The sequence below is a fragment of the Mytilus trossulus genome, chromosome 13 (genome assembly GCF_036588685.1).
Source record: "Mytilus trossulus isolate FHL-02 chromosome 13, PNRI_Mtr1.1.1.hap1, whole genome shotgun sequence".
NCBI lineage: Eukaryota > Metazoa > Mollusca > Bivalvia > Mytilida > Mytilidae > Mytilus > Mytilus trossulus.
The window spans coordinates 12,951,372-13,095,550 of NC_086385.1; the positions used below are offsets into that span (position 1 = coordinate 12,951,372).

The window sequence follows — 144,179 nt, forward strand, 5'->3', positions numbered from 1 at the left end:
GTAATTGAATTTGATGCGACTGTCATACAAGTGAGAGTTTTGCTAGCCATAAAACGGGGTTCAATCCACCATTTTGCAACACGAAAATGTTTGTTCCAATATAAAAAAGAAGATGTGGTAAAGAATGTTATAAATATTTCAGGAATATGATAGTACAAAAAATGTATTTATCTATTCGTTAAGAGCTTTTGATTTTGCCTTTCCGATTTGAAATTTCCTCGGAGTTCAGTATTTTTGTGATTCTGCCCAATGATATTTACTAGTCTACTTCGTGCATTTTGTTTCTCATGTAATGTTACGTGCATTTATCGCAACCGTCCATTGAGATCTTTTAATATTTTTTGAAATTGCCTTAAAATATGCATTTTACATTGTCATATCGGGGCCTTTTATAGCTGACTATGCGGTATGGGCTTTGCTCATTGTTGAAGGCCGTACGGTGATCATAGTTCTTAATGTCTGTGTCATTTTTTGTCTCTTGTGGACAGTTGTCTCATTGGCAATCATACCATATCTTCTTTTTTATAGTATAAGCGTTTCTTCAATTTCCTTTATTGTAGATTATATTTATGCCAATTAATGACTACAACTTAAGGATGTAATTAGGTGATCTAAGGTAAAATTTAATAAATCAAGAACTCAAAATTGATACTTTAAGTTGGAAATGTATTATTTAAGGATCAAAATAAGCTAAAAGTATTGATAGGTCATGGTGCTCCATTTTGAGATATTTGATTTATAAAAAATGGCGGTTAAAGGCTGACTCGGACTTTTACCTTATATTTGCATTGGTCTTATTTGGGTGTCAAATCAAAAGAAAGAAAATCCAGAATCTGCTTAAATTTTGTCAAATAACCTTTAAGAGCTAATAAGTGTTATGTTAAAAAATTAATAGGTGTAATGGGGCAAAATATTTTACCTTGTATCCTATGGAAAAACACCAAGGATCGAGTCCTAACATTTGACACTTACTCCAAAACCTCACTTAAGTACATCCTTAACGACAAGAATTTGATGGCATATAATTAAATTAAGCATTTCTACATTAAAACATGAGCAGATTATTTTGTTTGCACTTACATGTACAAAACCAGTACATTGTGGATATGGATAAATCTTTTCAAAATGGAGATAAATCCTGACCGACTCATCTGTTTGAGTTATCAATGCCTTTGTATCATTTGATGGAGGATCTAAATACAAAATTTAAAACACATTGAAATTTAACATTATTTGTCGACGATCCCTACAATCAAATTAAATGCAGAATGCTATAACAAGTTTAATAATTTCATTTTCTTTTCATTTTAAATAGGCATATTCTGGGTAAGGTTTTTAGCTGATCTCCACGAAAACATTTCAGGTCTTTGTAAGTTTTGTGTATTTGATATAAATTCTATATTTTTTAAATTTTTATTTTGCATCTTAATCCGTTACAACAAATTGGCTTTTAAAAACATTGAATATAAAAATCGTATGATTATCTTAACCATGTTGCAACAATATGGAGTTTCAAATACATGTATGAGGGGATCAGAGCGGTTTAGATCCCGAAATCCGGGGTTTAGGATCAAAGACTCTTATATACATCCAACACGTTAATAAAATTGCCAATCGACTGAGTGGAGTGTGTAGCTGATGAAGGAGTTTATGTGCTCGAGATAAAGAAAACAAAATGCGTCTTATAATAATATATTAAACTCAAAGACTAATAATCGAATACTGAGCATCTATTGATCATGTATTTAGAGAACCAAAATACTATAAAATAATAGTCGTGTCGTGTCACCTTAAAGGCATGCATAGCAGAAACTAAATTCTGTTGAACATTTGTCTTATTTTAACATATACCTAAAAGAATAAAAAAGACAATACCATTTATTTTTATTTTCAGGTCGCCACCGTTTTTTTTTTTAAGTCTTATTGAAATAAGTATTTGGAATGGGTTTGAAGTCATAAAGTTATCGTAAATCTCAATTGAAGTTGATTTGAATATGTGTTTGCTTTTCATGTAATTCTGAGCGTCACTGATGAGTTGTATGTAGGCGAAACGTGCGTCTTGCTTATAACATTATAAGCCTGGTAACTTTGATAAATATTTACACCACCTAGTCGCAATTTGGGATTTTGATATTTAAAAAAAACCTATTTATTACGCCATTAACTGCGAGTTTTATATGATTTTTACATCATACTCGTAATTATAAGGTATAATACTTACATTCGAAATTAAGCGGAGATATTTTAAGAGACAAGTTGCCTTCCTTAAAGTTGTAATTGCATTTGAAATTTGTATTCAGGTCTGCCTCTGTTACTTTCGTTATCCGTAATAAAAATCGTTTTTTCTTTATAATTTCCTTGTACTTATTCTTGTCAAATATTTTACCATTTTGAACTATCAAGTCGGTTCCTTTGTGCCATTGTCTTATATTTTGTTTGTCAATAAACTTAATGTTATTCACTTTACATATCAATGTTAATGGCTTTCCAACACGTATAATTGGTGGTCTATATTCCAAGGTTACAACAGACTCATCAGTGGCTGAAAAAGATTGGACAATTATTATTGAATTTCACGAAATGTGTCAGTTATTCTTCGAAATAATAATTCAAACGAAAGTTATCGAAGAGAAATTCAAGTCATCTGGGGCCAACACAAATTGATTTTTGTATCATATCATAGAGCAACAACAAATCGTGTAATAAATAAAATGTTTAATGAACAAGAATGTGTCCCCAGTATACGGATGCCCCACTCGCACTATCATTTTCTATGTTCAGTGGACCGTGAAATTGGGGTCAAAACTCTAATTTGACATTAAAATTAGAAAGATCATATCATAAGGAACATATATACTAAGTTTCAGGTTGATTCGACTTCAACTTCATCAAAAACTACCTCGACCAAAAACTTTAACCTGAAACTGTACATACGAACGAACGAACGGACGCACGGACCCACAGATCAGAAAACATAATGCCCCTCTACTATCGTAGGTGGGACATAAAAACAAAATACTTAATTATTTGCTGATTTTTTTTTTACACTTTGGAGATGTCCGATTCCTCTGTTTATACGGTTTGTTTTTTACAGTAATTCTGTACAATGGCAAAAAAAAACTATTTTTGACCTACTTGCAACGTTATTCTAGATCTAGATGTGTGTGCACACTAATGTATGAGTATACTTTACCTGTTCGCGAAAAAGGAAATGTCCTACTTTCGTCGATGATACAATAAAATTTATAAACTAATAATAATAAAGTTCTCATTAGGTGTAAATTAAATGCGTACCTTTGGCCCCAGATGTTAAAGCAGTGAACAATAACATAAAGCTGAAGCGAACATTTCCATTCATTCTTTTGTCCTAAAAAAGATAATATACCTCAGATAATGATTACTAGCCTATGCTATTATACGTCCATGAATAGATATATAATGCATTTCCTAAATTAATCTGTGGACTTTTCAAATGATTGCAGAATTTCTTTTCAAAGTTTGTGTCGTTCTCATAACTGATCCCATTATAATTCTCCAAGGTAACAAATGTTGCATGCAAAGCCAGACTTGTTCTAGCTTTTGGGGTATGTCATATCATTTCTGTTTTAAATATCGATTAACGTAATAACAGAGCATTCCTTTGACTCAATCATCATGAATATTATTTAAAAGTATTCAGTAAATTACTATGCAATACTTCAATTTAAAGATATTAAAACAATAACTAAATAATGTTATACTTAACGGCAAATTCATTATCATGATTATAACTATCATTCAAGTTAAATAACTTAATAAGAATTTGATTTATCCTTCGTTATCCTCCATCAAAAACGCACACAACACATTATTCTCTACATTTAAAAGATTATTTGAAATATACTGATTAAGACACTCCCAGAATCAAACATGTAAACAAACCTATCTGTGTAACATTTGAAGTCAGTTTAAATGTGATATTCACGTAATCACATCAACACTGGTATTAAAGAGATAATAGTAACTGCAATTACGATTATCCCAATATGGCGACGGCAGATATAGGTAAAATATTTACAGTCATTTTACTCAAATGTAGCATGTTTTTGTCACTAATTACTTCGCTGCAAGGTTTTTCTATACCATTACATTATATTAGAATCGTAACGGTGCACTGGAATTGTCTCAGCGCTTTGAAAATTGGCGTTGAAAAATTCGGGATGATAATCGTAACTCGGAACAAAAGATAATCGTAATTATGGTATAAAAAAATGAGAAGATAATCGTAACTGAATAGTGTTTTATTGATATTAACACGTATATCTGATAGCACATGAGGAAATTATGGGGATGAATTAATCACGTTTCTACATCTTATGACAAATCTTTTTGTGCATATATTAATGGTACTAATGAAAACAGCTACATAAATTTGAAGGGTGAACAAGCTTCAGGAAATTTGAATATGGGAAAAACACGAACTATGTTAAAATAACAATTTCAAAAAAAGTTAACCATTATAGGTCAATGTACGGCCTTCAACATGTATACATTAAAAGGTAATGCATATTGTTGTCTGTTATAAGGGCATTTTTCAATAAAAGTGTGAATTTCAGACCTAAAAAAAATAAAAATCGAAATTTTTATTTCTAGAGTTATTTTAAATACATGTACCTCTATTGTAGACCTGTTTGTAAATAAAAAGTGAAATCTTAAATACTCGTTAAAATGATATCATTTTCATAATGTCTGTACTGTTTTGCAGGGGACATTTGTCCACTACGAAACTGCTTTTAAACGCACATCTTATTGTATTTTAATGTCTCCTATAGACATTCTATGTTGTTTTACTTTATAAACTAGAAAGATCTCATTTTTTCTGAATGTGAGAACCATTTATTATCGATAAATATTAGACAGTACTTCACATATGAACATACAACTTATGTTACGCAGTAGACATTTTCATGAGTGTCGAGTGGACAAACCCGTTTGGATCGTAGTGGACAAAACGTTTCGTAGTTGACATCAACCCTATACTATGTTGATAACATACTGAAAATTACATGAAACTAACCCTTGCTATTTGTTTTGCACGAATAGAATTGAAAACAATGAAAATCTCCAATACTTGTTTCGTAGGTGACCGTTTTGTCGTGGACATATTTACATGTTTTCTCCCACAATCTCCATATTGCAATAGTAACAAGAATGATTTTATTCATCAAAACACGTATTAAGCTGTACACTGATTTTGTTTCATAATTTTAAAACCAGATACTGAAAGAGATTTGAACCGTTTCGAAGTGGACATTAACAAAAATACGATATCACTCTGGTCCATTTGATGTTCTCTTTTTTGGTCAACAATTAAAATGTAGGTATCAAAACATCATTTCTTTTGTAAGACCCTTATGTTTATATCTCTTGCAAACACTGAGCATGAATGTTGAATAGGGCGTTTAGGGAAATGCCAGGAATCCATAGCTTATTAGTCCCTCTAAAAATAGTATGTTTCTTTGCTTAAAAAATGTTAAATCTTATTCCATGTACTGACTGCACACAAAATTACTTGTAAAGATCAAAAACATTTTTTTTAAAGTGGCTTGGACAAGAAATCACGGTTTTGTAAAAAAAAAAAAACGCCAATAACGAGAGATATATAAGTAAATTTGTCTTAAATATTAACCTGTAGGTTTCTTCATTTTTTTTAATTTTCCGTTGATTTCATCAATAAACTTTACATTTGCATGTTAATACACACAATACGATTGAAATGCTGAAAGACACATTTAATTTTTCGGTTACTATTATCCGATAAAGAAATTACGATTATCAAACAAGAAAAATTCCATAGAGTTACGATTATCATCCCGATTTTTTCAACGGCTATTTTCAAAGCGCTTAGACAATTCCAGTGCACCGTTACGATTCAAATATGATGTAATGGTATAGAAAACCCTTGCAGCTGAGTAACTATTCACAAAAACATGCTACATTTAAGTAAATTGACTGTAAAGATTTTACCTATATCTGCCGTCGCCATATTGGGATAATCGTAATTGCAGTTACGATTATCTCTTTAATACCAGTGATCAAGATATTATTAACATTTAAAGAATGTTTAGAATGGAAAATTGTTTAAAAGACGCAACGTTTTCAACATTTAAATTCAATACTTGAAACGGTTATAGTTATATTTTAGTATCACGATGATGGCATTCTTTATTTGTATTCATAAGGTATGACGAAAATTACGTATTCAAAAAGATTGCATAGAGCTATATTTATACGATATTTACCAAGGCACAGTCTTTACCTTTAAACTTTTAAATTTGTACACGTATTACTACTGTGTACTATGTGATTATTATGTATTTTGTATTTTTTATAATGAATTCAAAACTTGAATCAAAGATGTTCAACTCTATAGTATCAATAATAGTCCATTATGTATCTAATCACTTTTTGCACGTTTTATTTTGAATTTGTAAAAAATGTCTGAAAATCCGAAATAGTTTTAATTTGTCTCGAACACAAAATAACCTTAAAGTGTATATATTGTCAAATGTTTCTTAAACTTTTGACAGTTGCACACTTAACCAAATAACCATATTATTTATCTAAATATGTGTAATGGCTTCTTGGTGTACCGAGCTGCTCATGGAGTACTATAACATCAAAGGGTGTTAAAACATGATGTTCCATGTGAATATTAATCTAGGTACTAATGTTGTTTATCATTTTAATTACGTGTCATGATAGTGTTTTTTTTATTTGTCTTTGTAAATTATAAACTTTTCCCGTGTTCAAAAGTCACAAACCGACCGAGAGAAAATAAATCCGGGCCTCAAACCAAAAAGAGGTAATACACATTAAACATAAGAGGAATAATACCATTTTCTACACACGGAAATGTCTGTTTATAAATTCAGGGATATGATAGTTGTTTTCTATTCGTTTGATGTCTTTACTCTCGATTTTGACAATTGTTAAGGGCGTTTCCATTGTGATTTTTCCTTGGAATTCCAAATTTTAATTGTTTTACTTTTTCCAATTGGTTCATTTAATTCAATATTTCAATATGTTGGATAAAAATGACTTTAGATAAACTAAAATTTATGAATCTGTTAAAAAAAAGAAAAGAAAAGTAAGTACATACCTTTTGAATTTCAAATGAATGACGCAATGGTTTTTTTAAAGAAATATCCCCCTATATATACGTATATATTACGGATTACAAATGTGTCGAGGTTTGTGATTGGATAACAACACAGAGATGTCAGAATATATTCAATAATCCCCCAATTGGGACCTCAAAAACGTCATCAAAACATCGGTTACTATGTGACGTAGTCAAAAGCTACCAGACTGTCAGAGGCTCACAGAGGGAAAATAGTGACGTGCTTCAGTCAATAATACATTTTTGAAACAAAATCACGCAATTTACACTTTTAATACTTACATTTAATGTTAAAAGTGTTATTATAAATTATTACATACACGATAAAATTATGTTCACAACAAATTAGAAAATCCTTCACGTATGACGAACATATCAGTTCGGGTTTTCAATATATATGTGTTTGTCAATGAATACCTGCACTGGAAAATAACATTAAGTCAGGGGTAATCCGTAATATATGTGTAATTCAGGTCTCAGAAAGGGTATATGCTGTGACATTCCCGGCTTAGGGCCTATATCCCCTTCGCCTTCGGCTCAGGGGATATAAACTCTAAGCCGGGAATGTCACAGTATATACCCTGTCTGAGACCTGAATAACATATAATGTGTATGATTGCTTGACTGAGTTCGTGTTCTAGTTATCGTTCGTTTTGGGAATAATCTATAATACTAAAATAACGAGGTCCAATTCGTTACCCGTCATGGGGTAAAAACGAGACATCAAGGAATTTAACTATATATAGCTAATTTAGGACAATGGTGTTGATTAAAAATTACACCATTCCAGACACTTATGTTTTCCACATAATTAAGGTTCATCATAACAAACGGACAAATATGGCTGTATTTACATGCCAAAAACTACTCTGAATACCAACTTACCTATGAAGTTGAAAAAGGTTTTAATGCCTGGCATCCACTAGATATAATAAAGTTAAATGCATTTTGTGTTTCAGAAAGATATTTATAAATTTTTATCTCTTTTGGATTTTGATGGGCATTTTTTTCCTTCATACAAAAGGTGTGAAAATTAACTAAGTTGTGGTATAACTTTGAGATGCTCCCTCAGGTAAAAACCCGGTTTGTATTGTTTTGATTGTCCTTAATTGACACAAACCAGAGATATCTTTACAACTATAGGTGAGTTAAAAAGTTTATCTGAGTCAGTGAGTGGAAAGTATTAAAGTAATTCAGGTGTTTGTTTATTTTTTCACCTTCTGCAGAAAGGAAAAAAATGCCCATCAAAAACCCAAGAAGTCTGAACACAGAGTAGTTTTTGAAGTGAAAATACTGGCCATATATGTCCATGTGTTATGATGAACCTTAATATTACCAATAATTAACAAGTTCTGGGTCGAATCCGACACCGATACCAATAGTATATTCACCTATTACCTTATATGTATGTTCCGCATCTGACCACCAAACGTTGTATTTAGGATTTGCTATATACACAATTCATAATAACAGTGTTGACACTACTAAATTCTATCATTGTGACATTGTTTTCTATTTTAATATTTTAATCAGAATGACTTTATAAGATGACCATACGAATACGAAAAATCTAGACTTAAGGATGTTCGCTAATCTTTTTCAAAGACTAATATAAATTAATAAAATATAAAAAGAGGAACCAGAAAAAAACAGAAAAAAATAAAGGGTCCGTGTGCTTGTTTTCAATATATACTGAGTGCCAATGAAAACGCAACACTTGGTTTTTCCAAAATAAAATTTATATTAGAAATGATAATCTTTCAAAATAAATTGTTCTTGAAAATTAACAATTCTAACAAAAGATCGATATCAAACAAAAATGTTGCATTGTCATCTTTCAGACGCTATAGGTAAACGAAACATCCAATGTCGAATCATCAACTCACAGTCCTAACAAAACATGTTACAACCCCGTTGTGCAGCGCAATCTCGACAGCGCCGTGGAATTGATCATCCCGGACGTTTAATGTGATCTCGAGGAATGTTGTTCCACTTGTCCCGCATATCAAACTCAAGCTGACTTTATGATATTGGTGGTGTTTTTCGTCGTCTAAACCATGTCCAATCTGATGCAAAATTTGCTCGATCGGACCAAAATCGGGCGAAACACATGACTTTTGGCCAAGATTGGTGCCAAATGCCAATGTAACCATTACTGACGGGTTTGGGTAACATTGAATGATTTTTGGTTTACAGAATTCAATATTTACGCCTTACGTCCATTTAGATGTCACTGAGGAAAGACTATGGTGCTCTTTAACAATTTCTGCGCAAATGGTGCTTTACTAAAATTGCTCCAAAGGATCTACTGTGACCACCACTGAACTCTCGTGACCTTTGTACACCCATCAGAGTCAATATCGAATATGTTTAAGACCAAACGTATCGGTCTTGCTGAACGTTTCTTGCTTTTTGTATCCCGGGATGTCGCTTAACATTAAATGATCCATTTTGGTTGAATTTTTGGATGATTTGGATTATTGTAGATGCTACAACTTCAGTCTTCTCGTAATTGTATGCTTTGAAAGGCTTCATTGGATCATGCTCAAAACTGCAGGTCGCTAGTTGTCAGAAAGTCCCGGCATTTACTCAGATGTTTATTGCAGTTTCCTTACAATAAGGGCGGGAAAATTCATGACATAAGCCAAGCTTTAAATGACAAAATCGTGAAAGAGATGCGTATGTTGAAAAGCGGTGAACTCGGATTATGTCCGTTCAAAATAACCCTTACTTCGAATTTGTTCCAAAAATCACTCAACCATAAAGTTGTCGTCAATGGTCTTAAAAGTAATTTTAAACCAACTATACAAAGTTTTAATATAAATAAAATAAAAATTATAAGATTTTTTTGAAAAACAAAAGTGTTGCGTTTTCATTGGCACTCAGCATATAAGCCATTGAAAATTTTGGCGGGAAATGATTAACTCTAGATTTTTCTTTCCTTTAACATTGGCCCTTTTTTTCTTTTCTTTTTTTTTTTACAGTAAAAATATAAATTCATATACAGACAAAACAGCCAGACTGTGAGACATAATATTTTAATGGCACTACATGGATAAAACCACAAGATTACGAATATCTGACAAAAAATCAACAAGAGTAGCGAACATCCTTAAAATAAGGTGTATATCTAGGTACAGTTTCTAATTTGTTAGCCGGCATGATGTAAAAACGATGAATAAAAAAATTCAACTTTATTTTTAACTAATATAGGACAGTGCTATTGATTAAAATTACTCCATTCTAGGCCCTTTGGTTTTCTAAATATCTAATCTTACCAATAATCGACGGTTCACACAGGAAGATTTTGAAAGCATCTTATAATCAGCAGGACTTTATCAGATGACAATACTAAAAATCCAGGCTAAAATAAGTCTTACACATAATTATATACTATAATTCAGTAACGGACCCATGAATTCATGGGTGTGTTTTAGTTGTTTTGTAAAATATCATATATGAGCATTCCATCCCCGTAACTCTTTATCAGAGGAGTATATGATATCTGCAATAAAATGTACTAGTATCTGATACACCTTATCGCTATTTGTATGCCATTACTGGATATGACACAGGTTCCTGTAAAATTTTGACATCATAAAACAAAATTTCAAAAACTTTGAACCAACCATTTTATCAGAAAATTTACACTGGTTATAAAGCAGTTTGACAAACACCAATTTTGATCATTGAGAAGATTAATATTCCCTTAACAACACAACGTAATTAAAACGTTTAGCTGATTTTACAGAGTTATCTCCCTGTAGTGTTAGGTTCCACCTTAAGTAACAATTTATAGTGTATAAATAACATTTATAATGGGAAAAAAAGGTTTAATATTTTTCTGAAATTTTTGTACCCTCGAATCCTCCTTAAGAGTCTACTTCAGTCCATTCAATAAGTTTATGTAAAAGATTAGAACTGACTAAGTCATTAAATACACTCAAATTCAAAGCTTAAATATGTAACAACAGTGCACACGCTGAAATGTCTCGCCTTCTTTGCTAGTCATTGATATTATTTTGATAGTCCTAAATATAAAGCTTTACTACAACTATCCCATAAACTTAACATGATCCAACAAAGTGAGGTCACGGTCATATAAATCAAATAAGGAATACATGTACACCTTACAATCAATAAATCAATAGACTAAATATAGTTGACATAATAAATATTTTTTTTATAACATTGTGTCTTAATCATATTGAATCACTTGTAATCATTTGTATGTAATGAATGTTGATTGTTCTGCTCCTTGTGGGCGCTTTGATTAGCAATAAAATATATTTGATTTGATTTGATTTATTGCTTATAGTTTGTAAGAAACAGACTTGAGCAAGAAAACTATATATTAATCAATGAACCATGAAAATGAGGTCAAGGTCAGATGAACCATCAATCAAAAAGAGCCCATATTTATGAAACAGAAGTTTTCTTCTTTCTAATAAAGAGCTGAAATGTTTACATTTGACAATTTTGTAAAACTGCTATATTTTGGGCCAAAAAGGGGTCTTGATGGGCCTACTCCTTTTTATTCTTCCCTCGTCGAGATTCAAACTCATGCTATTGGGATATCGAGCCTGCACTATGTCTATCACTCTAGACCACTCTGCTACCTAGACTGAACTAATAACTGAGCTTTCGGTGGCCTCTTGTTACCTTTCCAAGTCAGTAGAATCTAGAGCTGTGGGACACAGTACATGATAGGCATGAAGATGGAATTGATTGCAGAAAAGCTTAATATCTATTGTAAAGGCATCCTCGATGAACATTTACTATCTTACTTCTTATTCTTAATTAAAGAATCAACAACCAAATGAACTTCTCATTTTTTATTTTGACAGTAAAAATATAAATTCATATACAGACAAAACAGCCTGACAATTTGGTGTGTTGAATTCAAACATGACAAACAGTATTACAATATATGAAATAGAATTAAAAGTTCAGGACGGATTTTTTCTGACAGTCTTATACCACATAGTCTATGTTTCCTATTCTGTCATCTTGTTTGTTCAACGCTCAATAAAATTATATTTTAAAATTAACGGGCAAAACAAAATTTCAACTATCCTCACTGAAACATCTTTGTACAAAGCCTCCATAATAAATAATTATTGTTTGTTGCATTAGTTCACGTTTAATATTAAATACCTGAAAGGAAGACTGAATATTCTATAGATATAAAAGATTGAAATGATACTACAGATAATTACTTAAGGTGGTACCCAACACTTTCACTAAAATAAATTTGGCCCGTTTAATTTTCATAAAATTTTGTCAAAGTCAATTTTTGTCAAAGTTTATTAACTTTGACACTTAAACAAAAATATAAAAATTTTTAAAAATTTTTGAACCAAGCGTTTTGTCAGAAAAATTACACTGGTAAATTGACAAACACCAATTTTGATCATTGAGAAGCTTAATATTCCCTTTACAACACAACGTTATTAAAACGTTAAGCTGACTTTACAGAGTTATCTCCCTGTAGTGTTAGGTACCACCTTAATATAACAATACTTGCTGGTTATTTGTCAAAATATTTACAGAATGTGAAGAATTATTTGTGTTATGAAATGTCTTGTAAAAAGAATAAATAGCAGAACAGACATTCTTAAAGCAGCTTTAAGTGCTACACACATAATATAAAACTCTTCAAATGTACATTTAACAGTATATCACAGATGCTTCAAATAACATATAAATATATTACATATACAATATCACAAGTAAACAGATACAATATTGTTTCATACAGTATGGTTCATTTAGAAAAAAAAAGCAATTATTCTTTTTCTTCTTCTCAAAATACAACCCAAGAAAGGATTTGATACAGAACTAAGTCCAATTAATATTTCATTTTCAGTACATCTTATGAATAGAAGACAATTGTCTGTCTTTAACTAAATTCCCTCCCTATGTCATTTATATTACAATATTCAAAGTAACAGATTTCAATAATCAATCTTCTATTTATTACCAAATCTCAAATCAATTCCTTTCTATTTACTGAAGCCTGCCCTCAAGAATTTATCCAGTAAGGTAACACAATTATAATTCAAACAGTGTTTATGCATGTGTACTGCTCTACAACACTCATATAAACAAAAAGATACATACAAAAACCTCATCATTATGAAAAACTCAAACAATGTGGGTAATTCAAAAGTGCATGCAAAATAGAGTAGATGTTCATGCAATTGGTAACATGTCCATCAATTAAATCCATAACAATTGCTTAATGAAAGCTTTCAATTTAAACCCAGAAGATTCTGACACATAAGATGCACACTAAGAATTTTATTCGCACACCTATGCACATATTGTACATCAAAACACAGGCACCACTTATATCATATTCTCTAGGGAATCATTGGTCAAAATATCATAAAGAGAAACATTTACTTCAAATTCAGTTATGTCCCTTTCCTAGCATGGTAAAGGGACATAGCCCATTGAAGATATCCCCATTTGCTTATAAGATGAAAAGTTATCTCCCTTTATATCAATCTTCTATTCATGATTTTTTAAGCATGGCCTCTTCTGAATACTGAATTGGTTGTCAATACACAAAGACCATAAACTCAAGAAAGTGTCTTTATCTTCTGAATTGTTTACAATCCTAGATCTTATTTCTGGCTTTTGGCAGATGCTGTTCGCTTAGGCAGAGCTATAAATCTAGGTCTGGCAGTGATGTTGAATTCTTCATTCAAAGCTTCAGTCATGATATTCAATAACGCATTCTCCATTACTGATTCGGCCATGTTTCCAAACTCTGGATTCCTACAAAATAATGCCATTTTTTATTATTACTTTCAATAATATAGAAAAAATCAAATGTTTAGACATTAAAAGGAAATAACTCTTAGAATCGGGTATACATATGTAATGCTATAATCTTTAAGCTTTTATATAGAACACAAAACTGATTGGATTTCTGTGTTTTAACGTCACTTTCAGGGGCGTAGCTAGAAGGAAACGATGTGCAAGCAACTCCCGCCGAGCGGAGCTAGGCGAAAAATTTTTGGGACTCTTTTATGCAGAAAAATGTTTTATTTTTCGGTTTTCGGTCATAGGACGGTTATAAAAGAGGCGCTATATGTAGTCAGGACCTATAAAAAAATTATGATTGTAAAACTATTAATAAATCTTCTGAATAGAGTAATACTTAAACAAAACATATTTTTGATACAGAATTTACTCAAATCGTCAAAAATATTCTCTTCGGGTCTAGGCAGAAACAAACTGCTTTTGTCAATATTCACACTGAATGAATGTGGCAGATTTTACAGTATTGTGTTCTGTCTCCTACTTTCATGTTGCTAACGTGACGGAGACAAAAATAAGTAACGTTAGCGACATTTGGACATGTAACATGAGCAACAACATCTTTAAAAGTTCAAATGTATGCACACAGTGATGTTTAATATATGCCTGGAGTAATAAAATTGTACAGTCTGGTTTAGAATTTCTAAATATACAGAATGTCATTTGCAGGTGTACTTTATATCAAATGAATACACATGAAACCAATTCGTAATAGTAACATTAGCAACATCTACTATCATGACATTACGTTTTGTTGCGAACGTCTTTTTGATGGACGGAATACATTTAAGGTCCTCTTGTAACGATATTACATACAACTAACCTTCTTTGCTACCCCATCATGTGAAGGAACTGACTCCGAATCTAAATTCTGCAAAGGGCGATATCATAACTCCTATACAGGAGAGTTACAGATCTAAATATATGTTGCTAACGTGACACTGATTTGGACGGAAACCTCAAGTAGTAACGTTCGCAAAAAATAAAACAGCCAATGATATTGATTCCTCAAGTCCTTTGACCCCCTTACGTCATCCAAATTTAATATGAATGCTATTTTCAATTATTTATAAAACCCGGGATAAAAATAACTACAATTGCCTGTCTGAGAACCAACAAGAAAATTGCGATCGTGACATACCACAATGGACGGAAAAGACGTGACGTTAGCAACAATATTATTAAATTACCTTTTTTAGCCTTTACCAATAAAAATCTGCCTTAAAGTTATGATTAAAACACAAAAGAATACTTTTTATTAAAATATAAGTCCATGTGATAAGGCTCAACTTATAAATAATACTTCAAAATTCCACTCCAAATAAGCTGGATGTCAGTAAAGTAGGTCATGATGTCTATTCCATGTCCAATATTTTGAAATTGAAAACCCTCTAATTCTAACAAAAAACACAAGCACAGAGTAATTTTTATTTTTATTTACTCAGAAAGACACATTTTATTCAATAACATAATGCATTACTCCATTACACAGTCTGTTTCACAGTTTCAGCAATTGCTTTTTTGATGGATACAAAAAAACAATAATTCCTTCTTATTGTAAAATCTGCCATATGCAGTAACTGCATGTCGTTGTTCATTGTTCATGGATCGTACATTTGTTATCAACATACGTAATACACTAATATATCTCTATGGTAGCACTCGCAAGATGTTATAAACCAGCGTATATGTTCGGCATATTGCGATCTCCCAATTAAATTCGTCAAAATTACATGCCAGATCAGTTTCGTATGTCTCAGACAATGTTGAGATTTGTTCGTCTGCTATATTTCCTACAACACGATGAAGCAGATTCAGCACAAAGAAGCGATTTTCTGATAATACAAGACGCGACTTCACTCTCCAATTCCCTTATCATATGGTCTATGAACGCAAAACATAATGAGACTTTCCAATACTGTTTTGGCGTGTTTGCAGGGTGATTGGCTCCGGTAGTCTGTCGACCACATCGCCTCGGCATATTTTCAATTATATCGAGGGGACCTGATAATTCAAATGCCGATTGGTACATCTCAATCCAAACTGCTGAACCCGTACACTGTAAAATGTGCTCCAAAACTACATGTCTTAGACTGAATATTACAAATTCAAATCTTGAAAAAGATACAAGTTACTGTCCGATTTTGCCATCAATTCCAATAAAACTTTTATTTTGAAACCAAATGCCGTTATTCAATGATATTTCAACAATTAAAAAAGTGACAACATGTTTCCTTTAACATTCAATTTATAAGTTTTTATTTCGCCATTATTTTTTTTTGCATGCCGAATCGATGTGCACGCAACTGCGTGTTGGCGTATAGGGAGCTACGCGCCTGACTTTTAAGCACCCATTTTAGGCTATTTCGTGGTAACCAGTTTTTATTGGTGGAGAAAAGTGGAGTGTCCAGAGAAAACCATCCACCTTTGATAGGAAAACTGACAATCCTAGTCAATTAAGATAGGAGTCAAGTCACCCACAAAAACAGGATTCCAACTCAAAACCTCAGTGTTTCCTGGCTAGTAAATACAGTAATGTATTAACTACTTAGACCAGTCAGCCACTGAGGCCCCCTAGAATTGAAGGCTTAAAAATGAAAATGGCTTCATCATTTTTTAATTAAACTCTTTAGGTGGGGTTCGTGTTGCTTAGTCTTTAGCTTTCTATGTTGATTCTTGTGTAATATTATTTGTCGTGTTTATTTTTTTCTTTTTAAGCCATGGTGTTGTCATTTCATTTTCGATTTATGAGTTTGACTGTCCCTCTGGTATATTTTGCCCCTCTTTAGAGCGTTTTAGAAAAAAAATGTTTCATTAGTAATCGTAAAATCTATTTAGATTTTTCTAACATTGTTTTAAAAAATAGTGAGCTGCTTACTTTTTTTATGGTTTTTGTGCTTTTATTATTTCTTCTTTTTTACTGTTTTGCTTCCTGCTAACAAGTTGCAAAAGAGGTTTATTTATTCCTTTTGTAATAAGACTTGTATTCCCTTTATAAATTACAATATAACTATCATGCCCCTTTTTATAATTTGATTTTTGCTTTCGAAGTCAAATTACTTACACTTTTTTTTTAATTACCTTGTAAAGTTGTTATTTTTCCAAACAAGGAAGTGATAATAATATTTCATAATTAAATAGCTTAACAAAATAATGCTAAACTTCTTAACATAATCTTAATTTTAAAATAACTTGTAAAATTTTCAACGAACAAGGAAGTAATAACAAAATTGTATAAATAAAAGCTCAACAAACCAATGCTAAACTTCTTAACATATTTTTTTTTTAAACAGCTTGTAAAGTTTTTGTAACAAACAAGGGAATTAATTGGCAGTCACACCACATCTTCCTATATCCAATTAAAACAGTATATAAATCAATAAAATGGCTTAAAAATTTTGAACTACTTATCATAAGTATGCACTTACTTTTTTAACAACTGTTTTTCTTTCAATCTACTTTCTTCAAGTTTAATTCTCTGGATTTCATCTCGAGTGTACCTAGGAGGTGTTTTTGTCTTTCTTCCATTCTTCCCTTTTCCCTGAAGTAACAGATTCAAATTGATTTAAGGATGTATAAGTGAAAATCAAGAATTTAAAATTATGTATACTATAAGTCTGAGGAGCAATAGTTGAAGAACAAAATAAGCTAAAAATATAATTAATAAGTTAAGGAGCTCCTTATTAAGATTTTAGAAATTGAGGTAAAAGGCTGACTATGAAATTTACCTTATATTTGCATTTATTTACAAACGAAAGTGAACCAACGCCTGGTGAGTCTGTAGTACGGTAGAGTCCATAAAGTGGATACCTGAGGGTATGCAGTGTCGTTATGATAAAAAACATAAAATGTAGAGAGTCTTATAACAACAACACTTAAGGGACTGCTGCAGAAATTTATTGATCGACATGTTTCGGTGCCTAGGGCACCGTCATCAGGATAAAAACAATACATAAAATCATGTTGAAGTACAAAATCAGGTTGTTAAAATTTAAACCTCACAATGTTACAATGGTAAGTAAAGTTATTAATAGCAACGTACTGAAAGTGAAAGTGAAATATTTGCATTTGTATAATTTGGGTCTCAAATCAAAGGAAAGAAACCTAGGATCTGCTTAAATTTTGATAAATGACTTTTCATGAGCTATTGAAGTTTTAAATGAACAGAAAATGGGTGTTATGGGGGGAAATATTTTACCCTGTATTGAAGGAAAATATATAACCAAGGAGTGCGAAAAAAAATTCCTTAATTTCACCTTAAAGTTGTTCACTGGTCTTGCTTTTGACCTTGTGTCACTTTCAAATCCTATGTTTTTTTTATATCTCAATAACAAGGACACTGACCTTGAACTTTTTCTGCTTTTTAAGTTAGTTAATAATATATATGCTATTATTTTAAAACAGTAATAATACATATCTATAATCACTTTTCAGGTTGTTAACAGAAAAATTTTCATGGCAGTTTTATTTTATCTATTTTTCAAGTTTAATGAGTGTTGATATTTGAAAATAAAACTACCGCAATATTGAATGGGGGTATTTGGCACCAGCCACTGACTACCGAAACAGCTTCTGATGTGAGCAGGGATACAGAAAAAAGACAACCCTGCTTCTAAAAGACAAATGGGTACCAACCTTTTTCTGACTAGTCTGACTTCCTGCAGATGAAGGAGGACTTTGTCGTTGACCATTGACTACGGAACCAGCTTCTGACATGGGCAGGGATACAGAAGAGACACGACCATCATCTTCCTTTGGAGGAGATGACCTTCCAGTAACCTTTGTAGATTCTCTCGATGGAGTTGGTGCTGTAACTGGACGCTGGCCGATCTGGGCATAATATGGAATTGATTCATTGGTCACTTTTCTGACCGCTTCATGGAAGTATGTATCATCCAATAAACCCCTGTCAAAGATATAAATAATTTACATTTTCATTTCCAATAAAAAAATATTTGCACAATAATCCCTTTCCCAATGAAATTCTGAAAAAGTACAGTTTGTAATGGTAAAATATATCATATACATTCTCAATTACTCAAATAAAATACAATGATCTCTAAATTCTAAGTAACAGTTTGTAACATTAAAACCTTTCATATACATCCTCAATTACTCAAATAAAATACAATGATCTCTATATTCTAAGTAAATCCTTACCGCAGCACATTACTAAGGACACCAGACACAACATCAGCCTCAGCAGTAGAACATGTTATTAGATCAGGTGTGGTCACTGTCTGTTTTTGTTTCTTCTCTATTTTTGGTGCCATTTTCTCACTTAATGAACTGTAAAAATAACATATTATAGCTTATAATTGCAAATTGAAAAAAAATAATAAATAAAAAATCTCATTAATGATACCATTTTCCTGTTTGGTTTAGTGTAGACTCAATATGAAAACCTCCATTGCATAAATAAGAAAAGACATACATGAAATGTGATTTTTTTTTCTAAGCTGAACGAAATAAAATGCTTTGCTGAGCGCAGCCTGATACGATCGCATAGGTTGAACCCTGAACAGTTGGGGCAAATTTTTTGAAAAAAATAAAATTGAACCCCTAAAAAAATCGCCCCCCCCCCCAAACTTTTTGACCCCCCCCCCCCCTCTTTGTAGAAATTACCCCCACACTAAATCCCAGCCTTCCTTTTGTGAAATGGAACCTTGTGGTACAATGTCAGAGAAATCCATACACTTACACACAAGTAATTGTCCAGAAACTACAAAAATGCTTGTTATGGCCCCTTTTCGGCCCTTAATTCCTTAAATGTTGACAACATAACCCCTAAAATGAATCCAAACCTTCTACTTGTGGTATTAAACATTGTGGTACTTTCAGAGCAATTGAAATACTTGTACAGAAGTTATTGTGCTGAAAGTAGAAAAGTGCTTGTTTTTGGGCCCTTATTGTTGAGACCATCATCCCCAAAATCAATCCCAACCTTCCTTTGTGGTATTGAACCTTTTTTGAAATTTCAAAGACATCCATTCAATTAAACTAAAGTTATTGTCCGGAAACCAAATGTGTCTTCCAACGACGACACAGACGACATCATACCATTATAAGATCCCAAAAATATTTTGCGGTCGTATAAAAACTCATCAAAGAAATCATGTTTATCATGTTTATCATGTTTATCATTAGGACAGATGGATGTTTGTTTTGGCTACATAAGATTCATTCATGATGCCTGAATTTAAAAGTTGAAAGGCCAAATGACTATTAAATTTGAGGAGCATTGAAGAAGAAAACATATCTGAAATGTTGTGCCAAAAAAGGATTAGTCAATTTATTAATAATCAGATTAATAATTGGATAGAAAAAACACAGCAATTTGAATAATTCAACTTTTTACCAGTAATATTTACTGAAAATGACCATATATCTAGACATGTTAAATAGCAACAAAGAACTTATAATACCTTCAAAACATAAAATACTTACCGATCTATATAAAAGTTTCTGTATTCCTCAGGGAAATTAATTTGGAATTCTCTAACATCATGAGTTCTTGCTGTTAGTCCAAGATGTAGTAAAAATGGCTTAGGAGAGTTTGGTTTTTCCCACAGTAGAGAATCTTTCTTCATTTTCTGTACAGCAATTTCTTTCTCCTCATCAGGGGATAGCACCTTGATTGGTGGCAGGGTCTATGATAAAAATAATAATAAGAGAATGTGTTATTCATTGTTCATCTTCAATATTTATTTTCTGTCTAGTAGTTTTTACTTATTTATTTATTACTAAAAATTAGTTTTTCAATAGTTCAGTGATCCATAAAACAGGAGAATAAAAATGATAATAAAAACTATCATTTGGTAAATAATCATCAAATATTCACATCATAATGAACATTTATACTTAGTTTTATTTTGGTGTGATCACATCTCGTTACGTGACCAAAAACTAAACTGGATAGCCAGTAACAAACAAATAAACAAACAGACAGACAGAGGGACAAGCAGATGACTAGAAAACTCCCATAAAGGGAATATAATACAGATGAAAACATATAGAATTTCAAATATTATAAAATTAAATAAAAGTATGATTGCCAATGAGACAACTGTCAACCCAAGTTCAAATAAAGTGGATGTAAGCAATTACAGGCAACCATATGGCCTTGAACAATGAGAAATAAAATCTTACCCTATATTTGGTCAGCTCTCCTTCTGAATTCTCACGTTTTGTTTCTAATGAACTAAGTCGACTTGCTGACCTCTCCTAGAATAAAAAAGATAACAATACTAGAAGAATTGGATTTACATTAATTAAGCATTTTCAAAATCTTTTTGTAAATTCTGAATTTTATCCATTTTTTTAAGCAGTAATTTTTTTTTACTATGGGCACAGAAAATAAGAAAACAGATTAAAATGGGTCAACTGATTTTAATATGTCCAAAATCTTTTGAGCAATCTGATAAAACTACACTTTTGAAACAACAAGCTCAAATGAGTATTTAAGGTGGTACCCAACACATTCACTGAAATTAATTTAGCTTGTATAATTTTCATAAAATTTGATAAAGTATTTACTTTGAACCTTTGACAAAAATACAAAAATTTCAGAAAAATTGAACCAACCATTATATCACAAAAGTTACACTGGTTATATAGCAGTTTGACAAACACTAATTTTGATCATTGAGAAGCTTAATATTCCCTTAACAACACAACAAAATTAAAATGTTAAGCTGATGTTACAGAGTTATCTCCTTGTAGTGTTAGGTACCCCCTTAATTTGCAATTATGGATATTTGATTTTGTGGTTTAGACATTCTCTGCATACAAAGTCTTTTGAAAATATGTTATTTGTTGAACATTTGAATTTGTGGTTCACCTGTACCTTTTTATCTATTTTGCCTTAACATTTCTATTTATAATTCTTTGGATGCTGACACATTAATGCTGACGAATCAATCATGGTTTGACAACATATGCAGGAAAAAAGAAAAAAGACAAGGCGCACTCAAAGATTATTCCGACTTTGTAAATTATAATTTTTTACTTTTAAAATATCTTACTGTATTTGTTTACCTTAACTATTGTATATGTATTTATAGTGTATGTTTCTCTATAAACTTGTATTTAGTTTTTAGAGAATAAAGTATCTATCTATCTAATATGTTACCTAAATTATAACATCAAAACTTGATCAGCATTCAGATCTTGAAAAGTGTGAGAAAAATATTTCTCTTCACTATAGTGAAATATCTGTTCACAAATAATTGGTCAAAATTTTAATTATGACATCAAATTTTCTTGGATTCTTTTCAATTTCCTTTTGTGATGTCATTAAAAAGGCGACCATTACTGATGATGTCACACATAATGAACACAACTTTCTGTCAATGTTCCTATTTATAATGCTTTAGACGGAGAAACAATTAATGTATTACCTTGATTTCAACCTCAGGTAAACGTTGATCAGCGTCTAGATCGTTCTCCGTGATTGTAAACTCGTATGTCTGTCGACGTTTCTCTTCGTTCCAATCCTGTAATCTCTGTTTGTACGCTCTGTTCTCTACTTCGTCAGTTATCTTTAAAACAAGAATGTGTTCATTGTACACGGATGCCCTACTAACACTATCATTTTTTATGTTAAGTGGACTGTTAAAACTCTTAATTTGGAATTAAAATTAGAAAGATCATATCAGAGGGAACATGTGTACAAATAAGTTGATTGGACTTGAACTTCATAAAACCTTAAATTAGCACTATCATTTCATTTGTTAAATGGCCTGTTAATTTGGGGTCAAAACTAATTTGGCATTAAAATTAGAAAGATCATGTGAAGAAAGTTTTAAGTTGATTGGACTTCAACTTGATCAAAAACTTTAACCTGAAAGGGGCACTGTCATTTTTCTATGTTCAGTGGCCTAAAAAAATATTTTTTAAAGGATACATAAAAAAATATATTCGACATTGTGTAGTGAGGGGATAACATCATTCCATGATGCATTTTACTAGATAGGGTTCCAGGAATAGGAAAATTTACAATTTGAGAATGGTACATCTTTACAATCTTACCTCACAAACTAGGTCCAGGTCATAAAATGATGGGACGCCACAGGCAACAAATACCACACGACACATGCGGCTCTCTCCTGGGGCCAGGTAACCTCTTACAGGTGATATAGACAAATACTGTATAAATAGAAATAAAAATATGCAAGATTTTTTTAAATTATAGAAAGTATTAATTAGATATAAGAAAAGGTGATTTGAGTGCCAATGAAACAACTCTGTCATCCAAATCATAATTTGTAAAAGTAAAAAATAAAAATACTTGACGTCAAATTGTGAAATAATAGGTCAATTTTGAAACTTTACTGGTTGATGCGTTTTTATATTGTCTGTTTATTGAAGCAGAATTTGAAAAAAAGAATATTGGTCAGATTTTGGAATAAAGGTTAAAAAAGTATCTTTTCTTTCATCTAGGGGTTGGCATGATAAATAATTCACTAAATTGTCAAATTCATCTAAGAAATGTTGAGACAAAATCAAGAATTTGCACTTTGTTTGAACGTCTTAATTTCCTTAAAGGGCAAGTCAAATTAACGAAAATGGTAATAAAGAGATTTGAATTAAATATAAAGAATTAAAGTTAAAAACCAGCAAACATTTTGGTTACCAGTTAGGTATCATGCAATATAGTAACCTTAAAAATTAGATCATATGACACATGCAGAAATATTTTATAGTTAAAAATAATACTGTAGACCAATTATTATTATTATTAATAATATTATTATTGTTGGTTTACTTATTTAATCTTTTTTTTTGTATATATTCAATCTATTGTAAACACAATGGCATGCAATACAGCACAAAAATGAAAACAAAATTAAATACAAAATTTATTTTTTAAAACAAATAACTCTAAAGAAGACAAACTCCATATTGTAAACTCACTTTTACAAGATTCTAAAATTTGTAGTAAATATTGGTTAATATACATTTTTTTATATAATTATAAAGTCTTCCACTACTGTTTGAATTCTAGCTAAAGGAATAAATGAAAAAATATTTTGATTTTAAAAATGATTTCTCTTAATCTTATATTGGTTACTGTTAGGCCACGTTTTTTAATTTGTTGGTTTACAGATTTTCCCCATAAAAGTAGGGTCGGTCGGTCGGTCAGGAAAAAAAAGAATCTTTCAAGACAGAAAAATATACAAAATAAATATATATTTCACCTTTCTTACATGCTATTTTGTCATCATTTCTTAAATTTTAGTTTGATGAAATAATATTGCTCAGCTGTTGTAAACATTGCACAATATTGTCCAATAATTTCCTGTAAAAAAAGGGGGTGCCCAGACAAAGACGAAATTAAATCATCATTTCACAAACAAGAAAAACAGATTTGCATAGCTTTTAATCAATTCCAGAAAATTTGATGAATAATGATCTTCAAGCACGAATACTGATAAAGAAAAAAATAATGTAAAAACGTCGTACGAAAATAAGTTTTAACACATGTGTCAAAAAACTCGTCCACTGGAAAAACGAGAATATTAAGTTAATCTGTTGTCATGCATTCCCATTATTTATCCAAATGGCCGATATTTTTTTTTTATCTATGAAACAAGAAAATTCCAAATGATTTGTTAATATTCAGTATTTTAACTTGATATCCACATTTGGACAAGTCTATTCCTATGAGATGATGCATCTTACGGACTGATGACAAATAAGGGAAACAAACTTATTGTGTAAGTGGTTTTAAACACAGGTTTATTTAAATTATTTGCGCAAACGACATTTCAAGGTCAGTTATAATTGATTTGTCTATTTTTAGAAACGTAAACTGGAAGTTCTATTTTTTCACAACAGTGTTATCAAATTTGTTAGTGATTCCTGCATTTCATTTCATAAAAAAAGAATATTTTAATTAATTTTCAAGGATAATGCATTTGTTAGGGTCGGCGGGAATAAAAAAGCATGAAAAGTCAATTTTATTTTTATTCTGAAAATCAGCAAAATCGGGTCGGCGGATCCGTAAACCAACAAATTAAAAAACCATGGCCTTAATTCAGAAAGTTTTATGATGTTTTGAATATTGCGTATTATTAACTATTAATTCCTGAAATCGCAATAATTATAAAACTCTCATGTGAATCTATTATCCAATAACATGTGGATTATAGAAACATTAAACATATTTCTGGGAGAGTGTTATTTGGTGAAAAATAGAGAATCTTAATATAACTTTTATTGTGATTTTGTATAATTATTTAGATTGTTTTAATTATATTACCTGTGCATCTGACTGTGAAGTAACATGCCATTCAAACGAAGCATCATTCTCCTTTGAACGATTAGACACAAACACCATACGTCGTGCTCTGCTGAATAATGGCAGGTTTCCGAATGATAGCCTTTCTTGTGACAAGTATACAAGCTGCAAATAATTGAACCATAGGTTTATTTCATGATTATTCAGTAATATTTCAGTTTGGAAATATATATAGAAATGAAAGAAGAATGTGTCTAAGAGCATGAATGCCCAGACTTAAGGATGTACTTAGGTGAGGTTAGGTGAAAATTAATAAATCAAGAATTTAAAATTGTTACTTTAAGCTGGTAGAGCATTCTTTAAGGATAAAAATAAGCTAAAAATATTGATAGGTCATGGAACTCCTTTCGAGATATTTGAGATTTAAAATATGGCGGGAAAAGGCTGACTCGGACTTTTACCTTATGTTAGCATTGGTATTATTTGGGTCCCAAAACAAAAAAAAGAAAATTAAGAATCTTCTAAATTTTTGGTAAATGACCTTTCATGAGCTATTTAGTGTTATATGAAAAAATGAATGGGTGTTATGGGGCAAAATATTTTACCTTGTTTTGTATGGAAAAACACCAAGCAGTCCGAAAATTTGACATGAATTCCAAAACCTCACCAAAGTACATCCTCAAGCTTCAAACAAATGAAAATGGGATGGAAGGATGAAACAGAAAGAGAAAATGATGGAAAGATGGACTGTCATGGGTAACACTTTTAAAATTCCCCCTTCAAATTCATTGGCGGCATAAAAGCAAAAATGGTAACCATAAATGCTGTTCCTTTGGTTTTTTTTGTGTCTTTTGCTGTACATATAACTGATTATGTGTCTTGGATAGATACCCCATATCCTTTCTTTTCTTTAGCACAGCTAAGTAACGAGTTCATACACAATTTTTCAACAAGAGAAAGGTAATGCAAGTAAAGCAGGCCTAAAAAATTGAATTAAATTTGATTGAGCATTCATGAATTTTTCATCAATTTAATACTTTAAACCAACTTATTTTCGCGAGCGATTTATTTTCGTGACTTTCACGAGTAGATAAATTACGCGAATATAAATCGTAGTGAATATGTAAACCTTAGATCTTTCCTTATAAAACTTCATCAAGTAAATCAGAAAATCGTGAAACTAAATAATCGCGAAGTGGTCAAGAAAGGGTAAAACGCAAAATAAAGTATTCGCGAAAATAAGTTGGTTTACAGTATACACATTTTTATAGCAGACTCAAATCATCATGCAAATCATCAATTCAATAAAATTAAACAGATTTTTTTCAAGTAATAATTCGACAAAAAAAATCAAATTTAGTAAAATGCATCAGCTTGATTTATCTTGACAAATTTTCATTTAAACAGGTATCTCGTTTTTTAAGTCATAAATCAAATGTAAGAAACTCACCAAAAAAAAAAAGGTCATAAATAAAAAAAATAAAAAGCGAAACATTTTTCAAGAATATTGGTTAAACTGTCAATAAAAATGTTGATTCAATCTTTTGGTCACTACTTTTTTTAACTGAATTCCAAAGTATTTAAAATTTCAAAAGTTAAGGTAAAACTCCATATGGAGGTGCTCCTAATTAAAGGAGGCTTATACTAAGAAGAAGAAGTATTCAATTTGTTTTCGAGCATATTAAACATCAAACTAATAGACCACTTTCGAGTTCATCCGTCACCTGAAAAAACTCGTCAATTATACGCGCCTTTGTGACGTCATTTACCAGATAGAGGGGGTCACCTGTATCCTTAGTGATCGTCATTGTGCAGGATAAACTAGAAACAATAGTTGTTCTGTAGATACTTAATGACAATTCCCCAATGACAGCAATGCTGATTGTCAATTATGAGAATTCAATTTGCTGAATACTTCGTACAATATAGAATTATAGTTTCCCAACCACTCGCTCAACATTGGAACACAAGTGACAACGCCCCTAAACGCACAAATGATGTTCACTAAAACCAGAGTTTTTGACGGAAATGCATCGAACTCGAAAGTTGTCTATTATTTTATACCTGTCCAGGAACAATGGCGCTCTGTACTCCAGGAACACCCGTTAAATCTGATTGGTCAGTCATCGGCATGGTTTCTCCCATGATCCTCTTGTCATATCCAACACCAGTAAATGTAACTATAGCTGTATCTCCTTTATCTACGATCACTGGGACATCAACCTAACAACAGAGGTAAAAAAAACATTTATGATAACATAAGAAATAGCAATGCATCAAGCAAATTCAAGTCTCCAGGACTATTCACTTTAAATTGGAATACTGGTTTAAACTCAACAGAAATTTGAAATAGCAATTTTTACATAGAATTTGACCACTTGTATGTTTATGATAAATAACAGTCAAATTTTTTTTTAACTGACAATGTCGTCATATGGGTGAAAGATTATGAAAAAAACTCACATATGGATACTTGGATTATTGTTGATTAATTTATTTTTGAGGGATGCCAATTTTAGTGGATCTCATGGGTATAAGTGAACCACAAAATCAATGCAGTTGAAAAAATCAAAAAATCAAATATCAATTTAAAAAATTGGCACACAGGAAAAATCTTACAAGTATAATATAATACCACTGATGCAAGATTTTCCTAGTCAATTCCTAGTCAATTCTAATTGAATTTGCTTGATGCATTGCTATTCGGACGACGACGACGACGACAACGACGACGATTAGAAGAAGGCCATTGGCCGAAACATCTTGAAAAATTGGTTTATTTAAACAATTATAATTCTAATTGTAATATTACAAAACATACCATATAAGTTTTGGCCTCAATTGGTGAGAATCTCCATTCTACAGCAAGCGATCGTCCTGGTGGTATCTCTCCAAATGGTGTCAAACACTCAAATACTGGCTGGTCAAAATTTTCCTACGTGTGTAAAATATTAGATTGAGATTAGGGACAATTCTTGGCATGAACAAATATGTAAAAAAGAAAAATTTACTTTCTTTAGTGAAAGTAAGGTTTTATTTAAGGTTGTGCTTAGGTGAGGTTTGGTAATTTTTGTCAAATGTTCAGACTCCTTGGTTTTTTTTCCTATGATACACCCATTTTTAATTTCAGATAGCTCCTAAAAGGTCATTTACCAAAATTTAAGTAAATTCTTGATTTCTTTTCTTTCCATTTTAGACCCAAATAATACCAATGCAAATATAAGGTAAAAATCTGAGTCAGCATTTTCCACCATTTTTTAAAACTAAAAAAAAATTGAAAAAGATCTTCATAATCTATCAATATTTTAGCTTATTTTGTGCCTCAACTAATACTCTTTTGACTTTAAGCATTACTTTTAATATCTTGATTCACCTAAGAACATTCTTTATCCCTCACTCGCAATAATAAATGCATGTTAGTCTTGTATTATTTTAATTTTAGTTTCTTGTGTACAATTCGGAAATTAGTATGGCTTTCATTATCACTGAACTAGTATATATTTGTTTAGGGGCCAGCTGAAGGACGCCTCCGGGTGCGGGAATTTCTCGCAACATTGAAGACCTGTTGGTGACCTTCTGCTGTTGTTTTTTTCATTTGGTTGGGTTGTTGTCTCTTTGACACATTCCCCATTTCCATTCTCAATTTTATTTATCCCTCACTCAAAAAAAATTGCAATAATAAATTCATGAACTAATTTTTCAATTGACAACATTCAGATTTCAAACTAATCCTAAGTTTTATCAATGGACCTACCTGTTGTAAGAGTTCAAGAGGTGCAAGGTCAAAGGTGAATTTAACTGTTTTAGCACCTCCATTATAAAGTTCATAGACTTGTTTTGGACTGGATTTCTCTCCCACTGGTACTGGAGTAAACAGATGTTTATTGGATGGGAAATGGATATAATTCCTTTCTGCTTCAACTGTTACTCCAATAAAATTCAACTGAAAAGTAAATAACTTTAATTATTACATTAGTTGCAATGAATTACATTGATTTTCCAATTAAATAAAAACCGATAATTTCACATGTGAAATAAATGTAGTTATTTCACTCTCTGACGCCATACAACAATAGACGTCGATAACGGCGGATCAAAACAAATTGTGAATGCATGGAAAAAAAGATATAGTTCCTTACATGTTAAACATTCATTTCTTTAAAAAAAGCCATTTGCCAATGTAATAAAAAGAATAACTAATTAAAGAATTCAAATATCAAAAAATATTCAACTCTTGACCGAACAACACTGATAATTAACACATGCGCTATGCGCATTTGTGAATTTATGTGTTGTTCGGTCACTCATTGAATATTTTTCTCTATTTGAATTCTTCGATTAGTTTTTCTATAATTAGAGTAAAATGTAAAAGCACAAAGCTGCAATAAAATTCAACATGATTAATATTATTTTGTCAGAAAAATTACACTGGTTATATAGCAGTTTGACAAACATCAATTTTGATCTTTGAGAAGCTTATTATTTCCTTTACAACACAACGTAATCAAAACGTTTAGCTGACTTTACAGAGTTATCTCCCTGTAGTGTTAGGTACCACCTTAAAATTGGAGTAGTCAGCACACTTGCTGCTTGCAGATTCAATCTGACAACCTGACTGTTTATTGACTATAGTACTGTAAATTCAGAGAATATTCTGTGCATTTATTTTTCCGATTTTTTCATTTTAAGACAAAATGTGATTGTAATTTTTGCAATATTGAGAAAAATCCTGTTTAATTTCAAAATGCATGTTTGAATTATTGCGATTATAACAATTGTGACAGGGATGCTCATATTAACATTTTTTTGGTTAAAAGTTTTTAAAAAAATCATGTCAAGTTTATCTCAAGCAGCTGGTCCGAGAACACAATTAATTCGTAGTGCATTTCTTTTAGAACATAAATGAAAATTAAAAAAATCCCACCTGCGCTTTCTCAATGGAATTTTCTCAGTGTGTTGTACTACTTTTGGGACAAATTATATCAAAATTATAGAAAACTTCATCGTCTCTAACTCAAAATATGGACAATTTTATCTTTAGGGCGACTTGAAATCTTTTGACAGCTTCCGAAGTGCTATTTTTCAACCTTTTTCACCTGGACCAAATCACTACTTTCCTTTAAAATTCTGGACCCAAATCTTTTTTAGAGTGTAATTTAACCCCCCTTCTTACAATTTGAGGCATTAAACATGGAGAAATAAATTTGGAAGGGGTATAAAAATGAATGGCAAGTAACCCACTGTTAACACTAGGGACTATATTCGTGAACAACGAAAATCAAGGGACGACAATTGTGGTCTCGGACCTAATAGGATAGAAAGAGTTGACAAATCTTAAAAAAACTTGGTATGACCAAAGCTTAATAAATTATAACACTATTTGAAAAGTTTCATAACAATAGGATATATATTATAGACAATATGTTAATTTCTATACTCATCTTTGCGTGTTAAATTTTGACGTTAAAATTGAAAAATTTCAACTATTAACATGTTGGGCTTTAAAAATTAAAATATTGCAAATAACTTCTTTTTAAATGCCTTAATATATCATTTATTATGTACTAAAAGCAATAGAGTACTCATTTGATTGATCAGACTTAGCATAATTATTCAAAAGTCAAATTTATATCAGCCTAGGCCTAAAAACTGAGGTTTTTCAATGAAAGGGTGCCTTACATGAAGATGTAATATTTTCCAGCAATTTTAAATTTGTGAAGATTTTTGGTTATAAATAATCCTTACATATGTATTGAATGTACTTTAAATGGAAAGAAAAGTTACAAATAACACATCATATTAGTTTAAAAGGGTCTTAAGCCAAGTAAGACTGGAAAAAAATAAGGGTCAATTTAGGCCGTGCCTCATATTTACATTAAAAAATGCATATTGATGCTATAAGAAATAAAAAATTGTGTCTTTTTTATCATTTCTATACTCATGTGACATGATACAACAAATCTGAGCACAAAAAGGCTCTTGTAATTAACTCTTCTTGCAGACAGTATGGTCTGATACAAAGATTTCTGACTTTTTAGTGAAAAACTTGAATGCAATTTTAGTCTCAACAGGCTTCTATTTAAACCACTTGCTATCCTACAGAAGAAAAGAAAGATATTATGTGAAATGGAACAGGTACAATAGACATTGTAAAGTGCTTTTGGTACAAATTTAGTGAGGTTTTTATTGTGGACTTCAAATTTTATGTACCATGAACACCACTTTTGACTTCATCCAAACAGGGCGTTAGACAAGGGTCATTTATACAACACATTTTGCACATATTGTCTGAGATAATCTTCTTTTCTGAAGATTCTGAGTTCATAAACAAGTAAAAGAACTAGATAAAGGCATAGAAACACAAGTATTGACACATGAAAACCTGTCAGATAGATAGTCAGGATGCCCTGTATGCATCAATATTGAAAAAGCCTAAAAATGCCTATTTTGACCATAAAATGACAAAATTGGTCAATTTTGAAGAAATTCTATACAATAAATGTGTAAATCCTTTAGTTTCATGATATTTGACAAATTGAAACCACCAAATCATTTAGGGAAGTTGCCAAAGTACAGATTCTTTATTTACAGACTTCACCTCTTAGGTCCGAGAACACAATTAATTCGTAGTGCATTTCTTTTAGAACATAAATGAAAATTAAAAAAATCCCACCTGCGCTTTCTCAATGGAATTTTCTCAGTGTGTTGTACTACTTTTGGGACAAATTATATCAAAATTATAGAAAACTTCATCGTCTCTAACTCAAAATATGGACAATTTTATCTTTAGGGCGACTTGAAATCTTTTGACAGCTTCCGAAGTGCTATTTTTCAACCTTTTTCACCTGGACCAAATCACTACTTTCCTTTAAAATTCTGGACCCAAATCTTTTTTAGAGTGTAATTTAACCCCCCTTCTTACAATTTGAGGCATTAAACATGGAGAAATAAATTTGGAAGGGGTATAAAAATGAATGGCAAGTAACCCACTGTTAACACTAGGGACTATATTCGTGAACAACGAAAATCAAGGGACGACAATTGTGGTCTCGGACCAGCTGCAGCATTATGTATTTACTTAGATCAACTGCAAATCATTTTTCAAACATTTCTGAGTTCATTTTTGAGTTTGCTCAGACAGGTCATCTTCAAATATTTTTGATATTTGGTTGTTTCTATACTTTCTCCCCTCTCTTACATTCTTTTTTAATTTAAACACCTACATGAGGTGCAAATCCTCCATAAATCACTATACGGTATTTATTTGTTACCCTTATACCTGAAATTTATTGATCTATCAAATTATAATTGTACATCTTAGAAAATATCAAACAATATTATAATTTATATTTTTTTGAAGTACGGTGCATTTATGAATGCATATTTTCTTTTTTAAAGTGTAATTTGTATTAAAGAATGCTTATATACTCAAATATAGAAATTGAAATGATAAAAAGATAATAAAAATAATAATTTTTAAAAACACAGGTTATAAAGGGAAATAACTCAAAAATAACATTGACAAAGTCATCGATAATTTTCTGATATTTTGAATGACTAAATATTACAATTACATGCAAATTTATTTAATTAATATTTATATAAAATATAAGGGTTGGAAAAGGCTATGTGATGATCATTGTTTTGTTTTCTTACTCTAATTATAGAAAAACTAATGGAAGAATTCAAATAGAGAAAAATATTCAACTCTTGACCGAACAACACTGATAATTAACACATGCGCTATGCGCATTTGTGAATTTATGTGTTGTTTGGTCACTCATTGAATATTTTTCTCTATTTGAATTCTTCGATTAGTTTTTCTATAATTAGAGTAAAATGTAACAGCACAAAGCTGCAATAAAATTCAACATGATTAATATTATTCCAGACACATTTAGTTTCACAAAATGAAGTGTATATTATGACCACCCAGATATAAACTAAACAATCCATCAAATGTGGGTATAAGAAAAGTTAAATTATCAGGACAGGTATTTTTTTTTTTGTAAATTTAACCTCAATGTAAAAGATTTTAGGATTTAAATTGCTAAATAAGTTATCATTGAAAATTTCCACCACTTCTTCTGAAAAATGAAGCTTTTGAATCAAATAACCTCTTGGATAATAACTGGTTTCCTACTTACCAGAACTTCTCTACCCCGAGCTAGCTTGAGAAGGACAGGAAGTCTATCTGTTCCAGTCATGTTGTGTCTATAGGTAAAGGTAACAGTTCGACACTCTCCTGGTTGAAGTTTTCCTTCCTGTGGTTCTACGGAAAACAATTTGTTGTCCATCACCTTCATCTAAAAATATGAATAAAGGGAAGATGTTAGGTGATACAGAAAGCCACCATCAAAATAAACTAAATGACATCTACAGGCTTCAAAAAAATATTGATTGATTTGGGTTTATTACCACTTTGAACACTATTGTGCTTTTTTGTGGCTTTCAGTTTTTATTTGTTGAGGAAACTCGAGTCCCTAGAGAGAACCATGAATGACTATCCTAGTCAATTAAAATTGGAGTAGTCAGTCTGACAACCTGAGTGTTGATTGACTATAGTACTGTAAACCCAGAAAATATTCTGTGCATTTATTTTTTCCGATTTTGTCATTTTAAGACAAAATGTGATTCTAATTTTGCAATATTGAGAAAAATCCTGTTTAATTTAAAAATGCGAGTTTGAATTATTGCGATTATAACAATTGTGAGAGGGATGCTCATATTAACACTTTTTTGGTTAAAGTTTTTAAAAAAATCATGTCAATTTTTCTCAAGCAGCTGCTTCATTATTTATTTACTTAGATCAACTGCAAATCATTTTTTGAAAACATTTCTCTAATTTTGATATTTGGTTGTTTCTATACTTTCTCCCATCCCTTCAGTTCTTTTTAAAATTCAAATACACCTACATGAGGTGCATATCCTCCACAAAACACTATAAGTATTTATGTATTACCCATACACATGAAATTTATTGATCTATTAAATTATAATTGTACATCTTAGAAAATATCAAACAATATTATAGTTTATATTTTTTTGAAGTACGGTGCATTAATGCATGCATATTTTCTTTTTTAAAGTGTAATTTGTGTTAAAGAATGCTTATATACTCAAATATAGAAATTGAAATGATAAAAAGATAATAAAAATAATAATTTTTAAAAACACAGGTTATAAAGGGAAATAACTCAAAAATACCATTGACAAAGTCATCAATAATTTTCTGATATTTTGGATTATTTTGAATGACTAAATGTTACAATTATTTCTCTAACTCTATGGAAATTTATTCCTTTCCGAACCCATTGTATAAAAAAATTTAATCAACGTGTGGTTGCTGGTGATCTCAAAAGATCATTGGATGATTTTGAGGGTCATGACCTTTTTAGCTAACGGAATGAATCAAAATACCATAACAGGTGTTAATGAAATTGACAACTTCGTGCAATGTGAATTTAAGGCACTCGAAGGGGATTTTCGGTTAACAAAAAAAGAAAATGTCTTTTTAATCATTAGAGAAACAGATTCTTACATAGTTACTCGTGGATTATCGGATTTATCCAATCTCGATAGTTAAATTATAAATTTTAAAGTCCTCAAAATTGATAATTTAACTATCTCGATTGGATAAATCTGATAATCCACTGGTATCAATGTAAGAATCTATATATGCACATTTATTTAATAACCATATATAAATATAAAAAGTTCTAGGGATTGGAATAACTTTCTTAAAGAAAAGGCTGTGTGATGAATAGATGTCTTATTGTTTTGTACCGCACATGTTAAAACATTCTATATAACTTGTGTGACATAAAATTCATATAATTTGTATTATATGTATTTTCATAATAATAACATTAGATGTTTGTTTCATTATAATACAATATTCTGATTGGCTACACTGCAATCTTGTGTTATTCCTTATAATCAATTGCATTTCACAATCATTCATGATGACACGAGGTCCCACAATAAAGTGCGCAGGTAAATGAAATTAAAACTTCATTAAAATCGTGTTTTCATGATCCTAACTAAAAAATGTAATTCTATGTATTGAACTTCTCTTTTTATAACTTCATAGGGTTGTAAAAGCATTGACCGTTCGCACATTTTTTGAATGGTTTATACAAAATGTACTTTGGTCAACGCTTTTATACCCCCAATGAAGTTACAAAAAGAAGCATTAAATTCTTAAATAAGTACCTCATGTAGTTCATCTTCATCAAATTCTCCAGTCTCTGCCCAGTACTCTAATTCTAGCTGTAAGTCTGATGGGAACAGGAAAGCCCTGCAACAGAGAGCAATATATATAATATATTTAAGTCTTGCTTTAATTATAATAAAGAAATACATATTTATGTAGAGTATGTGGTTGAAGGTATTATGAACAATATAAATATATTAACAATAAAAGAGTACCAAATAGCTACATATTATACAGAAATAAATGAAAACAACACATTATTTATAATTCATGCGTCCAAAGCACTTTTCTGGATTTATCTTCATCGAAGAAAAGTTCAAAGCCAAACATTTGAAAACCAATGATTTATACTAACCGAAACAATTGTAGAGCTATATGTTATATAACCAAAAAGGACCTAAAAATAGGCCACTTTGACTGCAGGAGTTGAAACCTTTGTTTCTTTATATTTCAAAATTTATAAATGGGCAATTTTAAAAAATATTGTTATAGATCATGTCAGTACCAAAATACTGACTACCGAGTTCATGATACCAGTAGAGGTATCGACCCAGTGCTGCAAAAAATCAAATTTTATGTAATATAAATTTGTGTATAAAACCTACCAATCTGTGGCTACAGTTCCTGTATTTTCAAACATCAAATTCACAATACACGGCTCACTTCCCACTGGTGCGGCACTGAAGTTAAAGTCTAATATAGCTCTCGTGTAGACTGGTGGCCGTCTATGGTGACTGAAAAAAACACAAATAGTTTTGTTTAAATTTTTAAACACATATATATATAAATTTTTAAAAAAAGGTAATATAGCTTTCATGTAAACTCTCAGGGTTTTTTTTGTGAGGACTAAAGAATATACTTATATTTAAAAAATTTGTGAAAAAGTTTACTTTTATAATTTTTTTCCGATACATCAGTGAAATAATAGAGATATATATAAACAGTAGCCTAACAGTACTGTGGATTCCTGTATTTTCAGGGATACTGTGGATTCCTATATTTTCAGGGATACTGTGGATTGATGCATATTCGTTAGATAACAATTTTCTTGTCTTCAGTTGTTACAGGTGAACCACAAAAATTAAAATATTCAAAGAATTGTAAATTTTCTATAGGTTTGTATGCAGACTTTGGCAAAACCATGATTAACTCAAATATCCATGAAAATACAAGCATTTAACAATCCACGAAAATAAATGAATCGACAGTATTTGATTTCATTGTTTTGACAAACTTTGAAAACAAGCCTATTGAAAATTTATACTTTGTTGAATACTGTGGATTCATTTATTTTCGTGGGTACCAATTTTCGTGGATTAAGAAAAACTTGCATATTCATGGATATTTAATTTCGTGGTTTTGCTGAAGTCTGCATACAAACCTATACAAAAATTATCATTCGATGAATATTTGATTTCGTGGTTTGACTGTGCCCACGAAATCCACGAAAATTGGTATCCAACGAATAATAATGAATCCACAGTTTAGAAATTTGTAGTTTACCATTACCAAGGAAATCCATAAAAATTGTTATCCCCAGAAAAATGAACCCATAACAAGTTATATATCTTATATAACAGATAAAAAGAAAACTTAGTAAGATCAATAGTTATCAACATGATCAAAGGTACCAGGATTATAATTTTGTACGCCAGACATCATTTCGTCTACATAAAACTCATCAGTGACGCTCATATCAAAATATTTATTAAGCCAAACAAGTGCAAAGTTGAAGAGCATTGAGGATCCAAATTCCAAAAAGTGGTGCCAAATACAGCTAAGCTAATTTTAGTTGTAAGTATTTTTGTAAATATTTTTATGAAACCAACTCCTGATGTTTTGTAGATTATCCTTACCTGTGCCTTGTAGCTACACTGTATCTCAGTTCCTCAGCAGATGGATCTGAATCCAAACAAACGTTCATACTGAAATAAAAAAAAAAAAGAAGACTTAAGAAAAAAATCTATCTCCAAAATATAGAAATATGTGTCTGAGGAAACAAATGCCCACAATCAAGCTTCAAATTAACTATAATTGGATTGAAAGACTGAATGATATAAAGACTGTAAGGTGGACTGTCTAGGGTAACACTTTATGCCGCAATCACCTACAGCTAGGGCATTAAAAAAAAACTCTTGAATAGAATAAAATACATCTATTCTTTAAATGTATGGGTTTTTTCCCATTCAGTCAAGATGACATATTTTTTAAAATGGCACATTATTTGTGATTTGTACTAATGATCCTGCCCAACCCAAATCAGGTACAGGAGAAAAATCTTTCAAAGAGCATTTATGAGTAAACATTTTCTTTTATGAAAACTGTGTAATTCTTTTCTTCAATACTTACTTGTCTAGAGAGAACAGACCCCATAACTGTTTCTTACTAATACCAATGGCACTACCATAGCAACGTGCATCAGTGACGGCCATGACAGGGAACACTCCAGTAGTCAACACATGACACAAATGTTGAGGTTCTGTGGCTGTCGGATGTGATGTTGTGGCTATAAATAGATTCAAACTTATGTCATTCATCAATTTTCCAAAATTAAGACTGAATTCTCATTCTTTGTTAAGTTTTAATTTTCTCTTGATCTATTTCTTTTTAGGACAACATTACATTTTGTCATTTGAAATATTTTGATTGAAATTTCAAAAATTCTATTGTGTATTTTTTTTCAAATTCAAAATTAGTATTTTGCAATTATTGTGATTCTACTTGAAATTTGTTTAGGAAGATTGAGATATATTCAAGCATTTACATTTTCAAGAGGAAATCACTTTTTTTTAATTAAACCTCATGGCTTTATTAAATAAATAAACATTTTTTTGCTTTGACCTCTTAATGTTAAAGTAAAAATATATATTTATACTGGTACCTTCCGGTGTCACAAGTTTATATGAAACAGAAAACTGGTACTGGACCCGTCTGACTGGTTTCACAGTTGCCATGATCACATGTTTAGATCTAGCTGGTAAGATACCTTCTGTTCTCTCTAACTGAAGAGCTGTAATAAAACAAACACAAGTTATAATTTCTTGCCTTTTAAAAATTTTCAAATACTTTTTTTGTCATAAAATTTCAGTTAAATCCCTAATAGTATTGCTTATATATCATGTCTTTTATAAATTTCTATGAGGTTCATAAACTGCGTTCATGCGTTTTAAGCAGGTATATTTCATATCTCACAAACTATTTTGGCAGTTCTTTTTACATACGAACACATCAAACGAATGGATAACAACTGTCATATTCCTGACTTGGTACAGGTTTTTTCTTATGTAGAACATGGTGGATTAAACCTGGTTTTACAGCTAGCTTAACCTCTCACTTGTATGACAATTAAGATTTATGTGTTCAAGCTCCCACCCTCAGTGTTGACAGGCTAGACTCTGCCACAAACTTGACTTATGTTTAACCCCGCCACATTATTTATGTATGTGCCTGTCCCAAGTCAGGATCCTGTAATTCAGTGGTTGTCGTTTGTTTAAGTGTTACTTATTTGTTTTTAGTTCATTTTTTTTACATAAATAAGGCCGTTAGTTTTCTCGGTTGAATTGTTTTACATTGTCTTATCGGGGCCTTTTATAGCTTACTATGCGGTATGGGCTTTGCTCATTGTTGATGGCCGTACAGTGACCTATAGTTGTTAATGTGTCATTTTGGTCTTTTGTGGATAGTTGTCTCATTGGCAATCATACCACATCTTCTTTTTTATATTATGAATTTATTTAGAAGATAATCTCCTACCTATTCTGTCATCTAAGGTTAGCTCCTCTGGATAAGGTCCAGTCATCGTCTGTTCTATAAATAGCTCGTAATGGAGACTACATGTACTCTCATTAGAAATTGTAATAGTCTTACAAGCTGAACTACCAACCACAACATCCCCAAATTCAATATATGTCTGGTCAGCCTAAAATAAAATATGAAGTATTGATTCTTGAAATCTTGGGGAAAAAAATAAAAAGATCCACTTATGAATATGTCTTTGACTTTAGATTGCAGGATTTCAAAATTCACACAAAACTTTAAAATCTTTGCTTTATGTATCTTTTTCAATTATTTTTTTTGTGTATATAAATGTATGTCTATTTTCAAAGACTACATCTATAAAAATGTATGTACTTTAAATCAAAAAGTTTTGCTTGAATTAATTAATACAATTGTATGATATAAATGTACAAAAATGTGAAATATAAACCATAGCAATTTCTAGAAATGCTTCATGCAAGTAAATAATGCATTCAAAATATTCAACATTTTTGCTACATCCTTCTCATCACAATTTTTGCCACAATAAAATTATCTACTGTAGAAAAAAAAGTGAATTTTCGAAAATATCCTTACAAAATAACCACTAAAAGAATTGTCAGTGGATTCCTTTAAGTCATAAGACACCTCAAATAAAAAAAAAATGCATATGTTTTTTTATAACTCAATGGATAGTTTTCATTATAAAACTTATGTACGTATACATTTTTTTCCGAAGAAAATTCTTTAATTTATTCATATTTAAAAGAAGTTTACTTTATTTTATTTGCTTCCTTCCGTATGCAAGGTGACCTCAATGTGACCCATCTCCTAAAAATCCAGTGATCACAATACGCATGGATGTCCTTAAAATAAACTATTATCTGAATTTACATGTTAAACACATGCTCAATTTCCATGCTTTTTTGTTGATTTTTTGTCGATTGTTGACAACCAGGTGACAATCGGTAAACTTCGGCTTCAGGTAGCAATAAACAGTTAGGAAAAAGTACTAAAATTTGCCCTTATGAATTTTACCATTCCCTTTTCATTGCTTTCTTGCAATATCAAGCTTACTGTTTGTGTCATATATGGGCATATGTATGGAATCAGAATCTTCCATATATTTTATTTCCAGTATATAAAATTGTAAAATATAATTTCTTTTTGGTGTATCCATGGCAACAATCTGCATTAATTTGTTATAAAATATTGCAAAAAGGGGGGGAAAGATGTCACATATTTCCCCAAAATTTGGCTAAAATTAGAATTTCAATCCCTTGAAGTAATACCTTTTCTGAAACTTTGTACATATACCATTCAGCAAATCCAATGAAAATCATATGTCTTTCGTCTCATTTTTTTGTAAAATTGCGTCAAAAACTTCGTGTAGAAAAAGAGTGTTTGTAAACAGTACAGTAATTTCTGGACCGATGGCCGGTCTAGCTATGAAAATACGGACTGTCAAACAGAAAACAGCCCATAAAACATGTAAAAAATAATCTTGATGCTCTTATAAACCATCTTTGAAGGCTAAATTAGCACTCATTTGTCTTAAAATGAATTTTATTACACAATAACTTTCCTATTTGAAAAATCCACAGGGGCCATAATGCGAAACTAAACTCCTAACTGTGTATTGCTACCTTAATAGTAAATATTTTTTTCAAATTCTCCCTTTTAAATTATTTTCTGAGTTCTGCTAGCTAAAACGAGTAAAATGGCCTTTTATTTTTGAAAATTGGTTGAGTAATGAATATTTTATGAAGGTTAGCAGTTGACACTGAAACGCGACAAAAACTGATTTTAAGAAAGGTGCCAAGTCAAAGTGTAAAATCTTGTCTCTACCTCAATTTTTAGCCGAATTTTAAAAACTGTACCTCTTTTGTCAGTTTTTTTATGTTGAATATCATAATAAGATCTCTCATGATGCAACATTGTACAAAATTTAGCAATTTTAAGCATAAAAATGTTAATCTTTATGCTTATTCCATACCAAAGACTTGATTAAAAAACTTGGTGATAGGGAATCAATTTCTTACATCTGATTTAACTATACATTTAATATATGCCAAAATGTAACATGAAATCTTGATAAAAACAATAACTTGATATATTCGCAAGAAAAAAACCAACGCGTTCAATACTTAGGCTACTACATGCAGCCCAATCCATCAGAAACAAGCGTTAAGCGGATAGAGTACAAATATAAGCCTAGTGTCAGAATGTCTAATTTTGGTTGCTAAGGACTGTAAACAATAAAATTGACACATATTGTCATTGTTAAACACTTAATTTACTCAGAAGTTGATTTTGAATCTAAATATCAATAGATTTGTGGCATGAAAACTCTTAAATTATACAATTCTGAGCTTGGTAAGTATGCCATAAGGTAGCAATAAACAGTTAGGAAAAAGTACTAAAATTTGCCCTTATGAATTTTACCATTCCCTTTTCATTGCTTTCTTGCAATATCAAGCTTACTGTTTGTGTCATATATGGGCATATGTATGGAATCAGAATCTTCCATATATTTTATTTCCAGTATATAAAATTGTAAAATATAATTTCTTTTTGGTGTATCCATGGCAACAATCTGCATTAATTTGTTATAAAATATTGCAAAAAGGGGGGGAAAGATGTCACATATTTCCCCAAAATTTGGCTAAAATTAGAATTTCAATCCCTTGAAGTAATACCTTTTCTGAAACTTTGTACATATACCATTCAGCAAATCCAATGAAAATCATATGTCTTTCGTCTCATTTTTTTGTAAAATTGCGTCAAAAACTTCGTGTAGAAAAAGAGTGTTTGTAAACAGTACAGTAATTTCTGGACCGATGGCCGGTCTAGCTATGAAAATACGGACTGTCAAACAGAAAACAGCCCATAAAACATGTAAAAAATAATCTTGATGCTCTTATAAACCATCTTTGAAGGCTAAATTAGCACTCATTTGTCTTAAAATGAATTTTATTACACAATAACTTTCCTATTTGAAAAATCCACAGGGGCCATAATGCGAAACTAAACTCCTAACTGTGTATTGCTACCTCAAAACACTAACTTTAATTACCTGCCATATTTTCACAACAACACTGACCGATTGAAGAAAAAATTGCCGATTATACGAAATTTACACGAAAAAAAATGATAAATTCTTGCACTGAAGACTAGGCTTATGATGTTTGTATGCATTGGTTCCAGAATTGGAAGAGCATTGTTTTTCACCGGTCACTCGTTTCTTATGACTTTAAACTATATTTGTTTTTTTTCCCTTTAATACATAAGAATTGTTTCTAGATTTGATGAGGTTAGGCTGGTAAACCCTTTTTTTTGCCAAGGACAAGAAACAATTATACAGGTGCGGATCCAGCCATTTTAAAAAGGAGGGTTCCCAACCTAGGACAAAAGGGGGGGTTCCAACTATATGTCCCCGTTCAAATGCATTGATATTCCAAAATAAAGGGGGGTTCCAACTATATATCCCCATTCAAGTGCATTGATTGTCCAAAATAAAGAGGGGTTCCAACTATATGTCCCCGTTCAAATGCATTGATATTCCAAAATAAAGGGGGGTTCCAACTATATATCCCCATTCAAGTGCATTGATCGTCCAAAATAAAGAGGGGTTCCCCCTAGATCCACCGCTGTTATATATCTGTTTTCTTTGGCTATTACCTTGATATCTCCAATAGTGCCTTCACCAATAGCTCTAATATTAAATTCCTTTTTCTTTCCACCAGACGATGTACTGCTGAATCCCTGTCCCCAGACAATCAGGCTAGGCTTCATCACATATTTCTCCTTAGATGTTGGAGTAAATGACCAAGCATGTGTCTAAAATACAAAAAAAAAATATTACTGACTTTATATTAATCAAACATTTGCAGACTTATGGAGATTTAGAGCTTGTCAAATTGGAAAGACTTATGTCTGTTGTTAAAATGATGCATATTTTTTCTCTACGACTAGGTGTCTTTTTGTTTCTTGTGAAACTGTGAATTCATTTATTTTCGTGGGTACCAATTTTCTTGGATTAAGGAAAACTAAGGAAAACTTGCAAGTTCATGGATATTCAATTGGTTTTGCCAAAACCTGTATACACACCTACAGATAAATTTGTCATTCATTGAAAATTCAATTTTGTGGTTTATCTTTACCCACAAAATCCACTAAAATTGGTATCAAAAGAAAAACAATGAATTCACAGTAAACTGGTTTGGTCTACTAAAATAATATTCTGTAACAATCTGTATAAAATTGACTTTTCAATAAATGTGTGAACACAAGAACATTTTTTTTACAACACAAGAAAAAGCAAAATTTTGAATTCTCTGAAAAAATTAAGGCAATGCAGTTTCAAACTGTTTCAAAACAGCTCCAACTATGAAATTAATCGAAAAATGTTGGTTGATATAAGATTATTTTTTTAAACAGCTCACCCATAATATGGGCAAATAAAGCCACAAGTCTCAACTAAGTTAAAATAAAGTTATTGTGCCTTTGAGATTAAAACATACCTGATTTTCATTTGGCTGAATGATGCCACAATCTGGAGTTACTGACAATAATTTCTTATCTGCAAATTTAAACTTCCATTCAAATCTGAAAACAAAATGAATAAAAAATTATCTCTCTATGTCAATAAGTATATTTATTTAAATTTTTTTAGGGTTTGTATTTTTCCCCGTCTTGTTAACAAACAATATACAGAATAGTTCTTTAAAAGACAAAAGACATATAGAGGTGAATCAGAAATATTGCTGGGTTTTATTTTACTTAAAAATATTTGCATAAATGTTTTCAGTTTCAACATTTAAAAATTTGAAAAAATTTGAAAAAACTTCAAGGATTCTTATATCAAAGAAGAAAAGTTGTTTAAATTCAATTGTAAAAACATTCTTGAAATGCAATATTCGTTTATTTGTTGACCTCAAAGGTAGGTGAAGGTTAAGGTTTAGGATTGTGGTTGAGGTTAGAGGTCAGGGTCAGAGTTTATAGGTTAAACTTTAAATTAACCATACCTTAGAGGTATCCTAGAAATATTTTTGATGGTGTAACATTGTTTTGAGAATGTTCCGATACAAGTTTCTCTGAAATATAAACATCCATCTGTATCTAACAAGACTTCTGGGGATTCAGCCGATCCCCATACTTCAAGCTCCTGAAAGATCAAGAAAGAAAGAAAAATGATTTAGAAATAAAATTATGTCCATTGTACAAGTATGTCACACTTGCACATTCATATTTTGTATGTTCTGTGAAATTGGGGTTAAAACTCTAATTTGACATTAAAATTAGAAAGATCATACGAAACATGTTTTTTTATTAGATGTACTAAATTTCTAGTCGATTTGACTTCAATTTTATCAAAAACTACCTTGACCAAAAACTTTAACCTGCATCAGAACAGACAGATGAACGAACATATTAACAGACGAACGGATGCACAGAGCAAAACATATAATGCCACTAAGTGGGGCATAAAAGTCAGAACAATTCTACCTAGGAACTAGTTTTGAAACTGCAAAAAATGTGCGGGAATTTCTCACTACATTGAAGACCTGTTGGTGACCTTCTGCAGTTGTTTTTTTATTTGGGCGGGTTGTTGTCTCTTTGACACATTCCCCATTTCCATTCTCAATTTTATTGATGGTTCACAAAATTAAAATGCAGATTTACAATTGGCTTCTATATGCAATGTTAACTGCTCCACATTCTGTTTGTACCCGTCCCATATCAGGAGCCAGTTATACTATAGTTTTGGTCCATGTCTTTCATTTTTTTTCTTTTCTATTGGTTAGTGCATTAATCAGATTGTTTTAGTTTTCTTGGTGGAAATTTGTTCAGGACCTTTTATAGCTGACAACTGTGGATTCATTGATTTCGTGGGTATTAAATTTCGTGGATTGAGAAAGACTTGCATTTTCATGGGTATTTGATTTTGTGGTTTGGCCAAACTCTGCATACAAAGCCTACAGAAAGTTTGCCTTTCATTGATCATTAGAATTCATGGTTCCCCTCGTTTGACTTGTATCACATACATTTCATTATTTTCTATACTTCTGATTGCTTCTTTTGTTGTACATTCTGACCTTATCACATACATATCATTAATTTCTATAGTTTTGATTGGTTCTCTTTTTGGTACATTTTGACCTTATCACATACATATCATTAATTTCTATAGTTCTGATTGGTTCTCTTTTTGGTACATTCTGACCTTATCACATACATATCATTAATTTCTATACTTCTGATTGATTCTCTTTTTGGTACATTCTGACCTTATCACATACATATCATTAATTTCTATAGTTCTGATTGGTTCTCTTTTTGGTACATTTTGACCTTATCACATACATATCATTAATTTCTATAGTTCTGATTGGTTCTCTTTTTGGTACATTTTGACCTTATCACATACATATCATTAATTTCTATAATTCTGATTGGTTCTTACCTTGTTGTACTTTTCATTGTCATTCAGCCGTAACATCAAGTTATGTTTATACGTTCTGACCTCTGCTGGTGTACATTTCACAACGAAGGTCATCATTTCACCTTTCATCAAAGCTTTGGCAGGCTTCACAGAATAAACACTGAAATAGAAAATATACAAAAATGTATTTCTTTTAAAAAAGCTATTTATTGTTAAAAAAGATTACTTCCTCCAGAAAACTTTTTTGGTTTAAACAAAATATATAATTTTATCAAAAAGACTATTATCTCTGGAAAACTGTTAGAAAATCAAGTAAAAGAATGAGTTACAAATATAGAAAAATAGAGCACTATCTACAGAATTTAACTTTTATGTTTAATTAGTATCCATGATATTAAAGGTTAATATTGCTGCAATCTTAATTACAATGCTTGAGCAAATGTTTATATATTGCAAGAAAGCCAACCAAAATCTTAATTTACATGCATTAGGAATTTAGCTCTAATGGTTTTACTTACTTGTTTGGATCTTTCTGTACATCAAAGAAGATAGGTGTTGTCCCATTGTTTCTCATCTGTAACGTTCTGTACGCTGATTCTTTGGTGTTTACAGCTGGGAATACCAAACGTGATGTGTCTAATGTAAATCTGGGTAGGAATGTCTCATTGTTTGGCAGGAATGTCTGACCTGAGAGAAAAAATTGTTTAATAGTTACAGATTATTAAACATTCAGTTGTTAGCATGAATTCTTAATTACTAAAATAATGCATTCTGAATTTCTGTATATTTTTTTTTACATTTCATAGTAGAATATTATTAGCAAAAGACAATTTCTGCAATCTACTCTTAGAGATACTGCCAATATATTATCAATTGTGGATTCCCAATTTTTATGGATTTTAATTATGGGGAAGTGGTAATTTTCTGTAAAGTTTGAATGCAGACATTTTTGAATTGGAAAATCTAATTATTATCAAAAGCAATTTATTTTTCACCATCCACTAAAAATTGATACACACACAAATCATTTAAAGAATCCACAATTTTCATTCTGTTGCACTTCATCATAATAATTTCTCAATCTACAGCATTGTATTTACACTCATGACAGTTGACAGAGCAATTTAAGTTCATCATATCTCAGCAACTTTTTTTTTGTTTAAGAATAATGCAGGTGGTTTTTTTTCAAAGTACTTATGTTTCCTTTACTATTATCAACACAACATACCTGAACAAGTTAGATTTAAACACCACGGTGGAAAGTGTGTTGTATCTTCTACCAGACGGAAATCTCTTAAACTCTTGTAATATGCAAAACATTCCAATTCTGATCCGTAAAATTGATTTGGTGCATTCTAAACAAAGAAATACAGGAAAATTAGAGAGGCAAAACTACACAATTGATGTATCTGTAAAGTTAACATTTTTTTTAACAGTATGGTGAAGATTAAGCAATTTTTTTATATTTTCATAAAACATGTAGTTGAAATGTTTGGTTGGCTTGCTTTCTTTGTTTGTATGAATTTTTGCTCATGCATTATAATTAAGATTGACATCTGCAATCAATCAATAGGCAGGGCTTCAGCTTTTATATATAAACAAGATTGTGTCCATAGTACACGGATGCCCCACTCGCACTATCATTTTACATGTTCACTGGACCATGAAATTGGGGTCAATACTTTAATTTGGCATTAAAGTTAGAAAGATCATATCATAGTTAACATGTGTACTAAGTTTCAATTTGATTGGACTTCAACTTCATCAAAAACTACCTTGACCAAAAACTTTAACCTGAGCTTCACACTATCTTTTTCTTTGTTCAGTAGACCATGAAATTGGGGTCAATACTTTAATTTGACATTAAAACTAGAAAGATCATATCATAGGGAACATAAGTGTACTAAGTTTCAATTTGATTGGACTTCAACTTCATCAAAAACTACCTCGACCAAAAACTATAACCTGAAGCAGTACGAACTAACGGACGAACGAAAGGAGGCACAGACCAGAAAACATAATGCCCCTCTACTATCATAGGTGGGGCATAAAAAGAAGATGTGGTGTGATTGCAAATGACACAACGCTCCTCAAGAGACTAAATGACACAGAATTTAACAACTAAAGGTCACTGTACGGCCTCCAACAATTATACTCTGCATTGTATTACATATCCAATAACAAAAATACTTACAGGTTTGAATGTGACCTGGAAGGCACATGACTTCAGTGGTGGTATATCCATAGATAAAGGCATCACACAAAATGTTTTCTCATGTCCTGCAAAAGGTCAAAAGTTATCATCTTTTTTAAACAAAATAATTTTAACTTAAAAAGATTGACATCTTCAGAAATAAAGAAATTGATTAAATTAGATGTCCTTTCTCTGTGGGAGATTTCAATGCTTTTAAAAAGGTTGTGATTTTTTTTCAAATCTTAGTCAGGATAAACAATATTCATTGATAATATTAGAGTTACCTCCCATCCACTGCACAGTTATCTTCCCTTTAGTATGATTGGTAATGTTGATCACCTGAAAATAAAAATAAATTCTAAATCATTTAAAACGATTTTAAATCATTAAAATAATCATCACTGATATAATAAATATTTTTTGTTAAAAATGGCACTTTCGCCCAATATTCTACAATGTGTGTACAAATGTACCAGAAAGCCCTGAAATAATTGCCCAAATCACTCTTTTTATTGTATCTAAATATTTAAGACAGGGAGCAAAGGTTGATACAAAACTAATAAACCATGGAACTTTCAAGCATTCACATAAGAACACTCTTCTATAATGTCAACTGCAGATATCAGTCAGATGGGAAAATTTTGAGATCTGGTAATTTATATTGCAAAAAAAAATAAGGCTTTATCCAACAGGTGCTTTACAAATATGTCACAGTCAATGTGCGTAATATATCTTTTTAAGAAATGCTGTAGCTCATGTGTGTTTTGTTGAAAAATGTGTGTGATATGGCTAATTCAGGTCAATATTAAGACTCTGTGTTAATGACATCAACTTTACACATAACACAGGACATTTCTCTATTAAAGTGTTCATAGATATAGGAAGATGTGGTGTGAGTGCCAATGAGACAACTCTCCATCCAAATAACAATTTAAAAAGTAAACCATTATAGGTTAAAGTACGGTCTTCAACACAGAGCCTTGTCTCACACCTAACAACAAGTTATAAAGGGCCCCAAAATTACTAGTGTAAAACCATTCAAACGGGAAAACCAACAGTCTAATATACACATGTTATATAGTCTATATACACATGTTATTTTATCAATAAAATTAATATATTTTGAATGGATTGAATAATGTTAGAATTTTGGGGCCATTAATAATGTCTGTCATCGTGTCACCTTCATTGGTTGGACAATAATACATCTTTTTTTTTTAAAAAAAGCTTTTGGTTATGTAAGCATTGAAGATGATGGTGCAGACCGTTTGGGCCCTTTTTAACAAACTCACCTTATTTTCAATAGTTCTAATATTCTGGCAGTTACCAAAATCAATGTTGTTGGTCTCCAAACTCACATGAGGAACAAAGTTCTAAAAAAGTACAAAAAAAATAATATGTTTTTAAAAACTTGAGATAGAAAAATACATGAAAAGAACTAATAAAACATTTAGAATATTTTAAAAAGCAACTGGATCTTTTCTCAACATATTTAATGAAAAATTAAATATTTTTTAGGTTGGGTTTGCGTTTCTCAGTCTTTAATTTTATTTGTTGTGTTTTGTGTACTATTATTCGTCTGTTGGTCTTTTATCCTTTTTACCCATGGCATTGGCAGCTCATTTTTTACTTATGCGTTTGATTGTCCCTCTGGTATCTTTCGCCTAGCTTTTTAAACAAAATGTAGAATTCATACTGGAAATGGGTAATGTGAAGAAAGAAAAACAAATGAGCCGTTAAAGCATGACTGTTCAGCCTTTAGTTATAGTTTTCTTTATCTTTGTTTTTATTTCATTTTTAACAATTGCTAAGGCTTTTCTACCTCAGGCATAGATTATCTAAGCTGCATTTGGCAAAACTTTTAGGAATTTTGGTTCTCAATGCTCTTCAACTTTGTACTTTATTTGGCCTATTTAACTTTTTTTTATTCGAGCGTCACTGATGAGTCTTTTGTAGACGAAACGTGCGTATGGTGTATATATATGCAAATTTATTCCTGGTATGTATGATGAGTTTATTTGCTGTTTCTTTGGAATTTTGAAAGTTTGATAGCTTTATTTTTTTCATCACTTCACCAAGTTAGTAATGTGCCATTCCTAATCAATTTGTTGTTGTTAGTTTCTGTTAGGTGCGTTTCTCTCTCATATAATATATGAGAGAGCCGTGGTGTAGGGGTTAGAGCATCAGACTACTAACACAAAGGTTCCTGGTTTGATTCCCGTCTGGGATGAAAATTTCAGCTCTCCCTTGACACCATTTGCTATTATGGTCTTGAGGAAACGATGACAGTCCATCGGAGGCAGACCATAAATGGCTGACCCGTGTTCAGAGAGAGCCATATCTCTTGCACGTTAAAGAAATCCTTAAGAGCAGGCTAATGCCACTACAAGGCAGCACTCGCACCCGCAAAGTAGAAAGGGATTAATATAAGTTGCAAAACTTGTTTCCCAATCCACTATAAATAAATATGTTATAACATGTTTAACCCCGTTGCATTTTTGCGCCTGTCCCAAGTCAGGAGCCTCTGGCCTTTGTAAGTCTTGTATTATTTCAATTTTAGTTTCTTGTGTACAATTTGGAAATTAGTATGGCGTTCCTTATCAGTGAACTAGTATATATTTGTTTAGGGGCCAGCTGAAGGACCCCTTCGGGTGCGGGAATTTTTGCTACATTGAAGAACTGTTGGTGACCTTCTGCTGTTGTTTTTTTCTACAGTCGGGTTGTTGTCTCTTTGACACATTCCCCATTTCCATTCTCAATTTTAATAAACTAAATATACCCCATATGTCCTTTTACTCAGTCAGATATACTTACAATAACATCACAGTGGAACCCGTCGTTGAAATATTCGTCCATTGGATGGACCGAGTGTATTGACTGTGGATTGTGTGGATGTTCTACTTCCGTCTAAAAAAGAAAAAAACAAATAAATGAAGATATTTTTATGATTACAAATCATATGAAACAAGAGTTTATACTTAAAGAAAAATTCAAATTCTAAATTTAAACAATAATAATAATCTCACATTCTTGTCTATTGTTCAACAAAAGCAATACTAGAGTCTTCAAAAACAGTCCCAAGTACTAAGTGCTCCATTTTGCTTTTCTACTATTGTATGGGTTAATTCAATTTTAAAACATTTTAGCTGAAAATATCATTTTCTTTGTTCAGTAGACCGTGAAATTGGGGTCAAAACTTTAATTTTTGAATTAAAATTAGAAAGATCATATAGTAGGAAACATGTGTACTAAGGTTCAAGTTGATTGGACTTAAACTTCATCAAAAACTACCTTGACCAAAAACTTTAACCTGAACTTCACACTATCATTTTCTATGTTCAGTGGACCATAAAATTGGGGTCAAAACTATAATTTGGCATTAAAATTAGAAAGACCATATCATGGGGAACATGTGTACTAAGTTTCACGTTGATTGGACTTCAACTTCATCAAAAACTACCTTGACTAAAAACTTTAACCTGAAGCAGGACGAACGGATGGACAAATGGATGCAAAGACCAGAAAACATAATGCCCCTCTACTATCGTAGGTGGGGCATAAAAATGTACACAGAAAGAGGATAATACAATAAAACTAATAGTGTAAATTCAGAAATTATGCGTTCATTTATTATTGCGATTTTGTCAATTTCATCTTAATGCAATTTTAATTTTTACGATTTTGGGAAAAGTCATGCTTTATTCAGTAAAAATATTACAAAATGCAAGTTTTAATTATTGCGTTTACATCTCTTTCGCATTATTCGCAATAATAAAAACCTCGCAATAATTTCTGAATTTACAATAATAAGATATTACCTCTGGTATCATAACTGCTCCAGCGTCATCTATTTCCAGTTTGTTGCTCCTAACTAACTCATTCAGTTCCTGTGAAAAAGAATAAAATAACTAGAAAAACGTCCATTTGTCAATTACCTAATTTGATTCTGTTATTACACACTTTTTAAAAAAATTACTTCCCTTTGCCAATCGTAGACTGGTTCTATACTGGACAAAATGGCTATTGCCAATGCTTGCATAGCATGATAAGTTGAAAGTGATGTATCACTGATTTCACTAATTTTTCATGAAAAATAATTTCTGGTGACGAAAGAATTTAGGTAAACAACAGGTATTTAGAGATAAATTCATCATAGATACCAGGACTAGATTTTGTATATACGCCAGAAGTGCGTTTCGTCTACAAAACACTCATCAGTGACGATCAAAAGAGTTCAAAAGGCCAAATAAAATCCGAATTTTAAGAGCATTAAATACCAAAATTCCTAAACATTTTGCAAAATAAAGCTACGGTTATCTTTGCCTGAGGTAGAATAGCCTTAGTTTTTCAAAAATTCAAAATTTTGTAAACAGTTAATTTATAAATATAACCATATCAGTGATAATTCATGTCAGCACAAAAAGTGCTGAGTACTGGGCTGATGATAGTTTTGTATATATGCCAAACGCGCGTTTTGTCTACAAAAGGCCAAATGTGACGCTCAAATCAGAAAAAGTTCAAAAGGCCAAATGTGACGCTTAAATCAGAAAAAGTTCAAAGGCCAAATGTGACGCTCAAATCAGAAAAAGTTCAAAAGGCCAAATGTGATGCTCAAATCAGAAAAAGTTCAAAGGCCAAATGTGACGCTCAAATCAGAAAAAGTTCAAAAGGCCAAATGTGACACTCAAATCAGAAAAAGGCCAAATGTGACGATCAAATCCAAAAAAGTTCATAAAATGTTTTTACCTCCGGTGGGTATGTAGACAGGCCTCTTTCTACATGACATTTATATCGGTCTAAATGTTTAGATAATAATACTGCTGGTTTCACTGTTTCTGAATGACATGTTCCTATAAGGTCTAAAAACAATGGTCCCTGAAACAAATACATAATTAAGTCAGACAAGTAAAAGTGCATTTTAAATCTAACTGAATATAGTATAAAATAATAATTTATTTTGTTTGCATTTAAGGAGGATCGAGGGTATAAAAATTTCAGAAAAAAATTGAACATTTGTTTTTCATTACAAATTTTATTTGTTACCTTTTGTAGTTGTTACTTTATCATATGGAACAAAAATCATACAAAACAATCAATTCGTGTTGGCCCCAGATGACTTTTAAAATGTATACATCATTGAAAAAGTTCCAAATTATCTCCCTTTGGTGAAAAAATGCCATTTTTTGGCTTTAAAATTGAAATATCTTTTTCAACTCATCGGTGACCTATATTTTTTAATATAATTTCCATATAATCTGTACTCTAACTAAATTATTGTAAAATTTGAGCGATTTCTGTAATAAATTTCGTTTTTTATTTCGATATTAACTTTATTTCTCCTATTACTTCAACAGAAAAAACCCACTTTTACAAAAATGTATTCTTCTTTCGAAAGCAGATTGTGAACGAAAATGAACGGTGACCCCACTTTTTTATTTTATTTTTCTATTAACTATAAGATAAAGTTCATTTATAGAAAAATATAGAGAAATCCTATATAAATAATTTAGACCCGCGAACCCCCTTAAAGGATTTTTTGTTGTTTGGCAATATTAAAACAGGACTATTTTCTTCATATTTTGTTTACCTTGCGCAATGCATTTACATTTACAGTCAAATGAAAGGAATAGGGAAAATTTCAGGCAAGAAAAAAATAGACAAATCAAAATTTACCTAGATGTTACTCATCAAGGAATCAGAATATCAACAAGTATTTAAGGATGAACCAAACAACACATGATTTGATAAATGCACATTACCTATCAGGGGCCTTTTTAAAAATAAGAAGATGTGGTATGATTGCCAGAGAGACAACTTTCCATCAAAGACCAGACATATAAGTTAGCAACTTAATAGGTCACCCTTACCTATCAATGATTTTTTTTAGACAAGTTGAAAATTCTTGGATTAGTTATTTTTGTAATTACATCAACGTTAAAAGTAAATAATCAAATTAGAAAATGCTATTTCGTTTGTGTAAAGTTAAAAAAAAAAAAGTATCATTTTTTATATTTGACTTGCAAATCATCCTATTATTATATAACAAAACAATGTGATATCTTCAACAAATATATCAGACACATTCTACAACTTATACAACCCTATACTTTATATAGGAAGATGTGGTGCGAGTGCCAATGAGACAACTCTCCATCCAAATAACAATTAAAAAAAAAGTAAACCATTATAGGTCAATGTATTGCCTTCAACACGGAGCCTTGGCTCACACTGAACAACAAGCTATAAAGGGCCCCAAAATTACTAGTGTAAATACCTGATTGTGGACAATGCATGCCAGCCGTTTATAATAGTTGATTGGATGAACTGGAAAGAACTTTATTATCACTGTTATAGTGCTGTTAGCTCGGACTGTTCCTGTTAATTTCTCAAATTTGAAAACACTTTCTTCACAGTCAATCATAAACTGAAAAAAATATAAGTACAATAAAAGTATGATCAATACATTTTCTAGTTAAGTCTCGGATGTAAACATGAGGCTGATTTCAAGAATAAACAATGGAGGCAGAAAAAATATAAAAATCATACTATCATATTATGTTAATGGTTGTAAATCACAGATTTAACTGCCACAAATAAAGTTATTGAAATTGATATTTTTATAGTCAAATCTTAATAAAGATTTATTCTGAAAGCCTTTCTTACAAAATTTATCTTCATCTTTGATTAAGGTGGTAGACCTAGGTTAAGGGGAATAACTCTTAAAATCATCAGTACGTTTGTGTCAGCCATTTCCATAAATACGTTCTAAGCTTCTAGGATACATAGATTATTTTCAATATGTTTCAGGTAAATGCTTAAGGTTCATCATAACCTTTTGGCTAATATTGCCGTATTTACAACCCAAATTTTACTCTGAGTACAGACTAACCTATGCACGTGCAACAGTTTTAAGGGATGGCAGGAACTAGATATATAAATTTTAAATGCATTTTATGTTGAAGAAAATTATAAACTTTTCTAGATTTTGACTTCCAGTTTTTTTCGTTCTTGCAGAAGGTGCAAAAATTAACTAAGTAGTGAAAACGATTGAGAAGCTCCCCTCATATAATCAATGTTGTGTGTAGTATTGATTTAAATGGACAATGGATGGACAATAGACACCTGTAAACAATAGGTGATTTAAACTGTGTAACTGAGTGGACCGTATCAAATGAAACTCGGGTGTTTGTTTATTTTGCTATCTTCTGCAGACTGAAAAAAACTGGACATGAAAATCTAGGTAAGTTTTTAATTTTCTGAAACGTAGATTTCGTATAACTTTTATATATCTAGTTCCTGCCATGCCTTAAAACTTTCCTGGATGTACCAGTTTGTCTGTACTCATAGTATTTTTTTAGGTGTAAACACGGCCATATTTTTCAATTCCTTATGATGAACCTTAAAATACATTAATGAACTTTACTATTACAAAAGCATCACTGAATTAAAGAGTTTTCTCCCTTAAGCAAAAATTATTTGTTTATCTTATTTATTTACTTCAGTTTTCTAATTACTATATTTTTTTTACACTTTTATTATCAATAATTTCTCCTCCTATTTTTTCTCCAATAATCCAATCAAAACACATGTAACAAACAAGAATGTGTCCAAAGTACATGGATGCCCCACTCGCACTATCCTTTTCCATGTTCCATGGACCATGAAATTGGGTAATAATCTAATTTGGCATTATAATAAGAAAGATTATACTATAGGGAACATATGCACTAAGTTTCAAGTTGATTGGACTTCAATTTTATCAAAAACAACCTTGACCAAAAACTTTAACCTGAAATTCCCACTTTTATTTTCTATATTCAGTGGACCGTGAAATTGGGGTCAAAAGTCTAATTTGGCTAAAAGTTATAAAGATCATATCATAAGCGACAAGTGTATTAAGTTTCAAGTTGATTGGACTTCAGCTTCATCAAAAACTACCTTGACCAAATACTTTAACCTGGTAACGAACCACAGACGGAATAACGGACAAACAAACGGAGCCACAGACCAGAAAACATAATGCCCCTCTACTATCGTAGGTGGGGCATAAAAACCTGCTTTTTTCCCTATCCCTAACCAATAGCTGCATTTGTAACTTAACTATACCTGGAACTGAGCATCTACATCTGAGTTGTTAACAATATCAATAGTCTTTGTTCCAATCCGTCCTGAATCAATTTGCATAAAATTGATCGTTGGTGAACTAAGTTGAACAAATGGACCTATAAAAAATCATAAAATTTCATACTTATATACTATAAAATATCATAAAATATATACTTTATATATAGATTCCACAACTGCAACAAGTGTGTTACGATATTTCTCCACTCGAGACAGTTAAATTTTAATATTTAAAGTGCAAGGTTTTGCCGAGCTTTTTAAATAGTTAAAATTTAAATATTGAGAGTGTAGAAAAAAATATATCATAAAACACGAGTTATAGTGGTGGAATCTGTTTCTCTAATGATTTTTATCCTTCTTTTAGAAGAAAGTTGTGTACTTTTTATGTGATGTCATCAGGCATTGTTGCCTTTTTTCAAGATGCACAATAGGAAAATTCAGAAGAAATAAAGTAAATTTAACAACACAATAAAATTTCGACCAATCATTTGCTGAGAACAAATTTTTCACTAGAGATTAGAAATATTTTTCTCACACCAGTCAGGAAATGTGAATATAGCATGAAAATTAGAGAAATTCAGATATTATATGCTTTTATCATAATAAATCTTGTACAACCAACAGATATTAAAATAATTGAACCTCTGTGCATTTTGAATGCTAAATTGTAGTACCAGTTATTGCAAAAATTCATTTGGTAACATACAATTAACAGCATTATTACAAAATTTCATTCGTTTTTGAAATTTCTCTAAGCAGTTGAATTTTTGCAACTCAGGCAAGAACTTAAATAAAACTACCACAAATATTACATAGCAATGCTATTTATAGGACCAAGACGCAAATTCAAAGTGTTGGTAATTTGAATTCAGTCTTCAAATCATGAATTAAAGATGGGGTGGAAATTTCCCAGTTTACATAATTTAATGGACATTGTGGGTTCATATGGGATTATTCTTTTGTAATTTAATTACAATAAATACTAATAGTATGCATACAGAGTTATCTAAGTAAGATTTTTTGCTATCAGAATTTGGATTGATGTACGTTGGAACATGTGGATGTTAGGTGTCACTTTTATACAAAATAAGGGCATTCAGATGTCTATTTCATGTTTTTGTTGTTGTTGACTTGTGATGTTAACATCCAAATTATTTTTGTTTAGAAAATTTATAAATGAGACATAACTTGAAGTTCATGACTATTTTTCGACCTTTTTAATTTGCATACTGACCTTTTGAGACACCTTGACACTTGACCACACTTTTACTGATGTTACCAATAGCAACAATATGAAAATAATCAATACTTGTTGTGTCAACTGTGTGAGGGTTATATGTCAACTGAAATGAAAAGTTTATGTTGATTTTTAAGTCCAATCAAAGCCATTTAATGAAAATAACCATACAATTATTTTGGGAGTGAAAAAAGTCAAATTTGCACCAAACTCTACAATTTTCAATGCTCGTATTTCTCTAAGTGACATTATAAAAAAACGTTCCAACTAAATTACTGTCAGGTAATCAAGCACCTATATTTTCCTTTTTGAATGTGTAATGTATATAATTTACCTATGTGTGCATATGCACCTGTCCTAAGTCACGAACCTGATGTTCAGAAGTTGTCTTTTGTTGATGTTGACAATTCTTGATTTTGTGGAAAATCAAATACAGGATTTATTGTTACAAGGCTTGTTTATTTTTTAGAGCTAATTTTATAATGCATGTAATTTAGACTTTGGTTAAATTGTTTGCCTCGCTACTTTAAACTTATGATCAAGCATTGTAATTAAGATTGAAATCTGCAAATAAAATAATTAGGCCATGTGAAACCTATATACATCTTATTTAGATTTGATTGGACAATATCAAATAATTAAATTCAACTTGGATACAAACAAAGCTAGCAAGCCAACCAAAGTTTTAACCTACATATGTATTAGGGAATTAGCTCTAACCGTTTTACAGTACTTACAGGTAACTTGATTGATCCCATTGGAGGAACAATTCCTGCTTTCTGTGGACAGTCAAATACTGTATCTATCCTGCTTAATCTTGTTGGATGTTCTACTTTAAATGGAGCTCGTACCTGAAAAAAGAAGAAGTTGGAATTATCTATCAAGAAAGAGCGTAAAAAATAATTCAAGAAAGAAATAATGTGACATTTATATAACAAAGTTGCTTTGTCAAATTAATTTTAAAATGTTTAAATTATTCCGATTTAATTTAATTTTATGTGTTTTTAACGCCACTTTTAAGCACTACTTTAAGACTATTTCATGGCGGCCAGTTTTTATTGGTAGAAAAACTGACCATTCTTGTCAATTAAGATTTGAATTGAGAGCAACTGCACAACTAAGGTTCCACCTCACAACCTCAGTGTTGACTGGCTAATGATGACAGTCTTAACTACTAAGACCACTCTGCCACCAAGGTCCCTCATCAAATTTTGATAAAAGTGCTTTCATCTCCCTTGACTTAACTTGGAATTCTTTTTTTAATTTCTATAAATTCAAAGTTTAGTACTATTGCTCCTTTTAAATTCATTCATGAGGGCCCTCATGGGGTTTTTGATTATGTGATTACTTGGCCGTTTTTTAATGATTATTTGATTATTAAGCCAAATATTTCATGATTATTTGATTACCTAGGACTGTATTTTTAGTTTATGATTATTTGATTACTAAAGATAAGCAAATATTTAATGATTATGTGATTATATTGGCAAAAAAATGGTGATTATGTGATTACTAGGACCCCCCCATGAGGGGCCTCATTCATGGTTGATAATTCCATCAAGGGTTCAGAAATATAAGAAAATTTTAACAAACATTTTTGAAAATATTACCCAGAATTCATCATATTCTGAAACTGAATTCGCCTTTTAAGAATCTAATGGGTAATCTCATTGCTTGTACATTAAAATGAAAATAACGTCATGCCATTGGCTAAATTTCAATTGTTTAGAACATTTTAAACCAATCACAACGTTTTGGTATATGCTTTTAAAATTTTATGAATTAGATTCTGAAACTGTGAATTGTGAGTAACTTACAGGAGCTAAATTGTGTAGTTCTATGTATTTCTGTAAAGTTGTTCCAACAGGAGCACCACCAAACTGGACTGTGGCCTCCAAGTTATCTTTGTTCAGTGTTGTAGCTGGTCTTCCGGGCAATGAAATCAAAATGTGGGGATATTTACCTGGAAAATAAAAAAAAAAAATGTTAAATAAAATCAAGTTAAAGTTAGTTAAAGTTTATCAGTATCACTGTTAGAGTTGATTTCATTCAAGGCCATGTTCTTGAACAAAAGTCCAATTTTAAAGTAAAGTTTTTGTTAATATGTCTTTTGATTAAGTTAAGCCATTTCAATTGATATTGTATAGTGTGTCTCTATATGTTGTAATGTTACACTATTGTTTCAGATAAGGGGGAAGGTTGGTACCTATAAAACTGTTTAAACCTGCTGCATTTGTTTGCCTAAGTCAGGAACCTGATGTTCAATAGTTTTGTTTGTTGTAAAAAAAAAAAAAATTGTCTGTTATAAGATTTCTTTTGTTTTATTGATTTTGTTATCAGCTCACCTATTCCTTCTAATTTTGTAACTTTTCCAAGATTCAACTCATTTCCATATTTACAGACAGCCTCTGCTTCAAATACGCTGGCATTCTGTAAAATAAAAACAAGATATTTTATTCAAATGTTGTATAAGTGAAAGGTTTAGCTTACGATAAAACAAGAATTTTTCTATAATCTTATCAAGATATATGACAGTTGTTATCCATTCGTTTGATATATTTCAGCTTTTGATTTTGCCATTCGCTTACAGACTTTCCTTTTAGAATCTCGGTATTTTTAGTATATTACTTTTTACTGCACTCTAAGTTTCAAATCATTATCACAAATGTTGTATTTACTAAATCCAGAGGAATGGTCACTACAACCTTCTAAACTCATATTTGATAAAATATTTATAGTTACTGTGTGAGTATTTCTTTGACATAATTAGAATTCACAACCTCAGTGTTGACTGGCTAGTGATTACAGTAGTAACAACTTAATTAGACCACTCAGCCACCTAGGCCACTTCCCTCAAAGAGGAATCTATCAAATAATGTTTATACCTCTGGTTTGAATGTTGCCTTAAACTTTTTAATCTGCTGAGATTTTAATATTGCTGCTGGTGGGTCTATAGTGAAAGGTTCTCCGACTTCCCATTCCACTTTGGTTTCAAGGTCACTGAAAAATTACAAAAGGTCAAAATATATTAAAATTTTGCTTTAGATTTAATCATGTTCATACTCAATAATATGGAATAATGTTGAAATCACCTCAATTTCTAGATAACAAAAGATTAAAATGTATTTCATTTTTTAACTTTAAAACTTATTTTTTCTATCAAGTCTTGTTTTACTAACTTTGCACATTAAGCAATCCAAAATATATTAAAAAAAAAAAGATAGAACAGCAAAAAAATCACTTTCGTTATCAGAATAAAACTTGAGAGCAACACACCAATTTCATATGGCTTACAGAATCAAATACAATCACTTTAATCGTCTAAAGTTAAAAAAACATATATTCATTTAATTTTAACTCTAATGACTTTCTTTTGGACCTACCCTGAGTTTTTAACTTCAAATAGGGTCTCTACAGAATCTTTAGCAGCACACATACTGAAATCTAGGAATTCTGGGACTGTGATGTCAACTTGAGGCAAAACAGCTGTAATTGGTACTTCAAATACCCCATCCTTTATAATATATAAAGTGAATTACTTTAAAAAAAAATCCCACTAAGTTATAACAGCAATAATTAAAACTGGCATTTTGAAATTTTCTTATATGAATAAAACAGGATTTTTCTCAATTATGCCAAATTTTAATTCACACCTTAGTCTAAAATTACAAAAAAAAATGCAATTAAAATGCAAGCAATAATTTATGAATTTACAGTCATTATATTGTAAACATTAAAGTTAATAATCTTTTGGTTCAAGTTGAAATAAGCCATGCATTTTTTTTTTCAAATAAAAATTGAAACCAGATAAAACATTCGCTTAAAAGAGTGCATAATAGATAATGAACTTTATAGCTGACAACACGTTATAGTTTTTTTCTTATTATTGAAGGCCAGACAATTGGCTATAATTGCTTACATCCACTTCATTTTAACATTGAAGAATAGTTGTTTCATTGGCAACCCCTCCTTATTGTAAATTGAAATGTTTATTAAACATGGCACAGTTTTTGCTTGATGAAATCTGTAAGCTGTAACTTTCATAAAGGGAGACAATTTCATTTTTATATGACCAACCTTAGTATGGAATTCTATACTGTCTTCATAGACAACTTTCTCCAGTGGTCGGAATGTTATTGGCAATGAGAAACTGGTACCTGCACTCAAAACAACTGGCTTTGGGAACAGTGTTGTGTAAAATCTACTCTTTGGATTCCTGTTCAATAAATCAATATACAATGTATAAATGTTAAAGTATAAATTGATTTTCTTTCTCATTTTTTGATGGGTTTGTGTTGCTGAGTCTTTAGTTTTCTATGTTGTGTCTTGTGTTCTATTATAATGATTATTTGTCTGGTTATTTTTACCATAGTTTTTCTATTTTATTTCTTGTGTGCTATTATCATGATTGTTTGTCTGTTTCTTTTTACCATAGAGTTGTCAGTTTATGTTCACTCTATCAGTTCTTTAACGATCAGGAGCCTCTGGCCTTTGTTAGTCTTGTATTATTTCAATTTTAGTTTCTTGTGTACAATTTGAAAATTAGTATGGCGTTCATTATCACTGAACTAGTATATATTTTGTTTAGGGGCCAGCTGACGGACGTCTCCGGGTGCAGGAATTTCTCGCTACATTAAAGACCTGTTGGTGACTTTCTGCTGCTGTTTTTCTATGGTCGGGTTGTTGTCTCTTTGACACATTCCCTATTTCAATTCTCAATTTTATTTAAGAGTACTATAATAAATACAGCTGTGTCTTTTTGAAATAATGAACAATGTTTTGAGTTTTTCGCTAAAAAGAATCTAGAAAATTTGGAATCAAAATTCTTTATATTAATCATATATACATATAATGTATTTGATTCCTTTTCAAAAAAGCTACAAATATAAGTGATGCAAATTCAAAATCATTTACTCAAGTAATTGAACAGTTTTTGTGAAGCTATGAGTGTTTCCTTGAAGCTTCTATCATAAAATCTTTTCTAAAATATGCACTGAAGGTTATAAAAGCACATTTATTTTAGTTCAGTTTCTTTTATAATAGTGTAGTATCATTCACAAACTTTTTATCAAAATAAAATAATACAAGTCTTCAGCATATTCATACATACTTATATTTAATTTTTTGTGTTTTGACATTGACATTTTTCAGTACAATATTTTTGGTGTATTCTCTTCCCGGTTCCCATCCTTGGTAAACCACATTATTGATGACCTCAATTCCATAGTAATTATTCTTTAATATCTGAATTTGTCGTGGGCTTGTTGACGGCTCCAGTTTACTAGGGTCCCCCGGCATTGGTCCAACCTGGGTCATCTCCAAAACTGCTGGCATGATGCCGTTTTTTTTCTAAAAAATAAATATTTATATAATTAACATGATCATTAAAAGACTATACACATCCTGTAATACAATGGAGGATGAAGCCCATTTAATTTTAAACTGCAAAAAAATTGCTAAACTAAGAGATAACTTTATAGGAAATGTAATTAAACATATGCAAGATTTTACAAGAAAATGAAAAAGTTTGATATCTTCTTTGTCCATCAACCTCAAAAGAAGTAGAAAGCTTAGGGTCCTATTTTAAACAGGCATTAGAACTGAGGACAGGGGACTCTTGATTTATTTATAAAATATATTTATATATCATATAGATAGATTGTTTTGCTTTTTGCTTTTTTTGTTTTCATGATTTTGTTTGTTAAATGTATTTTGTGCATGTTTATATTATTTGTCACAAACTTATTGTTCAGAGTTTATATGACAATAAATATTTGAATTGAATTAAAAAATCCTAAATAGAAAATGTGTTATCTAAAACAGGTGTCTTAATTCACATGTGAATAAAAGTTCACATGAATTAGATAATTTTCACATCCTCTTCTTCCATTAAGCAGCCATGGTCAACTGGTTGACAATCTGTCACATTATTGAGCACATGATTTTTTTAAAATTAGATAAGAATGGATGCAATTGAAAACATCATTTAAATTTTATGATGATGAGCTACTCATACATGTTATACATGTTATAATTGATAAGTGTTTTAACGTCATTCGCCCGGTAATTACGTTACAGTATATTTGATGTTGCTACTTAGCGCTGATATTTGTGATCATATGTAGTTAAGATAAAGATTTTTTTCTGTGCTAAATTTCAGGTGTGTTGTAGAATTCTGTGGTGTTCTGTGGTAAGGGGGTACAAGTCAAATCGACACCTGGTTAAATCGGCATCCTAGAAAAGTCAATTTGACACCTGGTGAAATTGACATCTGGTCAAATCGGCACCCATTTAAAAAAAAAATAGCAACATTCAATAACGCCATTACCAATTTAAAGCTCTTGTTTTATCTTAAGACAATGAGAAGCCATAAATGGGAAGACTATCACTTATCAAACTGGCATGAAAATAACAGCAATTAAGGTGGTCTTTTGGTAAAGAACAACACATGTCCATAGTTAAATTTATGCAAGCTTATCATCATTGCTGTAGTGTATGGTACCAAGGACACAAATGACCTTAAAGCTAAATTATGTTTACCCTTAACCTTACTCTCTAATACTGAATTTACACTAGCTCTTCGCATAAAACAAAGAACATCAACCATAAAATATTAAGATATCTTGTTTTGAAAACATAGTGCCTTAATTATTGGTGATCAAATCTAAGGTTTGTTACGGTCCTGTGAATTATCCTGGTAGTAACTTGGGTGAAATATAACATTTAAAGGCATACCTGTCCCCTTGAATAAGAATGTGGAACTATGTCTGTTTAATTTCCAAAATTTTACAAGAAATTCTGTTCAATCTTATCCGCCGCCATATTGTAAACATGAAAATGGCGCTGTTGCTAAGCGATTTTGATATTATCAAATTTAACAGTATGCATACAGTTTTATTATTTTTAGGGGGCTAATTCGATGAAGATTAAGAGGAAAAACTGAACAATACACAAAATTAAGCAAATAACTAGTACCAGGCGTATTTATACTCTTTTCTTTCAATTCATGTAGAAAAGAGTTCGTAATAGGGGATGTAACTCGAATTTTATTTTTTTATTGGTATAACTAGAAACCATAAGATTACTCACTAAATAGTACATATAAACGTACCTGTTAAGAAAATGACAAATCCCATTATGATTACAATGTAAAATAAACAGGCGGAAACCCGTTTAAAATAAAACAAAATTCAATCGAAGCTCTTTGTTTATACAGAAGGCGATAAATGCTTACTGTAATGTTTACTATAGTAACACATTTTTTAAAACTTAATGGAAACAAATAAAATGACAATTTTCTTCACAATTACGAAGTGTTTTTTTTTTAAAAACACCATTTGCATTATATGCCGCCGATTTTTTTTAAATTACCACAGACGGAGAACATATCAATCTATTAGTTCAGTAATTTCCGTTTCTGCCCTTCCATTTAGATTATGTGACTCCAGAAAACAATCCAAAAAATGGGAAACGATTGTACCGAAAAGAGAAAATCGAGTGCACCTTTTTATGTTAGGGCGTTTTTTAGTTGAATATTTGGTCTTGAAAACGAACAAAGGAAGAATATTAGATACGTCATTCAGATTCTATCATTTTTATAGATAAAACTGAGCTACAGGTTGACTTTATAACATAAAAAAATTTATCACAGTACATGTAAGTCAAGTGAAATACCTATCTAATAATCGAATCACAAAAAACAGAGTATGTGTGTTCGAATAGCTATTTTTTTTCACTAACAGTACTTGACGACAGTCTTTCAAGTTGAATGATGAAAATGCATATCTTCGAAACAGAAAAAGAAAATGTATGTGATAACTAGGTTTATATTCTTCAACCACTTAAAAATTCTAGTCTGCCCTTCCACAAAATATTTAATTATATTTTTTTAAAGTCATAAGAAACCTCAAATTAAAAGAAATATGCATATGTTTTTTTATAACTAAATGGATTGTTTTCGTGACTATACAACTTATGTACATATACTTTTTTCTTGGGATAATTCTTTAATTTGTCCACATTTAGAAGAAGTTTACTTATTTTTAATTGCTTGCTTCCAGGAAGCAATTTGCCGACATATTTTCCGTGTGCATAGTGACCCGAGCGTAACCCTCCTCCGGTGTTCGCAATAATACGCATGGATCTGTCATTGAAATAAACAAATATCTGATTATAAATGTTAACCACGTGCTCAATACCCATGCTTTTTGTGATTTGTTTACTATAAGGTGACAATCGGTAAAACTCGGCTTCAAAACACGGCATTTAATGAGCAGCCATATTTGTTAAATCATAACAAACAGAGAGAGAAACAAATTGATGATTATATGATATATTTGCGAAAATAATGATGAAATCGTGCACAGAAGACCTAAGTTTATGATATATACATGCATTGGTTCAAGAATTGGATAAACATTATAATTCACCACTCACTCGTTTCATATGACTTTAAATGTTTATGAGTTCTCGAAATTTCTACCCGACAACCGATTAGACAATAGTTTTAAGTTGAATCAATGCAGATAACATTATTAACTGCATGATGCTCATTAGCTAGAAGATACATTTGTCTTTTAAAACACAACTAGCATCTAAGGATCGCAATGTCTAATAGTGTTATATGGATAATTTTATCGGTTTTCAAGAGCAAAATTGGCGGCGTGTCATCTTTGCAATGGCATCTATTTCTACGATTGTGAAAATGGTAATGGGGAGATAATTTTGACGACGTAGAATCCTGACTGTATAGTTTAATTGTCTGTCCCTACCCAAAATTTTCCACAGTCAATGCGCTTTAAAACATTCAGTTAATTGTTGAAATGCTTTACGACAATTGTATGTGGTGATTAAAATTAAGTTTTCAACCGATTGCAACTTTATTTATCCATGCCAACTTAATATGGATGATTAATTTAACTTTATCAACGTGGAAATACTAAGACAGGTGCAGATATCTTGCGTTAGCAAAGAACAAATACATGAAAAAAAATATGTTAAAGTTATTTAAAACTGCATGACATTCTAAAAGAAACGAAGTTTTCCGGTTACAAATCACGCCGATGTAGTGTTTTACGTGTTCATATCATACTGCCCACCAATTTAAGGACACTTGATTGGAATAATGAATATTCTTATTTGTATTCGTATATTCTTATTCTATTGTCAACATGTTAATTACATGTTTAATATTCTATCAAATTATGTTATTGTTACAATCTTGGTGTAAAAATAACAGTATGAAAATTAATGCACAAAAAACTAAGTATATGAAATTGGGTTCAAAACAAACGGTTTGCTGATTGATTTCTGTTGTAATAATTGTTGAATAATATAGGGTTATTGCATGAATATTCCCCAATATTTACAGCAATACAATATTTGAAAAGTTAAAATTGGTTTTACGATTTTGTTGTTGATGACGTCGCTAATTTTGAAGATTTATTGGACTAGTGCAATATTAGAATTTATTGCACGCTAACTTTTGGTTACTTTCTCACGGTGGGAAATATTATATTGCTATGCAATAATATCAGTTCTGCATCGTTTTTCTTCTTGTTATTCCGTTTCTGCCTTTCTACTGTTTTTGTATAGTCCCATGGTATCGCTTACCCATATGAGCCAAATACAACTACTCATAGATACAAGAAGGTGTGGTAGGAGTGCCAATGAGACAACTTTCCGTTAAATATCCACATGACATATATATATAACTTACCTTCTATAAACAGGCTATGCATATCCTTGCTTAAAAAAATGCTAAGTTTCCACAGCACTAAATATACACTAAATCCGTTGGATGTGAACTGATAGCTACTTAAGTCTGAGAGAACAAATAATTTTATTTACTAGTTGTTTTCATTGTTTTTGAACTAATACTAGTACTGTTAGTTCGGTTCTTTGTGTGTTTTGTCTTTATATGTTAGTTGTATTGTACTAAATGATGATTTTATGACTTCAGTCATTTATTACTGGTTTTTACTCTTCTGTTGTGCTGTTATACCACTGTATGTTCAACTTTTGATGAAGGTTTGGCTTCTCACAAACATGTTAATTCCCGCTACATTCATTATGTGCCTGCCTCAAGTCAGTGGTCCGACATTTATTCAATGATTTGTGTTGATTGTTGTCTGTGTTCCGGACCATATGAGTATTTGGACCATACGCGTATGGTCATGACCTTATGCGTATACTCATATGGTCCGACCATACGCGTATGGTCCGACCGTACGCATATGGTCGAACCATATGAGTATAATACTCGTTTGGTTATTAACGAATCGGACCATATATTATTTGAAAAACGTTTTTTATTGAAGAGGGTACCTACTTAATATATAGAATAATTATTAAAAAATTACCCAGGATGCATTAAATTCTGAAACGGCGAATTAGGGCCATGCAGCAGCAAACCTTACTTAAATAGCGGAGGTGAGAACAGAAACATCTTTAGATAAACTGTAAGCAGATGTAAACAAGATCCATCCTTCATCTCGTCCAATTAATGAATGGCTATTATTTATTTTGAATTGATTGAACAATAAAATTAATTTTTTACTCTTCACATTGAATAATCCGCGTGTCGCCATCAAAATTGACAACATTGAAAATAAAACTAATAATTTTAACCAATCAGAAGACAGTAAATACACAAAATTTATTTATACTAATTTACAGAACATGCCTCTTGTTTATATTGTTATTTTTTTCGTGTTGAATATACATGAACTATTTGCCACTGGACAGTAAGGACGCAATACTCAATTAATTTAGTTAGTAAATAAACACTAACATGAATTAAACAAGATTTAAGTGCCATAGGATGACATTTAAGATTGGTGTAAACTAAGTGGTGTGGGTTTATAATAAGCAACATGATGTCCCGTGGAATTTGCCCCAAAAAAATCTACGTTTTTCTGTAACTTCTACATATTTGTTCGGTAATCTGCTTTATCAATGATCAACACTTTGAGATGCAGCGATAACCACATGAGCCGGTGACATCAGATTTACAAATCGTGCTTTTTTCTTTATCTCTTCTATACATTGAAATGAGGGTCTTCATTTCTGAATTCTGTAAATGTGCATGCAGCCAGTTTGTTTTTTTATTTTTACATATTTTGGTCCATTATTTTCTCCTTTTTTTTTGGGTTTTAGTAACCATCACTTTTTTCTTTTATAATTTTGGTCCACCTTTCTTTTATTGTAATGGTTTTATGCCAATTATTCTGTATATTGTGCCCATTTTTCTCTTTTCTGTATACCCCCGTCCAGACCATCACATATTGTAGATAAATTGTTGATAAGAACCATTCTTGTCCTCCATTTTGTTCTTACTTCAGTGAAACAATGAAGGTTCCTTTCTGTGTAGTTTGTTTAGTGTTTGTTTACCTGGCAGGTAATTGATATTTTTTACCTGTATTAAGAAACTCACAACTTTATCCCATATAAAAGCATTTTAGTTTTTTTCACTACCGATATTCAACAACCATTTAGACCGAGTTTAAAAAGACCATTGAAAATAGTTTTGCCAATTCAGTTATTGCCCATGAAAAGTGTACAAGTTTATTTTTCACTTAGGAGACACATACTGGTGTTTTTATATATATAGAGAAATAGAATCTTTAAGATTGTATTCAACTTTTTTTATTTCATTTATTATTTTAAAGCCAAAATTGGATATGTATACACATATATATAATAAATGTTTTATTTTACATATCAATGAAAGGAGATATGAGACAAAAGTCTTTGAAACAGCGACCCTACAACACAAACGAGTAAAATAACCTAGATATATGAATACAAAGAGTCTTTTGTTGCTGATGAAAATTTGTCAATGAATCAACAAATAAACTGCTCTTTAGATATAAAATCCAAATTTGTCACTTTTTATTTGCAAAGTCTGCGATTAATAAGATTGCCTACAGTGCATCCGATTTAACTTACCACTAACTTTGTTTTTTTTCTTTTTTAACTGCAATTTCAAAAATAATTTGGCAGTTTTACTACGACCGTTATTATTATCATTTTTAAAAGTAGTATATATTTCAGTATATGTATGTCATGAGATCAGGTGTCTAACATAACTATATACGTGTTGGTTGGTGGTGTCAATGCCTTAAGAAATTGGAATTGGAAAAAAAATGCTTCAATACATCCACAAAAAAAGGAATTTAGAAAAAAAAACAGCACCGGATAATTTGCCGTTTGGCCTAATCAAGGATTTGTATAGTAACTAACTATACTAATCCTTGGCCTAATCGTATGCCTTATTTCAGATTCTACTTACCTAATCGTATGCCTTATTTCAGGTTCTACTTACCTAATCGTATGCCTTATTTCAGGTTCTACTTACCTTATCGTATGCCTTATTTCAGGTTCTACTTACCTTATCGTATGCCTTATTTCAGATTCTACTTACCTAATCGTATGCCTTATTTCAGGTTCTACTTACCTTATCGTATGCCTTATTTCAGGTTCTACTTACCTAATCGTATGCCTTAATCAGGCCTAATCGTATGCCTTATTTCAGGTTCTACTTACCTTATCGTATGCCTTATTTCAGGTTCTACTTACCTTATCGTATGCCTTATTTCAGGTTCTACTTACCTTATCGTATGCCTTATTTCAGGTTCTACTTATGCTCAACTAATTACACCAATGATGGCTTGTGAGTTTAAATGCATCCATGACAAGACAGGCGGGAGTTCAGTTTCCTTTGAGTCACCAATATATACAGACTGTCGGGATTACTGTTTGAAACATGCGTAAGCCATTATATCAATCAATCAATCAATCAATCAATCAATCAACCAAATCAATCAATCAGGAGGTTAACATATCGAGAGAAAAAAAGGAAGTTTAAACAATTTTGGAGGGTTTTTAATGCAAGGAATTATTGCCAATGAGATGAAATGATGTAAATGGTATAAACTATAAATCATCGTATATATACAGCAATAGCGCCAACAAAGATGTGGTATACAGGTCATATATATATAATTGATGGCGATCCGATGGATACATCTGTTGTAGGGTTGTCACTGACTCAGACGTACTTATGAATATAATTATTTTCTGTGACTGTATCTTACATTAATTTGTAGGATCCTTTACTATAGATAATTTAGCTGATCTGTAACAATAACATCTTCATGCCTTATATATCATGTACTGTAGTACGCCGCTAGATTAAAACTGACGTGGAAAGGTAACATATGGCCACCGAAAGCTCTTTTTTGAGAGCCCAGGTGGTCGTGTGGTCTAGCGGGACGGCTGCAGTGCAGGCGATTTGGTGTCACGATATCACAGTAGCATGGGTTCGAATCCCGGCGAGGGAAGAACCAAAAATTTGCGAAAGCAAATTTACAGATCTAACATTGTTGGGTTGATGTTTAGACGAGTTGTATATATATATATATATATATATACGGCATAGCTTCAACAAGGATTTACGTGCGATGTTATGTTCTTTTTTTCAATAAGGAAAAAACAGACTTGAAAAGATTACAATGTTAATAACACCAAAATAATATTTTTGTTACATGAAAGACTACGCCACTGACAACAGAAATATGTTTATTCTATTTCAGATACGATAACATGGGAAACCTGGGAACACTAGGATGAGAAGTCGTCCTAACTAGCACAGTAACCGTTAACAAAGAATTAAATAATAAAGATTTAATTTTCACTCTTCAGTGTCATAGTACCAGTTAGAGTATAATCTACACATGGCAGATTTCTTGTTCCAACGTCCCTCTTACGGCATCATGCCAAGAAATCCTAGCTAAAAATTCCGGTGGACCTCCTGCGGCACCCATTAGCCTAGATACAGATTTAATTTCATTCAACAAATTAATTTATGACCTTTATGTACGTCTCGCTAAGAACACGACCATATACCAAATGGTCAATATTGATAATCCATGTAATTTGCTCTAAGGGATATTTGCAGAATTTCAACGGAGGCAATTTCTTGACATGATAGCTATCATAAGTTTAAGACAAAAACTTGAACTTGTGCATGTCTTATCTGAGGAGACCATACTGTTAACCTGACTGAGGACCATATATCGTCAGACCAGCCTAAAATGTCATAAACAAAACGCAGCTTTGTTGACATAATTCCATTTTTTGTTCTCTTAGCATTCTTTTGATTATTCAAATTTATGATTGAAATGAAGTTTCCAATAAAAAGTTTTTACTATTTTGTCATTCCAAAGCCCACTTTCGGTATGTTTCTCCTTTTTCTTATATAGATTAGACCGTTGGTTTTTAATCCTGCTTGAATCGTTTTCCACTTGTCCTTGTAACTTTACAATAGTTTTTTTCATATAACCCAGAGTCTGATTCAAATAATGTTTATGTAGTCAATAATTTTAACATATAATCATCAGCAATGATCTAGTACGGACCTTCCTCGTCTGCATTTAGAGTTACTTTGGTGTTGGTTCTTAGTTAAATTCGATGTCCAAAAACCATGAAAATCACTCATTTGGAACATAGATCTGTCATGGCGAAGTTACGGTGATCATGTGGAAAATAGAAATTTTAGTGGCCTTCTCTGTGTTTACTCTCATTTGTGGTAAGTTTTTACAGAAGGGAACAATTCGTTTTAATTTTCTATCGCTAAAATATCGTCTTTAATGACGCTGAATCGATAAGTACATACCATCTTTCTCGTTTCATTGTTTGTAAACAAAGTGACACTGATGTAGTTTTACATGGCACATTGTGTATGTAATCTTCACAATGTGTATACCACATTCATTTTAAAAATTATGCACTTTTGCATCTGTGTGACTGTCTACTAAGTCATTAGAAGTAATGGACTATGGATATCAAAACTTAACAGTTGGGCTGTGATAGACCCCAGACTTCATGGCACCTTTACACAATAATAAACAAATGGGTCATTTTTTTCTTCTTCACTGATTGAAAAAAATCTAAATATGGAAATGTAAAAATTGTTGGAAATTACTGAGGGTCTGGATGGGGGGGGGGGGGGGTCTGTTATTCTGTAAACATTTAATTTTCACCCCTTTTTTCTCTAATCTTTAAAAAATTAACCCCTTTTTTCTCTAATTATATATATAATCTTCCAAAAATTAACCCTTTTATTCTCTAATCTTCTATTTTTTGGCCCATTATTCTCTATTCTTCATTTTTTAAGGGCATTATTCTTTAGTCATTTAACCCCATCCAAACCCTCATTACTGAGTTTTTTTTATCTGAACTTCTGAAGAACATTTCTATACTTCATGTATAAATATATGTCAACTGAGTCTTTTTACTATAAACATATTAAGTGGCACAGAATTGTGAAAAAAATAGCAAAATTGCCAATAAATGAATTCCTTATCTTGAATTACTGAGAAGTTATAATTAAGCCTATGAAAAATTAAAAATCACAATTTTAAAGCCTGCTAACTGTCTAAAAAAGTATAGTTCTTTGGAAGAGTTGTTTCATTTTTCTACAAATTAATGTGCCATATAAAGTTAAAGGGAAACTTCGCAAAAAAATCAAAAATTGATATTATGTCCATTCTGTATAAAAATGCTCAAATTTATCAATATTAAAGTTTTATTTTTATTCCGCTAGATAAGAGATCACCATCGATTTTAAATTTTGAGTATCAGTTCTCGGTCTTCCACCATTTTGTTATCTTGTCCAAATAAAAATCACGATATGTCTATAAACCACAAAGAAACAAAACTACAGTAACCGATGTAGTCTTAATTATGTGTCGATATCTTGTCAATCGTTCGGTTGTTTTATCTGACTAACTTACTTGATACGGACAATGTTCTTATTTTTTTAATAACCATATAGTCTGTTATTTTTAAACTGTTAATATTGGAATCGGTTAAAAAGTCAAAGTTCAAATCATAAATAAGTGTTCCGTGAAATCTAATTCGTTCATAATTCTTTAAAGTAATATACTTTATTCAAATAAATTAGGATCTTCGCTCCACTGATCACCCGCATGGCTTAAGGTATTACTCCCAAAGGTATTGTGAGGGGTGTAAGGTGATCTGACACGTCCAGGTATTCAAGCGATTTCCTGTCGGGCTTGCAAGTTCATGCATCGTTTCACTTCTGTAGGTATTGATCAGTGTACACGGCCGATAACTTATAACTGAACTATCAGGTGCATGTATAATATACATCTCTGTCTTGCGTGTCCGAAAGTGATATAATATACTAGTCATTTCTTAACTCATACGCTTGTTTATAAATAAAATTTCTGGTGTAAAGAATATTATTTATAAAAAAAAAAAATGATACAAAAAAAAAAATAAAAAAAATTGAAGATATATACAAATATACGTATTTTTTCCAAGAGTAAATTTGGGAAAATCAGAGACATATAATTGTAATATATGTCTCTGGGAAAATGTAATATTTTCTCGTTGTCAATAGTAAAGGACATAGTTGGATCAGTAAACGGACAGAAAGTCACAGGACAAAAAGTCACAGGACATAAAGTTACAAATTTGATAGGACGAAAAGTCTCAGGACAAAAAGTCACAATTATTTTTTTGACAATTGTTTGAATATATAAGAGAAAGATCTTGAAATATTTTCTTTTTATAACATCTATTTATTTTTCAGTGTAGGACATTGTTTAAAGCTTTGTTAAATGAAAAGTTATCAAATTTTAATCATGCAAAGGGGACATTTCTTGGCACCATGAAGCCATTTAAGTACAAAGTCACTTTGACATTTTGTTTTCAGAACAATTATTTGTTCATCATTGTCCTGTGACTTTCTGTCCTACATTCGTTGGATCATTCCAGAAATGTTGATTAAAAAAATGTGCGCACTTGTCGACGTATCATTTATACGCCCGGATAGAAAGTTACGGAACTACATCGCAATTTAAAATATATACATGTATACATTGAACATAAGAAAGAAACATACATTTTGTGCAAATTGGGGTAAAAGTTTTGTAAATAGACTAGTCCACGTATACTAACTATACAAATCCTTGCGTATACTAACAGATAGACTATTGTATACCAAAAGAAGAAGAAGAAGAGGACCAATTTGATTTAAATACAGGTCGATCTATAACTTGCTTTGGTTCATCGAAGTTATGAACATAGTAAAATCACAGATTTATATATCAATTAGATTGTTCTCGAATAAAGAAAGAAATTCGTCATCACCACAATTGTTCCGAAATATGCAACTGGACGTACACTAATAATCCCCGAGGGATGTGAATATTTTCTAGGAAAGCTATTGAGTATTAAAGTTTCAAATCATTTTGGGATTTATTTTCTTTCTTGATATTCAATGACAGCAAATTTAAAGAATAAACTGCTTTTCAGATATTTGTCCGCTTTAGGGGTATTCTTGCCAGTTGAACAGATTTATAATTACATTCAACAATAGGGAAAGATGACATTAAATTCGTTGTCTTTTGTTTTTAAACATCTTTGGTCAAATAGTTATTAAGTATTATACGTTGTGAGACGAAGACTATTTTAATAAGGACGTCCCCGATTATGATTAAATTTGGTTGACGTTTTTCACACTTGATAAAGAATATCTATTCGTAATTTTTCGATTCCATTCCAAGAAGACCTTAAATTTGCTGTCAATTTTTAAAAACTTCTCAAGTAGAAAAATATTTTTTCTTTATTCGTTCATATTATATTCCGCTTCGGTAGGTTATCTTCGGTGAGTTCCAGTTATTAATTTATACGTGGCTTTTAAAAAGTCTAAATCTAAGTGTTCTCATTCATTTATTTGCCTAATAAAAAAAAAATACTTTGGTAAAATAATTTCTAAGTTCTCCTTTTTATTAGACATCAATCAAGGACAAAAGGTGTAAATCATTTCAATCGGACATATGATTTAAGTTTCCCGTCTTTAACCGAAAATTGTGTATTTCTTAGTAAATTAACTTATTTGAATTAAAATAAATAATAGCACCAAACATAATTAAATAATTCCACGGCGATCAATTTTTATTTGTCACCAACTTGAATATATATTTTAAATATGTATATTGAATGCTCCCTTGTCTTATAATTCACTGATCCGAATAGACAGTCACACCTGGCAAGATGTGCCCGAGAGGCGTGGTTAAATACCGAAGTGCAAATAACAATTTACCTTTCAACAAGCCATCTACGAGTAATGCCACAGAACCGTGAATACACACATCGTATCAACCAAGTCATAGCAGAGATAGTAAAAGGTCAATAAGAGTACACCAACATATTGCCTTTACAGATTATTGTACTTTACTTTGTTCACCTTATCAGTCCGAAAATATATTAATTAAAAATAAATTTATAACTTTTTGTGTTGTCTACAAAAATAATTCGAATATATACGTTTGACATAGAAAATTTATCTCATGAATATGTACAATTGAACGTCTGTGCGTTTTATCTTCTTATTATCGGATGGGTTATAATTTAGATAAAGCGTTAGTCATCGGCGCGCTTACGATTACGTTAAAATATGATTAAAAACCAAGACTTTTAATGATTGTATTTTAAATCCCGGCATGCAAAAACCAGGAGAAAACGTCACGACCTACAGGAAGTAGTTAATATTTTTTCATTAAATATTGAATTTCTCCTTTATTACAGCACATATAGCAATAAAACTTTGTGAATATATATATTATGTCATAATGAACATATTTAAACCATAAGTGAAAAATCGTGAATTTTCCCTTTAAAAATAAGATTTAAAAAAAACGTTTTTAGCACTATCAAATGAATACTCAAATGAGGGATTATCACTCATTTGGGGAATAGTTCCCCATTACCATTTGGTGAGGTGTCCCCTACCTGTCAAATGAAATCTTGTATCATTGTATGCATGCACTGGTGGAGGCACAGGTACAAGCACGGAACATTTTAAAGAATTTTAGCTTAGCTTCATAAATATCTTGTACCACTCCACCAGTGTAAATTGGAGTCTTTCCCGATGTTGGATCGTGAAAAAGCAGAAAACTATCAACATGATCAAGACTCAGTTTTATTTTTATATATATATATATCAAATTATTAGATTTTTGAGACAGTTTTTTTATGTATAAAATATGTTTGATTGATTAAATTTTTTTAAATCATGTCACTTTTGTGTACACTTGGAAATACAATTTATTAAATCTAATAAGGGAAGATAACTCAGATAATTTGACTTTATGAATGCATTTTATGAAGCTATATTCAGCTCTTTGTAATTTATTTTAAATTTTGTCATTAGTTATAATATTTATAATTTCTAAATCTATTTTCTAAGGAATGCTCTTTAAATTTATCTGTTAAATTGTTACAAAAAAAATGAATTTTCACAATCTTTAGCTTAAAACAAGCTTTCAAAAAATGAAGTTATCTCCCCCTATAAAATATATATAATTTTGGAAACAGTTGATTTAAATTATGCTATTTGAAATTGAATAAAAAATCTTGCATTTTAACATGTTTAACCAGTATCTTAACATGCGTAAACAACAAGTTATTGTTTTACTTTCTAAATTAGTTGTTTAAATGATTTTTTTTTACAAGAAGATCTATGACAGTGTATGACATTTTTGCAAAGTTGGTACCAGACTATGATTATTTGGTGTGTTACCCATATTCTTAAGCACACATCATGTATCTATTACATATATATATATATAGCTATTTGGCACAACATACAATTTACAATGTATAACGACTACAGAGGGATTCTTAAAGATCAGATTAAGAAATAAGGAATATGAAGAAAAAATCTCATAACAGATAAGTAACAGTTGTTGCAAGTCCGGAGCCTCTGGCCTTTGTTGTGCAGAGAGCCGTGAGTAGTGCATCGGACTACTTACACAAAGGTTCCTGGTTCGATTCCCGTCATGGGATGAAAATTTCAGGGACTGAATTTTTTTCGGTTCTCCCTTTACACCATTTGCCGTATGGTCTTGAGGAAACGATGATTGTCCATCTGAAGGGTACGATAAATGGCTGAACTCTGTTTTGAAAGAGAGCCATATCTCTTGAACATGACAGACACCCTTGTAGATTTCGAAAAACAGAGCAGGTTAATGTCACTACAAGGCAGCACTCGCACACGCAAAGTGGAAAGGGATTAATATATAAGTTGCACAACTTGTTTCCCTATCCACTATAAATAGATATGTTAAAACTAAAAACTAAACTCAACTTTGTTAGTCTTGTATGATTTTTAATTTCAGTTTCTTGTGTATAATTCAGATTATATTATATGATGTCCATTATCACTGAACTAATATATATATATATTTGTTAAGGGATCAGCTGAAGGAATCCTCTGGTTGCGGGAATTTCTTACTGTGTTAAAACCCATTGATAGTCTTCGGCTGTTGTCTTCTCTATTTGGGGTTGTTGTCTCGTTGACACATTCCCCATTTCCATTCTCAATTTTATGCATTCCTAAATTTCAAAAATGTTCTTGTAAATATAAGCATGTTACAAAATTTCCCTTTGGTGGGGAAAATTTGGTTGATTATCATGATTATATATATAGGGAATCACTGAAGAATGACTCGAATAAGCACCACTTACAATGACTAAGGTCAGTCAGTCATGTCAGTGGCCCCCTCTTTTTAAAGTCCTGTATTCACCACTGATGTAAAACGAACACAAATATACCAGGGTATCCATCAATGACACCAGATCAGAACATAAATGTACATGCACTGTAAAAAACATGCACACACAAAGCATTTTGTTGATATATTCTTTACACAAAATAACCGAATTCAATCCTCCACGAAAATTTCTGCTTTTACAGTATATATATATACATGTACATGTTCATGATGTACATGTATTTATATACATTTGTTTTATTTTAATGGTAAAGATTTATGCTTGGTCCCTGGATATACATAAATTTAATTACACTGAGATTCTTCATTTTAATTCAGCTTCATGTCAGATATACTATACTTCTATTTTATATATCGTAATTTAAAAATCTGGCAACAGAAGGGTAGTAGGTTGTCGGATAATCTAATTTTTGAACGTCACTGCGCCTGAGAAAGTATAATGAAGTAAACCTTTTTTATCTGACTATGCATTAGTGAAAGAAATTTTCATTTATTTGTGTTTATTCAATAAATCCCCCAGTAATGTAATTAATTTTTAGAGGCGTGATTTTCACGCGATTTTTACTATGAATTATATTAGGACACCTGGTGAGAGTTTCAATACAGTACCAATTGAATTGACATCTATATTCAGCGCTACTGATCTCTGCTTGTAAAATCCTCGCCATAAAATGTACCTCGTATGGTGTACCACGTTGACATAAAGACGAAAGAAGCAGAAAAGACTTGTTTTTCTTTCTTTTTCGTCCATGCAGTACTAATCTGATTACAACAGAATAATGAATTTTATTAGTTTTTTTTTTTACAGATTAAATTTTGTAGGAAGTTATTTATTTTTTTTTAGTTTGAGAAGATGAAAAATAAACAGTTTATGATATAATGATGCTGATTTAGAAAAATCTGATTACAACAAAATAATGATTTTTTTTAGCTTTTTTTTAAAAGATTAAATTTTGTAGGAAGTTATTTATTTTTTTTTAGTTTGAGAAGGTGAAAAATGAACAGCAAAGTGGAAAGGGATTAATATAAGTTGCAAAACTTGTTTCCCAATCCGCTATAAATAAATCTGTTTAAACAAAACAGTTTTTGATATATATATTGATGATCAAGACAGTTTTTTTCTTCTCTTAAATTTTAATCATTGTTTATTTCAACTTCTGGTCGGTTATTTAAAAAGTAACATCCATAAAATAAGAATATATGTAAAATAATCATTGATTATTTGAAGAAAAATATTTTTCTATGTTAAAAAGGGTAGTTACAAATATACATGTGCATGTTACTCTTCTTAGACATGATTTGGAATGAAATATTTGAGAGGAGCAAAATGATTTTTTTTTGGGAAATGCTGAATAATTTTTTTTTACCAATGGAATTTTTTTAATTTTCAGAATACATACAGATGTTAAAGTTAACCTAATCTACCAACATTAAGTTTTTAATTATGAAAATATGCATGTAATATGCACCTGCACATTGCATGGTTGATGGATTTTAGACATATTTGATATATATGCATAGTGCTTTGTTCCGCTGATAAGTTTTGAAAACTTTTTTTTTACATGCATTTCCGACACAGTCACCTTAATAACTTTTCCATGTTCCTTTAAGAATTTGTCAAATATTTTGACAAGTATTAAGAGTAAGATTAAAGGAAAAGTTTTAATATGTTTCATTGAGATACGAATTAAATGTCGAATCATGAATATTTATTCATGGGTTTAAGTCCAGGTGTTTCCTGAATAGGATCAAACTTAATACCACAAAAGTTACAAGGATCGCCACCCCATATTTAAATTTCAGGCCATACCGAAGTAATCTGTGTGTATCTATATAAAAAAGAAGATGTGGTATGATTGCCAATGAGACAACTCTCCACAAAAACCAAATGACACAGAAATTAACAACTACAGGTCACTGTAGGTCCTTCAACATTGAGCAAAGCCCATACCACATAGTCAACTATTAAAAGGCCCAGAAATGACAAATGTAATACAATTCAAATGAGAAAACTAATGGCCTTATTTATGTTGATTACAGATGGGTTAATAATTTTGATACCTATTACAAGTAAATACAGGGAAAGTTTTATGTATTATAGTGTCTTAGAACATCCATATTTTACAAAACCTGTTCATAAGGAATATATAATGAGATTTTGTTTTGATGAAGTGGGAAAGGGGATATTAAAAATAAAGGGGATATTAAAAATAAAGGGGATATTAAAAATAAATTATCATATCTTCAATAATATAGAGACAAGATATAATTATTTTCATTATTTTTATTATAGCTTGGATTTAACATGTTTAAGGACAAGGGCAAAATTTAAAACTACATTTTTTTTTACTAATTTAATCATATTTATGTGTAGCTATATATGGACCATAATTTGCTATTGGGCTCCGTTTCCTTTAACTATAGAAAAGTGATAAAATGTGAATTACTGTAAGAAAAGTTGCAACTACATCTAAAGATGCCATTATTTTTATCAACATACAAGTGTATGCTACTCTTCCCTAGAATTTTTTTTTTTAATATACGATTTCAAAGATTCTACAACCGTATTTTTGTGTCGTTTCTCGCGTTACTTTTTGCTTCCGAAGAGCATAACACTGACTGATTTATAGATAACCGTCACCGGCAAATTCGTAACTTTTGCTTTCAAATAACAAAGAACATCGACCAATAAGAATAGTGAGAAGAAAATGCTGAGAACTATAAGTATTTATGTAGCAGATGTAAGAACAGTGGCGTGATTTTTGTGTCCGATTTCGTAACGCAATTTTTAGATGATGTAATCTGCTTTGTTGTAATAGAATTCTTAAAAACAATATGCAAATATGAACTCTCACGAGATGTTCAAACAGGTAAATCCGAGATGATTTACATTCTTGTTTTGATCTTCGTAATAATTAAGTAAGAAAATTACGTTGTCGTTATGCGTTACATTTCACACGAAACAGAAGTCCAGTTATTTATTAAAATTGTTTTTGTCCTTAAGTTCTAACCATTTCCGGTCATACGTGAAACATGTGACTAATATGTGATAACGCCATTACGGCCGGATGTACGAAATACTAGGTCTAAACATTGTTTTTGTTTCCAACGGGATGTTAGCAAACATAATCTGTAGACTTGTTTCGTCTTGTTTAAAAGAGGAAAATACAATTGTCAAAGAGATTGCGACGGTGGTCTGTTATTTTTCCTATGTGCATAATGTTACATACGATCCTGTGTGAAAATAAATGCCCAATGACTTGACAAAATCGATTTCATATTTGACAGACGTTAGAACACACTTCGTTTCCCGATAATGACGTGAAGAGTCCTTGGAAAAATCAATCGAAATTACGTCTCTTATCATTGTACCAATGCTCGTTGGATTGATTTAACTTCAGCAGTAAATATTACTGGATATTTTAGGTGAATAAATATAATTTAATAACAAATACATGTTAATATACCGTTACACTTAGAATGTACAAAGTTGGAATCTTTGTCACAGTTTTTAATTAATATTTTTTATTCATGTTCTGCAAACACTTATCAGAAACGCAATAAACTTGTCAAAGGAGAAGTAAACTTTTACCATGCATGACTTGAAAGGAAGTACTTTATTGATTTTAGCCCACTAAAGTAGGTTAAAATGTGGAAACCATGTAGATGGTGTACAGGTCACAAGTATCACATTGTGCCTATTTTAAAGTTTTTAATTCCAAGTTAAAAGTTTTTTTCTTTACTGGATTTAAAGAATGTTACATTGCCATGCAATGATTTGGAATAAATTGTATATAACTGGAATATCAAAACCAAATATAAATACATTTTTTTTTGCTTAAACATCAAGATACAACGATTATGGTATCCTGTATCAATGAAGAAAATATGGAAAATTCTGAATAAATTGTACTAATTGTATTTAGGAGTTTTATAATACTGTTACATTTAAGATGGATTTTAAGAAAAAGTATACTGTTCAGATTATTTTAAGCAGATTTTGCAATAAAATAAAACTAAAAAAATGCTTTCGGTTTCTTATGGTTTCCTGTCAGGTTTAAAAAAAACTTTAATATAACATTGAAAATAGATTTTGAATATTAACATGAAGCAAGTAACACTAGTAATGGTGTTTATTTATGCCTTTTGAATTATATTGTGCAAAAAAAGAAAATAAAGATTGGTTTCCTGTTTGGTTTCATGTCACGTAAACGGTGAATCAAAATGTTTTTTTTTTTTCTCGAAAAACTCAATTGTTCCATTCATACTATTCTAACACCAACACAACCCACAAAATAAAAGTTAAAATTTTAGAACTTATAAAAAAGGATACAAAAAGAAACCAAAGGCCGAATACCAAATTATGGTCCATATATAGAAATTAAATGAAAACATGAAATAATTAAATTTATTAATATAATATATTTTTGCAAGATTAAGGGTACTAAAATTTGTATGTTAAAAGCTTTTACCAGGATTTGAAATAAACGTAATGAATTTTTTTTTGGCATATTAAAAAGTATTTATTTTCTTCCACAATCAAAAATACTCAGGTCATGACTACAAAGCAAAGGGAAACTGCAGTAACCCTCTAATTTGTGCTAGGAAAGGGGCTGAAACACATGTACAAAATGTATAAATTGCATGAGACTTGGACGTGATAAAAGGGGGACATGTGATATTTAGACAACAATCCAGAGAATACTAAAATTAAATGACACCAAAAGGTCAATATATACATTATCAATAAAATAAGGGACTTTTGTATATATATGTCGTGTACAAGTTGCAATATTGTACAAGTTATAAATTTTGTACAGGTTAAAACAATTAATTTTTGAGCAATATTTTGTAACATGTACATGATGTATTGTATTTTGGCATTGTACAAATTATAACATGTACAAACGTTTTGTACATGTTATAACCTGTACAAAATCATAACTTGTACATGACATATATATATATCTTAATTAGCTCTATAAATGAGCCCCAGTCTAGCAGATTTGTGATACAGTATATTATTAACATGATTAATGTTAATTGGTTTATTGTGGCGGGTCCAGAAAGGGGGGATGATCTGGGGGTTGGAACCCACCTATTTTTTTGGAAAATCAATGCATTTATGGGGATATAAAATTGGAACCCTATATACCTTTATCCTGGGTTTGGAACCCCCCTTTTCAAAATGATTGGATTTGCCCCTGGTTTCTAACACTTAAAACCAAAAAATATAAATATGTATCCAAAATTGCAATCAAATTAAATTAACCTATAAACCCATGGAAGTGTTTTGGCCTAAAGCTGTATGGCCACCCAATGTGCTAGCTACTGGTTGTAATTCTATGAATGGTCAGCTTTCCTTTGTTAAAAATCATGATCGAGAGTAAAATATTCAACCCACTTTTATTTGCTTTCCTTTAATTTAATCCCAAAATTCAACATAATTTCACATCCAAGCTTCAGTAAAGTGTAGATTTGTTTATATGGGTACAATTGTGATTTGTAAAGTGTTGATTTATTTGCGGTGTACAATACAGTAGTTAAATAGTTTCATATTGTATTGAAATTGACAGCTGTAGAGAAATGTATTTAAATGTATATTTCTTTAAATGTAAGATACACCTGGGTAATAATGTTATAATACAATGTGAATTTCATACCGTGGGCTGCATTAAGAGAATATTATTTCAACATTTTTTTGGTTTTATTCGAATTGTGCACCAGTATTTGAAAATAACATGTGTTTTTACATGCAGTATTAATTTTGCTTCGATTTAAACCAGGCAATAATTGAAAGTAAAAAGATTGTTTTTATCAAATAACATAATAAAGTGAATTTTGTGGAAGGAATATATGTTACATTGAATTTAATTAAAATCTGTGACTGATATTGTATGACTTTGTGACCAACTGGTACTGAAGGTTAAGTTGTGGAAATAAAAATTACTTTTTTTGACGGTAAGTTTGTTTTTAATTATTAGTTAAAAATTTTCAGTATTTATTAAATTTCAACAGTCTTTCTTGCTTTTATCTTATAGTGTCTATTTTTTAAAATTTTAAATAAAAAGTTAAAAAAACAATAAGCAAGTTGCTTGAAATTCTTTTAAGAAAAAAAAATAAAATATATAGCAAGCATTAGTAAAAATAAATTTTAAAAGATAGATACCGACGTCTGAGATGACATTTTAGTTTCACAATTAGCATTGAACTATTGATCACTATTTCTGTTTTTCAAAATAATCAACCCTAAACATCTGAAAGCTAGCTAGGGTATAAATATGCTGGATTGTAAGGAGCTAATTATTACAAAAAAGGGCCTATTCAAAATTACCAAGTTTCATGCCTGCCATTACTCTGAAACATTCAAAGAGGGAGATCTCCATCTCAGCTAAAACAGCTGACTGGGAGATTCTGTGCAAATAAAATTGAGAATGGAAATGGGAATGTGTAAAAGAGACAACAACCCGACCAAATAAAAAAACAACAACAGAAGGTCACCAACAGGTCTTCAATGTAGCGAGAAATTCCTGCACCCGGAGGCGTCCTTCAGCTGGCCCCTAAACAAATATATACTAGTTCAGTGATAATGAACGCCATACTAATTTCCAAATTGTACAAAAGAAACTAAAATTAAAATAATACAAGACTAACAAACATTAGTGATGTAGATATCAGGATCGAGGAAAGGACATTTTTAAGTGAAATATATGACCTGTTTATTCATTCATTCGATCATGTTGTGCTAATGCAGTGTAAAGCATGACCAACAGTCAATCTACTAAACACATGAAAAGAGTTAATAGATATACTGGCCCTTGTAAGTCTTGTATTATTTTAATTTTAGTTTCTTGTGTATATACAATTTGGAAATTAGTATGGCGTTTATTATCACTGAACTAGTATGTATTTGTTTAGGGGCCAGCTGAAGAACACGGACTCGGGGTGCGGGAATTTCTAACTACATTGAAGACCTGTTGGTGAGCTTCTGCTGTTGTTTTTTTCTATGGTCGGGTTGTTGTCTCTTTGACACATTCCCCATTTCCATTCTCAATTTTATTTATTTCTTTAGATATGGATATCCTATGCAACGATTGTTGTTTCTTTCCTCTTTCATCTTCTTTGACAATTTGCATTCCATTAGGACAGCTTTTCTGAGGTTAACTGGCAAGTGTGAGATTTCCTGAATTTCTCTATTTGAACAGGATCAAGTCTTAAATTAGACCCGCTCAAAACAGGAGGGTTGGCAGGTATGAAGTTCATTCATAATCAGCTTTAAATTTAACTGATGAATTTAGAAAAACACTGATTTTAACCGTATTGAAACTAATTTTCCCAAAAAGAAAATAAATGGTGCTGGTGAATTTCAGAACTCCAAGGTAAATTAAAAAAAAAGGGGAAGTACATAAAAAGTGACAATATCAACAGGGGCCGAACAAGCCATTTTAAAAAGGGGGGTTCCTAACCCAGGACAAGGGGGGGGGGTTCCAATCACATGTTCCCATTCAAATACATTGATCGTCCAAAAAAAAGGGGGGTTCCAACCCCCGGAACCCCCCCCCCCTCTGGATCCGTGCCTGATCAAACATTTTCAACTAACCCAATGTAAGAAAAACGAAATCTGGTTTTATAGCTAGCTTAACCTGTGGAGATTATAAAAACTAAAAATTAAGCTAATGTTATTAATCATGTCAGTTACAAAACATTTGTAATGTGATAGCACCCACCATACTTTATTATTTTGACAAGTACAGTGTGGTTGTTGACTCTGCACATGTGCTAATTTAATTATTTCTGGTTTTTATACAAATGTCAAAACATTGTTATATGTTATATATATATTTGAGTTTTTTTATAAATTTTATAGTTCAGAAACTTATATTATTGTTATGTAATTTCCATTTTCAGTTGATTTTTTTTTTATAATTCAGAAGTTTTATTGTTCTAAAGATAAGAATATCAATTTCAGTTGAGGTTACATCATGTCCATTTGCAGTTAAGAAATGATAATTCAAAAGTATGATCATCATGATCATGAATTATGGGGGGGGGGGGATACAGGAATTCTTAAAACTTTAAGTCAGATGTAAAAGTGCATTTTGCCCTTTATTTTTTTTAATTACCACTATATCATGTATATATAGATGGTCTAAGAAAAACAACTGAAACATTTTTCTTTTAATTTTGTACATTTTTCACTAATCAAAAATTGCAGTTATTTTAAAATTGCATAATTGGAGTTAAATTTTGATGCTGAATAAAGTAATTTTATGATATTGAAAAAGTTTTTTTCCCTTGATGAAAACATGGCTAGATAAGAATGCATTCTGTAGTATTCCAGGGTACTCACTATATATTTTTTGTAAACGAGACCAGATACTCCTCATATGTGGTCACCTTCATCAGGCTAGTCAAAAGTAGGAACCAAATTAATATTGAGGACTTCATTTGACTTTTGCTATATCGTCGCTGGGGTTCTAAAATGTTGTAAATTACAAATTTTTCAAGAAAAAAATATCGCACAAACAGGCTTTGAAATTTTTTGCAAAATGCATGCTTCCAAAATGTCGTATGTGAACTTGGACATTTTTGTAAATAGCAGTGAAATAAAAACTTTGACATTTCTGGATTATCCAAGAACTTAAATTATTTTCACAGAAGAAAGAAGTTTACAATTACTTTTTCCTAAAGCCATATTCTAAAACGATTTTAAAGTTTTCATACAACATTTTGGAGGCAAACTTTACAAACAACTGACATTGGCAATTTTGTAATATTTCAAGGGCACATTTTGATTGTTCTAACTGTATGCTATTTTTTAATACCAAGGATTTCCTCACGCCCAGACCATTGGTGTCAAAAGGTATTTTTAGGCAAAAAAGTCGTATACAACATTTTAGAAGCCCAGCGACGATATATGAATTGATGATAATTGTGCTCTCTGCTGTCCATGCTGTCTTGATGCATCTCTGGACTGACAAGACAAATTTAAAGCAAATAAAATTCATGAGGGCAGATTGGCAGATATTCATGAGTCCAGATCTCATGGATCTCATCATGGACTAATTTAAGTAAGAACCATCGAAGGGGATCTACATGTATGTGTTCAGAAACTAATATCACAAACATTTGAAATACATTTTGCTTACATCTCTGTTTGTATGGTTTATTACATGCTAAACGATAGCCCATAAAACATTGCACACACTTTTATGATAAACATTTAAATTCAATATTTGATTTAAATAAGACAGACTAAGGTTTAATTTTCAAATCTTAGTCACTTAATTTAGTTATGAAATTCCCCGTATTTATAGTTTACGGCATGCTAAATATATGGTAGCCAATAAAGGTTTGCATACTCTTTTATGATTAACAATATTTGAGTTGAATAAGTCTTAATTTCAAATCCTTATATAATTTAGTTAAATGATTTAGATATGAAATGAATACGTTCTCCGCACCTGTACATTTGTAAAGTAATGTTCCAAGGAGATGTACTCAGTTTGTTTGTATATGAATTAAAAGTATCTATTTATCCTAATTGATATAATTTGTCGCTGAGTTTAAAGCACCCTAAGCAGCTTGGAAAAAAACTTATGAAAACATTTTAAAGTTTGTTCAAACAGCGCTGGTTAGGAATAAATTGTATTGATTTTTTAATTTGGATTTTTTCGAGTGGACTCTTGATTCTTACACGTCTTAATTCCCACATATTCTTTAGATCAAAGACGGATTTTTCATATATCGTTGAGTACTGGACTCTTTGTTTGGAGAAATGTATGTAAATAAATGCTAAATAGCAAAACCAAACAAACCGTTTGAAGAGGTAATTAAAGGATGATTCTGGTCAATTTGTTAAATTTGAAATTGATTCATGTTGACTTATATATGTTTGATTTTGTATATATACGAACATTTTGTTAAGTTTGAATCGGTTTTAATTTTGAATTCGTTATTGATCAGATTATTTTTTTTTTCAAAAGAGAAACCAATTCACCCCCTGTTTGCCCCCTCGTCATTTTTAATTCAATTTTCGATCTTCTCATTGACTTGATCAGGTATCCGTTACCCAGTACGGCTCGCTATTGTTAACGACTTCAATACAGCTTTACATTCAGTAATTCAATTTATTTGAGAGAAAAGAGTTTGTTTCGAGAGTGGCAGTTCAAATATTCGCTAATAAAAATACACGACTTAAGCATGAAATTGTTAATTGACATCACATAGGTGCCAGTGTGACGGGGGGAACAAAACGTTTCAAGATCTGCTTTGACACTGCAACTAGTTAAAATTGAGCACCAAGCTCAGAGTGAACCATTAAAAGGTGTTGAATTTAATACAAATCAAGTTTAGCTTCTCAACTAAATCAGGTCGAAAAGAAAAGAGAATTAGGTAGTTGTACGTTGACAAAATCTTAATTTGTATGCGATTACTTTTCTTCTATCCAATTGATTGTGCAACCTTAAGATTGGGGGCGTGGCAGATTACAGCGTTGTTACAATGGTACATGAAAAAGTTTTGCATTGTAATTGAGATTTATGGCTTATTAATTCAAATTGAAAAATTAATTCAACTTTGCTTTGGAATTAAAAGTGAAGGGATGGGTAAAAATCTGTTGTTGGGTTGTAATATTTCGGCGTGAAAATCTAGTTTATGGTGGACTTCAAATTCTCAATAGTTTGTTGCTTATTTGAGGTAAAGTTGCTTTAAATTTCTAAAATCGTGCAGTAACATTGATGCATTTTTTTTCTTCTAAGGAATATTTTTCATGAATTCTGGGATGTGTATTAACCACGTCTTCAAGTTATTAAGTTTTCTGAAAGTTTTCTGAAGGGAATTAATATATATATATATATATATATATATAATACATAATAATGCAAAGTTTGTTGAAATCACAAAAATGCAGTTCACACAATTTTTTTACACATTCTCCAAAAAAGAAATCAATCCACTGTCATTAATCATGTTAAGGTGGTACCCAACATTTTCACTAAAATTAATTTGGCTGGTAAAATTCATAAAATTTTGTCAAAATATTTACTTTAATTAAAATTGACCCTTCAACAAAAATATAAAAAAAAATAAAATTTTGAACCAAACGTTTTGTCAGAAAATTTACACTGGTTATATAGCAGTTTGACAAATATCAATTTTGATCATTGAGAAGCTTAATTTACCTTTTACAACACAACGTAATTAAAACGTTTAGCTGACTTTACAGAGTTATCTCCCTGTAGTGTTAGGTACCACCTTAATTACAAATTAGAAATTATCGTAGAGAAATTAATTTATTAACAAAGTATATGCTGGATATATATTCTCTTGATTTGAAAGGAAGTTAGTCAACATATAACTTTGTCAACCAAAATTTATAATTAACAAAAATTACATACTTTAAATGTAGTATATTCTTTTGTTTTTCATAATTATATTATATATAAGTGGATCCAAAAGTGCTTATATAGAACTCACCTTTAAATTACAGCAGATTGTCATAAAATTTCATATTATATAATTTTTTTTTAAAGTATTTGCTTAAACTGAAAATCTTCTACTACCATGACTACTGTGGATTCATTTATTTTCATTGGTACTGCATATTCGTGGATATTTGGTTTCATGGTTTTGCCAATCTCTATACAAAACCGATTGAAAATATTATATTTGTTGGACTTTTGAATTCTTGGTTCACCTGTAACCACGGAACCAACGAAAATTGGTATCCAACTAATATTAATGAATCCACAGTATTTTAGTTTTCCGTTGTAAATGAATTAATAAAATTTTACATCTGCCTTATCAGATTTCTTCTGCTTAATCATGAAAATTCAGGAGTAAGAAAGTCATATTTTCTTTTCTTGAATTTCTGATTTCAAATGACTCACAATATTGATAATGAATTAACAATATAAATCTTTGGATGGATGACATGTGTTTAGTATATTTAGTCTTGTGTTTTGTGAAAAGTTCCAGTTAAATGGACGACAAGGGTTACATTGTATATATTTTTGATGTTTAATTGTTTACCTTGAATACAGAAATTAGTGCGATATTTTTATTATTGCAAAAAATGCGACCATGTTAAAATCGCAGGAATTTAAATTTGCATTTTGACTTTTTGGTATAAGATTTTTAACACAACAGGATTATTCTCAATAGCACAAACATTAAAATTGCATTTTTGTCTAAAATGACAAAAACGCAATAATTAATACATGCAATAATTTTTAAATTGATAAATTCTTTCTGAATCAAATTAAAGATCTCTTTATATGTTAACTTATTGTGTCATTTTGGTCTTCTGTTGAGAGTTGTCTCATTGGCAATCATACCACATCTTCTTTTTTTAAATTAATGGTATAAGAAGCCCACAAATAAGAATTGTATAAATAACATGTCATCATATATCCTTCAACAAAGAAAATGAAGCTATTAGAAAAAAATCGTATAATTTAAGATCAGGACAAAATTTGCAAGTGTTTGGTATTGATTGTAACTCGATATACTTCTTACAATCCAACCCTATAATTTGTGTTTAAACAAACATTTTGATGACATAAGATTCACAAAGGAAATTTGTTTACCAATTGTTGAAGTAATTTGTATAGTTATTTAAACGAAGATTAAATTAACTGGTTTATGCATTAAAAGATGGTATAATAAAGATGTCTTGATATTTAAAACCATCCAGAGTGTAGAAAGATTTTAAAATCTTATCAATGGAAGGGCTTATGCATATCATTAGAGATTGTTATAGGTTGTGATTTGTTTATGTAGCTACTTTGATCTACAAGCTTTACAGCTAATTTCCTAATGCATGTAAAGCAAAACTTTTTTTGGCTTGCTTTGTTTGTGTAATTGTTTATACAAGCTTTGTAAATAAGATTGACATCCTTAAACAATATATATAGGCATAATTTAACCTGTATATATATAATATTTGAATTTAAATGGGGGTTATCCTAATGATTGTGCAATATATAAACAATTAAAGCAAGCAAGCCAACTAAAGTCTTGCTCTACATGCTTTAGGAAATTAGCTGTAATAGTTATATAATATTCACGCTAAACCACAAACCTAGCAGCCCTGAGGCTTATAAAAAATTCCTTTCAGGTCTGTAAAAATATTATCCCTGTATCATGTAAAAGTATTATCAAAGTATACATTTGTATGCTGTATAAACATAATAACTTTGTCAACCAAAATTATTCACAAAAATTATGACCAATAACTGTAAAAATTCTGGCCAATTGACGTTATAACGTTAATTTTTGGTGTATGACGTTAAAATTTACACTTTCTTTTAGAGGATAGAAATATAGACCTATTTTTAGGAATTGTAAAATTCCCTTTAGACCTGTAAAAATCATCCGTACATCATATAAATGCACATGCCAACAGAATCTAACTAAAAGTTACAAAAATTACAATTCCAGGCCTGTTGTTCAAAGGTTTATGGGGAAGACTCCCAGGTTATGGTATACAAATAATTTGAAGAAAAGTTGATACAGAGGGGAAGGGTTCTGGGGTTGGAACCTCCCTTTTTTTGAGAATCAATGAATTTTTATGGAGATATATATAGTTGGGAACTCCCCTTTATCCTTGGTTGGGAATCTCCCTTTTCAAAATAGCTGGTTCCACCCCCATAATCACCTTTTTTTATGCTGTAAATACCATGCAATAATAATTTTATTTTAGTTAGAAACGCAAATAGGAATGCCAAATAATCATAATTACAAAGAAGTTTAGGGGCTAGCTGAATTTTAGGGTCAGTTTATGGGACCATCTGCAGTCTGCACCAAAAACTTTTTTTAACTTCTAGTCCCAAGACCTATCATTTTTTGCCCATATTCTGACATTTTTCTTATTGGTCGATTCATACAAAATTTTGTAAAAAATTACTAGTCGAAATGAAATTTTACTAGTTTGGGGGTCAGACAAGTGGCTAACCGTGCAGACTGCAGCTGAACCACACCTTTATGGGTGCCAGAGTTTCACCCTTTTGGTGGCCTTCCGCTGTTGTCTGCTCTTTGGTTGGGTTGCTGTCTTTTTGACACATTCCCCATTTCCATTCTCAATTTTATTGTTTATATTTTTCAGGATTTAGACCTCCTAACTCCACACTTGTAGAGGAAGCCAGAAGAAGGATGACCAGGTTTAAATGTGCTTGTACAGATCACTATTGTCCAATAGGGCAAAACTATTGTGAATCTTCAATCGATGTTGGGGTAAGTCTCAGGGAGAATGTCCATATACTGAACACTATTGTCCAATAGGGGAAAACTACTGTGAATCTTCCATCAATGTTGGGGTAAGTCTCGGGGAGAATGTTCATATACTGAACACTGTTGTCCAATAGGGCAAAACTATCTATGAATCTTCCATAGATGTTGGGGTAAGTCTCTGTGAGAATGTTCATATACTGAAAACTGTTGTCCAATAGGGCAAAACTACTGTGAATCTTCAAAAGATGTTGGGGTAAATCGCCAGGGCTTTCCATTGAAGCCGGTAGCAGGGAGAATGTTCCTATACTGAACACTGTCGTTGTCCAATAGGGAAAAACTTCTGTGAATCTTCAATAGATGTCAGGGTTAGTCTCGGGGAGAATGTTCCTATACTGAACACTGTTGTTCAATAGGGCAAAACTACTGTGAATCTTCAATTGATGTGGGGTAAGTCTCAGGGAGAATGTTCTTATACTGAAGACTGTTGTTCAATAGGGCAAAACTACTGTGAATCTTCAATCGATGTCAGGGTAAGTGTAGACAGTCTCAGGGAGAATGTTCATATATACTGAACACTGTTGTCCAATAGGGTAAAAGTACTGTGAATCTTCAACCGATGTCGGGGTAAGTGTAGAAAGTCTCAGGAAGAATGTCCATATCTTCAGAAAGTGTAGAAAGTCACAGGGAGAATGTCCATATCTTCAAAAAGTGTAGAAAGTCACAGGTTTCTCTACCTTAACCGTAATGTTATAGATAGGAAAACTGTTGTAAATATTGAGTTTGGGTAAGAGAAAAAGACAGTTATCTAAGAGTACCAATATAAATGTTTCACTTTAAAACAAATGTCCACAAGGTTAAGAGACTTTAACTAATAATAAAAGGCATTTTTTCATGAGCAGGATAAATCACAGTGACAAGAGGGGGGCAAACGATATCAGAGGGACAGTCAAACTAATTAATTGAAAATAAATTGACAATACCATATGGTTATATAAAAAAGTAAAAGACAAACAGACAACAATACTAAAAAAAACACAACAAAACATACGACTAAGCAACATGAACCCCACCAAAATCTTGGGTTGATCTCAAGTGTTCCAGATGGGTTACCAGTTCCTGCTCCACATCTGGTGACAGTCGTGTTGCTTATATAAGTACAAACCCAGTAACAAGTCTAATTCAGTGGGTCACACTTAGATTCTACCAAATATCAAGAATTTTGCATGTTTTCCATCTATATTTGAAACCCAAATAATTGCATTGAAATTTCTTAGGTATGAAATTTAGTTTATTTTTGTATGTATTGTAGTGTTTTGTAATGGCTGACCATTCCAACGACATACTAATTGTCAGACGAGGCTGTGGACATGACCAAGAGAAACAGAATATGAACTGTCAAGGTCGTAGGGATGACAACTGGAGTTCAAAGCATGTTGCCATGGAGTGCTGCACAGAAGAAATGTGTAATGAAAAAATTATACCAGCTGTTCTACCAGTTCTGCACGATAAACCAGGTAAATTATTCTGGAATTATAACTATGATTGATCATCTCAAGGAGGTTTGCTTGCTTGAGCTGGTAAGTTGAGATGACCAATGATAATCTGTTTATCGCTATTTTACCTTTGATAACGTTGTCAATTTGATGTCAATTTCATTAGCAACGCCACATGCCTCCTTAGTTTCTAGCCATACTTTTCCATCTCAAGCCAGTGGCATGGTATGAAAAATTATCACAGGAAAAATTCACGAAATAGCAATAATAATATTTATTTGTAATTGCAGCCAATTACATTGAGTGTGTAGGAAAAGGTAGTATCTTTGGCTAGCTTCCTTGAAGTCATTATACGGTAAGGTGTACTACCCTTCTTTCAAAGTAGCCTAGTCCTAAAGACAAAAAGATTGGTTATCTGTCAAACTAGTCTACTCTAAAAGGAGAGTAAACTACCAGAGGAAGTGGAAGCTGTAAATAGTTATCAAATGAACCAGGCTTATTATTTGATACGCCAGACGAACTGTTCTTCTACTTAAGACACATCAATGACGCTTAGATCAAAATAGATAGGAAGCCAAAATAAGTACAAAGAGCATTTAGGACCCAAAATTCCAAAAAATTGTGCCAAAAAAATCCATAATATTTCGAATAACTTTTATATTTGCAAACAGTAACTTTATAAAATTACCATATTATTAATATTCACACCGAAGTGCTTAATACTGGGCTGGTGATACCCTTGAGGACGAAATTTCCATCAGCAGTGGCATCAACCCAGTGGCATTATGAATACATAACCATAACTTAATACAGAATATATAAATTGTAATTAAACAGATTGAATCACCTTTAAATACCCACAACCACTCTGAAAAGTGACCAAAAGTGACCACAGGTGACTAAATTACATTGAAAATGAAAAGATATATACTTTGTATTTTACAGTGTTTTTACTTAAATGTCTTTTTTTTCAGTTGCCAAAGAAGAGCAGGTATTTAACTACATGGTTGTATTAGCAATAATTGTACCAGTGATAGTACTGGTAATCTCCCTTGCCATAGCATGGTACTTCTTTAGGAATCTGAGAAAGAATCGGCAGGAAAGTACGGAGAACTTAAGGGTTAGAGAAGAACTATTACCAGAGGAATATGGAATCAGAGCTACGCAAGTTGGAGATAGCACTCTAAAGGTATGGTTTTTCACTCTGAAAGATACAAGAAGATGTGGTATGAGTGCCAATGAGACAACTCTCCATCTAAGTCACAATTTGTAAAAGAAAACAAACTATTATAGGTTAAAGTACAGTCTTCATCATTGAGCCTTGTCTCACATCGAACAGTAAGCTAGGCCACTTTTTTTTTATTAGTTGGTTTACGGATCCGCCGACCCTGTTTTTCACGATATTGAAATAAAAATAAAAACGATTTTGAAGATTTTTTTTAATTCCGCCGACCTTTTTCTGTTTGAAGAAGTACAAATAAAAATAAAAACATGATTAAAAAAAAGATCGGTCTTTCTTCTTCCAGTCGGAATACCCTCGGAAATCCCGTGCGGTTCCCTGTTCAAAGAACGTTTCATGATGATCTAATGTGGTGAAAAGGAACCAGTTGAAAGGCAGTTCCCTGTTCAGTCAACGTTTCATCATGATTTAATGCGGTGAAAAGGAACCAGTTGAAAATGGAGGCAACTTCCAAGCAAGGACCGAAGCTCATAAACTCGGCAATCAATGTTACACGCAGGACTTCGGGAAAGTTCGGATAGCCGACAACCTTGCTTCAGAAGTTGAAATGGAGGACCAGATACGATTTTAATATTGTTGCCTTGGAGATTTTCGGTGTAAATCTTAACGGTTGAACAAAATAAACATCGCAGTCATGAATAAAAATTTGTAAGGGTTCCGCGGAACCCAGTGTCTCGCCTACTTTTGCTGTAAATCGCAGGCTCCACAAAATTTGAGGAAAAAAATCAATAAAAATACTCCTCTTGATACTATCTTTTGATTGTAAGAAGCTTCTGTCCATGTTTGGTAAAAATCTAGGATAGTTAATGAATCTAATAAATGTTTTGGAAACTTTAACTGCAGACTGTATGTAATGTTAACTGGAAGAAAAACTAAGTCCATTTAAAAGTAAAATACGGAAAAAATGGATTAATTTTTTTACAAAATTTACTTCTGGATACTATCTTATGATCATAAATAAGCTTCTGCCTAAGTTTGGTACAAACCCAGGATAGTTTGAGAAAGTTATTAAAATTTTAAAAACTTAAACCACAGACTGAATATAATGTTTCCCCGCAGAAAAAACTAAGTCCATTTATAAGTAAAATACGGAAAAAACGGAATTTTATTTTCACAAAATTTACTTCTAGATACTATCTTATGATCATAAACAAGCTTCTGTCCAAGATTGGTAGAAATCCAGTACAGTCTAAGAAAGTTATTAAAATTTCAAAAACTTTAACCACAGAGTGAATATTTGTGGACGCCGCCGACGACGACGCCGCCGACGCCGACGGAAAGTAGGATCGCTTAGTCTCGCTTTTTCGACTAAAGTCGAAGGCTCGACAATAAAAATGAAAATTATTTTTGAGATGGTTTGGGAAGTTTGGTTTAAAAGGTCAAACAACCGCTAATTTGAAACCCTGTTTTAGACTGTCAGTGAGGTTGACGGCGGGTCAACTTTGGTTTAAGTGTTGATCAGAAAGTCTGAAACCCGTCGAAAGGGGTTGTTTTAGTTTCTTGAGGATTGAGCTGCATTTGTCATTACATATATGAGGTACAAATAATTATGACGTCTGGCAAGGCTTTCTGGCATCCAAGATTTGTTTTAAATAGCCTTGCCAGACGTCACTTAATTAAGGGAAGAATCTTTTAACTTGCTGCCAGGGATGGGTGTCTGATTTATTGGCCTTATTATATAAATACCTAAATACCATCCCACCGTACCCATTAAGATTTAATGGAACAGAGATGGGAAATGGTGGACAAGATCCCAACACAAAATCAGAAGATGTATTACTGTAATAGAATGCCTGACAATTAAAATCACTTCAACATTTATAAAAAGGGACAATCCCAGAACACTTCGAGATATAAGCTTATACTTTATTAATAGCAGTGTAAAATAGCATAAAAAGCCTAAGAAGGACATGTTTTAATGTACCACATATGAAGGTATATGACATGCAGAGCGCATATGGTATTTCCTCAATAAGATTGTATTTTGTTATGAGGAATTTTGTCACTCCCTGATCTAAATTTGATAAATAAATACACAGAACAGAGAGAAATGCAATTGGAAAAGACACTTCCCTTTCATCAGGGACATGGTTTCATCAATCTACATTGACATTGGACTCCTTGTAACACATTAAATTTAAATTGAAACAGCAAGAATCAATACCAAATTATGAAACGATCTGCATACATGTTAAGTACAAAATGCATAATACATTTTTACTATCATATCTATCTATCTATCTATCTTCCCGTCAAGGAGTGGACTCATTTTTGAGTGTATATACTCCAGCGATTATATTACTATTATATAGAGTAATGTCATTGTTTGTTTCTCTCCATTTTTGGTTAAAAAAAAACAGTATTAATTCCAATTTTTATTTTTATTTATTTTTCGACCTCCTACCCTACATTTTTTCATTGTTTTTATTTTTATTTTTTTTTCGACCTCCTACCCTTCCTTTTTTAAGAAGAATCCCGTAAACCAACTAATAAAAAAAAAGTGGCCCTATGAAAAAGGGCCCCAAAAATGACATGTGTAAAAACCATTCAAACAGGATAACCTAATCTGTATAAAAATGAGAGATGAAAAAAACACTTATAAACCACATCAATAAACTACTGAACATCAGGTTCCTGACTTAGGACAGGGGCAAACAAATGCAGTGGTTTTAAAAATTTCAAAATGGTACCAACCTTCACCCTTACCAGAAACAATAATGTAACATCACAACATAGAAAGCCAACTATAAAATATCAATTAAAATGGCTTAACTCAATCAAAAGACATATTAGTACAAGTGAAAATACAAGATATAGAGTGCATCTGATTATGAAAGGTTAAATTAAATTATAGATTTTTTTTGTTTAGGAGATATTGGATGACTCCTGTACATCTGGAAGTGGATCAGGGTTACCATTCCTGGTACAGAGAACTATAGCCAGACAAGTCACGCTGTTAGAATGTATAGGTAAATTATATTGGAATAATTACAATGGATTCCTTTATTTTCGTGGATATCAATTTTCGTAGATTCAGTAAAAATTGCATTTTCTTGGATATTAAACTTTGTGGATCTGCGAAAGTCTGCATATAATAAAACTGAGAATGGAAATAGGGAATATGTCAAAGAAACAACAACCCGGCCATAGAAAAGACAACAGCAGAAGGTCACCAATAGGTCTTCAATATAAGCCTATATAACATTTGAAATTCATTGAACATTTTAATTTGTGGTTAACCTTTACGCATGAAATCCATGAAAATTGATATTTCACGAATAGTATTTAACTAACAATAAGATTTCTGTGCTCTAAGATCATGTTTCCTCAATAACATTCAACAGATAGGCTAACACAAAAAGTTTGACTTCCAAAAATCAAAAATGTTGGTGAGTATAAAAACCCGAATAGCTTAAGGCTGTACATTACAATACAGGGAGATAACTCTGTAAAAATTAGCTTTGTTTGAATTTATAGGTAATTTATTAGATAAAAAATTAACTACTGATATAATGTCTGTGCCCTAAGACCATGTTTCCTCAACAACCTTTATCAGGTAGGCTGACACCATAATGTTTTTGAGTATAAAATCAAAGGTGGTCTGAAACAGAACATCAAAAATCAACCTTTGTCTACTTTGCCTGATTGTGTTGTGAACTTAGTTTTATAACAATTTCATAAATTTTAAATAAAAGACAAAGTTGAAAATGAAGAACCACTTTCAGTTTTGGAATACTGGTATTAATATGAATTACAGTCATGACAGTGCACAGTGACAATTTTGAAAAAAATAAATGTTGTTTAATACTACCAACTAATAAAAATATCATTTTTGTGTCAAATGTAATAAAAAAAAATATTTTAAAATGGTGCCTAGATTGTTTAATGGTTATAATGATTGACAACTAATCCTTGTAACTAAACTGAAAAAGAAAAAAAAAATGATTTGAGAGATATAATCAAAGGGAAGTAACCCAAAGTTTTTTTATGAACATCAAGTTGACAGCTTGCTCTATATTATTTCTTCAAAAATTTATTTTCACATGTTCAAAATTAAAAATCCTGATACAGATTCTCAGAATATAAATATATAAATATTTGTGTGTGTTTTTTTTTTATTAATGTAAAAATGTTTTACTGTTTAATTGAAAATGAATTACATGTGGTTTACTTTCCTAAAATAGTTTCAAAATCTTGTTGAGTTTTAAACTATCATTAACATGACAAAAGCAAATGAAAAGATGATGTGTGTTTGGATTTAGTTTAGTTTAAACATATTTTATTTGCTGAATTAAAGCAAAATGGATTAGACACAAGTAAATCATACTTATGAAGTCTTCTCCATATGTGTGTTTGGAAAATTCCCACATGTGACAATACTTATTTTAATGCATTATCTTGTATGAGTGCACTACACATTACACAATCAATCTAACAGAATTATTGTATGTGTCTATTTTCTTTTATTACAGGAAAAGGAAGATATGGTGAAGTGTGGCGAGGAAATTATTACGGAGAAAGTCTAGCCGTTAAGATTTTTTCCTCACGTGATGAAGCTAGCTGGGCACGAGAGACTGAAATCTATAATACTTGTCTTCTTAGGCATGACAATATTCTCGGATATTATGCGTCAGACATGACGAGCAGAAACTCATGTACTCAATTGTGGCTGATTATGCAGTACCATGAACATGGATCATTGTACGATTACCTTCAGAGAAATGTGCTCAATTACGAGTCCATGTTGCTATTGGCAACATCGGCAGCTGCAGGTCTTGTTCATCTTCATACGGAAATAGTTGGTAACCAAGGGAAACCTGCTATCGCACATAGAGATATCAAATCTAAAAATATTCTCGTTAAATTAGACGGGACTTGTTGTATTGGGGACTTAGGTCTAGCAGTGACTCATTCGCAAGAGAATAATAAAATAGACCTTGGTCGTAATAATAAAGTCGGGACCAAACGTTACATGGCCCCAGAACTTTTAGATGAAACTTTAAATGTGTATTATTTTGATTCATTTAAATCAGTGGATGTTTACGCATTTGGTCTGGTTCTGTGGGAAATTACCAGACGTTGTTACACAAATGGTGAGTTGTAAACTATGAAAACAGGGAATCAGTCCACCAATTGCCATTGAGTCTTCTCTGTCAAATCATTTTTCTCATGATGGAAAACATTTGAAATACTGTTTATACTGCTAACTACATTTTCAAATGACATAAGAAAGGATGGTAAATTTGTGAAAAAATCTAGTTTAAAAGAGTTACACATAATTAGCACATAGGTTTCAGTCCTAGATAATGATGGAAGGCCTATTTTCTTCTTAAAATCTTTTCAAAACGAACCCCACCGAAAACTGGGGGTGATCACAGGTGATCCGGAAGGGTAAGCTGAATCTGCTCCATATTTGGCACCTGTCATGTTGCTCATGATATTACAAACCTGGTTAATAGTCAAATTTGGTAGGTCACATTCATTTTGTGAGTAATAAACTGTGAAAATAGGGAATCAGTCCAACCATACACCTTCATGACCTTATCGCTATTACCATACTCAGCTGGCAGACCCGGCCACTTGACCTTTTGACGCTTTTCCATTGTGGCGTCAGGTGTTTTGTTTTATGACTTCAAAATTTTACGGGAACCTGTGTGATATCCAGTAATGGCGGACAAATAGCGATAAGGTGTATTGTTCTTGACTCTTTTTTTACAAGATAAGCTTTTAAGTTTGAAATAAATTTTGAACTTCATATGTTTGATATTTGTAGGAATGATAGAAGATTACAAACCTCCATTCTGGGATGTTGTACCTACTGATCCTTCCTTTGAAGATATGAAGAAAGTTGTAGTCATTGATCAACAGAGACCAGCAATTCCAAACAGATGGAGTTATGATCCAGTAAGTTATAAGTTAAAGTACAAGCTGACAAAGCAGCTAATGACAAATAAGCTGCATCAGAACAATCGTTGTTATGCAAAAAGTAAAATCACAAAAAACTGAACTACGAGGAAAATTCAATCAGAAAGTCCCTAATCACATGGCAAAATCAAATGATAAAACACATGAATGGACAACAACTGTCATATTCCTGACTTGGTATAGGCATTTTCAAATGTAGAAAATGGTGGATTGAACCTGGTTTTATAGCACTAAACCTCTCACTTTTACGACAGTCTCATAAAATATCAATACATGTGAACCTAATATATTTAAGGTAGAAAATTTTAAACAATCTCTTATGCAAAGTCTGTAACTGCTTGAAAATTGAGTTGATATAACCCTAAAAAACAGACACAAATTCTTCTGTTATTTCTTATTTGAATGTTCCAAAATCAGTCAAAGTACATCTATTTTTGCACTTGCCAATGCATATATTGGTTTTCATATGATTATAATGAAATCGAGTATGAATGTCAATGAGACAGAAACTTACCTACAGAATTATACTTTTTATCGCATTTTTTATCACATAAGCAACACGACGGGTGCCACATGTGGACTGTGGAGCAGGATCTGCTTACCCTTCCGGAGGACCTGAGATCACCTCTAGTTTTTGGTGGGGTTCATGTTGTTTATTAATTAGTTTTCTATGTTGTGTCATGTACTATTGTTTGTCTATTTTTAGCCATGGCGTTGTCAGTTTGTTTTAGATTTATGAGTTTGACTGTCCCTTTGGTATCTTTTGTCCCTCTTTTAGAAGACAACTAGAGATTGCCTTCAATATTGAAAAGTGCACTTAAAGGCTTACTGTGATTGAACATTGGAAAGATAATTGAGAATTAAATAAATCAAATAATGACCAATGCAATTTTCATAACTTAAAACATTATAAGATTTTATGTGGACTTTGATAAATCAAGTATCCATTAAAATGCAGGAGGGGCGAAAGATACCAGAGGAACAGTCAAACTCATAAATCGATAATCAACTGTCAATGCCATGGCTAAAAATGAAAAAGACAAACAGAAAAACAATAGTTTGCAAGAAACAACATAGACTGAGCAACAAGAACCCCACCAAAAACTGGGGTTGATCTCAGGTGCTTTGGAGGGTAAGCAGATCCTGCTCCACATGTGGCACCCGTCATGCAAATTTTCTTCAATGCATGAAAATGAGTACCCACAAAAACAAATGAATCTTATTTGATGTTCATTACAGATAAAAATAGAATTAATTGAAATTGCACTTTTAACATTCCTTCACAACTGCACAAAAGAAAGAAATTAAAGATGCTGCAATGACCAAAATTGTAAACAGGTATACATTGAAAAACAAACAAATACATGCACAAAATATATACAACAAAAACGTATTCTGCTCTTTAAACAATTTGTGTTATGAATTCATCAAGTTACATTGTCATTGTAATTGAAAATATTTTTTTTTTTCAGACTTTAAAACAGATGACGATATTAATAAGAGAATGTTGGGCACAGAATCCCAAATCTCGTTTAACAATGTTACGTGTGAAAAAGACACTAAACAGTATTACACAAAGACCCAAAAAAGAAAAATTAGACGATTGTTCTGATTGTAACCATAACTGATGATGATTGTTTTTATTTTATGAATTCGTATGCTTTCACAACATTTATTAAAAAGATGGAATATAGTTTTGTAGTTATTAAGATCAAAAAAAGAAAAAATTAGACGATTGTTCTGACTTTAACCATAACTGATGATGATTGATTTTATGAATTTGGTATATTTTCACAAGTTTTAAAAGATGGAATATAGTTTTGTAGTTGTTGTCCAGCAAAATAGAAAGATTAATTTCTCAACATTTTATGTGGATTTAGCAGACGTACAATGAAAAACAAAATCCGTGTAAAATGAAAAACAAAATCCACGTAAAATGAAAAACAAAATCCATGGAAACTCATTTTTGTAACTTCATGTATTTTTTATTTTCAATATGAAACTGATCTCAGATAATATTGCTGTACCTAAGAATTGAAGGTTGGTGTACATGTCATAGCATACACATTACTGTAAATTGAGAAATTATTGTGTGTATTTATGAATGTCATTGTTGAGTAGTGGCCAAAATTAGGTCAATGATCATTGCAATTCAAAGAAATTTGCATACCAACAGTACTATCAAAATTAAAAATGCCTTTTTTTTTCTTTGAAAAATGTTGAAAAATTTGAAATTTTGAAAGTATTGTAAAAATTCTGAATTGAGATAATTTTCTACTGCATTGTTTACTAAGAATTTACAAATTAATGGAAGACATCCATAGTAACAATTTTATGTCATGGGGTTTGTATAAAAAAGAAAATGGTTATGGTATTGGTACTTTTACGATTGTTGAATATTTGAGATAAATAAAATCATTCAGTTAAAGCCATGGCTCCATGTGGAAATATGTAAGAAAAAAGTCAAAAAGAAATTCAAAATCTGATTCAAAAATAATGTTTAGTCTTGTACCTCATATTTCATTTGTTCTTTAGTACCAAGTACTGTAAATTCAGAAATTATTGTGAGGTTTTTATTCTAGTGAAAATTGTGACAGAGTTGTAAACGCAATAATTTAAACTCACATTTCAAAATATTTTATTTGAATTAAGCATGATTTTCCCCAAAATCGTAAAAATCAAAATCGCATTTAAGTCTAAGATGACAAAATCGCAATAAAAAATGCACACAATAATTTCTGAATTTACAGTACTTATATTCATTTTCACACTCTTTTCATTTTCATCAACTTGAACAAATAAGTTTCAAAGAACCATCTAAACAGATTTTTATGAATAGAGAAGTTTTATATCATACATTTTCAATTTTATACCACTGCATATCTGGATTTTTTGTATCTTATTTACTTTATATAAATGAATAAAACGGAAAATTAAATTTACTCAGGGTTGTAACTTAGACTGTTTCTAAGGACATGTACTGACGACAGATGTAAATCAGTGTCATCATAAATCATTCAATCCTTTTGTTTAAATTTAATAATGAGAAATTCCTATTAAGGCTATACTTATCTTGATATAAAACAAGTATACATCTCAGAACTCATGTTTAAAGAAAGCTAAGTTATGTCAAAGTTTCATAGAACACTTTTTGTGAGAACCCCTTTCATTAATTTTACCACTGATGTTATTAAACTTGTTGTATAATTAGAATGTTCATCATGTGTTGCATTTGATTTTTTTAAATCTCTTGATTAAGCCAAAAAAATAATACATGTGGGTCTGCTAACCCAACCTACCTAATTTTTAAGGACTACCCTTACACTTTTATGCTAATTTAAAAAAAAAGCTCTGTTAAAGTCAGACCAATTCTCAAGAAGTAATCAACTAAAAATCTTTGTAAATTAAAATAATATTGCCTACCTACCTTCCCTAGTTTTTCCAGCACGTTAACGGAAACACATGTTTTATTTTTTTGGCCTCAATTTGACAGTCAGTTGTTACATTGTATAAAGCAATCTCATTGTAAAGATAATCATCGTTCATATGTCATTTGTATTGTACAGTTGGAATTTGTATTTTATGACAATAATTTATTGAGATATCTTGTATAATAAAATGTAATAAATTTGAGTTTAATTTCTGTTGATTATGCTGGTACAAATATGGTGTTGTTGGCTGGTAAATCATCATTCTAAATGCTAGAGTCACATTTTCAAACGTCATTAATGTCACCAACGGAGTTCCTTTTCCAGCAAACGTGTTATCTTTTAATGCCTAGTGCATTTGAAAGGTCATGGATAGATATATATCTGAAGCTTTTCCCCCTCCAAATGCAAACCCATGTTTGTCTGCTCCTATGTCACGGAATAGCGAAACAGCAATGAGATCAGTATCGACTGTTGGAGTCATTACTCAGTAAAGTCTGTGTTTCTCTGCATCAGACACATCGATCATGATTCTAGTGTCAGTCTCTTCGTGTAAACAGACCCCTAACGGGAAGGATTGTGCCTGATGTTCATATGATGAAATCATAATCTTTCAGTCAGTTTAATTGAAGTCTGGAGCTGGCATGTCAGTTAACTGCCAGGAGTCTGTTGTTATTTATGTATTATTGTCATTTTGTTTATTTTTTTTGGTTACATCTTCTGACATCAGACTCGGACTTCTCTTGAACTGAATTGTAATATGCGTATTGTTATGCGTTTACTTTCCTACATTGGTTAGAGGTATAGGGGGAGGGTTGAGATCTCACAAACATGTTTAACCCTGCCGCATTTTTGCGACTGTCCCAAGTCAGGAGCCTCTGGCCTTTGTTAGTCTTGTATTATTTTAATTTTAGTTTCTTGTGTACAATTTGGAAATTAGTATGGCGTTCATTATCACTGAACTAGTATATATTTGTTAAGGGGCCAGCTGAAGGACGCCTCTGGGTGCGGGAATTTCTCGCTACATTGAAGACCTGTTGGTGACCTTCTGCTGTTGTTTTTAGCTCACCTGGCCCGAAGGGCCAAGTGAGCTTTTCCCATCACTTTGCGTCCGGCGTCCGTCGTCGTCCGTCGTCCGTCGTCTGTCGTCCGTCGTCCGTCGTCGTTGTTAACTTTTACAAAAATCTTCTCCTCTGAAACTACTGGGCCAAATTAAACCAAACTTGGCCACTATCATTATTGGGGTATCTAGTTTAAAAAATGTGTCCGGTGACCCGGCCAACTAACCAAGATGGCCGCCATGGCTAAAAATAGAACATAGGGGTAAAATGCAGTTTTTGGCTTATAACTCAAAAACCAAAGCATTTAGAGCAAATCTGACATGGGGTAAAATTGTTAATCAGGTCAAGATCTATCTGCCCTGAAATTTTCAGATGAATCAGACAACCCATTGTTGGGTTGCTGCCCCTAAATTGGTAATTTTAAGGAAATTTTACTGTTTTTGGTTATTATCTTGAATATTATTATAGATAGAAATAAACTGTGAACAGCAATAATGTTCAACAAAGTAAGATTTGCAAAAAAGTTACCATGACCGAAATGGTCAGTTGACCCCTGTAGGAGTTATTGCCCTTTTTCGTCCATTTTTAACCATTTTTCGAAAATCTTAGTAATCTTTTACAAAAATCTTCTCCTCTGAAACTTTTCGGCCAAATTAATCCAAACTTGGTCACAATCATCTTTGGGGTATCTAGTTTAAAAAATGTGTCCGGTGACCCTGCCATCGAACTAAGATGGACGCCAGAGCTAAAAATAGAACATAGGGGTGAATTGAAGATTTTGACTTATAACTCTGAAACCAAGGCATTTAGAGTAAATCTGACATGGGGTAATATTGTTAATCAAGTGAAAATCTAGCTGCCCTGAAATTTTCAGACGAATAAAACAACTGGTTGTTGGGTTGCTGCCCCTGAATTGGCAATTTAAAGGAAATTTTGCCGTTTTTTGGTTATTATCTTGAATATTATTACAGATAGAGATAAACTGAAAACAGCAATAATGTTTAGCAAAGTAAGATCTACAAATAAGTCAACATGACCAAAACTGTCAGTTGACCCCTTGAGGAGTTATTGCACTTTAGAGTCAATTTTTAACAATTTTTCTTAACTTTTTTTTTATCGTTTACAAAAATCTCCTCTGAAACTAGTATGACAAATTTAACCAAATTGTTCACTATCATCATAAGGGTATTTAGTTTAAAAAATGTGTCCGATGACCCAGCCAACCAACCAAGATATACGCCATTGCTAACAAAAGAACATAGGGGTAAAATGAAGATTTTGGCTTATAACTCTGAAACCAAAGCATTTAGAGCAAATCTGATATGGGTTAATAATGTTTATCAGGTCAAGATTTATCTGCCCTAAAACTTTCAGATGAATTGGACAACAATTGTTGTTGGATTGCTGCAGCCGAAATTAATCAACAACACGAGATCTAAAACTTAATAAATATTGTTCAAAATATCAATTATCTATTAAAAGATGTTTTTGGTCATTAAAAAAATAAAGTTCTTCATTTTATCAAGGATTTGTACAGTTAGTTTAACTATACAAATCCTTGATAATGATTTTATATTTTCTTAGATGTTTAGGAAAATATTTTTTCAATGTACAGTAATAGAGGGTCTGGATGGTGGGGTCTGTTATTCTGTAAACATTTAATTTTCACCCCTTTTTTCTCTAATCTTTAAAAAATTAACCTCTTTTTTCTCTAATCTTCCAAAAATAAGCCCTATTATTCTCTAATCTACTATTTTTTGGCCTGTTATTCTCTAATCTTCATTTTTTAGGGGCATTATTCTCTAATCATTTAACCCCATCCAAACCCTCGTAATAGTGTCCCTTGTTCTCACTTTTCTGGGATAAATCTAATATAAAGTATTGGTATTGAATTATTATTTAAGAAATATTTGAACCATACCATTTACTTTACAAAAATGAAGACTATATATTTTCAGTGTAATGAGTTTTAGTTAATTGTACTTTGTTGTTTAAAAGTTTCTTTGTGGTAATAAGATATAGCAAACAGAAACTCTTCAATGAAAAGTTAGAATATTCCTTTTCCCTGTTTTTGCAGTCTGTAGGTGAGTATATGGAAGAGTTTGCATAAGTTTAAAAATATAATGGGGACCCACAAAGTGCTTAGTATTTTTGATATAATATCATATATAGATACATAGGATTAATATAATTAAATGAAGAATTTGATTAGTTAGCATTCTAAATTTAGAATGTAAAATTAAAGTGTAAAATAAAAATGACCACATGAAAGTCATGAAAGGGAAGAATACATTACAGATAAAGGACAGCAAATAATATTAACCTGATTGAAATAGCTTAATTATTATTTTGCTGTTTATATTTATTTCACTGTGTTGTGCAGTTGAAAATAAGGTAGCATACAATTAAATGTATCTAATTTGCACACTTGTAAATTTAGCATTGTTTTTGCATGTTCCCAACAATGTCAATGTTGTTGTGGAGAAAACATTCTTGTAAAAGAGAAGGATGAAGTTAAAACAAGTTTTTAATGGATTAGAATATATTTAAATGTTTGATGAATAATCATTATAATTGCATTTAAATTGATAAAATATTTGAAGCATTTGTGCTCTGTTATAACTTGTGAACTGATATAGTTGATTTGTAGTTCTACAAACTAAAAATTGAAAGACGTTCTCACTATTATTTTTATGATTTCTAATAATATCTGACTATGTAAAATGGGATCTATTAGTGATAGATCAATGAAAATATGTACAAAATGGATTGCTATCAGGTCATATCAGTTTCATGACTATGATATGAGGCCCTGTCCCTTTGGTCATGCTCATGGTCCAGTGATTTTATATGAAGTAGCAATTTTTATGGCCCAGCAACAAAGTTTTTTTATCCTTTTCTGTCATTCCATCATTTTGCAACATACCTTTCATACATACTTTTTATCGTAACACCTTCAGAATATGGGCTGATATTTGGTATTTGAGTTACAGATCAAATTACGGTATGTTCTACTTCGCTATTTTGTTGCAGAAATTAAGGCCTTTGGACTTTATGATAAATTGTTTAAAATTAGTTATACAGACTTTATTTTCTAAATGCCTTATGATATTGGGCTGATTTTTGTTATGTGAGTTAATCATGATGAGTTACAGATCAAATTTTAGCTTTTGTTTCACTCCGGTTATGTTTGTCAAAATTACAGGCTTTTGACTTCGATAAATTTTTGAAAGTCACAGTTATACAGACTTTTTTTCTAAACATCTGTAGATATTAGGCTGATTTTTGGTATAATCAGCTACAGCTCAAGTTTAAGTTCCGCGCTGCTGATTTTTGTCTAAATTAAGGGTTTAAGACTTTGAAAATTGTTGAAAATCAGTCGTACAGACTTTTTTCTATCACCTTCAGATATTGGGCTGAATTTTATACGACCGCAAAAATTGAAATATAAATCTATGAAATTTTGACACCAGATTTATGACCACAAAAGGAAGATTGGGATTGATTTTGGGAGTTTGAGTTCCCAACAGTTTAGGAATTAGGGGTAAAAAACAGCCCAAATAAGCATTTTTCTTGGTTTTCGCACCATAACTTTAGTATAAGTAATTAGAAATCAATGAAATTTGAACAGAAGGTTTATGACCACAAAAGGAAGATTGGGATTGATTTTGGGAGTTGAGGTCCCAACAGTTTAGGAATTAGGGGTAAAAAAGGGCCCAAATAAGCATCATTCTTAGTTTTTTCGCACAATAACTTTAGTATAAGTAATTAGAAATCAATGAAATTTAAACAGAAGGTTTATGACCACAAAAGGAAGATTGGGATTGATTTTGGTAGTTGATGCCCCAACAGTTTTAGAATTAGGGTCCAAAAAAGGTCCCAAATAAGCATTATTCTTGGGTTTTTGCACCATAACTTTAGTATAAGTTAATAGAAATCTATGAAAATTTAAACACAAGGTTTATGACCATAAAAGGAAGGTTGGGATTGAATTTGGGATTTTTGGTCCCAACAGTTAAGGAACATGTTGTGTCCGAATGTCATTTCTCATTCAAATTGCAATGTGCGTAAAATTTGATTTACTGTCTAAGGACGTTATCTTTTAATTCGAATTAAAAAGAAGAGTGACTGTGAATGCAATTAGTGAATTCGATTGGAGTTGAAAGTATGTGCGAACGAAGCATCAGTATTCTAGATACATCTATAGGTATATCTATAAGTATGTCTTAACAAGTGACAGCTCTATGGCAGAAAACACATATTATATTCATGATATATTTAAAGTTACTAATCATATTAGCTCTCATTATGCAATTGTTCATCTAGCCTTTCTTTTATCGCATTATGCATTTGTAACATTTTTTCCTCGGTATTGTACATTATTTGCATATATATGTATTTACAGATTTTTTAAGATGCCAAGAAGAAAAAATTGGAGGGCAGCAGAGGCGAAACGTGGTGTGAAAAACCCAATGAAAAAGACACTGACGGACTTAACTGGGGATACTGGCCCCATAAACAGTACTAGAATTGACCTTGACATGGGTGATACTGACACCCTCAATGACAGTATCTCAAATAACATGGGGGATACTGACCTCCACACAAATATAAACAACAGTAACTCAAATAACATGGGGGATACTGACCTCCACACAAATATAAACAACAGTAACTCAAATAACATGGGGGATACTGACCTCCACACAAATATAAACAACAGTAACTTGAAACTACTTGAAAAATCTGAATTGAATAAACTTGAAATATCTGAACTGAATATACTTGAAATATCTGAATTGAATGAACTTGAAATATCTGAATTAGATAAACTTGAAGTATCTGAGTTGAATCAAAACAGTATCAATAACTGTGCAAAAGAATTGAATCAAAACAGTAACAATAACTGTGCAAAAGAATTGAATCAAAACAGTAACAATAACTGTGCAAAAGAATTGAATCAAAACAGTAACAATAACTGTGCAAAAGAATTGAATCAAAACAGTAACAATAACTGTGCAAAAGAATTGAATCAAAACAGTAACAATAACTGTGCAAAAGAATTGAATCAAAACAGTAACAATAACTGTGCAAAAGAAACTTGTCATATGCAAACAGATTTTCTGTCACATGAATCAAACAATCATTATGCAAAAACAGATTCTCATAGTAATATCCAAACTGATCTGTTTCAAAACCAAAATGAACAATATAAAAATAATTCAGAAGAAGAGCTATCAAAAAATGTCAATTCTTTTAATGCAAACTTTCTTAAATTTGGAACTTTTGACCAGTATGCCATAAAATTTGCTGCTCAAAGCAGGGGAAACCAATGTACATGTAATTGTTTAGTTTTCTTGTCACTTTCTTCTTTAAATTTTGATTCAAACACACTAAACCTGGATTACATTTTAAATAAAGGAGATGAAATTTACAGGAAGCATGTTCAAGAATTAACAACACAGGGATTATTTAAAAATATGCTTTTGAATTTTGATGAAATTCCTGTCAAAATTGAAATTCCTGAAGGGATTTTTATAGTTAACAAACAAAATATTCTGTTCGGTATAGCTTTACAGTACCAAGAGTTGACTGGATTTCTCTCATTACAAGAAGCAATTCAAAATTGTATGAAGCAGTCAAACAAATTTCTTATAATGATTGGAGCCATATGTTCTGCAGTTTATTATTATAATCATATATACTATTTTTTTGACACTCATTCTCATTCAGAATGTACACTGAATAATCCATTAGATTCCTCTGGCAAAAGTATTTTGATTGGATTTGCTGACTTACATGACCTCCTCAGTTATTTGTATGCTTTTTACACAAGTTTACAAATTGATTTAGACTCTCAATATGAAATTTTACCTGTAAGTATCAGTAGTACAGATACTGAAAAAGATGTGACCAAGCAGATTAAGAATTATTTCGATGATCAGAAACTAAGGAATACAAAACAAACAAAAAATCTTACCAGTATATGAAGGTACCCAAATTTGTATATATGAAAAATTACATGCAAAATAGAAGAAAAAATAAAAAATTCAAGGAGAAAGAATTAAATGCCATGCAAAATAAAAGAAAAAATAAAAAATTCAAGGAAAAAGAATTAAATGCGAAAAGATATTCAAGAAAGGATACACATTATAGAAAGACTGAAGCAGATAGAAAAAAGTCTCAGAGAGATAATTCTGATTTAAGACAGATAGAAAGACAAAGAGAACTTGTTGCTAAAAGAAACGTTAGAAAGGATGAACATTATAGAAGGGCTGAAGCAGAAAGTAAGAAGTCTCAGAGAGATAATTCTGATTTAAGACAGATAGAAAGACAAAGAGAACTTGTTGCTAAAAGAGAAGTTAGAAAGGATGAACATTATAGAAGGGCTGAAGCAGAAAGTAAGAAGTCTCAGAGAGATAATTCTGATTTAAGACAGATAGAGAGACAAAGAGAACTTGCTGCTAAAAGAGAAGTTAGAAAGGATGAACATTATAGAAGGACTGAAGCAGAAAGTAAGAAGTCTCAGAGAGATAAGTCTGATTTTAGACAGATAGAAAGACAAAGAGAACTTGTTGCTAAAAGAGAAGTTAGAAAGGATGAACATTATAGAAGGGCTGAAGCAGAAAGTAAGAAGTCTCAGAGAGATAATTCTGATTTAAGACAGATAGAAAGACAAAGAGAACTTGTTGCTAAAAGAGAAGTTAGAAAGGATGAACATTATAGAAGGGCTGAAGCAGAAAGTAAGAAGTCTCAGAGAGATAATTCTGATTTTAGACAGATAGAAAGACAAAGAGAACTTGTTGCTAAAAGAGAGGCTAGAAAGAATGAAGATTTCAATAAAAGAGAACTTGCTGCTAAAAGAGAAGCTAGAAAGAATGATGTTTTCAAAAGAAATGAAAAAGAAAAGAAAAATATTGCCAGACAAGATGAAGACTATAGAAAACATGAGTCCAAACGGGACTACCACAGAAAACAAGAATATAGGTCACATCCAGAAAATTTAGAAAATGAGCGTTTGAAGAAACAGGGTTCTAGACAGAACAAACTAGATATAGACAGATGTTATGATAAAACAGTTAAAAGTACTAAAAGAAAAAACGTTGATTTCACAGATCATGAAAAAAAACTAAAAAAAAAAGAGTTCAAGGTATAACCCTTGATGCTTGCATCAGAAATTTTAAAACAAAAATTAATCATGGTCCTACATATATATGTACTTCATGTGAACAAACTTGGTTTTGTGATTCTGTAGTTAATTCTAAAACTGTCAAAATGACCACTCCTGCTAACATGTCTCATTGCTTTACTAATTTTAAATCTGTACTAGACATAGAATGGATATGTCATACTTGTCGCAATGCAATTAAAAAACAAAGAATTCCTCGATTTTCAATAGCCAATAAAATGGGATTTCCCCAAAGACCAAAAGAACTAAATTTGTATCCTTTAGAAGAGAGACTGTTATCATTAAGAATTCCTTTTATGCAGATTCGACAATTGCCTAGAGGTGGACAGTTATCAGTTAAAGGCAATGTTGTAAATGTGCCTGTTGAAGTTCAACCTACAATAAATTCACTTCCACATACAATAGAGAAATCAGGTACAATATCAGTTAAATTGAAGAAAAAGCTTGAATTCAAAAAATGTGATTTTAGTGAAAATGTCAGACCATTTGCTGTCATTTGTGCATTACATTATTTAATGAGAACAAGTGACTTGTACAAGTCTTCTGGGATTGAAATAAATGATGATTGGATTACCGAAATAGCAAAAATAAATGAAGAAGAAACACAAAATGAAAACAATAGTACAGAACAAGAGGATAACCAAGATCAGAATGATTCAGACGATGACTCCGATCATTTCAGTGAAGTAGATGGAAGTGAAACGCATGTTGGAAACACAGATACACTGTTAGATCACATTCCAGACGACAATCCACTATGTGATGCAGGTTTAACTTTTGCTCCTGGTGAAGGTCAACGACCAATTAGTCTCTACAGTGATCCTGATGCAGAGTACTTATCTTTTCCAACTATATTTTGTGGTCAAAGGAGACCAGATAACAAAGACAGTTCTGTTTCTGTTCACTATACTGACATTGTTAAATGGGAACTAAGGTCCATGGATAGGAGAGTAGCACAGTCTGTACCAAACATTTTTTTTAAGTTAAAGAAAATTCAGTTAAAAAACATAAGTGATAAGGTCAATCTTGCTCTAAGAAGGTGTCAATCAGAAGGAAAACAATGGACAGCAAAAGATGTACTGAACCCCAACACTGTGAATGATCTTGTAAGATTGGATGAAGGTTATTATATCTTTAGAAGTTTAAGAAATTCTCCAGTATACCTTGAAAAGAGGAAAAAAAAGATTTGTTTGCAATGATTAGACAGTTGGGTCTTCCAACGTGGTTTGGCTCTCTTTCATCTGCAGACACTAACTGGAAAGATTTGTTACGAATTCTAGGCAAATTAAATGATGGAAAAGAGTATACTGACAAAGAATTGGAAGAAATGGATTGGCATCAGAAATCTAAACTTGTTCAGAAAGACCCTGTGACATGCTCTAGATATTTTGATTATCGTGTCCAACAGTTTATCAACTTGGTGTTGAAAAGTGATCATGATCCTATTGGAAAATTGACAGATTTTTTTTATAGGGTTGAATTTCAACAGAGAGGTTCACCACATATTCATATCTTAATTTGGATTGAAAACGCACCAGTATATGAAAGTGATTCAAATGAAGATGTTGTAGCATTTATCGATATCCTGTTCACTTTTAGAAAATGACAGTTTAGTCAATTTGCAAATTCATAAACATTCAAAAACGTGCAGAAAAAAAGGTCACCCAATTTGTCGTTTTGGTTTTCCCCTTCCACCTATGAAAGCAACAGTTATTTTAGAACCTTTGGGAGATAATGATGACATAGAAAAACACAAGGCTATATATAAAGAAATACAAAATGAAATTAATTCACTTCACAATTCTGAAGATATAGACCAGATGACATATGACATGTTTTTAGATGATGTGTTACAAATGAATGATGAAAATTACATAAAGGCCATTAGAAGCAACTTGAGTGGTCCAAAAGTTTTTCTCAAACGAAAACCATCTGAAGTCCGTGTTAATGGTTACATGAAAACTGTTTTGGTAGCCTGGCAAGCAAATCATGATTTACAGTTTGTTTTAGATGCATTTGCATGTGCAGTGTATATTGTTTCATACATAAGTAAATCACAAAAAGGTATGAGTGCATTACTAGACCAAGCAGCAAAAGAAGCACGACAGGGAAATTTAGACTTAAAGCATCAAGTAAGACACATTGGGAATTACTTTTCAAATTCTGTTGAAACAAGCGCACAAGAAGCAACCTACTTAACACTACAGATGCCTTTAACAAAAGCTACAAGACAAGTTGTATTCATTAACACATCTCCATGTCACAAAAGAACTTTCCTCCTAAAGCAATCATCAGCCCTAGAAAAACTAGGCCCAGACTCTACTGAAATAGAATCAGACAATGATATTAAAAGATACTCGCGTAGACCAAAACAACTGGAGAATTGGTGTCTAGCCGACTATGTATCTGAACTTGAATTTCAGTATCCTAAAACTTCACAGTCCTCAGATGATCATGAAACAGAACAGCAAGATCATGAATCTGAAAGTGAAAATGAAGAGGTAAATGCAGATGTTTTAGAAGAAACGGATAACAAAATCGACATAACTCTGAAAAATGGTATTAGAATATATCAAAGAAAAACACCTAAGGTTATAAGATATGTTAAATACAATTACAAGACTGACTCTGAAAACTTCTACAGAGAACGCTTAATGTTATTTTATCCATGGAGAAATGAACTTTCAGATTTGCAATGTGGACATGAAACATTTGAAAAAAAGTACTTGACTGTTGCAAGACTATTAGAAAAAAAAGCCAAGCAATATGAGGGTAAAGTAATAGATCTAGAGAAAGCTATAGAAGAGGCAGAAAATGAATGTAATGAGAATGATCAAGTAGCACCTGCCACACAACAAGTAGAAATGGAAGATGCTGAAATAGGCCCAACAGAATCTGAACAGTATGTTCATTTCAATCCAGATAGACCAACAGAACATAGACTGTATGATATGTCACGTGAAGTTGGAATAGAAGCAAGAACAGTAGAATTGACAAATCATGCCAACAGAATAAGTGAGACTGATTATTTTGGATTGATAAGATCCTTGAATAAAAAGCAGTGGGAGTTTTTCCAACATGTTGTCACATGGGTTAAAACAAAACATGAACCATTTTATACATTTTTGACAGGTGGAGCAGGATGCGGAAAATCTGTAGTTGTCAGAGCAATATTTCAAGCTTTACACAGACACTTATGTTCTATTGAAGGTGAGGACCCTGACGATATAAAAATTCTTCTTTGTGCTCCTACTGGAAAGACAGCTTACAATATAAATGGTCTGACCATTCACAATGCTTTCCAGATACAACCAAATAAAGGACTTGACCAGTCACTGTCATGTGATGTTCTCAATACACTCAGAATGAAATACAGAAATTTGTCTCTGATTTTGATTGATGAAATTTCAATGGTTGGAAACAAAATGTTCTCTTTACTGGAAAGAAGGCTGAAAAAAATCAAGGGAAGCAACTGTTCATTTGGTGGCGTCAGTATCATAGCTATTGGTGACTTTTTCCAACTCCAGCCTGTATTTGACAGCTGAATTTTCAATGATCTAAGCAAGGGATTAACAGCATTAGCCCCTAATTACTGGAAATTATTATTTTCTTTTCATGAACTTACTGAAATAATGAGACAAAAAGATGATTTAGAATTTGCTCTGCTACTAAATAGGTTGAGACAAAATCAGCTGACTGAAAATGATTTTGCAATTTTAAGTACCAGAACTGTTTCAATCAGTGATCCAACATACAGAACTAATGCTACACATTTGTTTGTTGAAAATGCTTTAGTAGATAATTTTAATTTGCTATACATATCTAAATTAGGCTCACAAAAGGTTAATGTTAAAGTAGTTGACACAGTTTGTGGGGATTTACCAGCATCTGTAAAAACAAAATTACTTAGCTCTTTACCAGAAAAACAGTCTGATACAGCCAATCTTGCAAAAGAAGTAGTACTAGCAATTGGGATGAAATATGATCTTACAGCTAATATTGAAGTCACTGATGGTCTTACAAATGGTTCAACTTGTGAACTTAAATTGATTGAGTGCAAAACTACATCTTTAAGACCAAGTATCATATGGGTTAAGTTTGAAGATGCCAGAATAGGTGCTAACAATAGAAAAAAATATTCACACTTGTACGGAAAAGATGTTGAAAAAACATGGACTCCAATGTTTGACATTAAAAGATCATTTACCTACAAATATAAGACTTTTGAAAGAATTCAGTTTCCTCTTCGCCCAGCAGCCGGAAAAACAATTCATAAATCGCAAGGAGATACATTACACGAGGTTGTTGTTAGTCTGAAATCAAAACGTAAAGGGAAAATACCACATATTCACTATGTTGCACTAAGCAGAGTTACATCTTTAACTGGATTACAGATATTAGATCTTAATAAAGAAGCAATAGCTGTAGCAGATTGTGTTCGACAAGAATTAGACAGACTAAGGACAGATGCAACTCTACAGTTGTGCTTTAATCCATTATATAACTTATCAAGTAACTATTTTAAAGTAGTTTTTCACAACGCAAGGTCATTGCATGCTCATTTTAATGATCTTAAATCAGACCCTAACATCTTGGATGCTGATGTTATTGGTATTGCTGAATCAAGACTTATTTCAACAGATAAAAATGATGATTTTCATGTACCTGGTTTTGAACCACCAGTTCGATTAGACCAACAGCAAACAAACTTTAATACAAGACCACCTCATGGATTGGTTTTATATTATCGAAATGATTGTATTCTTCACAATACAGTAACTTTCTCTACTCCATCTTTAGAGTTTGTTATAGCAGACATAATATCACCCAGCAAAGGTCTTTTTCAGGTTGTCTTTGTTTACAAAGCACCAAACTGCAAATTGCAACAACTAAAAGATACTTTCCTTGCAAACCTTCTTCCTGACGTGTATTTAAGACATCCAAAAATTATCATAATGGGAGACTTTAATATTGATTTAAACACTGGGAACACTTCTTTTTTAAAGTTCATGATAGATTCATTTTGCTGTTCACAAATTGTGTCTAAACCTACTACATCTTATGGTACATTGTTGGACTTAATTTTCCTAAATTTTGATAGTAGGCTAAATTTTGAAACAGATGTTCTTGATTCCTATTGGTCAGATCATAAAGTTATATATGTAGCCATTGAAACACAATGATTCAGTGCCATAATTATTTTATATGCCAAAACCAGCTTTGTTTGAAACCATGAAAATCAAACCCGCTGAAAAACATGACACATTTGCGGTTGCTGAAAATGCAACCTCAAATGTGCAGGAGTGGTTTTAAAAGAAAATGGGTTTCCACTCCAACAGATTTGCCTTTTTATAAATAGGAATAGAAATGAGTTGGCTTCAAGACTCCTGATATCCAGTTTTACCTATTTAGAAGAAAGCTTCTTTGCAAAGCTTTCTTCTTTATAGGTTCACTGCATAAACGATAACAGAGGTTTGAAATTTGAAACTGTGTTGCTTTGACTTCCATAAAGCAGAAAGGCCATTGGTGATTGGTCAACCATTTTGCTATGGAAGAAAAGTAGAATTCCATTCATTTCAAGTTAGTAATGATTGGAGACATCAAATTTTAGAACTTCTACTACCTGAATGCTCATTGTATCAGTGGAGAGTTGTGTGCACTTCGCATGAGAACACTCCTGATATTTACTTGTTATAAATGTGTATATATATAATTCTTGAAATATTTGTTTTTGAATACAATCAAAAGCCATTGCCTTAATATAGATGTAAGAAAGGAGTTTTGAAGACCACAAATTCCATGCCTCATTTCTCTTCCTACAAAATGATTAAATTAAATGGGCTGTTTCGTGAACTATGATTATATAATCAAAATGTTTATAATGTTGAAATCCTTGCTGTTATGTACATAAATTCATTGTAATTTTTTATATAGATAACTTGATACAATTTACAATACTTTTGTTCACTGTACATACATGATATACTGTGGATTCATTTATTTTCGTGGATATCAATTTTCGTGGTTTGAGGAAAACTTACATATTCGTGGATATTTAATTTTGTGGTTTTGACAAAAGTCCACACTCATTCCTTTACAAAATTTGTATTTCGTTGAACATTTGAATTCGTGGTTCTCCTATACCCATGAAATCCACGAAAATTGGTATCCAACGAATATTAATGAATCCACAATACTAAACATATATCATGATATTAATTATGTACAGTTTACTTTTTGTAATGCCAAATTAATCTGTATATTTATCTCATCCAATATTCATTGACTTTTCTGTTGAAGAAATGCTCTCAGGTTCATATCAGACATAATAAATCAGTTTCTGTACAAATACCACATATTTTATTATAATATAATTACTTGGAGTTCTCCAAATTAAAAAAAAACAATCCATAAATCCATTATTTTTGATTTCTTATGATTTCAATTATGTCTTATTCTAAGTACAGGTTTATCAAAATGTGTAAATCATTAATTTATGCAAAGAGTTAAATGTTCAGAAAAAAAATTCAAATATTGCATTAATCTGTCATTTTCTCAACTTTGTGGTTGCATTTTTGCTTATACATTTAATAAATATGTAGAAGTCATTTATAAAACAGAAACTAATGAACAATTCATGTAAACATTTGCTTCATAGAGAAAAAAATTGTCAACATTTGCCTAATAGAAAAGAATTTGTGAACATTTGCTTAATAGAGCAGAAATTTGTGACAATATGCTTAATGGAGCAGAAATTTGTGAACATTTGCTTTATAGAGTAGAAATTTGTGAACATTTGCTTAATAGAGCAGAAATTTGTGAACATTTGCTTAATAGAGCAGAAATTTGTGACATTTGCCAAAACAAAAGAACTTGTGAACATTTGCTTAATAGAGTAGAAATTTGTGAACATTTGCTTAATAGAGCAGAAATTTGTGACATTTGCTTAACAGAGCAGAAATTTGTGAACATTTGCTTAATGGAGCAGAAATTTGTGAACATTTGCTTGTAATTAATAGAGTAGAAATTTGTGAACATTTGCTTAATAGAGCAGAAATTTGTGAACATTTGCTTAATAGAGCAGAAATTTGTGAACATTTGCTTAATGGAGCAGAAATTTGTGAACATTTGCTTGTAATTAATAGAGTAGAAATTTGTGAACATTTGCTTAATAGAGCAGAAATTTGTGAACATTTGCTTAATAAAGCAGACATTTGTGAATGTTTGCTTAATAGAGAAGAAATTTGAGAACATTTAATGACTGTTTTATAATAAGCCAATGTAAAATGAATTCAGTAAACTAACTGCTGAAGAAAATAAGAATTATATAGATTGTTTCAATAACATCATACAACAATTAATAAACATATGGAGTAAACTTTTGAATCTTGCATTATAGCATATGCACCAGAACTGATATGAATAAAGTTTATAACAGAAATACTATGGTATAACTCAGTATACCATGAATAGAAATGAAACAAAAATGATATTTACTTTGACAGATATAAATGCTCAAGAGGAAATACATTATATATAGAATCTAAACACTTTAAGTTGGAAAAAACTGCTAAATATTCTTCTCAACAAGTCCTTACAAATTAACTTCAAGAAATTTTGAAGGTCAAGTTATGGAAACAATAATTATATCATAATATAATCGCTGTGTCATTTTTTACTGTTTTTACTGTCATATTTTGACTTTGAAAATGTGTTGTTATAGAATGTAATTATTGTTCTATAAGTGAACTGATTTAATGCACGTATATAAAAAAAAATGTATAAGACAATGAATATTATAATTCATTATTTGAAGTATTTGATGTGTTAAAATTTTTCATAATAAACAATAAAATTTGATGTCTTTATTATTTTTCACACCCCATTCATTACTGAAATTGATAAGAAAAAAACCTCCAGTCAGGAAGAGAAAAAAAAAATGAGTTGGAGACATAGATGGTCACAACCTAAAAATGACAAACAAATAGCAGCTTCACACATGTTAGAACTACTATAACGGTCGTCTCTATTAGAGCTAGCAAAAACTTAGTTCTCTGTGTCTACCTTCTTGTTCAATTCAAGTAATACCTATTCATTTTGAATCTTAGTTTTAAGGTCAGGTCACCGCTCATAACAGATTATAATATTGGGTCCAGTAAAAAGATTGATACACTTGATCTGTTGTTATTCTCCACAATGATCAGTAACGTTGTTGTCATAACCAATTGAACAACTTATATGATGAACATATCAAAATGAGTTAAAGTTTCCTTGATTATCCTTGACCTTAATGATAGGCGTCTGGCGTATATACAAAATGTATTCCTGGTATCGATGATGAGTTTATATAGAACAAATATATAGATATATATGTCCATGAGAGAACAACACAATACGTGAAAAGATTGTTTAGACCTCAAAACTGAAAATAATAAACTAGTTGAAAGTAGTTCAATCACAAGAAAGATTAGATTTTGGTTCGCAAAGTTTCCTTTAACAAACAGTATTATTGTTATTTCATGCATCAATTGTCAACAAAAATCTAACGTGAGCGACACAGGGTCCTTAAATTTCACAATGTTTGAATCACCCAGTCTCTGTGTGTTATAAAAAAGATATAGTTCTTCTGCAAAAATCTTTAAAGTAATTTGAACCAAAATATACACCCTTTTCCTTGAATGTGTAGAGTGTTAGCGGACTGATATATGTGAAGAACAACTTTCCCTTCACTTTCATAAAAAAAGTCCGTTTTTACCTCTGTCCACAAATTGTTATTCAGAGTTATTCAGAGTAGTTTCCAAACAATATATTTTTAAATAGGTTGTATATTAAAATATTTTTAAAGTTAATTACATAGGACAGAGTTCTGTCTGTACAGTCATCAATGTTATATAACTCACTTGATTGAAAAGTCAAAATCCTCTGAAACACTTTTAAATCCAGAAAAGTCTCCAAGAAAAGATGTAATGTTTTTAAAGAATGTAAAATTCATATTTTTAAAAATTAGTTTAAATCATTATTTATCCTTAATGAGATGAAGCTTGCAGAAACACATCTTATCACTTCAACTGCTTTGTCAACAAGAAATTACAAACAGTGGGTTAAATCTGAATCAATTTCTCATCAAGGGTTATGCTCCAGAATATTAGAGCAACTATAGTGTGTCTTTCTGTGTTGTGATGTTACATCATTGTTTCAGATAAGGGTGAAGGTTCCGTACTATTAAAATTATATGCATATTACCATATTTGTCTTCTTTCAATAGTCAAATTTCAAATATTTAAAGCCTCATGTTTTAAATTTTAATATTTAATTGTCTCCACTTGTGTAAAAAATATCAAAACACACATGATGCAGTGCTGAAATATAAATATATTATAGATCTGCAAAAAATAATTTTTTTACAGTAAGAATAAACATGTATATAGACATGCATATGCATGTTTTTTCAAATGATGAAACTTCTCCTTTTAGATATTTATTAAAGTTTGGTAATGTGACGTACTATCTAGGCTACAATGCTTTATAAGACTTCTCCTTTCAGATATTTATAAAAGTTTGGTAATGTGATCTACTATCTAGGCTACAATGCTTAACAATCTTCTTCCTTTCAGATATTTTTTAAAGATTGGTAATGTGACATACTATTTAGGCTACAATGGTTTACAAGACTTTTCCTTTCAGATATTTTTTAAAGTTTGATAATGCGAAGTACTATCTAGGCTACAATGCTTAACAATACTTCTCCCTTTCAGATATTTATTAAAGTTTGGTAATGTGACCTGGTTTTGAGGCTACAATGCTTTACAAGACTTCTCCTTTCGGATATTTAATAAAGTTTGGCAATGTGACGTACTATTTAGGCTACAATGCTTTACAAGACTTCTTCTTTCAGATATTTATTAAAGTTTGGTAATGTGACGTACTATTTAGGCTACAATGCTCAACAAGACTTCTCCTTTCAGATGTTAGTTAAAGTTTGGTAATGTGACGTACTATTTAGGCTACAATGCTTAACAAGACTTCTTCCCTCAGATATTTATTTAAGTTTGGTAATGTGACCTACTATTTTGGCTACAATGGTTTACAAGATTTCTTCCTTTCAGATATTTATTAAAGTTTGGTAATGTGATGTTCTAACTAGGCTACAATGCTTTACAAGACTTCTCCTTTCAGATATATATTAATATTTGGTAATGTGACCAACTATCTAGGCTCCAATGGTTAACAAGATTTCTTCCTTTCAGATATTTATTAAAGTTTGGTATTGTAATGTACTATCTAGGCTACAATGCTTTACAAGACTTCTCCTTTTAGATATTTATTAAAGTTTGGTATTGTGACCTACTTTCTAGGCTACAATGCTTTACAAGACTTCTTCTTTCAGATATTTATTAAAGTTTGGTAATCTGACGTACTATCTAGACTACAATGCTTAACAATCTTCTTCCTTTGAGATATTCATTAAAGATTGGTAATGTGACGTACTATTTAGGCTACAATGCTTAACAAGACTTCTTCCTTTCAGATATTTATTAAAGTTTGGTAATGTGACCAACTATTTAGGCTACAATGCTTAACAAAATTTCTTCCTTTCAGATATTTATTAAAGTTTGGTAATGTGACGTACTATCTAATCTACAATGCTTTACAAGACTTCTTCTTTCAGATATTTATTAAAGTTTGGTAATGTGACGTACTATCTAGGCTACAATGCATTACAAGACTTCACTTTTTAGATATTTATTAAAGTTTGCTAATGTGACATACTATCTAGGTTTCACAATATTTGTCCTTCCGAAGTCTGCGTCATGTTTGGCAAATATTTGTGTAAACTTTTGTAGCCTCGACCATAGTTAAATCCTGTACCGTTTCATTTTATACATCTGTTAAATGTAAAGGAACAGGGTTTTCGAATGTTTGATTTAAATTAGAATTGGGTTCTGATATTTTGTCAACCGGACTTACTTTAGCAATGATCGTTCCACCGTACACAGTTTGAATATGTGAAGTCGAAGTGGAATATTTTTATTTTTTGCAACGAGAGCCTTTTCTACTATTGCTTTATCAGTTCTCTTATAGTCATCTGTAGGTTCAACAAGCCCTACTTCAAATGAGTCAGGAACGTCATCAGTTATAGCTCCATTCACACCAATATCACTTCTAGGGGGCATGTTAACAGTTTCTGATACTGCAACTCTATAACAGCCTTTGTGACCTTGGGCATAAAATCTAACTTCGAGTCCCTTGATAGTTAGAGTGCCCTTATATATATATATATATATGTATGCTACTTTCGTGTATTCTTAAGCAGTCTAACCCTAGTATACAGTCTACATTAATGTCAGCAACAATGGTAGTGTTTATAAATTTGAACTTGTCAGTTTTAATTTCAAGTTCAGTTTTGCCTGACACATGCAACGAATGTTGGAATTAAATCTGGCATATTTGACATTTTCTGAAACATTCTAGTAGAGATGACTGTAACTGTGGCTCCAGTATCTATTAACAAATCTGTTTTCTTTTGCTTTCAACAAAATACCTGCATAAGGAGATAGTCAATGAACCCCAACTTTTCCCGGTATCGAAACTAACTCTTCATAGTTTTTGGTAAATATACCCTGTTTTAGGTTTATCCTGGTACCTAAGGTCCTGATAATTATATTGAAAGTTTTTATAAGAAGGTCAGTCAAATGCTCTGTGGCCTATTTCGTCACAAGCATAGCACCACAATGGAAAGAGCGCCGGGGCTCCAACTTGCCCTCTACCTTTATTGTTTTGTTTCATGTCTCTCATTTCTTTTTATGTCTATTAATGTCTCTGACATGGTTTTCAAAAGCTGACTTGTCATGTTGTCAGTACTGTAAGTATTTTCAGATTTCAAACCGGACTGAAGATTTAAGTCTGGCTCCCTCCCCGAAAAAAATCGGAGTGTTTGTATGTTTTCGAAACGCATGAATCACTATGTTTAAAAACTGTTTGGGGTTTATTAACATGGGAAAGGGGTATGTCGTCATTAACATGCCGATATTTTTCTAATTCGACAGTTAAAATGTATATTTCCTGACTTAACTTTTCCGCAGTTAAACTAATATCAAAATCATATCAAACACTATCTTTCCTATGTGAATTTATGATAAAATACAATTTATATGTACAAAATAAGCTTTAAAAATGCTAGACAAATCCAACCGCTAAGCCACCATTTATAACGTGTAACACGGCGGGGACGTTCAGATATTTTTATCCTCGAATTCGTACCAGTTTCCTGGGATTTCAAAAGCAGTTCAAAAGTTTTAAGTCAATAAAAAGTTTACACTATCACTTTCACATGTATCAATATAAAACAAATACTATACTACATAAAATGAATTTCAACATCTATCAAACTAACCATAACCTATTAAATTGGAACTGTTTAACACCTTTTCAGTTCGATACTGTTAAAACCAACTGTTTGGAACTATAGTTTGAAACCTCAATGTATGGAACTGGTCTGAAACCTAAATGTATGAAACTGGCCTGTAACCTAAGTGTATGGAACTCAAATCTTAATGTATGAAACTGATCTGAAAGCTAAATGTATGAAACTATTCAGAAACTTAAATGTATGAAACTGGGCTGAACATGTACATGATGTATGTATCAAACTGGTCTGAAACCTATTAAATACGAATATATGGAAACTATTTCAACTGGTGTAAACTTTCGACGTATGCTTTTTTTTATTGCCTTTAAAACATTTTAGTATTCTTTTTGATTATTTCTAAAATTATCTGAAAGTGATATATAAAGTTTTGGTGATATTAAATTTTTTTCTGTTTAATCTTTTTTTTAGTTATTTTACATAATTCATGATTTGCTACTTTATAATCGTGTTTATAAGTCGAGTTATCTCGCCTACCACAATCTTTATAGTCCGTAATATTTCTGTAAAACAAATTAGATCAAATTAGATCTAAAGTTCCTATTTCAAAATATATATGTATACGTGAACAAAACAATTAAGGGCGGCATTTAATTATTTGATTGGGCGAGAGAGAAAAAACGGATCTGAGTATAATTTTATTATAGAAGTTTCTTCTTGAACATGATTATTGTAATATCAAAAAGTATCAATTAACGTACATTGTAACGGTTTTAATAACAAAATCTATCTTTCTTTGTAAATAAAACATATAATCAAACTAAAAAAAGACAAAATTTTTGTCAAAATACATTCATAGAAAACACGGAGAACATTTACATAGTTACTTCGTTTTCGTTTTCTACTTATCTCAATTAATTTCGCGTTTTTCTGTATCATAAATATACCAATAAACTACAAATAACTTGTATTTGCTATTTACTATCAATTCCAAGCAGTCACTGATATATTAATATAAGAAAACGCGAAAAAGAAAAATGTAATTCGTAGAAAAAGTAAAGAATAACGGATTTTGGAAAAAAAAGGTGAGGGTTTAAAAAATAATTGACTATGCGTATATGGGCTTTGTTCATTGTTTGATCCCGTACGTCGACCTAAAGTTGTTAATGTCTTTTTCATTTTTGTCTCTTGTGAACAGTTGTCTCATTGGCAATCATACCACATCTTCTTTTTTTAAATATGCTATCCCCAAGTACCTATGCATATTAAAGGGAAAATCCTAACGCTAAATGTCTAAGTATTAACACCGTTCAAAAATTACGTATAACCAAAGTGCAAAGCATTAAAATTTCAAAACGTCTTTATTTGCTAAAAATATCCAAGATTTTGATTATATCCAAACCCTTGACAAAAGATGGATGGGGTGGAGGGTCAACAACAATCACCAATCACCATAATTATCAAGAAAACGGGAATGAAGACAAGAAGAATAGAGATTGATCTCAAACCTTAGTACACAAACTGACCCTCCATAAAAAGAAATCGAATGTAATGTCGACGGTTGCTGAGAAAACTGGTGTCTCATTTATATTAGTCAATAGAATATATTATTTTTTTAGAATTCCATGTAATACGGTAGTATTGGTCGGGGGTCTTGATTCATCGTATATGCATAAATTGACAAAATTTTAGGTTACAAGTGAGAAATAATGATACAAATTAATAAATTAATCTTTGAGTAACTGGTCCAAGTTAATGGTTAGTTATTTAGTACTTTTATCTTTCATAAATAAAGAAACTAACCAGGATTATTCCATTATGATTAAAGTTAAGTAGGTTTTTCTATATGAATGGGATTTTGAAAAAAAATATGCATATTCACCTACATATCAGTTTTTTAAAAGTCAACAAAACCAACTATTTACCTCGTACAAAGACAGTAAGTCTATATTATTTTTCTTGGCCGTGGCATAATGAAATAACCAACCTAACCGCGGATAGGGAATATTTGCTAAAGTGAGTTAGGGAAGTTTTGGAAGTACGATTATCAAAGAAATTGTTTATAAAAACCGCAACTGTTTTTACTTTAACTGCCTATAATATTTGTTATTCTATATTGAAAGAAATTTAACTGTTTTTATCCTATATGAAGAGAACTACGAATAGATAAGCATATTCACCTGCAGAAATATAACTGTTTAGTTAGTTTTGTTAAATAATTGATATTTCATACATATTTTAAAACAGTTATCTTTTGTTTCAGTAAATATGGGGTTTAATCGATTTTTGAAAAACCAAGTGACATTCACTACTAATAATTCATTATTCTGAAGTCCAATTAAAAGTCAAATTATGGTCATGGAAGGTATGCATCTTCGCGTGGATTTATTTTGTTATTTACATATAAATCATATTCCCTTGTGTCTATGGCCTGTTACTTATTTTTTTGCGTAAATGGATATTTTTCGTATTACACTCCATGTTTCGAATCACACTGACACTGCTAGGAGTGTGGTACTAAAATCGGCATTAATTTGATTGGATTTTAAGGCATCAAAAGCCGCTATTACGGCATTTCCATTGTCTAATCTGTAGCTTGGTCATAGATTACTTTCAACGGTAAAGACGATGTCAGTTCTTCATTGGCAACGGACATATGTGAGTTCTAATATATTTTTATGTAACCTACTAATATGGTTAAAGGAGGTATGCATAATCAACGTCCTGATTTATTACGATATCAAATGAAAGGTTAAATAAGGATCATAGCCGTTTGGAACATCCAACGTACTGATCATATATTCAATATGAAATGGACGCACACATTATATTATTGTCAAAGATGGTATAATACAAATCCAAAATGTCCTTCTTCCTTAGCGTATGTGTTTTTTCCTGATGTCCCCTGAAAAGTCCTTAAATGGTCAAAGAAGATATGCACATCCTGGGCGTCGATTTATTTTGATGTCAACTGAAAAACTATATTATTATACCAGGTATGCATATTTTACGTTGTGAGCGTGGATTTATTCTCATATCGACAAAAAAGTCACATTTTGCATACCCTATGTGTAGATTTATTCTACTATCAATTACTTTTTTTATTTAATGAACATATATTGAAGGTATGCATGATATTAAACGTTCTGAATGTGATTTCATTCTTATATCGACTGAAAAGTCGTGTTATGATCATATAGGGTAGTTACATCCAATGATCTCACCGTAGATCGATTCAGATATCAACCGCGAAATTATATAGTCCTGAGCATTGATTTTTTCCCTGATATCCACTAACAAGTCATATAACTGTTATTAAAGGAAGAAATATAAAAAAAGAAGATTTGGTTGGAAATTTACCAGATTTGATACTTAGATTAACTATATATGTTAATGCTGGTTCAATGACATCGTTGCACATACTTAAGATATTTGGTCCGACATCATCTAAACCAGTTGCTTTAGACTTGTCATTTTTTTTTAAATACATGTTTACATCTACAATACTCATTTCCGGTATAACGAATTTTTCACTACCCCTTTGTAACTTTGATTTTACTTTATTGAGTGCAGCAGTTTTACAATCTTTACAATTTGAAATAGCATTTTGGAAATATTTTTCCTTTCCTGTTCTACTAAAAATGTAACCTTATTACGCCAAATTTTATAATTACATATATCACCAATTCTGTAAAAATAATCTCTTTGGTGTCTAGCGTTATTTATATCAAAAGTCCACGGTTGCTGAGTATTTTTCACCCTTTAATTTTTTTAGAAGCATGTTTGTCTCGGGTACTCAGAAATAGATTATTGATAGATCATTAAAGATTGCCTATTTTGGTGTTAATATTGATTCACTTATACATGTTATAGGGTATTTGCATCGGAACTAAACAAATGTATTCAAAAAACAGTTGTTGGCATGACACGGGTTATGTTCTTCTCATACATGTTATGATGGTATAATACTAAACCCTAACGGGAAGGATTGTGCCTGATGTTCATATGATGAAATCATAATCTTTCAGTCAGTTTTATTGAAGTATGGAGCTGGCATGTCAGTTAACTGCTAGTAGTCTGTTGTTATTTATATATTATTGTCATTTTGTTTATTTTCTTTGGTTACATCTTCTGACATCAGACTCAGCCTTCTCTTGAACTGAATTTTAATGTGCGTATTGTTATGCGTTTTCTTTTCTTCATTGGCTAGAGGTATAGGGGAGGGTTGAGATCTCACAAACATGTTTAACCCCGCCGCATTTTTGCGCCTGTCCCAAGTCAGGAGCCTCTGGCCCTTTGTTAGTCTTGTATTATTTTAATTTTGGTTTCTTGTGTACAATTTGGAAATTAGTATGGCGTTCATTATCACTGAACTAGTATATATTTGTTTAGGGGTCAGCTGAAGGACGCCTCCGGGTGCGGTAATTTCTTGCTACATTGAAGAACTGTTGGTGACCTTCTGCTGTTGTTTTTTTCTTTGGTCGGGTTTTTGTCTCTTTGACACATTCCCCATTTCCATTCTCAATTTTATACCAATAACTAGCTTCTTCATCAACATCTCCAATCTATTCAGATGGCACATCCAACGTCCTATGAGATGAAAAGGAGTATTTGTTAAATTGTCAATTAATTTATTTTTTATCAAATTGGTTGAATGATCTATATTCTATGGACAAATGCTCCGATTTTGGTATTTTTGGGTTAAGTTTTCTTGTTACGCTAACAAGAAAATGATCACTTACAGCATAACTAGGCACATTTACTTCTATAATATGGTCTACATCGGTCGTATATTATTATATGGTCTATGGTAGTTGCACATTTATCTGTTACTGTTGTCGGTTTATGTACAATTTGTTGTAAACCATGCTTATTAATACAGTCCTTTCATTTTTGATTTCCGACAACTGTATGATTTATATGTGAATAGTTTATATTAAAATCTCCTAGGAGTATCAATTCTTTATTATCTGCAGACGCTTTATCTATTTCTTTTTCACCTGATTCAATCCAAGATTGAAATGAACTCGGTGGACGATAAAAAATGCCTATTAAAATAGAGTTTGAGTTTGGAAATTTAATTTCAATCCATAAAGATTCAATTCTTCTTATTTCTAAATAGATTCTTCTCTAAAGACATACACTATTTCGTATGTACGCAATCACACCTCCACCATAATTAATAGCGTTTCTATCTTTTCTTTCTAGTTTGTAACCTTCATTCTGTTATGCTTCGGTTCCAATTTTATCATTTAAAAATGTTTCTACCATACCAAATATATCAAATAATTGTTCATATATTAAGAGAATTTTATTTCTTCAATTTTTTGTTGTAAATGTTGAATATTAAAACAACCTAGTTTAGGACGTTCAGGCAAATAGATGTACCATTCTTATATGACCATGAAATAATTTTCAATGGACATCAGAATTAATAATCCACGATCAGGACGTTGGATTGGCCAATCTTTTTACCATTATATTCCTGTTTAGTTGACATTAGAGTTAATCCACGCTCATGACATTGGATGTGCCAAGTTTCTTTGATCTTAATACTACATCCTAATACTACGTTTTCATGGACATTAGAATTAATCCACTCTCTGGTCGTTGGATGTTCCATTCATGTATGACCATGAAATACTTTTCAATGGACATTATAATTAATCCGCGCTCAGGATGTTAGATGTGCCTAGTTTCTTTGATCTTAATACTACGTTTCCATGGACATTAGAATTAATCAACGCTCAGGGGCTTGGATGTGCCAATCTTTAATAACCATGAAATATTTTTCAATAAAATTAACGGTACCAATTTCCTTGCACTAGATGCGCATTTCGACAATACATGTCTCTTCAGTGATGCTCGTGGCCAAAATATTTCAAATCCAAAGCTTATATAAAAGATAAAGAGCTATAATTCAAAAGGTCCAGAAAGTATAGCCAAATCCGTCAAAGGAACAGAGCTTTGTATGAGGGAGATACATTCCTTAATTTATAATAATTTCTAATATTTTGTAACAATGGACATCAGAAATAATCCACGCTTAGGACGTTGGATGTGCCATGTTTCTATGACCATAATATAACTTTCAATGAATATCAGAATTATTCCACGCTCAGGACGTTCGATGTGCCAAGTTTCTTTGATCATAATATTACTTTTCCATGGACATTAGCATATATCCACGCTCAGGACTTTGGATGTACCATTCTTGTATCACCATTTAAAGCTCTGATTCCTTTTACGGATTTAGCTATACTTTTTGGAACTTTTGGATTAACGCTCTTCATCTTTTATATAATCTTTGGATTTCAAATATTTTGGTCACGAGCATCACTGAAGAGACATGTTTTGTCGAAATGCGCATCTGGTGCAGGAAAATTGGTACCGTTAATTGTATTGATACTATTCAATGGACATCATAATTAATCCACGCTTAGGACGTAGAATATGCCAAGTTTCTAAGACCATATTATTATTTTTCAATCGATATCAGAATAAATCAACGCTTAGAACGTTGGGTGTGCCAATTGTCTTTGACCTTTATATTACTTTTTAGTGGACATAAAAAATAAATCCACGTTCAGGAGGTTGGATGTGCCAATCTTGAATGACCATGAAATATTTTTCAATGTACATCGGATATAATCCACGCTCAGGACTTATGATGTGCCATGTTTCTATGACCATAATACTTGTAGATTATTGCGTTGCGTTGTGTATTTGATCGTAAGTTAACTAAGTCTAAGGCGATAAAGATATAACTACGTCTGCCATTATACGTTTCTATTCAATACAACATAAAGTATAACAATTACGCGACGTCACAAAGATTCGGCCGTACCGCAAAAAGGTACGTTAATATTAGCGCAATTCTTGACATTCTGGGGCCGCAGAAAATGATATTTAACTTAAATTTGAAATACAATATGAAAAATTCGTAAATTGTGACATAAAAAGAAATAAAATCATAGTTAAAGTCTCTCAATAGTTTTTTAACTGTTCACTGTTGTCTGAATAATTTAACACTTTCACAAGTCTATATAATAACCGTAGTTAATTGAACAGTCTATACATCCACTAATTTCTCCGGGGCAGAAAGTTCTCCAGGGCAGAAAGTTCTCCAGGGCAGAAAAGTTCATTCACTGTCATCATGTGTACTGCGTATTTCCAACGGATAGAGCTTCACAATCGGACGGTTTGTGATTCCTGTGTCGGTCTTAATAACAGCTGATCGAATGAGTCCATCCTTTCCACGAACTAAATCTTGTACAACTGCTAATTTCCACATTATTCGATTTGTGTCATTGTGTACTTGTACAATGTCACCTATTTGTATTGTTTGTTCGTTTCTTCCAGATGTACGGTGGAATTCACGGAGTGACGTCAGATATTCGTGTTTCCATCTTGAGCGAAAATGGTTTATTAGTTCATTATTTCTCTGTAGATTTTTATTCAGTTTCACGTGCAAGTCTTCTGAAGTAACACTGTCAATATTCTGTTCTGATTGGTTGTCAAGTCGACGACCATATAACAGGTGCGCTGGCGTCAGCGGTTCTGGATCTTTAATATCAGTAGAAATGTGAGTTATAGGACGATTGTTTAGAGTTCCCTCGATTTCGATTACAATTGTATTCAACATTTCCGTAGTGACACATGACTTTCCTAGTATTGCTTTAATTGACTTTTTCGTGAGTCCAATTAGGCGTTCCCAAAAGCCTCCAAACCACGGTGCTCGGTTGGGTATAAATTTCCACTCAGTTCCTTGATCGGCAAGTTTTTCTTGTATTCGGTTGTCTTTGTTTGATCTTGTAATCTTTTCGGCGGCTGCCTTGAAGGTTGTTGCATTATCGGACAACATAATCCTTGGTGTAGATCTCCGAGCGACAAATCTTTTAAAAGCAAGTATGAAAGACTCCTCAGTTAAATCTGTGACTATCTCCAAGTGTATAGCTCGTGTAGCGGCGCAAGTGAATAAACAAATATATGTTTTGCTTAATTCGTTGTGTTTTCCTTTTGTATACAAAGCTCCTGTGAAATCAACGCCGGTTACTGAAAAAGGATAATCGTAGTTGACTCGATCTTTAGGAAGCGGTGGCGGATCGGGTGCGCTGTAAGGCATTCCTGATATTTTAATGCATTGAACGCATTTACGAATTTGTGATTTTACGCACTGCCTTATTCTCGGTATCCAGTAATTCTGTTGAATATATGCGATTGTACTGTTAAGTCCGGCATGTAAAGTCTTTGTGTGAGCATCCATTACGATTAAGGACGTAAGACTGTGGTGTGTTGGCAATAACAACGGATATTTAGTACTCTCCTTAACAGGTGCGTTTTGTATTCTCCCGGTACAACGTAGTAATCCGCTTTTGTCTGTATAAAGTTTAAGTTGTCGAACAAGTTGCACTTTTTTCTGTGAAGATGAATTCAAGCTTTCAATTTCATCCTTAAATGTTTGCTGTTGTGCTGTTACTATTAGAACTTCTAATGCTTTACATCGCTCCTCAACACTGATAAATCCGATTGTCCGTTTATCTCTTGAGTTCCGTAAATTCTGTATAAAGCGCAAGACGTATGCTGTTACTCTAATTGCCTTTTCTAAAGAGCTGTATCGTTGTATATCTATACATGAAATTGTCTGTGTTGAAGCATTTGTACTTTCATCGTCTGTATTTTCATCACTAACAGTTACCATCGTGCTGCAATCTTCAATTTTCCTCGTCCATGTCGGCCAATTTTTACGATTTAAAATCCATTGTGGACCGTTCATCCATAAGCTGTTGTTATAAAGTTGTTTAGCGTAAATTCCGCGAGTTAAGTAATCAGCGGGATTGTCATCTGTTGGACAATAATTCCATTCAGCATTCTCTGTTAATTTTCGTATTTCTTTAAGTCGATTTTCTACGAACGGTTTTAAGATTTTTGACGATTTAATCCAACTCAAAACAATTTGGCTATCGCTCCACATATACACATGTTCTGTTGGTATGACTTTAAGAAGATGTGTTGCTAATCTGGCGCCGATAAGCGCGCCCATAAGTTCTAAACGTGGTAATGAAATCGGTTTTACGGGTACTACTCTGTTTTTAGCCATGACGATGACCGATGAATTTGCTGTAACTAAGTAAGCACAAGCTCCGTATGCTAACTGACTGGCGTCTGTGAAAATATGAAGCGACGTTTTCTCGTTAATTACTCCTTCCGTTAACATTCGTGGAAATACTATTTTGGTAGCCTCCTCGATATCTAAAGCTATTACCTGCCATTTACTTCTCAGTTCGTCGGACAAACATTCATCCCAATCTAACTTTGCTTTCCATAAAGTCTGCATAAACAGCTTAGCTTTCACCGTAATTGGCGTGATTAATCCAAGGGGGTCGAAAATTCTAGACGATGTGCGCAAAACCTCACGTTTTGTTATCATTTTGTCCTTTTCCATAAATTCAATCTGTTGAAATTTCAAATCGTCGGATTCCCTATCCCATCTCATGCCTAAAATTTTGACTATGTCGTCATTGTCGCCAATTTTGTCTTGTCCTGCGATGTTCTGTAATTCCGTACTATTAGAATTCCAAGACCGTAAGTTGAATCCTGCTTCTGACAATAATTTTCTTGACTCCGTGTAGAATTTCAAAAGTGATTGTTTATCGGTAAAACTGGTCAGAACGTTATCCACGTATAAATTTCTCTGTAACTCTGTTGATGTAGTTGACGGATTGTCTTTAAAATGTTTCATTAGCGTGGCGCTTAACATGAATGGCGAGCAGGTGGCGCCGAAAAGTACAACTTTAAACCGGTAAGTAATCAAACGGCTTTCTGTGTCCATGGGATTTTCTAACCAATAAAATCTTGTGACATCTCTGTCATCAACATCTAATTCAATATGCAAAAATGCTTTTTCAATATCTGCTGTAACTGCATATTTGTACATTCTAAAGCGTACTAATATCTCCGTCAAATCAGTCATAATTGGTGGATATGTTGCTAGGCAATCGTTAAGACAAGGGCTATTGTCGTTCGCTCTACAGCTACAGTTATATACTATGCGTATCGGGGTGGTGACTGAATCCTTTTTTACGGGATGATGCGGAATGTAATGAACCTTGTTTGTGCATGTACTTTCATCACATACCTTTTCAATGAATCCTCTTTGTTCTTGGTCTGTAATTATCTCACCATACTTTCGGAACATCTCGGGATCCTTCTTCAGTCGACGAATAACGCTTTCCGTTCTGCGTTTTGCGATGTCTTCATTTGTCGGTAGTTCTGGCGCATTCTCCCTCCATGGTAATTTCGCAATATACTTATCATTTTTCTTCGTAATAGAGGTTTGTAAGTAATTTTCAATTGATTCAGCTAGGTCTGGATCATTTTGTTCTTTAGCGTCAATTCCCAACGATTCAAGCTTCCAAAATTTTTCAAGATCGCACTCTTCTTGTTTGTGACATACTAGTATATTCATCATTGAGAAAGATGCATTGCTGGTTCGTGTAGGGACAGGACCGGAAAGTAAATATCCAATTTTTGAGCTAACTGCGGTTGGACCGTTTCCACGCACTATTTTGTCTTGAACTATGTCCCAGTAGAAATCCCCTCCAATTAATAAGGATATTTCAAATTGCTCTCCTTCCATGACTGGGTGTGCTAATTGTAAACCACATAAATATGAAAACTTCTGCGTTATTCCTATGTTGTGAGTTTGAAGTGGTGAAGCAATGGTTGGTACAATTAAAACTTTAATAGGAATTAATTCTCCTTCGGTAGACTTAAGATTAATTGTTGTTTTGTCAAGATTTCTCACCTTTTTTGTAGTACTTCCAAATGTAGCTATACTTAATGTTTCAGAACCTTCTTTTTTAATGTCCAATTTAGCTGCTAGTTCTTCCGTTATAAATGAGCGCTGAGCTCCCTCGTCAAAGAGTATTCTTGCATCTATACATGTATTCTTGTGAACGACTGGACTGAATGCGGTTTTCAGTAAAACAGTGGACCTTTCTTCGCTAGCGGTATACAACATAGAAGTTTCTGTGTCTACTTTATTTTGCGATTGTTCAGTTTCAATATGATGTTTATTTGAGTACGAGTTCTGTTTACATAATGAAGAGTGATGCTTCCGGTGACAACACTTACACGTATTCTTGGATTTGCAATCGGCTATTTTATGCTTACCCAAACAATTGAAGCATAATCTCTTTTCTTTTATAATGGCTACTCTTTTATCGTGATCTATGACATTTTTACATTCGTTTGGCCAGTGGTTTCCGTCACAATATGTGCATTGTTTCTTCCGATTCGAGTTTAATGATTTGTCTGTTGTGTTTATCGGACGGGTTTTATCTGTAGTTACTCGTTTAACGCCTGTTACGAAATTTGCGCTAGGGGTTGCGGTTGAATACGTCTGGGTATAATCTCCGTATCCGGACTCTTGAATAGAAATCTCTTTACTTATCGCGTTTCTAAGCGATTGAATATTCCAACTGTCGCTCCCGTTTTCTCGTGTTATATTTTTTCGTACTTCATGCGGTATCTTCCCGAGAATTACTGGTATCAATAGCGATCCGTACATTTCCTGACATTGTCCGAGAGACTCTAGACCCCGTATGTAAGCTTCTGATTTGTCATGGAATGTTCTCAAACTTTCTAATGTATCATGTGGTGCGGGTATATCAAGTAGTGCTCTCATATATGCATTTATGATTTTATGTGGTTGCCCATAGCGGTTTCTCAATAATTCAATTGCTTTATGATAGTTTGGATTTGTCATGGTCAATCCTGAAATTACGTTTGCAGCTTCAAATTGCAGCAATGAGTTCAAGTACGAAAATTTCTGAATGTCAGTTAATGTGTGATTGTGATGAATCGTGGTCTCGTATGAATCCCAGAAATATTGCCATTGTAGAATGTCTCCATTAAAATTGGGAAGAGATAGCTTTGGTAGGCGATGGTTATTACTTGAGGTCGAACTTGACTGAGATAATGGCTGACTTGTGTGAGTAAAGGGGTTTGTGTACGGAACAAACTCTGGTGCGTTTGAATCTAGTATCGAAGATGTTGCGTTTGTTACGGGCTTTAAGAACTTCTTAAATTTTCGAATTTTACCCTCTAAATCTAAATAATACTCATCTGTTTCAAGAATTTCATTTGTAATATCTTCTGAATCTACTGCATTTAATATCTGTTCGTCTATTGAGGCTAACGTCTTCTTTTTCTTCTCTATTGCTTCGAGCAATGTTGATACTTCCTCCGTGTCTATTTGTGAATCTCCGATGGCTTCCTCCAGTTTTTTAAAAACTTTTGTTACTGCTGCTTTGTTCCCCGCTCTCAAGGATTTTAATCGGCTGATGTCCATTCTCTCCGTTTGAAGTCACGGCACCAATGTAGATTATTGCGTTGCGTTGTGTATTTGATCGTAAGTTAACTAAGTCTAAGGCGATAAAGATATAACTACGTCTGCCATTATACGTTTCTATTCAATACAACATAAAGTATAACAATTACGCGACGTCACAAATATTCGGCCGTACCGCAAAAAGGTACGTTAATATTAGCGCAATTCTTGACAATACTACTTGTCAATGGATATCAGAATTATTCCACGCTCAGAAAGTTCGAGTTGCAAATCTTGAATGACCATGAAATACTTTTCAATGGACATCATAAATTATAAACGCTCAGGACGTTGAATGTGTCATATTTTTATGACATTCATATTACTTTTCTCTGTATAGAAAAATGCATCCACGATCAGGATGTTAGAGAATCCTACTATCTACAACCATTATATTTCTTTTAATGGACATCAGAATTAATCCACAATTAGAACAATGGATGTGCATATCGTCTATGCCCGTACACTAACTTTTCAGTTGATAACAGGAAAAAATCCCGGCTCAAGACGTTAGATGTGCTTATATTCTATGACTATACAATAATAAACTACATCATAAAATATCTGCACCCAGGAGGTTGGATATACATAGCTTTTAGGACCATAATATGACTTTTTAATCGATATCTAATCAAATCCATGCTCAGGACATTGGACGTGCATACCGTCTACGACTATATCATCACTTTTTAAAGGACATCAGAAGAAATCCACGTTCAGGACTTTGTAGCTGCGTACAATCTATGTCCATAACAGGATGTTTCAATGGACATCAGTATAACCAAAACGCAGGATTTTGAATTTGCATCCTTGCTATGAACATTCAATTACTTAAATATATGAAAAAAGGAGTCCTGTCAATAAATGTCAACATTTGGACTGCATACATCTTATAACCGTTTTTGTGATTGTTGATTGAAAATCAAAATAAGTCTATGCTGAAGACGTTAAGGTGTATACCTTTTATAAGTAAGTAGAAATTGAAGAACAAAAAATCAAGCTCAGGTCAGGAATGTTTCAAATACTTGTAGAAAACGTTATTATTTCGACTACCCGGTATGATTTAATGATCGACGAAATAGCAAATACTTTAAGATTGCTCAGATATATTTGCCAAGGATGTTACAAAATGTATTTTTACAAATTATATTGGGATTATAGTTATTTTTTATATGAATATATACTCGTGGATAAAAACAAATACCGTAATAAACAATGCACATACCAATCTGTTACAATTCAGTTGCCTAATTGCTTATAAAGATCATAATTTTATGAATATTTATTATAAAAATGATAGTATTTGATGAAGATTTGAAGATGTAAATTCAGTATATATATTTTCTTTTTTTTGTAATTTTAAATATTACATAATATTCATTTTTATAATAATTTTTTTTCGATTCATGTTACACTTAAAGTCATATGAAACGAGTGAGTGGTGAAAAAATAATGTTTGTCCAATTCTTGAACCGATGCATGTATACATCATAAACTTAGTCCTCTGTACACGATTTTATCATTATTTTCACAAATATATCATATAATCGTCATTTTTTTTTCTCTCTGTTTGTTATGATTAACAAATATGGCTGCTCATTAAATGTCGTGTTTTGAAGCCGAGTTTTACCGATTGTTACCTTATAGTAAACAAATCACAAAAAGCATGGGTATTAACACGTGTTTAAGATGTATAATCAGATATTTGTTTATTTCAATGACAGATCCATGCGTATTGTGGTCACCGGATTTTTACGAGGAGGGTTACGCTCCGGTCACTATGCATACGGAAAATATGTCGGCGAATTGCTTCCTTGAAGCAAGCAATTGAAAATAAGTAAACTTCTTCTAAATGTGGACAAATTAAAGAATTTTCCTCAGAAAAAAGTACATGTACATAAGTTGTATAATGAAAACTATCCATTTAGTTATAAAAAACATATGCATATTTTTTTTTAATTTGAGGTTTCTTATGACTTTAATATTTTAAAAGTGTCAATCTAAAACTTATTTAAAGCGAGATAACTATGTTACTTCTCAAATATATAAAACAGACGCAGTTACCTCTCCTTAGCGTCCTCTCCGTGGACGAACGTGCTCAGCGAAGACGTCCCCAGCGATGACTGCACTGTTGATCCCTTATCAGAAAAGGGATAACTGACTCTGGTGGACTGCACCGTGGTTGCTAACTCTAGCCTCAAGTGGAATGATACAACCCGGAGAGTATTTGGAAGCATGTGCTAGACCAACTCCGACTACATATCAATTGCATTTTTTAATCTTGTCATTTTATCAGGATACATTTTTTGGAGAAAAGGTACTAGAAAGGTTGAACAAATGAATATTCCTGAAACATTACAGAAATATCAAAGGTAAAATACTAAAACAGTAAAACTAACAATCCTTACTTGTATCTTCATATGTTGAAATCAAATTAAACTTAAAGTAAACATTTAATTAATAAATAATTGATTAATCCAAATTAAGGGGAATTAAAAAAGTCAAATTCATTACAAAGTTTAGGTTTTTATGTTACTCCTTTAGGCAGCCAAAAATTTCGCATTTTCAAACTGAGTACAAAGAATACCTCTTTTTAATGCCAAGTGCAATCATTTGCGAAATTAGTTATTGTTTGTGAATTGAAATATTTACGAACAATGTTTACTAAATTTTTCTGTTTAATGTCAAGTTAATGTATAGTAATTATCATTTACAAAGTGTCACATATTGATCTTACAAATGAATTTACAAGTTTAATACACAAAACAATTAAAAACAAGGACCAATGCTCCATTGTACTCGGCTTAAATAAACTTACGAAACAACCATACATTTACAATGAAAGGCATTAAAAATATATAATTTATAAATTATTTACAAGCACACATTTGACATAAGTATAAAGATCTCAGACTCATGATCTCATTTTCGCCACTGTACGTATGTTCATTTATATAGATTTGTATTCTCACAAACCAAATTACAAAGGTAAAGAGAAAACAATACATATTTCAATATAATTACATAAATAATGTACGAAAGTAGACAGAAGCATTCACAATTGTTCACCCAGATAATAATTTCAATTTGTTATTGCTCTGATATGTTAATATATACCGAATATTGATACTCCCGTATTCCGTTGTTATGTCGAGAGCATACCTGTTATATAAAGTACTGTATATATATACTCGTATAATGTTAAAATTAATGAAAACATGGTTATTCAGTGATGCGTTGATAATATGACACATTGATATCTCCGTAATCCAGTGATTTACCGATAATGTGTGTGTAACATTGTGTAAATAGATGTGGTGGTGGACTATTTACTATTCTTAATGAGGTTGTCCCAAAGTGATCGGAGAAAGATTTTCTCGTAAGGTAAGTTACAATCCAGTAGCGAATGAGAACTGGTCCTTGCTTAGGAGTTGCCACCTGGAGATGTTCAATGAAGTTTCTTCTTAACAGATAAAAGATTTTAAGAAAAAAAGAAAAAGAAAAAGAACGTAGGACAGTGAAAAGGGGGATTTGTATGATATTTTCATAATTAATCATGAGCAAAACTTCGGACAGGAAATAATTATACAGTAACTCGGTATTATCAAATATCGTTCGCCATGTGAAAAATACAACGCAGTAATAGACCATTGTCTCTCACTTGCATCAGTTGTAAACTAATGAAACATGTCATAAAACACATCTAATTAATCATCTAGAAAATGATAACGCATTATTAAACTGGGGAGAAGGGAGGAAACATTGAGGAAGGAAAATAAATTCAAGACCCCCCTTTTCAAAGATTGCGTCATTATTGGAAATATAACTTTTCATTATTGTTATGTAATACATGGGTACTACTTTAACAAGTTATTTTTCTTATCTTGAAGAAGTAAACAATAATGTACTTATATATATGTAACTTTGTTATATTCATATTTTCTTTTTAGGCTTGAATAATCTCCCCTTAACCCTCTTGCTGCCAGAAGGTTAAATGTGACAGTCTGCATGGTCTTCGACCACACCGACTGTGCCGGAGGGACACATATGTCCATGTTTTAATTTATGTTGTGTTCTCTTCAGTGCTGTATCTTTTTCCAATGTAAGACTAAAGACCAAACATGGTTATATGTTTCATCAATGGGTCCCAAATGTGACGGTCATTATTGGATTAAGTTATATATCGAAGGTCCTCATTGTTGGACATCTAACGTCACAGACGTCGAGCTGTCGTCTTTTCTGGCACATGAAAAACAACCTTGCAAAAAACTGGCAGTAAGAGGTTTTTTTTTCCTAAAAATATTTTCTTATACCAATCCCTAAAAATATTTACTGCTTCAAATGCAAGCAAGTAAAAACAACTTGTACAAGTAGTACCCCTGACTGATATATATATATTTATACATGTATATTTTAAAAAACAGAGTCACCAGATGTTGCGCCTGTTACATCTGATGTCCAACAGGGAACAGTTCTTGGTCTCTTTTCTATTTCTGGTATATATAAATAAATCCTCAAAACTTCCATCACAAAAATTAACACTACAAACCATTAAAAGTCTGAAATGGCCTATATTGACTATACTGATTTTACTCTACCAGTCTGAATTGGTCTGACTTTTACTTGGCATTATTCGATCCCAGTCTGAACCATATTCGACTGTACTGAATTGTAATTGAATTGTACTTGACCCTAAACTTTGCCATTGAAATTAGTCCTAACTATAACTTGACCAGTCTGAAACAGTCTTAACCCATTCTCGACCTGTTCTCTACCAATTTGTCCAGTCTGAACAATACTCGAACAGTCTTTGGTTGATTGTTACACTTTCCTATGGAATTTCTAATCGAATTTCCAATGGACTTATCACTGGTACTCCTGTCAGTTAAAAACAATAAATGTCCAGTGTGAAAACAGTGGTATTCTAACAAAGTTTCCACTGGTATTCTTTCAGAATTTCAAATGGGGTATTCACCGGATCGAAATCAATGATGTTCAATAGGTTCTAAAAGAGTCCTTGGACATATTAATTATATGAAAAATTTACTAATGAGTGCTTTAATGTGTACAATTCTTGTCAGATTTTATGCAATTTATATTATAGGTGTGTGCCAGACTTTTCTGAAACTTATATATATATATATATATTTAGTCCTGGTATCTATGGTGAGTTTATTAATATCATAGATTTATATCAGCACTGTCTGTGACACTATCGAAAGTCAGTGCTTTTAACTAGTCATGACCCTTGGAAAAAATAGGTTAACTACTATTTATGTCACTAAATCAAAACACACTGATGTATAGTTTCCCACTGCTCCATGTCGGTACATATGCACAAATGAACTGTAAATAAATTTTGTAAAAAATAATAGTCATTACTTTTTTCAAATCATTGACTGGTTTTGTCTTTTTATTTATTAAGTATGAGTATTTATACATTATCAGTATAACTGCCAAACGTCTTTCTCTGCTGTTCTGTGGTTTCGTCTTTTATTAAAAACAGTGAATAGTCATTATCTGGTTTCTTTAAAGAATGGTTATCAATATTTCAATTATTTTAAGTAATTAATACATTTTGTGCCTTATCCAAAGAAACAGAGAATGCCCAAACTAAAACAAAAGTTGACAATAGGTGCTTGCTTGCTTCCTTTTGCCATAATACACCATTTCTACTAGTGGATTAAATAGCAATTCAATGACATAAATAACCAAAAACAATAACCGAGCAAGAATTAATACTTTGTCAAGCTCTCAATAGTTCAGAGTTTACGAAAGTTGCAAATGAATTTAACAGAAACCTTTGAAGGTCAGCCATAATAACATGATTATAACAAACTTTGCAGAATTTCCTTATAATTATAGCTTCAGAGAAAACTATTGAGAACAATCTTATATTTAGGTCAATAAAGTATTTTCAGTTAACAGAATATCACATAAATATCGTTTTTTTTTATATTATTTTTTATTTTCAGAATTAAATGTGAGAAACAAGACAATAGACTATAATGGTAACAATGCTTGACCTAAAACAAAAATTGGTTAGAATAAATTCTGAACTTGAACAAGAAGATCTAACATCAATAAAGTTTCTGTGCCACGATGATATACCACAAAACGCTTTAAACCAAATTAAAGATGGACTTGAATTTTTTTGGGAACTGGAAAGACTCGGAAAAATAAACCTGTCTCGAGGGGAAATTAATTTCTTATTGGAATGTTTATATAGATGTCATCGCATTGACCTAATAAAAAAGATGGGCTTCGATCAACATATTGTCCAGAACAGAGTAAACAGTGGAAATTCATTTTTTTCTGCTTTCAGGTACATTATTTTTTATTATTTTTTAATGTTTTTTACCTTATATACAATGATCACACCTCATCCTTCCTGGCTTTATGATCACATCTGCTCCGTACGGTTTTGGACAGACACAGAAAATGATCACACCTGCTCTCTCTTGGCTATGGAAAGACAAATACAATGATCGCACCACCTTCTTCCTGGCTTTGGACCGAAAACTATGAAATGATCATACCTGCTACATTCGGGCTTTGGACTGATAAATATACAATATCAGATCACACCTGCTCTTTTTGGCTTTGGACAGAATATAAAGCAATTTCAAATCACACCAGCTACTTCCTGGCTTTGGACATACAACTGTACAATATCAGATCACATTTGCTGCTTCCTGGCTTTGGACATGCAAAAATACACTGGTCACACCTGCTCCTTCCTGTCTGTGGACAGGCAAACATACAATGATCACACCTGCTCCTTTCTGGCTTTGAACAGGCAAACATACAATGATCTCATTTGCTCCTTCCTGGCTTTGAACAGGCAAACATACAATGATCTCATTTGCTCCTTCCTGGCTTGGACAGGCACACATGCATAGTTACACCTCCATCATCCTGGCATTGGACAGTCAAACATGCAATGATCATACCTCCTTCTTCCTGTCTGTTGACAGGCAATGATAACTTCTTGTCCTTCCTAGCTTTGTACAGGTAAACATACAATGATCACT

General features: G+C 31.7%; 4 protein-coding genes and 1 long non-coding RNA gene across 6 annotated transcripts in view; 2 read left to right on the forward strand and 3 right to left on the reverse strand.

Moving 5' to 3' along the window:
- Positions 1-3,381, reverse strand: part of LOC134693975 (uncharacterized) — a 14,693-nt gene extending 11,312 nt beyond the window's left edge. The window contains exons 1-3 of the mRNA XM_063554959.1: positions 3,295-3,381; positions 2,222-2,542; positions 1,081-1,193 (exon numbers count right to left, since the gene is read on the reverse strand). Coding sequence (XP_063411029.1) covers positions 1,081-1,193; positions 2,222-2,542; positions 3,295-3,358 — 498 coding nt within the window. The 5' untranslated portion in view covers positions 3,359-3,381. The remainder of the gene's footprint in view (positions 1-1,080; positions 1,194-2,221; positions 2,543-3,294) is intronic.
- An 8,601-nt stretch (positions 3,382-11,982) lies between these two features.
- On the reverse strand, positions 11,983-64,249 carry LOC134693976 (cilia- and flagella-associated protein 65-like). Of its 2 annotated transcripts, none has more exons than XM_063554962.1 (42): positions 64,183-64,249; positions 62,318-62,556; positions 61,285-61,423; positions 60,591-60,721; positions 60,093-60,207; positions 59,553-59,637; positions 59,025-59,170; positions 57,945-58,058; positions 57,205-57,313; positions 55,953-56,068; positions 54,121-54,270; positions 52,593-52,721; positions 51,665-51,733; positions 50,661-50,753; positions 49,139-49,219; positions 48,131-48,185; positions 47,847-47,932; positions 46,881-47,007; positions 46,171-46,339; positions 45,674-45,812; positions 44,235-44,374; positions 43,731-43,815; positions 42,889-43,047; positions 39,205-39,370; positions 38,333-38,461; positions 37,801-37,957; positions 37,308-37,376; positions 36,057-36,185; positions 35,451-35,535; positions 33,383-33,541; positions 28,990-29,178; positions 28,057-28,170; positions 27,300-27,458; positions 25,257-25,400; positions 23,024-23,140; positions 22,393-22,533; positions 21,143-21,217; positions 20,441-20,643; positions 19,154-19,282; positions 18,629-18,899; positions 17,422-17,534; positions 11,983-13,948 (listed from the first exon to the last, which is right to left on the reverse strand). In XM_063554962.1, exons 2-42 carry the CDS (start codon positions 62,539-62,541, stop codon positions 13,795-13,797), a joined length of 5,364 nt encoding a protein of 1,787 aa, XP_063411032.1. In that variant the 5' UTR covers positions 62,542-62,556; positions 64,183-64,249; the 3' UTR covers positions 11,983-13,794. The 2 variants fall into 2 exon arrangements, with proteins under 2 accessions (XP_063411032.1, XP_063411031.1); XM_063554961.1 differs by lacking the exon at positions 64,183-64,249 and adding an exon at positions 63,943-64,082.
- Positions 64,250-68,498: 4,249 nt separating this feature from the next.
- On the forward strand, positions 68,499-70,906 carry LOC134695535 (uncharacterized). The gene is made up of 3 exons (XR_010102787.1): positions 68,499-68,605; positions 69,842-69,977; positions 70,803-70,906. It is a non-coding gene; the product is annotated as an uncharacterized LOC134695535 (long non-coding RNA).
- A 769-nt stretch (positions 70,907-71,675) lies between these two features.
- Positions 71,676-104,339, forward strand: LOC134695190 (activin receptor type-1-like). Its single transcript, XM_063556401.1, has 8 exons — positions 71,676-71,797; positions 91,924-92,051; positions 93,358-93,562; positions 94,516-94,730; positions 97,651-97,750; positions 99,254-99,874; positions 100,555-100,685; positions 102,179-104,339. Exons 1-8 carry the CDS (start codon positions 71,746-71,748, stop codon positions 102,332-102,334), a joined length of 1,608 nt encoding a protein of 535 aa, XP_063412471.1. The 5' UTR covers positions 71,676-71,745; the 3' UTR covers positions 102,335-104,339.
- Positions 104,340-131,892: 27,553 nt separating this feature from the next.
- Positions 131,893-137,106, reverse strand: LOC134694099 (uncharacterized). The gene has a single exon (XM_063555094.1). It carries the CDS (start codon positions 137,104-137,106, stop codon positions 131,893-131,895), a length of 5,214 nt encoding a protein of 1,737 aa, XP_063411164.1.
- Positions 137,107-144,179: the final 7,073 nt, after the last annotated feature.

Excerpts from the sequence above, each read along its gene's own strand:
- LOC134695190 (XM_063556401.1), top strand. The coding sequence starts at position 71,746 with ATGTGGAAAATAGAAATTTTAGTGGCCTTCTCTGTGTTTACTCTCATT. Across the intron at positions 92,052-93,357 it reads AATCTTCAATCGATGTTGGG|TGTTTTGTAATGGCTGACCA; the intron begins GTAAGTCTCAGG and ends TATGTATTGTAG. Across the intron at positions 93,563-94,515 it reads AGTTCTGCACGATAAACCAG|TTGCCAAAGAAGAGCAGGTA; the intron begins GTAAATTATTCT and ends CTTTTTTTTCAG.
- LOC134694099 (XM_063555094.1), bottom strand. The coding sequence starts at position 137,106 with ATGGACATCAGCCGATTAAAATCCTTGAGAGCGGGGAACAAAGCAGCA.
- LOC134693976 (XM_063554962.1), bottom strand. The coding sequence starts at position 62,541 with ATGCCAGCAGTTTTGGAGATGACCCAGGTTGGACCAATGCCGGGGGAC. Across the intron at positions 48,186-49,138 it reads TTAGAACTATTGAAAATAAG|GTGATCAACATTACCAATCA; the intron begins GTGAGTTTGTTA and ends TTTTATTTTCAG. Across the intron at positions 21,218-22,392 it reads TACCTGAGGTTGAAATCAAG|GAGAGGTCAGCAAGTCGACT; the intron begins GTAATACATTAA and ends TTTTTATTCTAG.